This window comes from Typha angustifolia, chromosome 5 (assembly GCF_048772165.1).
Source record: "Typha angustifolia cultivar Huaian chromosome 5, ASM4877216v1, whole genome shotgun sequence".
NCBI lineage: Eukaryota > Viridiplantae > Streptophyta > Magnoliopsida > Poales > Typhaceae > Typha > Typha angustifolia.
This window is the reverse complement of record NC_133243.1, coordinates 8056813-8190898: the sequence shown is the minus strand read 5'-3', so window position 1 is coordinate 8190898 and position 134086 is coordinate 8056813. Positions and strand designations below refer to the sequence as shown.

Genomic DNA, 134086 nt, shown 5'->3' with positions numbered 1-134086 from the left:
AACTCCTTTACATAATAATAATAAGATTGGGAGGTGGACCATTAAGTACAAAAGGTTGTGAGGAGTCCTAATTTGGTCCAAAACCTCATCATTTGCCTACTTTGTTGTTCAAATCTTCTACGCACATCCGTAACAATCTATCAAGAAGCCATGCAGATATTACAAAGGAGGCAATCATGCAAGAAGAGTAATCATACTTCCTTTGTCTCAGAGGAAAGAAAAAAAGAGGAGGAAGGTGGGAGAAAAATGTAATAAAAGTACTCAAGTACCCAATATAACTACTGATGAATGGATTACAAAAATTATCTCATCCACCTTCATCTTGCTGTTCTGACTTCTGAATCAGTATCAGAGATCTTTTTGCTCTTTGCTCTGCTTGTGGTCGGTTCTTTCTCTATCACTCTGACAAAGGGTCGCCATTATAGAGCAAGGAAGTAAGATACTTCGTTGACATATGGCAGCTTTAATGCCGTATACCTTTTAGCCCAGCTTTGGTACTGGTCCATCTTGGACACCGTTATATTTTTACAGTCTACCGCTTCTATGCCTCAATGCATTGGATTGGTATAAAAACTTCTACACTAGTCTGGTAATCTCTCAGAAAAGGATATTTTTTTTTGTCATTAAAGTTATGGTAATTATACTTAAATCTAATCCCCTAAAATATTGCTCATTTTTTTTATATCTCTCATTTTATCTGACCGTGTTTAAAACAAAAAAAAACTATATTTACTTATAATCCATAAACATCTAAATTTGATGACATAATATATTTTTAATATAAAAATTAAACGGATAATTAAAGGAAGAGATATTATATATTTTTTATATAATAAAAAGAGACGATAGTATTATGTGATAAAAATAAATGGCATGATCTATATAACCGAATGGAGAACAGTTTAGATTCTTGTGTACTTATCTCTTAAACCAATAGTTATCATCCAAGATGATGAAAAATACCCTCCCATGATTTAATAGACCGGATGAGTCCAAAGAGTAGAGTATATTCTTCTCCATTAGTACTATAATTTGCACTTGATTAGTGTAATCTATTCAGACGATTGGTCATGTGACTTCATCTTTGTTCCACGTGTGCCCCAGGAATCTCGCCTCGACCCCCATCTATCGTATTCCTTTCTTTGTTTAACTAGTTTTTTTACTGCACAATTTCACGCAAGAGAAAATGACATAAGATTTGTGTTACTTAATAAGATATATATATATATACCAAAGAGAAAAAAAAGAAAAAGACTAGCGTTTCTATATCTAGCTTTGTGTTACTTAATAATATATCTACTCTCTCTGGCTCTCTCCTCTAAGTCTCCAAGCTTAGAAACACCAAGGGAGCAAATGATCACCATTGAGAATTCCCACTGCTACCATTGTTTGATCACCAAATTGTTCATGGGAGAAAGGAGAAGAAGCTAAAAAGTTTGCCGAGAAGTTTTCATGGAATATTCAACCGATCCAACCCCTGACCTCTCTTTGCAAATTAGCCCTCCAAGGTTCACTCCACCCTCAGCTTCCAACTCCCCCATCAACCCCTTAGTTGGCATCCCAGTTCATAGCTCTTCAATATTCTATGGCTTATTGTCCCACCATATACCATCGTATCCTCCAATCGCAGCTACGACGATGACGACGACGACTACTATACATGACGGTAATTACACCATGGAATCCTTCAAGCGGGACAAGTACGGCAATATGCGGTTAAAGTTCACGTCGAAGCTCCCCATGAAGCGGACTATGCGGTCGCCGAGGATGAGGTGGACGAGCACTCTCCATGCACGCTTCGTTCGAGCTGTGGAGCTACTTGGTGGCCATGAGAGTATGAACTGAATCTCATAGCAATCCAAATTTACTCTGTTAAATTTGTTTTAAATTTTTTTTCTTTTCTTTTTTTTTTAAAATTTTTTTTAGAGGCTACTCCGAAGTCAGTTCTTGAGCTCATGGATGTCAAAGATCTCACACTAGCCCATGTCAAGAGCCATTTGCAGGTATTTGAACTTAAATTTGAAACGTAGCTATTTATTCCACATCCATTTCTTCACTTGAATTTCTTCTTCTTTTTCTTCTTCCTTTGATTCTTGCAGATGTATAGAACTGTGAAGACGACTGAGAAGCCTGCATGCTCCTCAGGTAAGTTATCATTGGTTGATTTAAAAGGACAATCAGATGGCTCTAGTGAAAAAGATTTTGTCCCAGGAAGAGTTGATTTAAACTCTGGAGGATTGAACGAATCATCTAACTCGCCAAATGATACGGACTACTGTTCAACTGTAGCAAATTATTCTAGGAGCTGGTGGAGCAGCTCATCGAGGTAGAGGCTGCCTCCTTTCTTCTCCTCCTTTTTGTTTCAGCAGAGACGTACTTTAGCTTTTGCATGGGATTAGGCTTTTCTTCTTCTTCTTCTTCTTCTTCTTCTTCTTCTTCTTCTTCTTCTTCTTCTTCTTCTTCTTCTTCTTCTTCTTCTTCTTCTTCTTCTTCTTTCCGTTAGGGAATAGGAATCCGAGAAGAATGAAAGGGACTCGTGTCAGCTTTTGTTCTCTTGTTTCTATTCTGAAGGTTTTGGGTTTGGCTTAAATCAAAGTGAAGCCACACAATACTCAACTGTTATAAGCTTTAGAAATGTAGCTTTCTCACTCAAATCTGCAGTAGAACCAAGTCTTTTACATTTCAAAAACTTTACAAAAAATATATATATGTTGCCAGTGAATTATTATTCATTACTTTGTTTGATTGTTGAATAAGTATAAGCTTATTTTATTTATTTTTATACTAGTTTACTAATACTCACTTCTCTCTTGTCCGTCCTCTCATCTTTTATCCAGTATTTTGCATTTACTAACAGAATCTAATTATAATTTTACCTTTGAAACCACGTAGATAATATTTTAGTTATTTACTAAAATACTTTCTAAATTTATTACTTTTTATGTCATACAATGATATAGCACTATACTGATCTAAAATTAAAACACTATAATAGTTTAAACCGGTATAGATTTTCTTATACAAATTTAACAAATGATTATAACTAATCTACTTCGGAAGTTATTCCGCAAACCAGACATCATTTTAAAAGTGGGAATTCCAGAGAAGAGCAAATTCTGAGGTTTTATTTGATGTTGCATACTCATTCTGTTTGCATAGCAGTAACATTTCTCACGAACATAAAATTTCAGCACTAGTGCATGGCTGCAAACAAGTTTTTGTGACATGGATGGAATAGGAGCATTAAGATTCTCTTCTCAGAATGAGGTATTAACCTGCGCATCAGAACTCCTTGTGTGCAGATAAACTACTTGTATGAACTAATGCCTTGGTTGTCTTTACAGAGCAATGATCCTTGCAGACCCAATGTCTCACAAGTATCCATTCATGAGCTCAAGAAACCAAGCCTGGAGTTCACCTTAGGAAGACCTGACTGGCATTGTGCAGATCATAATTGATGCTACTAAGTTAAATCCTAATGCCATTTGCCCAAATGGGCAGTCATATAAAGAGTGGAACTAACAGTTTGTAGTACTCTGGGGTCACATTTCTTATTCTTCTTCCATTCCAGATATCAATCATTTACTTTTGGATGTTGGAAATAGAGAGAAAATGTGAACTAGTAAACTCTTAGGTAAAAGTCATATCGGACTCTCTTTTTTCCATTTTGGCAGAACAGGACCTTCAGTCTTACAAGTGTACAAATGATTTTTCAAGTAGTTTTCTTCTCTGGAATTTCTTCAAGATCCCCAAAATATGCAGGCAATAGAACTAGCTTTCAAATTTAACCCACCACTCTCCAGAACAGGCAAAACCATTTTAACATGGAATAGCCATTGCTCAAAGGAAATCTCACAGTCAAAAAAAGAAATTTCTTCTCTGGAACAAAAGAAACAGAGGTCCCCTGCTATTCAGGAATGTATATGTTCCATCGGATGACCAAGAAGTGAAAGCTACATAGGAGATATCGACAGCAGGTACCATGAAAGGTATATAATCAAATGCATTTCAATACAATGCGAAAGATAAAAAGTTCAAAGTCGACAAGGATAATCAGTTGTGTGCTACTGAGCACATACAAGTTCAAACTTTAACCTGTACAACTCTATGGAAGAAAGCCAACCATATACTCTTGTACTAGTCGGATCTCAAAACACCTAACAAAACACCACATTGCAATTCATATAGTAGACCGAGGATAACCATACTGTAATAATATCAAACGGGTCACTGATTAATTAAATGTAAATGGAATACCTAATCAAAAGAAGGATATCATCTATTAGCTTTGCTCTTATCAGTATGCGAGATTGATGTAGAATTCTTGGTCCAAATAACCTCCACAGTAGAAACATTAGAATGACATCCCAGTGCATCAATATTATTATGTTCCATGCTTGGTGCTATATAATTATTAGCCATCATGTTTGGTGCAGCAGCAGTCATTTGACACTGGTTTTAGCACATCATAGTTGATAGGCTCCATATTGAATGAAGAAGAATGGTTAGACACCACACATAGTGCGACAGAATTATCAGATTTTAGATTTGGCACTGCAGAGTCATCAGTCTGTATCTTCGCTGTAGCAAAAAAGTTAGGCTGTGATATTGGTATAGCCTGATCCTCGAGCTTAATTTCTACATAAGAGTTACCATACCAAGACGAGGGCTGCAACACAAAAAGAAAACTCTGTAAGATAAATTGAAAATCCTCATGTGTCATCCTTATCAGCTATAATTTGAAAATGAATTGATGAATGCTAGATTTTAATTCTGGCATCTGGTAGCCTATATCCCTTCAATTGATTCAAGTAATAATGATTTCGAGCTAGCAATGAACAAATGTGGCAGAGAAGTGACTAAAATTCACATTCAATTCAAGTCGTAATAAAGAATGAAAAATTGGAAGAGCAAAATATATATAATTATCACAAAGATTTTCTAGAAGAAGGGTAGGTGGGAGAGCAAGAGCAAGCATGCGAGTGGAAGAGATAACATAACAAGAATCCAAAATGTCAGTCTATAGTCTACTTATATAGAGCATATCTTCACCTAAGATTCAACAATTTTATGAATCAATTACATGAGGCATGAGTGAATATCTGTAGTAATACCATACTGTAGACTATGAACTCAACTCCACCATAGTAAATTGCTAAATGGTTTCAAATATTATGAAAATAGATAACAATTTTAATCTCATGCAACTAAAATTATCACTGTAAGCAAAATTACTTTGAAGGATTGAACATTTATGCAATAGAAATATGGAAGTGGATCTCATCAAATAATGAACTATTGATAATCAAACACTCCCCAATTTTGATTGTCAAATTCAAATGATCTAATCATATATTGTAACAGCCTATTAAAGCTTGAATACATCTAATAAGGATTGCAAACTTACACGACGTTGAAGCCTTTCCAAAGTGGATATCAGCAATTTGTCTCCAACGATTATTCTTATCTTCTTAACCAGCTCTTCCCGAGTTATTATCTTCCCCTGACACAAGGCCCAGATAACATGTGAAACCCACAGCATAAGGAGACTCACCTATAAATAGTGATATAGTACAAAACCAACAGCTGCCAGCCGATACCTCCAACTCTTTGTGATGATGAAACAGTAATTCCCTTGATATAGGTGATATACTATCTTGGATTTCGTCAAACAAGACTTTAAATGGAATCCATGGTGAAGTAGGTCCTCTCGATAGCTCACACTTTACCTGCAAAACAAAACAAAAAAACTTTTCAGCACAAAAAATAGCATTTGACTGCAGCGTTGAACTGCTATAAAAAGAAGTTCCAATTGCTGATTGCAATAGCTGATAAGCAAATAGACATGGAAGATACACAAGTTTGAGGAAAATGTGAAAATCGGATTATATAGGAAAAGTAGCCTCACCGAATGAATACGAGAATATTTCTGCTCAACCTTCTCCTGTGACACATGAAAATGTGCATCCTTCAAGCCACGCAAGTACTCTGAAAAGATATTTTCAAGAGAGAAAATTATTCCGTCCTATGGTACTATCATGTGGTAGCAGTCGCCTTATTACTGAATAATGTTACCTCGAATGGTTGGGGACAGCTTAAAACTTATAATACATTCCAGATGAATAGAAGTGTTTAAATGGGTTGACCACAGCACATAACACTTCGGGTTCAAGCAATCATCCACTCCAGAATCATATTTTTTACTGCTGGGACAGTTCTGATGTGACCCAGGCTGGACTTGTTCCATATTGCCCAATATTGCTCGGCATAATAGTATGTACTGTATTCCTTTTTCGTCATCATCACAAAGATTCACGCTGCATATAATAAAGAGGTAAGCGTTAAGCTGCAACAAATATCAAGATCCTATATACTTCTATAGTTTTCCTCCACAGTATGTAAGACATGTTCAACAATATCAGCTATACCAGATATATAGAATAAAGTAATATGGAGAACAACATAAAAGAAATAGGAAAAGTTGTTAAAATTATGCAAGGCACCTGGCAAAGGCTCGGTCCCCTGGTGTGAGATAGACACCGGTGCCCAAAGCTGGTTCCTGAGTAGTCTTCTCAGCCATGCCAAAACCATGAATCATAATTTCAGCTAAGTCTTGCTTTCTACAACCAAGCCATCCATATCTTACATTTGCATCCCCCCGCTCCTCCTTAGTGGACCTTATCTGTCTCTCAAAGGCATCATATCTACTCTGCGAAGACATATCCATTGGAGAGTAGCGATGAATATGCAGTATGTTATTAGGCATAGCAAATGGACCCATTCCGGTGAGAAAAAGATTTTGTGCAAACAAAAAAAAATCACTGCCCCTTTCCAAGACGGTAAGATTCATTCGTAAAATTTCTGCAGTAGAAGGCCTTGGAGAAACTGAAACTCCGGTTTCCACGACAACCTGTTTTATAACTTCCGGTGATGAATGAACTACCTTTTCCGTAATTGGTCTCCTGATGCTGCTGCTCATCACTCCACAAGCCGATTTGTTCTGTTTGTTAGCCTTTTCATCAAAAAAGAGGGCAGGAAAAAAGCATTTGTCAGACTCATCAATCCATGCTACAGAACATTGTTTCCTTGTTCTCAAATTGACCAAGGTCATTGACAAGAAATCAACAAGAAGTGGTTGATCATCCATCTTAACAACGGTGCTTGACTTATCATCCCTAAACCCTTCAATGAGGGCCTGTACAACTTGTTCAGGAAAATCCAACCATATACCCAGACTGTAAAACATAATGCGGCGTGGCAGCCCACTGTTTAGATAGTTGAAGCAATTATCCGCCAGGGTAGGCTGCATGGGGCAGAAGTGGCAACTCTGAGCACATGAACCGAATGAGGGTCCATGTTGCATTCCAACACGACCTGCCTTGCAAGATCTTGTGGCACAGCCTTCGGTTACCTTCCGCTTCAAACCGGAAGCATGGGATCCATTGGGTGACGTCATTGGAAGATGGCTTGGTAGGTAATTAGTGCCAATAAAAGAAAAATAAAATGAAGGAAATAAAGCCCTACTAAGATACAGAATTTACAGATCTCCCTCCATTTTCCCCTCAGAGCAAAGAGTAAAACCCTGCCAATGCCACCAGTCAATGAAATCCTAAAAGAATAATACTCAGTAAAAGAGGGCTTAATTTCCCATTACTTTCATTTAATTAGAAGATGTGGATAGCATGCACAATATGGATATGCCAATGAAGAAAGTCTTACAAAATAAGCACACAATAGTATAAGATCATGAAATAGATGGACCACACCCTCGGAGATTTCCCATTTATCAAACAGAAAAGACACAAGAAAAGAACATTGACCATCCAAAGATAAAAGATGGAAGTGTCTCTACAACTAGACCTAATATCGTAAGTCTCATCATTGTCAACAAACATCTTGCAAGCCCCCTCCTCTGAGTCATGTGAACTAATTCTCCAATCAGTTTCAATCTGATACAGTCAAGACATCTGACACAGAGAGAGCTACAGGATTGAGTGTCATTGATGTGTCTTTCTTCCATATATTGGAATTAAGTTATAGTTCTGCAATACATGTACGTTCTTATGTTCCACAATCCTTTAGTAGGATGCAACTTTCAAATGAAGATTTAGATATACTGCAAATTATAAGAACAAAAGTTGCTTATTGTCATATAAAAATGATAACCAAACAGGAAATACAAGAATAAATAAAGAAAAGCTTAGCAAAAAGCAATGATTATTATATGGCCTCAAAGAGTCACGGTTTGCTTCCATAGACAATCTCAGAAATCGTAACCAAAGTTAACTCCGAAATGAAACTACAATATAAGTATGGGTGAATAATCAAAATCAACAAGTAGAAAAACTAAGCAAAACACATTAACGTAATTTTTTTCTGCAAAATTACAGGAATTGGAACCGTAGAAATGCATAGTCCAACTGACAACATAACAGAGCATCCAAAGAGCTACTGAAAGCGAGAAGGATCGGAGGTTAAAGAAAATTCAAAATGTGTAGACCAGGAAAAAGATATTAGAGTGGGTCGAAACCAAACAAAGTTTACCAAAAGAAACAAGCTTTTCCACCAAATAAAGCAGCAGAATCAACAGCAAACACATGGGAAAAAAACGAGCTCGGAAATCCCAAAAGCGATGACATAGCTAGTTTTCCCAATAGCGAAATATTAAACATAACATAAAAAAGGAAGAAAAAAGGAAAAGACCTCAACTTGGTTTCTTCAATACAGAACCAAGGTTTACTCCTGTGAAAAGTGAATATTTTTATATCTTATCAAGCACTAGCCATGCACAAAACCCTAAAGGTGAACAAATAAGGTGTAACGCAACATCACGAGAAAGCCACTCAAATTACGAAAGGTGAGAACTTTAAAGAGTTTTAAACTTTGGGAACAAAACCTACACAGCCAAACAACAAAAGCCATCACCAAGAAACATTCTCCCGTCCACTTACAACAACTTCCAACATGCTCAAAACCAAAATCAAATAGACACTCAAAATAAGCAACAAGACATCAGAACAAAGACGAAAAGACGGCACTTCGGAGGCCTTACAAGGCAGAATCGAGAAGACGCGAATCAACGGAGACTTCTCGTGCTCGGGGGGTGGATGCTTCCTCTCGAGGGGGGGGGGGGGGGGAAGATCGATAGAATCGGGTAAGTGGACGGGAAAGAAGCGTTGATGCTCGAAGAAGGAATCGATCCACCACTCCGGTAGTCTCCGGGAGCCACGGCCCTGGCCTTTGTGGCTTGGCCGCTACGTTTTACTACTGGGCCTAAGGCGGTACTATTATTAGTGGGCCTCCGTTGATGGGCCCAAGATGTCCTTTTTATTGAATTTCGGAATCTTATAATAATTTTCTACTTGAAAAAATTATTTAAAAAACTTTATATATATATGTATATTAAGGTAAACTGGTTTCATACTTCCCAATCTCAAATTTCTACATTGAAAAGAATAAAGATTAAAAAAAAAATTCAAATTTGGTCCAATTAGTGGGCCTCCCAATTATTGTTCTGCCAAAAGAATAGTAACCGTTGGACCTAATAATAAAACAAGACGACGATTTTGGACTCGAAAAGGCTCAAAATTTATAAGGCCTCGAAGAACAACCAGTCAGCTCATTGAGGTGCAAAAGTTGATCGAAGAAAAAAGTCCCTTCCCAAATTACATCATAATCCAAAATGTGGTATATATGAGTGTTTATAGTGCCATATTTTTGTGTAAAAAATATGAAGTTGATTCAATCCAGACATTGAATACTGAACTCGTTGAGATATTGATATTGGGGAAAGCTCTATTTCGAGTTCCTATAATACACACTCTTTTTCTATCCAATAGTAAACGATGCCTAATAGTTTAACAGTGACAGAAGCTTTTAGAGAGGATGATAGGATTCATATAAGAAAGGTTTTTTTTTTTTTAATAAAACAAGTGCAGCTTTTGGCCCTCAAAATTTTCCAAGGATTTTTATAGACCAGAGATGATCAATTTGCAATATCTTATTTTTACATTCAGCAACCAATTCCTTGGGCATAAATTCATGCATGGACTGTGACTCACACTTCTCTATGCACCTCTACCTATATCTATCCTATAGAAAGTCCACATAAGGATTTCTTATTATATTGCAGTTCCTGACACTTGTTATCCTACAAGAGTTGTGAACCCAAGGAGGTTGCAGAGAACCCCAAAAGACAAAAAACTACTTGCCTTCAACTGTTCAATTCAAGGCATTTCTTCTACACCTCTTCATTAATGTAGACACCCATACCGTGCCAAGAAGTTGTCCTCCTCTTTCACTGAAAAGAACTAACAATTAACAACCACCAAGATACACTTCCACAGCTTACAAAGCACTTGAATTCACTAAAAGTAAGAAGCCAACAGTTGGCAGTGTTTTAACTTGGAAGGTATTGACACCTAGTGTTAGTCAAACAACCATGGAGAGCAATGAGGAAGTAAAAATGGCTAAGTGTACGTATATGCTGTGGAATGTGGGAGGAGTGCACTCTAGACTACATTAGATTAGTCAAGAAGCAATTCTACAGCTCCTGGGTTTGTGGACTGTGCACGGAGGCGATAAAGGACGAGATGTCGGCGGTCGGCGTACGGCTAGAAACTGCAGTTTCTGATCCATGCTAAGTTCAGATAAATCTGCTGTATTGATCCAACCATTCGTATAGCTAGGTCCCTTAGTTGCTTAAGAAGACCTCTTCCTCTACTATGTAGTAACTTTTCACTCCAGTTTGTAACCATGTATTCATATATCATCTATACTTTTGGCAAGATATTGTAATGTACTTGGTGCAGTACAGTAGAGATAGATGCTACTATATAGCACATAGTTCCACTCATCAATGACTAGTAACCTATGTCTTTATCAATCTTAATTCACATTATTCTTGCTTTTAGTGTGTGCGTACATGTCCATATCCTCGTCTACTGTTGCCCTAATAATCTCTCTTTCAATGTTGCATGCATGGAATTAGAACTTTTTGCTTCAGTTTCAGTTCATGTGCATGAGCTGCAGGATATTAATTATCTTTATCTCAGATTAGTGCTAGGATTTCTATGGGTGCTCTTAAAAGGCGAAAACTTAGAGAGATGATGATTTGATACAAGACCCAATTAAGTATTTGTTTCATGCTTCTTTATATGATCACTTTAAGAATCTCTTCCAAGCATTAAGATCTTAATAATTGACATGCACCTCTTCTTTTTCTTTTTGAGAGGAGAAGTGACATCTATTCTTTCCCACCAACTGCAGAGATATAGACAGCGTTGTGGTGAACAACAGCTGTGTCACGTAATTTTTCTCATATGCTTTTGTTTATCCCTTAATTTTGCTCTAAAAGTTTGACTAAGCCTCTCAAACATAGGTGCTATTTTTTATGTAGAATTTTTTTGAAAATAAAGGTGGATATTGCCACGATCACATAATTAGAATGGAATCTGAGGTACTTTGAAAACTATATATTTTTTTAAGATGTATAATATATTCGACAGTATGACCTGAGTATATAATATCTTCCCTTTTGTCGTTTATTTCAACTGCACCTGCATGGCTGCAACTTTCATATGATTTTATATTTGGGAGGAATGTATCAAGATATTATTAAGAAATTTGTACGTATCCTCTATTGTTTAAGATACCATAATTACTCTATATTTTCTAAGAGTTATTCATCTTTAAGAACTTTGAATATCAATTAAAAATACTAGTAAAAGGATATAAAGTATGATAGTTACCTTTTTGTTTTTTCTTTGAGACGTATGATAATTATCCATCTCTATTTTTAATTACTAAAGTGACATATTTTGCAATAAGTTCATAGACAATGTATTGAAAATGCCATGAAAAATATATGTATGAATTATATCCCTTACTCACTGAAAAAAAAAGAACTAGTAAAACCTAAAATGTGAACATTGAACTTTTAGGATATTTTTTTTAAGAAGAAATATTATAACTTGGAGAATGTAAGAATTTATCAAAGTATTTGGAGATAGAATCTTATACTCCTCTTCTAAAAGTTAATAATAACAATAATATTTATAATAATCATGTAATATGAATATTAATAAAAAGAAGAAGAAAGTCAGCAATACTTCACATTCCAAAATGCATAAAAGATTTAGATTAAGAGAGAGTCACTTTCTTGTTGTTATGGGGTCGATTTCAATCAGAGAACAAAGTAACCAACGAATAGAAGCTACTTTGACTTTTATTAGACAGAAATATATGGAATAATTACTGCTATCGGTGAATAATTGAGTCATCACATCAGGATCTCAAAGAAAAATGCATGCAAAAATTCATATTGCTTCCTTAATTTTTAATGCATCATTCATATGTCACGCAAGTTATATAAGAAATTGTCCCCTTTTCTACTATATTTATAGCAGCTGTTGGAAAAAAATAAACTATATTAGGAATCAATTGAAAAGGATGCAGATCATGACTGTTTACCTATCATGGAAAAAAAATGTACTTTAATAAAGTTTGGTGGTTGGATAATAACTCTATTTTGATGACTATATAGCAAATTAATGAGATTGTTACATCCATTGGTGATCATTTCCTATCATGCATCCTAGTTGGTCACAATGCTCTCAAGATGCTACAAAATTGAGCATATAATTAAACACATAAATTAACTACACAGACAGGAACTAGGCCACATTGGAGGAAATTTTCCTGCCATTTTGTATACATTGTAAAGTTTGTAACTAGATCATATGTTTTCAGTTTGTGGGTCTCAGTGATTGATATTATTTGAGTTCTATATGACCAAGATTTTATTAAATGGTAGGGAATTCTTGGTGTCCCTCTTGCATGAAATTCCTGCTATTGGTCAAAGAGATCTAAAGATGTCCTCATTAAATGTGGCAGACTTTTGGCCATAAATATGGAAGGATTGAATACTTCAATATTCACAATGTTGGACTAATTGAGCCCATCTCATGTTAAAAAATAATAAATTCTTATTGTTTATTACTTCATGCAAACTATTTTTTAAAATTTTAACAAATATAATGTGAAAACTCATCATAGAACCTTTTGAATTTGTCAAATTTTAAAGCAACATATGCATATGGATATGTGGTAGAAGACCCATTAAGCTCATCAAGAAGCTTATAACTCTTGCTTTGTACTTCTAATTTGACTAGGATATTATATCCAGACGATTGCAAAAATTATAGAGATTAATACATATTAATGAACTTTTATAATTCTTGATTATTATTTCTTTTCATAGCGTATAAACCAACTCCATCTAGTGTTATTTTGGTTGGCACAAATGCTAAAATTAAATACCCATATATTATCTGGTAGAGTAAGAGTAGTTGAACAATTCAGCATAAGTTCTTCATGAGGAAATTAATAGTTAACATAATATAAAATTATTAGAAATGCATTATCCTTAAGAATCTGAAAAACTTGGAGTCAAATGGATCTAAATGAGGGTCTATATCTACTAAATCACGTGGAAATTGAACCCATTGTAGTATTAATAAACTTCCAACTTGTTCATAATCAAAACATATTTGATTATTTTAGTATAATAGAAAAGGTTAGCTTTATACAATAGTGTGTCACGTATCAAGAACGAGTCAGGAGACATTAATTTGGTCTATATTATTCATCATTTTTATTTTTATTTTTGCACTCATAGACCAATTCTTTTCATCACTTAAACCAATTAATGAAGTGGAATTGTTTGAGTAGTTGTTCACTTGTTTGAGTCAGTCAAACCTCCCCAATGACCACACAGTGGATGAGAGAATTAGTCTTGTAATTGGTTAAGAATATCTAAAATTTCTTGAGCTACGGATAGAGTTGTTAACCTACTCCAAGGAAGAGATGAGGACTAATTAAGGCTTCTTTTTAATTAATTATATTCTACCTGGGAGACTCCTGAGTTATGCTGTAAGATTACTTCTTTTTTTTCCTACCAACTTAATCAGTTTTCTTATAGTAGTTAAACATAAAACACTCATTAGGTTTGACCACTCTTTGTAATACAAAATATCGAAGATTCGAAAACATTTCGAGTTCTTTTTGGAACAACAAATTAGGGATTCGATAATATAAATATAAGTAGAATGGTGGGATGTCAATAATTAGATTTCTGTAATCACTAGTAAGAACTATGTCAATCATTTTAACGTAGTCAAATCAAATTTAATTAAGAAAAATAGTGGTGATTTATTTGCTTAAGTGCAAAGGAACCTGGTTCATTTGCCCTTTATCTCCTCCACTTCCTTTTTTATCCTGGTCCAGGAGAATCCGCGGGGTGGTGTCGGTGGCGGTGGGTCACCGGTACGCGGTTATATTTACCGACCGGCTATTTCCAGTCACGGCGCGAGCCCGATATCTGCACCGGTCCACAAACCGTTATATCCGACACGGCAAGCAGCCCGCTATTTCGATTTCGCGCGTTTGAAATACCGCTACGGAAACTATATAAGCTCTGGCGTTTCTTGCAGTAATTAAGCAATCAGACAGACCCCAGAGAGAACAAATACCATCTCTCCCTTTCCATTTGCTTCTGTTGCTTTCTTCCAACGCATCCAAAACCCTCAAATTTTCGACGAAAACTATTCATTGTAGCCGTCGTCGTCGTCGATCGCCGGGAAAGGCCGTCGGGAAATCTGAGTAATCTTCTCTTCCATCTACTTCTCTTCTCTGCTTCATTAGATTTGGTCATGTCATGTAAACGTAACTCTATTAATTAAATTTGTAGTTTATTATTAACTCAGATGACGACAATTCGAAGAGTACTGGTCCAAAATCTGCATCATTGATACTAGTTCATCTTTATGCTGGTAGTTCATTAGTTCATTCAGATTGCTACGTTTTAATTTGTAATTGTTCGTCAAAAAGTACTAAATGTTCTTCCCACGTTGTGAGTTGAAGAGTTTTTACACGTCAACCGATCACAATGTTCTCCTCCGTTTCACTGTTGAGTGGGACAGAGAAAGAATAGGTTTTGGTATGATCAGGTCTACCTACTCAAATGTAACTTGTCAAATTAGTTCATTAAAGCCATCATTGTCGAGAGAAACATCACTTTGGGTCAAACTCCTAAATGCATCTTTTAAATTTCTTCTCTTACTTAGCCAACCATGCACCAACTCTGATCCAGTCCATGCGTGAGATCTTTCCTAGCCCAAGATGGAGTTCATCTACCTGAAACATTAGAGCACAGTAGTTACCTACGTCTGCAGTCTTACAAATTAATTAACATTGATATATACTTCTCTTGTCGCAGTTGCTTGCTGCTGGAATTACAGGGGAGTAGGGAGATGAGAGGAATAAGTAGGAGATGGTATAAGAGGAGGAGTTCATCATCATTACTGAAGGGAATTCATATCACTGTGCCAATATTATCGACCATTCTACTAAGTTTCTTTACGGCTTTCGTTGGTGCTGCTGGGACGCATGACTACAGGGATGCACTCTCCAAGAGCCTGCTCTACTTCGAGGCGCAGCGCTCCGGCCGCCTGCCGTACAACCAGCGCGTGACGTGGCGCGGCCACTCCGGCCTCACCGACGGGCTGCAACAAGGAGTCAGTCATCTATCTCCTTGCAACCTTTTCTTTTCTTTTTTTACTATGAGGATCGAGTTGTTGATTTGTTCGTCGAGTTCTGGAACTAATAAGAGTTGACTTTTTTTTTTTACGCAGGTGGATTTAGTAGGGGGTTACTACGACGCAGGGGACCATGTCAAGTTTGGCCTGCCGATGGCCTTCACGGTCACCATGCTGTCTTGGAGCGCGATCCAGTACGGGGAGGAGATCGCCGCCGCCGGCGAGTTCCAGCACGCCTTGGAGGCAATCAAATGGGGGACGGATTACTTCATCAAGGCGCACACACATCCGTACGTCCTTTGGGCCGAGGTGAGAAAAGAAGAATCTAATTAATATTTAAACTGTCTCCTTTTTTTTGCAATTTTTATCTAAGGATAAACGTTACAGTAGCTTGTTAATTGTAGGTGGGAGACGGTGACACGGACCACTACTGCTGGCAGAGGCCGGAAGACATGACGACGTCGCGGCAAGCCTACAAGATCGACAAGGACAGGCCAGGTTCGGACCTCGCCGGGGAGACGGCGGCCGCCATGGCGGCAGCATCCATGGTGTTCAAGAAGTCGAACCCCCATTACTCTCACTTGCTACTGCATCATGCCCAACAGGTAAAATTACTAGTCCTACAATAACAACAAATTTAAGAGCTCGTATCTGATACGACTCTACTTTGTGTTGTTGGAATAGTTATTCGAATTCGGGGATAAGTTCAGAGGGAAGTATGATAGTAGCATTGACGCTGTGAAGAGCTACTACGCGTCAGTGAGTGGGTACAGAGATGAGTTGCTCTGGGCTGCGCTGTGGCTTCACAGAGCCACTGGGAAAGAGGAATACTTGGAGTACGCCGTGGAGAAGGCTGACTGCTTTGAAGGAATTGGTTGGGCCATGACAGAGTTCAGTTGGGATGTTAAGTATGCTGGGCTACAAATCTTAGCTGCCAAGGTACTAGCAAGCACTCTCTTCAAAGTATCTCCTCTTTCGCCTCTGTTGTCCAAATCTGGCTCTTAATATCGAAATTAGGGAACCTAAGTTGTTAATTGCTTCATTTCAGCTGCTACTAAAAGGAGAGCACAAAGAGAAGCACAAGGACACATTGGAGCAGTACAAATCCAAGGCCGACTACTACATCTGCGCATGCCTGGGGAAGAACAACGGCAGCAACGTCGACCGCAGCCCCGGCGGCATGCTGTACGTTCGCCAATGGAACAACCTGCAGTATGTCTCCAATGCCGCCTTCCTCCTCGCCGTCTACTCGGACTACTTATCCGCCGCCCATCAGGATGTCAACTGCCCCGATGGAACCGTGAAGCCGGAGGAGTTGCTATCCCTTGCCAAAGCCCAAGCCGACTATATATTGGGCTCAAACCCGATGGGTATGAGCTACTTGGTCGGGTACGGGCTCAAATACCCGACAAATGTCCACCACCGGAGTGCGTCAATTGTGTCGCAGAAGAAGAGCCAAGGGTTCATTGGGTGCACCCAAGGGTACGATGATTGGTTCGGCCGGCGGGGGAAGAACCCGAATGTGCTCGTCGGAGCTATCGTCGGCGGGCCCAATTGCCGAGATAAGTTCAGGGACGATCGAGGAAATTACATGCAGACGGAGGCGTGCACCTACAACACCGCGCCGATGGTCGGGGTGTTTGCGAAGTTGAATCGAGTAGTAAGCCAACCGATTCAAGAATTCTTGTCTCGGAGTTCGATGTAAATAGATGCACACTTCTTCTTTTTTTTTCTTTTTTTTTTGATAATTATTTCTGTAAGAAAAGAAATTGAGGCATTTAACGCCCAGTATACCTTTACGGGAATACATTGAGAGAGAGGATATGAAAAAGATCTACCATTTGCTTCTTCAGCTTCCTAAATTTTCTTAGTTTCTTATTACACACTTAGACTAGATGTGTCATGTGTCATCATTAGGAAATTTTAGATGTGAAGAAACATTTCAATCGATCATCATTCCTGCCCATAACGATTGGGCTTGACCTTTCAACGTTCTACAGATCATTTTGAATTTGATAAACCGTTTGCCTTTTATGTCTAGGAATAGTCTTATTTCCAGAACAACAACAATCACCGTGAAAAATATTTATATCACAAATTTCTAAACTGAAAAAAAAATTTCCAAGCAGTAAATCGGTTGGCAAATGCTCGTTAACAGAGATGTGCATTACCTTCTGATAACAGTAACAGTCTGATAAAACTCAAAAGAGTCAATCGTGTTGACTGTAGGGGCTTGCGAACAAGGACTTCTACCCCTATTTTGTGTATGGTCTTCGACCGCTATTTTTACACGAGGAAAAGTGGAAACTTCAAATCACCCTTGAAAGACCGTTATGCAAAATGAATGAAAAGAGAACGTCTAGAAACTTAAACAAATGATAATACATAAAGAGGGTTCGAAAGGAGATATTACAAGAATAATTTCAAGGCAGAGCAAAAACAAGGTGGTGACAAAACCAACAGCCTGACAAGAGCATCAAGCAGATCAATCCTAAACTGGAAACCCAAGGAGCTGGAAAAAATGGATGTCTATAAATTTCTATTAACAACATTCAGATCCTATGGCTGAGCACTGTTCATCTGATTTCTCCTTCTGGGTGATTCCGCAATCTAGAATCAGCTCATCAAAGTAGCAATAGCAGAAACGAAATGTGCATCTAATAAGGTTATAGGATATGTGGGATGCAAATCAGCATGCCTAGTATTTGTATCCTGATGAACCGCTCTGTGGTGGTGCAGGTGGCAACCGATTGGGCGTGCGACGGCTACCAGAGTTTGCGCCGGAGTTTGAATCGCCATTTTGACTTGGTTCAGCGTAACGACGACCACGACTATCGGCACTCTTGGACCTCGACTCTCTAGAACTGGAATTGTCAACAGGCCCATTTGCTGAAGCATCAAATGCAGACCTCCAGTCATCACTCGAATGACCAGGGGTTCTCGGGCTACTTTCTGCAAGAAAAAGGAAAAGAGGGGTCATCATCAACAAATAACATTCGAGAAGTTTAGTACTTTTATGTTGTAGCAGATAGAACAATAGCACCACTTAAAACAGAGTTCAACCAAATTCCCCTTATAATCTGTAAAGGATACCAGCCTACCAAATGGCTAGCCAATTTTGAGAGAATTAAAACATATGTTGAGAGACTGGCAACTTAAACCTGATACACAAGAATAGTTTGGGAATGGATATTTTGGGTGCATACTTTGCATACCAGGAAAAAACTATGTTGCAACTCTTGTGCAGTAACCCTTCTAATTTATCAGAAAGTAATCCTATCATCTTATTTGATAGAAATTCATATTTATACAAAAAGAGTGATCTTCTCAGATTGTGTAGGAACAGTGCTTAGTAGCTATAAGGTGAGAGGAATAAATAATGTGATGAGCGACAGCAGCAGTACTTGTCCTTGGACAATATCAAAGTCCGCACAAAGCTAAGCTCACTAAAGAAAAACCAAGACAGCAGCTGGAGTCCAGGGAACTACTATCATGATATGTATAAAAGAAGCCAATAGTTTCAGCTGAACAGGTATAATGCCAACTGTAACTAGAAAACATATGGCTCGCATAACATATTTGCTTCTATGACGTCAAGATTATAAATATTCTAGAGAAAAATTACAAAATTGCTGTGTACGATCCATTGTGCCGCCAAAAGAAATTGTGTGGATTCTTAAGTCAGGGAAGGCAAAATGCAACATGTGGAACAAGTCAGAAATGTAAACTGAATACAGTCAAGGATCTATATCATGATGACTAGATTAAAAGCTCCAAGATTCATCTGCTTGGGCATGAAATAATATTAATCAAACCATATGTACCAGATTAACCCACTTCAAAGTTATGTTACTGTTAATATCATTGTTTCTTCCAAGTATAGGGTCATTAATATAAATGTACTATTAGAAGATGGAAATTTATGTGCATGACCAGGCATGAAGAACAAAACTTTATAGACACTAATGTTCCATTGTGGAGACGAGCATCTCTCTTGTAAAAGAAAAAAACTCAGCTTACCAGCTCCAGTGCCACTATCTGACCAACTAGCAGCAGCTGCACGATTGTCATGGACACTAAGTTGACGTGTAAGTTTCGAGAGGAGAGATGACTGCTTCTGGAATCTTTGACGCCTCCGTTTGACATTCTGGTCTTCTTGGAGCAGTTCTTCTATCTTTGCCGAGTTTTGTGCACTAGTCATGAGCATACAAAAGCAGGAATAAGATTAGGACGTCTTTAAGATGTAACTTCCATACTACTTCAGAATTTTCTTACGAATCTGAAAGTCATAAAAGGCACCAGACATCATAACTAAGGAAAATTGATCTTCTAGTCATGAGCATACAAAAGCAGGAATAAGATTAGTACGTCTTTAAGATGTAACTTCCATACTACTTCAGAATTTTCTCACAAATCTGAAAGTCATAAAAGGCACCAGACATCATAACTAAGGAAAATTGATCTTCTATCCACAATGCAACACTTTTTTGCTAGTCATGATGAGGGCCAAAATCAGTTCCATGTTTGGTTAATAAAGATGAGGCTCTAATAATCAGTTTTTCGATGACATAGGACTGTTAGGACAGCTTCTCATCTTTCCATGTTAAAGAATTTAATTAGAGCAAAAGGCCCATTAATTAGCAATTGCCAACTTTGTTTGGCATTTCGCAATGAATGGACTACATGGTAAAGAGATCAACCACTTCATGCATGCTGCAGAGAGAACATGACCAAAATTTAGACAGATATTAGAACAACTAGGAAAAAGGTTAAAACATATAGAGTATAATTAACATTTCCGGATACTCTTTTTTGTATTTTCTGAACTGTAACTTTCTCATTTTAGGGTCTGCTTGCTTCTCTTTTCAGAGGAAAGTGCTCCTACATTGCCTAAAGCTTATGTGGTAAAAGGTGAATAGTAAATCTGCAGACTGGAATATAGACTTGGAAATCAAGATTTCAAGGGCACTTCATTCGAGGAAAATCTCCTTTCATGAAGAAAAAGATAGACATCAAGCTACCAGCAATGCTTTCAAGGAAAGAGAGGAAGAGAGTAAAATCAAATTGATGGGATGACAGAATATATAATATTAACCAACAGCAGTCCAATGCATTATAAGTGGCTTAATTAACCTTATAGAGCTGTAAAGTTGATTTAGCATGTCTTCTTTAGCTTTTTCCACTTGGCATAGCACAACAGCCTGCACAAGAAAATATAAGTTAGGATCTCAAAGAAATTGATCTACAGAAACTTTGGTTATGAACCTTTGGAACATTTGCAGCAAGACTGTTCAAAACGGCCTCCACATAGCCACGAACTTCTTGTGACATCCATCTAAGCTCTTCTTCGGGGTCAGCAGGTCTTCGAGCCATTGTGTCCTAAAGGAAGCACATTAAATTTGTCAGAACTTTAACATCATTTCAGACAATTTTGAAATGTCCAATGAAGACTGTGGAGATCAAAAAATGATGCTGGAAAAAGCAAGTCAACAACAAAAGACGTGATTTGTCTTAATCTTAAAGTGAATCTTCCTAAGGGAAAAGCTCAATGAAGGACAAGGATCCATATACTCATCCCTAAATAGTTGGTACTAAAAACTTTGTCATTGATTTTTCCATTGAAGGTAGCATACAAGAGGTTGACTGCATCGAAATGGCGTACAGCATTCCCCATTACTTACAGCGAAGAATAGCAGAAAGGGAAGGCAATCAATCATGTTTACATGAATAGCATGCATGTCAGAAAGGAAGAAAAAAAGGCAGTGACTAAAGGAAGCAACTCATTTCTATCACTGACAAAGCTCTTCATATACATACAGGAATAAATATTAGAATACAGTCCACAAAATTGTTATCAGGTAACTGTCATCAATCAAAAATTTAAATCAAATGAAACAGATGCATGAGAAGCTTCTAAATTCCCAATTTCCACAAGCAAATGAGCACTGTTTAGACTGTACCTATAATTAGAATAATGTAATTACTAATAAAGCAATCGCCCATCACATTTGGACTTACTAGGGAACCATCTGAAAGGCTTTGCCTTATGGATGAACCACCTTCAGAAGCATTTGTACCCTTGGCAGGAGTCCCCTTAGGTTGAATAACACTTCTTATCTTATTCACCCACTCAACTTTGTCAGCCATACTCTCAGCCTTCAGTACAACAGCATTGTGGGCTGCAAGATCAGAAAAAAATTCTTAAAAAGGTGTAAAGAAAAAGGAAGACACTAAGAGTTGTTCTGAAGTTGGAAGTCTTAATGGATAATTTACCTTTTAAAACAGTTTTATATGCAACCTTGTTAGTTATCTTAAACACAAGACTTGGGGCTTTTCCAGAATCTGGTCCATTTGCCTTCTTTGACTCCTTCAAACTTTTGGGAGGATCTTCCTCATCTGCAATCTCTTCAATGTTACATTCCTGCAAAACCACAAATATTTCAAAAGAAAGAAACTGGTACCTAATTTCTGGACAACCGCATAAGCTCAAACTATGGCATACTATACTGTCCAAGAAACAGGATAACTTAGAAAATATTGTACAATTTTGATGTCTCTATGGCATGTGTAATGTATTTTTAGCTTTTAGCAAGCTACTGTAATCTTAACTCCCACAAACATCAATCCCATATAATGACCATCATCATCAACAGCAGAATAGGCAGATAGCAGATCAAAAGGTCACAGCTCAAGATGCAGCAGGAAGAATAGACAAAAATTCTGACCATCAACTTGGCATCAATCCTCTAGGAACAAATTATTGTGTTACCTTATATATCCCATCCCTAGCACCGTAGAGGACCTTTACATATATTCAAGCATCAGATCCAGTTATCCAATTTCTTCCCTTTAAGTAGCACATCTAGATATTTATGGCCTTTCAAGTTTTCCCTCGAACCCACACTTTCTGGTATTAAGTGGGATATAAAATAACATGGTATAAGCACTCGACTAAATCTAGACATTCACCTCATTGCTTTCTTGTTCTCTCAAAATAACACACACAAGGTAGGAAAATAATCAGATTATGGTATCTCCCAGTTCCTACAAAGCAGGGAGCCTCAAATACATAGTCATTTCTATTACAGATGAAGTCATACTAGATCATCAAATTTAGATCTTAAGAAAATGAACAATTACTCCAATGATGTATAAACATGCCATTCAGCTGAAAGATTATTGAAACAAAAAAGTATCCAGAGAATGATATATAGACAGCTTAAATCAACTTTAAAACATTAGAGGGGAATGAAAAATGAGGTTTAAAACCCATAACCAACTAATAACATACAAAACAAAACTATTTCGTACCTCCAAAGTGATAACACCTCGAAAATGTCTCTCTTCTTGTTTCTTGGTGTATCCAAGCTGGATCAAAAGTCAAGTGTATGGTGAATCCCATCATCCCAACAAAATAAGAAAACAAGCGAAATCTAGGAATAATGTAGGAATTAAAAAAAAAACTCTTATGCTAAAATAAGAAATAGAACGAGTCTGTGCACACATAGAGATTATATTACTAACCTTTCCACTTTTCTCATTTAGAACGAACCATCTCTTGCTCCAGCCATTAGTTTTTCCACTTTTTTTCAAAAGAAAACCTGTGAAAAGATGAAAATAAGCAATAAGTAAATTTATTAACGCATCAAATTATATTTCACAGGCAAACTACTGTAATTAAGATGCTGGTAGATGAACGAATCTTCTAGTCATTATGGTGAAAGAATCCACCCAAAAAAAAAACCTCTCCTTTTCTCATTTCAGGAGAATAAAACTTTAGTCCGATGAAAGCCTAGGAAAATCAAGTCAGTATAATTATTTATCTAAAGATTAGGAAAGCAAAAACATTGCATCATATAAGATAACATCTGAAGTCCTTAATTCTGCATAATGCACAGATAATGCTCACAATTAGAAAGGATTAGGGGAGAGATAATGTTCCTCATCCTCCGTCTGTTCTGATTATACTAGAGATAATGCTTGCAATTCAGGTAATCAGGTAATTTCTTCTAGAAGTATTCTACAGCCAAGTTAAAATAAACTTTCCAATCAATTTTAAAAGCTGTAAACTGCAAATCACTGTAACCTCAAGATGATTGAGATGTCCCTTGAATCACAGTCAGCAATGTCACCTTGTGTTTCCAGCCTAATTTACACTTACAAGCCAATGTATGTACCATAGCACAAAATGAACAGATAATTACACGCAGATGAAGTTCTAAAATAATAGACTTACATAAGAAATTGAATTGAATTCACTAAGGCAACCTTTATGCCATGAGGTCCAATACCTGCAGTTATTTCACCGTCAGGCCCAGCAACCTGTAAATTTGACCCCTCTTTTGCATCTTTATCTTGCTTACTGGGCTTCTCCTTCATCGATTTTAAGCTAGCCTGCTCTGATACTGTTTGAGGGCTTGTTGCCTAAAGGTGGTAAATTATTATGAACCAACCAAAATAACACAAATTTACATAGGTAACTGTAACACTAACAAGGCAATGTGATTTGATCCTTGCAAATTAGCATTGTAAAAGCAATTCCTCTACATCCAAAAAGTGTGTTAATCTGATATTTAACTTGAGATAACATATCCTCTCTTATATTTTAATGGCAGATTTTAGTGTGATCAACTCTCTGGGAACTTGCTTATCTGAAGTGTTATTGAATTGTATGTTCTTATGTTCTCTAACAACTTAGATCATTACATAAGTCAATATATTAATACATTCTTCTTAGAGACAGCTATATGCATATAAATTGTATAGTGATATGCGTGAAAAGAGAAAACATACTCTGTTCAAAATGATTTGCTCTGCTTCCTGCCCCTTCTTAGGTTTATTCTTCAGTTCTTCCTCTCGACGCTGCCTATCCATCCTGCAAGTGGTATACCAATAGCAGAAAATTTAAAGATGCTAGCTTCTTTGCTAACATAAGAATATGGATGATGCTGCAACTGAAATTTGATTACCTAAATATTATGATCTAAATAGATCATTCAATATCTACTAATAAGCAAAAGGAGAATAATGGTTAGGATAATGATTTATCAATCTGATATCATTTATTCTTCTTCTATCATCATAAACTTGCTTCACTTCTTTTGGGAGTATGGCGAATTAGAGCTCCACTTTCTTGCCATATAACATAGAAAGTCTAAAACTAGCAGCACATATACTTTAGCCACCATAATTTTGCTCATCATTTTCCTCCAAGGAGTAAAGGAAGCTATAAGAAGCACATATAAAACAAGAGAAAACCAGCAAACCTTCTATCTGCAATTAAATGTAAAGACCAAACATGGAATTTGTTGGATGATGAAGAGACTGTTGGTTTGAAACACTAATTGATACTTATTGTGGACTTTGAGAAGAAACAAAGATACATCCACCTAACAAGTAAAAGCCTCTGGAAGATGAATATGAAAATATTGCAACCAAGTGTCATGCCAATCACGCTTTTCAATAATAAACTGGAAATAAGTGCTAATGTACTTTTTCAGGCAAAATCCAACCAACCTTCTCTGCACCAAGCGGATGAAGTGCTGAGGAGGAACAAAGGCACGCTCCATATCAACAAGCGCAACAACCATCTTTTTGGCCTCATTTTTAAACCCATCCAAAGCAGAAGATGCAATTGCAATAACCTTGGGAAGGAAATTAAAAATGTTTTGTAATCAGAATCAACAGTGAAGATCAATATAAAAGTATAAAACATTCTTTATTAGTGCACCAGACAGAAGGAATACCTCACGCTTGAATGAAGGGTATCTTCCAAGGCCTGGTGTTGCATTTGCAGAAGCAGATACTATATCTATTAATACACGGTGTACCTGATAGCAGTAATTCCTATAAGACATAAGTACATAAAAAAAGGACAAATAACTAAAGTAATCCTCAAGATAGCAATAAACCATAGAAGAAAATGTGCAGGAAAAAAGACTACAACTAAGTAATCTCCAAGAAAGCAGCAATTTATATAGAAACAAAGTAAGGAAATATCAGATAATTACAGTGGAGAAACAATTGAAATATCAACTCTCAACAAAAAGTCAAGAGTATGTTACTTGAATCTAAAAAAAATAGTGTCCAAGTGCACGTGGCTCCCGCCCACGCAGGGTCTATGTGGGGAGATGTACGCAATTCTGACCTATGACCTCTTGGATGCAAAGGATAAGAGTTACCATCACAACAAGTGATGCTCTCTTAGTATGTTACTGAATTCTGAAGTTCTAGACAAAGAGAGCATCTGATTAGTGATTGGAGCAAAAGGAACACACTTGACACCTTGTAATCGGCAGAAAAGTTCTGTTAAAAAATGGCCAAGAATATCATCATTGAATAAGAGGATGTGTACTCTATTAACGACTAACAAGATTGCATAGTGCAACAAACCTGCAACTGTATAGGTTATGAAGAGCGTCTTATAGTGAAAGGCAATATTGCTACTGAAACAACAAAACTAAAGCTCCACGAATGTAAAGTAAAAGTCATAAGAAAACAGTTGCCAATTTAAACCTGTAAACTCTAGAAAACAGATGAAAGAATGTACTCATTACTCAAAACCAAACTACCTCAAAAGTTATAAATTACCTCATCCACACAGAGGCGTGATGGCTCCTTGGCTAATTCCAAAACACCTTTTATTAAAGACCTTAAACCTTTTTCTGGAGATATCAGATATGGTTGATAACCATCAGCTTCCAGCACAATCTAGGATGTAAGAAAAACCATTAAAATTCAAGGGTCATACTATTCGATGAAAAAAGCAGAGCTTTGGTTAAAGAAAATGTTAAATTACCCTCTTAACATTATTGATATCAAAATGCCTATCCAAAGGAAGTTGCTTGATCCTATTAGGAAAGTTCCCCTCGAAACTCGCAACAACTTTCCAACCAGCACCCTGGAAATGAATGGCCCAGTTGTAATTGCATAATGATATGACAGTGCAAAGAATATTAAGAAAATAACATATCTTAAGCTGTAGATATTAAGCTCACATCATATAGTTTACACGTTCACATGTTATGCTGCTGCATACATAGTATTTAAGCACGAATGATATAATTGTATGGTTAGTGTTTCTGCAACATTCTGAAACATTTTCATGCTAACAGCAAAACATATAAATTCACAACACAAGCAGTGTTATTTGTATAGTACTCAGGTGTTTCATGGCAATCCTCAAACTGGCATGCATCTTTACTGCTAGGAGACCAACATGCCCATCTATACAGTGCAATGCTTTACAAAGTACGTCAAATGATTGTACAATTCATGAAACAAAATTCCATTATACAATTCATGAAACAAAATCCCATTATCCTCTTTGCAGAAAAAAGTATGCTAAATATTAAGCTAGCATGTACCAATTAATCTGCATTTATGGTAGGCCAAATGAATGTATAGTTCTTCATGAACCAAAATTCAACTTCTCTTTGTAGAAAAAACTACACTAACTATTAAGCTAGCATGTGTTGAATTAATATGCTTTCTACAAAAGAGCAAGAAACCTATCCAGTTTAGCTGCTTACAAGGCATTATATCATTTATTTTTAGCCTTCTAAATCAATATAGGAAGAAATAGGTTAGTAGAAAAGGCACAAAATAGGTTCAAGGATTAGACTACTAACCTCACCAGTAGCAATATGCTGGAGAAACCTATCCTCAAATTCCCGGCAAAGCTCCAAAGCAATAGCCCTGGTTCCTTCAACGCTATCTACCATCTGTTCTCCAAGCCTTACCAATTCATCTTGCACCATCTGAGATTTACCCTGAAGCCTGCAATTGCATAGTCAGGAAAAAGAAATATTAGCTCAAAATCATTGGATCATATAACAAGTTCACCACAAGAAAAAGTACCTATAAAGATTTAAACATAGGCATACCCTGAAATTTTCAGGAATTATGTATCTTACACTAGTTAGTTACTCAGACATTGTAAGAGAGTGCATGGATTCTGGAAATGGATAGAGTTCTAATTAGCAACAGCCACCAGTTGATGTGAAAAAGGGTCTTAATGACCTTCAACACTGAAATGTTTCAATGTGGCCGCATTGACATCTAATCTTACATGCCTAAGCTTCAAGTTTTTGTCGGTCTAAGTATTTTAGGTAGTGACAAAGCTGCTTGCCTACGTGCTACAAGACTATAAGCATTGTTATGGTATGGAAAAGAAGGATCAAGTATTCAAGCTATATGATCAAACACACTCTAGTTCACCTACCCTCTAGATCCAATATCAATTCCTTATTACTCGGTGTGTCCTGGTAACTGCATTGTCTTAATAATAGGAATAACAGAACCAAAAATTAGCAGCTGGCAGGAAGAAGCACCTATCTTCATTGACACATTATTATAGAACAAGTGTGCCACAGGAAAGCAATCCAAAGCTTCCCAAGGCTCGAAAAGGAGGATAGAAGGAGCAGCTTCATGTCATAACAAGGCAAAGATATGAGAAAACAAAAACAAAAATAAATGGAAAAAAGTCAAAAACGTGTAGCGCGATTTGGAACTAAAGCATGTAAACAAATTGTTAAGTGATCACAGAGGACAATGGAAATAAACTATACCCAGTCAGAAGGTTTGGGAGCCTGACTTTCATTCGCTTACGAATCTGTTTGGCAAGTGTATCTACTAAAGCAACTCTTCCAAGCTTACTTTGGGGAGCTCCAGTTAGTATGGACCTAAGGCTTTCACTCTCAGCTCGCCAAGCAGTTTCCAGTGAATTTTCAGAGCCGACTGATCCAGATTGTGCTGAAGCAATAGCAACAGATTGCCCAATTAGTGCGACCCATTCAAATTCTGCCGCATTTCGTGGTCCCTGATTCAGAAGAAGGGCCTTAACGGCACCAAGACTTTTCTGGTCTCCAGCTGCTTGATCAATTTTGCTAATAACACCAATTGTTCTGGTTCCTGTGAAAAATTGAAAGAAGAGAATACTCACTAGCATAACTCAACATTGCTCAAAACACAAACAGCTAAAAGATAGTTGACACTGAAAACAACATAAACTAATATATAATCAAGCCTTGCACTGATTGCATCCATAATTAAGAAATTAGAAAGGAAAGCTGGCCATAGATTATCAAAACAAACCATCTGAATCAAATTCCTTGGCCAGCCTAAGAGCTCGAGATGACGAAACTTCTGCTGCTTGGGAAGCTGGTAGAACGATTAGCACTATTGCATCAGTATGTGCCGCATAGTCTCTAATCTGAAGCAAGAAGGAAAACAAGTAAACAGCCGAGTATGTTTCTGTCATTTAAACATATGTAATAAAGAATAACCCCAGTAGAAACCATATCCAAAGACATGTTCATGATTATCATGCTATTAATGTTTCAACTTTCAACTAAAATGTTTTCATTAAAGACTCCCAATTCCATTGTATGTTAGCATATGGCGCTACCAACTATCTAGGTGATTAGTGCCAACCATGTTTAACAAATTACCTGTAAAACAAAAAAGAAATATTAGCAAATACTAACCATTGATTCATCCATGGCTCGCTGGTCTACTCCGGGTAAGTCAATCAATTTTAATGGAGGAGCTGAAAATGGAAAAATAAAAAGAAAAAAGGGTGAGCAAAGACTTTAAGTAAGAAGGTAAGCATCCTGAACAATGTTTGCATTAAAAAGCAAAACACGTCTTTTTTGCATCGATTTATGCTATGCGGAGAGGATGATCAAATTAAGTTTGTAAGAAACAACCAAAGCAAGAGACTGTCTTAACTATCACATTTTAGCATTGTCATGCTATTAATTTTAAATAATATTTGGGTCAGCTGATTAAGCAGTCAAAACAAACTGAACTGTTTCTTGATTCTACAGATCATAGCATCAATTCTAAACTAGATCTGACAGACTTACTAAAGGCCTTGAATTATTAGGGGGTGAACTCAACTCATACTGCATTATATTTAAGAACAAGAAGTGCGGAATTGTTTCCTCCAAAATACTGTATATCAGCATAAACGAAATATGTTAGCACTTGTTTCTTGATAATGATCAAAGAGATCTTCTTAACAGCCTTTCAGATTGTTCAAAAGATTACTGGTGCCTAATACTTATTTATCCTCGTACACAGGCACACTGTATCAATCCAACAAACAAGACAAGAAGAACTGGGCCTATTGTAGACCTTTATTCCACATCGATGAGAGAATCCAAATGAAATATCTAGATAGACTAATGCAGGAGATTAAACCGATGACAAACCTGTACTAGTTCGTAGCTTCAGATATATTTCGTCTGACCGGCTCCTTCCAGAGCTATTGACCCCTGTTCCCTTACTTAATCTATCTTGCAGGGAATGCCTAAGTGCACCTGCAACATAAAGAAGGATCCACAAAGATCATCAAAACTCATGCATTATAAATGAGCCTTATTTTACTACAGTAACACTTTATTATAGATGTACTACTTGAACATTAAGGAGGGGGGCAGGGTATCTCACTCGCAGTAACCTGCTGTGACTTATTGTCTATCTGCAAGATGATAGATTTGCTGCTGAGCGAGCTATCCCTCTGCAAATCAATGCAGATGGGTGCCCGGGTTGCACCATTCTCTCCCGTAGGCTGTAACCAAAAGAATTTTTGTTGGCGAATAATCAGATTGACCTTCCGTATAATGAAGATATCGTTTAAAGATCTTAATACATAGTAACGCATACCAGGACAGGATGACCGATCAAGCTATTCAATACTGCCGATTTGCCAGCACCCTGGAGAACGAAAATATCATCAGATTTATAATGCAATTGCACGTAAACTTTACTCATCGAGAACAAAGTCTACAGAAAACTAGAAAACCCCACAAAAGATCCAAAAAGAGGGCCACGATTCAGCTAGAGAACTCCAACTCACAACATTGCCGAGGACTACAACATTGAGGAAGGTCGAATTCCTCCTTGACGACGACTCGTCCGGGTCCTCGTCGGCCAGAAGTGCGGCCGCCTGCAGCATCGCCTCGGATAGCTTCGTCAACTCCTCCATCGCCTCCATGGCGACGAGATCCGGATCTCTACCCACTACTTACAGCCCTATCTGAGGGGATAAGACCGGCTAGGGCTTCGGATGAGCGGAGAGCGTGACCAGATCCGGATCGCAGGGAATGAATCGAGGGATGAAGATCGAAACAAAGGAAGTTAAGATCCAATAGAGAGGAAGGAGATCGACGAGGAAGGAGGGGAGAGATCTCCTCACCGACCTTGCGATTTAATTTGAGAGTTGAATGGAACGGAGCGATCACGAGAAGAAATGGGGTGCGGACGGCGAAATAAGAAGGGTGGGGGAAAGAGAGAAGTGGGGGAATTGGTCGCAAAAAAATAACTTTTTATTAGCCTCCACTGACGAGACTTCGGAGCTAATTAAAACGGAGCGGGTATCTTATCGGGGGGTTTAAAATCGGGTGCGGTGGCCAATTCTGGTGGTGGGGACCATGTTCCTTTTTCGCCCATCTCACAATATCTCATAGTTTTGAATTGAAATAATTTCATTTAGAACTTTAAATTATCTGCCACTTTCTCATTATATTCTTCAATATATTCATAAATTGTTAAGTTACTCGACTGACTCGCGAGTAAATTTATAGTTTTATATTCTTATTTTTGAAGGAAATAAATATATATTAATATATTATTTATGTGTATTCCGATGAGTATTTTTTGTCTTTGCCTCTCTGGGGTCACAAGTTCCTAATAATTTATGGGGTCTAGTATATTAAAAGAGAGTTCAGGTGATGCAAGGCCAAAACTGGCCATAGTTCAAAAATATCTAGATAAAATTATTTTTAAAAATAAAAAAAGTGTGATATTGGATTTCTTTTGAAGAATTAGATACATTTTTAAGATATCAAATAAATACTTGAGATTTTAAAATATTTATGATTCAATTGTTTAACACTCAATGAATTGTTTTTAATTTGTCGCGTTTACTTATGCCCATGTTATAATCAAAAAGCATGGTATTAGATTGGGGTCGGATTATCATAATGCAAATATAAATATGAGCAGTTCATCAAACATGCTACATAGATTATAAAATTATCGGGTAACACAAATTATTTAATTTTATATGAACTATAAATATTTTTTAAAATTAATGTTATATTATCTTGTTATAAATGAATTAAGAAAATAAAAATAAAAATGACTCGATTATTAATCAGGTAAGACGGGCTAATTTGTTGACAAGTAGAATCTAATTATATTAAACCCAAATCTATTTAAAAATCAAATTATAAATAACAGGAATAAAAAAATAATAAATACATATAAGAACAATAAATATGACTGCAAGAGATAGTAGTAATTAATTAAGTTATATAGTCTGTTGTGAATTTTTTTGCATATGAGAGTGTAGCATTTCCTGTGATAATTATTGCATATTTATCAACAAGTAAATGACAGGCAAAAGTTTAAAAAACTTTCAGTTCTATTTGACTGGGGACATCGTATGAAGGCAATCCAAATAATCCAAATTTTGGGTGCAGAGACGAGGGAACAACTCTCCTCGGAGTTATCAAGAAAATTTTAAATTTTGAAATGGTTTGTTATATACTATCACTATTTTTCAGGTATAATTTTTAAATTCTTTTATTATCTGTGTACAACTATCTTTTAATTTTTGAAAAAAAAACTATATAGACCTCTAAACATAACGAAAAATAATAATAATAATAAAATTCGAAAAGTGTGTATGAAAAATAGTGATAGATGAAGGGTCTATATTACAGTATTATTTTACCGAGATAAATAAATGTGATAAATCTTATTTATTAAGATTATTATTTCTTAGATTTTATATGGGATTAAAATAAATGAGATAACCGGTGAGTCATCCAATTTTGCCCCTCCGTTCTTTTTATCCGAACCCTAGCCATTTATATAATAATATATTGTGCTGTATTTTGAAGATTAAATCTATATTGAACACTGTAATACTGTAAGATTACAATATATTTACTAATTTATAATATGTATATAGTTTTTTTTAAAAATTAATATGAGATTTCTACCGGTGATGGTAAATTAAGTCGAATTATTTTTCAGCAAGAATCACAAAAATATTTATAAGTAGACAACATAATAATTTAATTACTTTTATCCTTTATTCTAACCAGCGTTTTGAATTTCTTTTGGTGATTAGCCTTCTTTATCTTAATTTTTAATACACCTGTAAAATTTAATAACATTTAAACAGTGAGGTTAATAATGAGTTAGATGCATGTTGAATAATATGGGACCGAAATGCGAGGTTTAAGTGAAACAAGTCGCTTAAGATGAAACTTCAGACCATGACAACGCGATTAATGTCAAACAAGCTTTCACATTGTCGCATCAAAAATTCTCTCACTTCTTTTACCATTGACACATCTTATTCTAAAATCTAGAAGCTTTTCCTCAAAATTTCCACCTTTATTCTTTCTTCTATTATTTACCTATTTTTAAAATATATATATATATATATATTAAAATTTAGCCATGAAAGATAGAAAAGCTGCTACCGTCGACGGCTAAAAGTTGTAATAGATGAACAAGAAAAATCCCTTCTAACTAACACCCAAAATCTAAGAGGTGTCTCGTGTTTGCCAATCAATCAACAGCATGATTGGTTTGACGATCATATGAGAAATTTTACATTAAGAAAAATAATTTAGAAGAAAAAGATATCATTATTAATGTATTTAATAGCTCATCCCGACTCTTGAACGCAATTCAACATGTTCGCAAGCAGTTGAGAGTCGGTCTTCATAACTAGAAGGGATGAGCAAGGTTTAATATAGACCAGTGTTTTTTTTTTTTTTGACCGCACAAGCTTCAATTTTAATTGGCGACTAATATTTAGACATTGTAATAAAAGGCAATTTATTAGACCACCGTGCCACAAACCCATCACCACCCAATTATGGATTACTTTTAAAAAACTCAGTCGGTATTTACCTTAAACCAAGCTTACTGGATTTGGAAAGATGGATAAACAACCCATTAAAATACTCTTGGGTTAGATTAAGGAATTGTGATTAAATACCCTATTTTCTATTCTCAACTAGAGGTTAAAAATGGAAAATAATAATAACTAAACTATTTTTTTTTTCTTAATATAACCCATAGTTATGATGATATCTTAAAGAGCATTGTAATTTTATATCACCAGGAAATAAGAAGGAGAAGTATATTAAAAGAAATATTCACCTAATCGGACGGAACCAATATGTCAATATGACGACACGATACCGGATCCGATCCATCCTTCCCACCCACCGATCGGCTCAAAAAAAAACCGTCTACTACTCTTAGTCGGCGGCGACTTAACCTCGTTGCTTATTTTCCCTTGTTACTCGGTGACGACTTCTATCCTCTTGACCTAACCGAACAAACCGCCTATATAAGGAGATCACACTATATAGTAATCTGTATATTGAGTTCCTTGGTTTTCTCCTCCATTTCTCCTCTCTCGATCGATGCAGATGGCTGCAGACTTAGCAAACGGTGGCGGGAAGGGGCCATCGCCGGGAAGGTTCGCCGGAGTATACAGCGACGTGCAGACGAGCCGCCTCAACCACTCGCTTCCTCTCCCATCTGTTCTCAGATCTCCTTTTAAGATCGTCGACGGTCCTCCGAGCTCCGCCGCCGGAAATCCCGGTAAAATCCGATCCAGATAGACCGAGATCTGCTCTTTGGTTTCTTTGTTCGGCGTTTTGTTTGGATTCTTATCGGATTTGGATTTCGAGGTATGGTTTTTGTGATGCGCTGTTGTTTGATCGCAGATGAGATCGCGAAGCTGTTCCCGAAGCTGTTCGGGCAGCCGTCGGCGATGCTGGTGCCGACCGGCGCAGCGCCGTCGGAGATGGGAAAAGGGCTTAAGATCGGGGTCGTTCTCTCCGGAGGACAGGCGCCCGGAGGGCACAATGTCATCTCTGGGATATTTGGTGAGCAAAGTTTGATGTCTTAGTTTGAAGTGGATGATTAACAGTTTGATTTAATTGGTTGTTTTTTCCGCTATCTTTTGGTTGGTAGATTATTTGCAGGAATGGGCGAAGGGAAGTACCTTGTATGGATTCAAGGGAGGTCCGGCGGGAATCATGAGATGCAAATATGTTGAGCTGAATGCGGGGTTCATCTATCCTTACAGGAATCAGGTAGTTAGTGGTTCGTAGAGGTGCAAGATTGCTTATGAGGCTATATATATATATTGCACCGAGCTTTTCCCCTTGCATAATACCGAAGCTCTATCATTTTTTTTCCCATTTGATGTAGTGACATTGCATTTTCGCCATTGACACCTTAAGTTAGATTACACTTTTGGTGCAAATATCTAAACCACAGACCTTGATTGTTTTTGGCATGTAACTATTTGTTCGCAAATAGTTAACTACTTCTTGATGTCTTTTTTACAACTACTATCTGCAATTTGTCTTTATAGGACTTTCTATATGATAAATATTTATATGGATATGTAAATATATGTTATATTTGAGTGAGATGTATGACTGCAATATTGATTTTGAATTCAATAGGGTGGATTCGATATGATATGCAGTGGGAGAGACAAGATTGAAACTCCAGAACAGGTGCTTCTTGGATTTTTATATTTATATGGCTATAAGAGAACTTCTCATAACATGATGTCCATTACGAAATTCTGCATTAGTCATAAGGAAGTATTTCACTTTTCTCTTTTTCTTCAAAATCTTACTGCTAGTTACATGACTATTTGCTCAGTTTAAGCAAGCTGAAGAGACAGTCACGAAACTTGATTTGGATGGACTTGTTGTTATTGGTGGAGACGACTCAAATACTAACGCGTGTCTTCTTGCTGAAAACTTTAGGTAGAACATTCAACGCAACATTTAAATTTGATCTCCTTTTCACTTTTCTTCGAGTAATTTGATACTTTTTAGTTTTTACATCTATTTTTATCAGTTCCTATTCTTATTTTAGTTAATCTTGTCTCAAAATTTATTGGATTGATAGGACAAAAGATATGAAAACTCTGGTTATTGGATGCCCAAAGACGATTGATGGAGATCTTAAAAGCAAGGAGGTTCCTACAAGTTTTGGTTTTGATACAGCTTGCAAGGTGCCATACAATGTTTTCCCTATTGTAGCTCTTAAGTCTTCAGACTTTCCACCTTACAGAGGGGGTCTTGATGGATTGTCACGACCTTTTCTGTATGTTTAGAAGTTGGTACTATTTGCAAGAATCTGAGTTCAAAATGATCAGTGGGCATTCTTAGTACATAAGAAATTTTTTTTAATGTGTTCTGCTGTACAAAGTCAATGCAGAACTAGGATAGTCTAAGGCCACATTCTTGATATGATAACCTGACGGTTCTTCCTTTTATACTTCCAGATTTATTCTGAAATGATTGGAAATGTGATGACAGATGCACGGTCAACTGGAAAATATTATCACTGTAAGCTTCTTGAAGTTTGTAAACTGCAAAGTGATCCCATTTTTTTGCTTCCTGCATTGTCAGCTGCAATTATAAAAATGTGCTTGATCCTTCTAGTGTTGTGGAGCTCTAGTCTTAATCTTGCCATCTGTTATAGAATAGCATGGGGAGCAAGTCTTGCTTTCCCATCCAAGGGCTAGTTGAGCTTGGTCTAGTTGTGGAATTTATTAGGTGGAACCATTGAAGCTATTTAAAAGAGAAAACCTTGCTGCTCCCTTCCTCTCGACTCCACTTTACAATAAAAGAGAAGAAAAAGAAGAAAGCAAATAATAAAACCAAAAAGGGATTTTCTGCGCAATATCAATTGTCATTTTGTGTTTTTACTTTGCTACATTTTACCTGTAGTTACACACTTATTGCAGCTGTAAGCACCTAGAAATTATCTGATGAATTCCTGTCTTCATGTAATTGCAAATCTATGTAATTTAGCTTTTCCTAGACTTTCCTATAAAATGCTCAGCTTGTTTCTGTAGTTGTGAGGCTCATGGGACGTGCTGCTTCTCATATAACATTAGAGTGTGCTCTGCAGACGCATCCAAACATCACTATCATTGGAGAAGAGGTCCTTTTCATCTTGTCACATTTGTTTAATATTTTTCTTTACCCCTTTGCATATGACATTCAGGAAGTTGCAAAAAATTACTTTCATGCTGTCAAATTTGAAAGTCATTCCATGCTCAGGGAATCTCATTGGAGATATGGATGGCATGATATATATTGAAAATCAAGTTCAAATTCGAAACCGGGATATATAGTTGAGAAATGATTTAATTCCTTTTACGTATACTACCTTTTTGAGTCTTCAGTAAACAATGAATATCTATGAGTTTTATTTGCTGAAGAGGAAAATAAGTTGCTCATATAGATATACATGTACATATAGAACACTGGAAAAACTGATTATGTGAATAGTATATATGCACCAAGAATCTTAGATGCAAGAGGAAATAAGAACAAAGTAGCATTTTATAGATCTTATAAGGTCATCAGAATGACGTCATGTCCAACATGTTGGCACCCTTCAAATCCATATGGATTATGGCATGTCGAGTATCATCCACAAAATATGGTGGTAGCTGTTTGGCTTGTCTCTAGATAGAGACATATTTTACTCAATTCACCTATTTTGGGCAAAGTTCTCTATCATATTAAGTGCTAACATGTACTTCCTACTACTTCCTGTGATATTTTGTCAATTTTCTCTTTAAGGCACCTTGGACTTCATTGAAGTCACTGTTCTTTACTAGGTTGCTACATAGCCTTGATGTAATATGATTATTTCTAATGATTTTCATGCAAGTTAATCTCCCATGGTTTTCTTATTTCACTTCTTAGAATATATTGTGTGATTGATCAAATTATGATTTTCATTATGTTGTAGGTGGCTGCCAAGAAGCTAACACTGAAAAATGTTACAGACTACATTACTGATATCATCTGTAAGCGTGCAGAACTTGGTTATAACTATGGCGTCATCCTTATACCAGAAGGCTTAATCGACTTTATTCCGGAGGTACCACAATTTACTTTTCCTAGTTCTTTGTGTCACTGACTGACAGTAGAGGCCATTTGGAATTAACTTCATGATCTTGTGATTTGTTTTCCGATTTCAACAATCAACCATTAGTTAGAGGTCTAATATAGTGTTTCTGTATTTCCAGGTTCAACAGCTTATTTCAGAACTAAATGAAATCTTAGCTCATGATGTCGTTGATGAAGAGGGCTTGTGGAAAAAGAAACTTCCGGAAAAATCTCAGCTTCTCTTTGAATTTTTACCACAATCTATTCAGGAGCAACTTCTGTTAGAAAGAGATCCACATGGAAATGTTCAGGTAGCTAATCTTTTAAGGTGTTGTGTCTTTAATGTCAATCAACTGGCCATTATTGACTAGTTTTCCATTATATTGTCAGGTAGCAAAAATTGAAACTGAGAAAATGCTTATCTCCATGGTTGAAACTGAGTTGGAGAAGAGAAAAGCAGAAGGAACTTACACAAGACAATTTAAGGGCCAATCCCACTTTTTTGGGTAATGATTCACTGTTTGAAGGGTTATAGAGAAACCACTCCTGCCTTCATGTTTGACTTTCACCTTTATTATTTCTTTTCTTTCCTTACTTTATTATAGAGTTTTTGATAAAATTTGACGACTTCTAGTCACACTTTTTTGTTCCTGATATGACATATGCCTGCACCATGGATTTAAATTTTCAGTTATGAAGGGAGATGTGGTTTGCCTACCAATTTTGATGCTGCATATTGCTATGCATTGGGTTTTGCTGCTGGTGCTCTTCTCCAGTGTGGAAAGACGGGCCTCATATCTTCGGTGTGTTACCAAGCACTATAGACTTTAATTTGTCTCTTGGCACATTCTGCTAATGTCTTTGGGGTTCAAAGTTCGTTGAATGTCTATTGAACTACTTATCAGATTCGAGAAGACCTAGCTAGAGCTTTGTGCTTCTAGTGTCATTCTAGATCAATGTTGGAAAATTTATCCTTATGCATGTTTAAATGGTTAAATGTACACTTCACATTTTTTTCGATAGATATGTTAGAATTTTTATTTTTCCCATTGCTTGCTTAACTCTAGGTTGGTAACTTGTGTGCCCCCGTGGAAGAATGGACTGTTGGAGGGACTGCATTGACTTCGTTAATGGACGTGGAGAGGAGACATGGTAATTTTTTCTTCATCATATCCTGAACCTTCCCATCTCTCAATCTTGCTCCTTTTTGTTTCCTTGTAAACTAGATTTTCAGATAAAGTTCTCTGATACAAATGCATAGCATGTTTAGCTTCATAATTAGTTCTTTTGCACTTGGAATAACATTGTTGCAGTCCTTAAGAAATAAAATCATCGTCCTTTGTAGAATGCATATCAACATGACTTCATCAGGGTTTTGATTGTCTCAACCTCTTGTTGTGCCATTATTAAGTGTATACTAAATAAACAGAGCTTAATTGCATCTTTAATTTGTCAAAGTAAATATAAATCAATTTCTGATATGCATTAGTTTTTTTTGAATTACATGGCATTCTATGGTTAAGTGGCTTGTACACTCCTTTTCAGGTAAGTTCAAGCCAGTGATCAAGAAGGCTATGGTGGAGCTCGAAGGTTGAAAGCACTTTCTTTTCCCTTGATTACTTGTTATCTACCCGTTCTTTCTTGAGTTCACCGTTTTCCTACTAATTACTTTCAGGTGCACCATTTAGAAAGTTTGCATCTCTGCGAGATGAGTGGGCCTTGAAGAACAGATACATCAGCCCAGGTATGTCATCGGAAAGACAGCACTTCGTTGCCATGCTGGTCCAACATTGAGAACTAGTGCATCTCTAATAAATTCTCTGCTTATTCGACAGGTCCAGTTCAGTTTATTGGTTCTGGATCTACTGTTGCTAATCACACCTTAATGCTGGAACTCGGTGCCCAGGCATAGAGATGCTGAGATGCTTTGTTGCTATTAGACATCTTACCGTTTTGCTGGGAAAGCATAAAAGGGCGACTGCAGTTCCATTATTTGGAGCTGAATAAGTTTGTCGAGAGTTACGTGTTGAGAATGGCATCTCCTGGAAAGAAAATAATTGTCCTTTTGATACTTTTCTATCCATCGAATTGTATTTTGTTTTATTTTTTTGTTTCACTTTGTTCTACGTTAACGGCACCATTTTAGATATCTGTGTTCTAGGTTGATCCAAAGTAAACTAGGCAACACGTTTGTGTTCCGTAATGCATCTGGAAGAATAATGCCTCGTTTTCTTTTGCCTTGTGCTGCCTGTAGGATTATAGAGTAATAAAGACATGTCGAAATAGTATATGATATTGAAGCTAGAAAGCGTATCGCTCTGGAGTGGTTTGATATTTAGGCCACACACCTTTTTAATGCATTAATAACTATTTCTTTCTGTCCAAGGGTTTTCAAACAACAACAATAATAATAATAATAACTATTTCGTTCTTCTACGGCCTACGGGCTACGGGACATCCAAATTTTTGCGACCCTCGACGAAAAGAACGACCGTTAGCATACCCAAAGCTAAAAAAGACAATCCAGAAGCAATCCGATATAAAGAATTTCATTTCACTAACTCAATAAATAAATCAATACACACTATACACAACCCCTACACCTAAAATTCACAAAATCCGAAACACACAATTAACCAATCAACACTACTCCTCATCACTGCTAGAATCTGAGTTCGAATGCTCCGACATGAAGTTCGTCGGCAAATTCGGAAACCTCGCTGTGATTCTCCTCGTCATTCTCTTCCCAGTGCTCGAACCCTCCGCCGACGAGTCACTCCCCGTCCTCTTCACCGCTTCTCGCGGCGGCGGCGGCGGCGGCTTCTTCTGCTGCAAATTCTTAGCAATGTCCACGCATGCCTGATCTACCATTCCCAAGAAGTCCTTAACTATTATAAAGAGCTGCAATGCCTGTGAATCTCTATCCTTGGTTGCTCCTGCGTGGTAGTACTCGGTTGTTCTCTTCACCAACTCTAAGACTTGCACCTGTTGCTCTCTCACCGCCGCGAGCTCCTCCTCTGCGGCCGCCACGAAGGCCCGCATCTCCCTCGCGAAGCCATCGTCGCCGCACGAGTCTAATAACTTCTTGATCTCCGATATCCGCCCTCCGAGGACGCCGCATGTGCCGACGAGCGCGTCGTAGTCGATAAGCGCCGCCTTCTTGACGTTCGCGAACTCTGCGCTCAGCCCGCCGACCACCGGGAGGCCTAACTTCATGTACTCGTTCTCCCTCTCTTCCTTTCCGCCCGCCTGGGGCTGGCTCGTTGCGCCGCCGCCGAAGCCCTTCATGCTGTAGTCACGGTTGACGACGCAGCGCTTGCCCTCGGTTCTGACGACCTCCTCGACGATGAAGTGGAGCAGCGTCGTGCTCCCATCGCTACTCTTTACATCGGAAAGCTTCCTTAGAGCAGTCAAGTTGAATGCCTGTGCGTTCCCGCGCGCCGTGCCGGCGTTCATCCGGTTGCCGGCTTTGAGCACCGCCTCGAGCAGCTTCAAGAAGAGGCCGCGCGTCCTCAGCTCCTTGCACGCCGATTCCAGCGTTTGTAAGTTCTTCTTGACGATGGAAATGTCGGAGGCGTAGTTGGACTTGAACACCAACGCGTTGATGCGGGCGAAGGGGGAGGGGACGTCGCGGAGGAGTTGGAAGAGGAAATTTTCGGCATCGGCGAGCCGAGCTGGATTGCCGGAGAACTCCCGGATTATTTTCTCCTCGTCTTTGGTCGGGGCGATGTGGGAGAGCTTCTCGAGGATGTCGGGGGCGAGGCTGCCGTGGCCGTCGAGGAGGGTGTCGAGGATGTCCTGGCGGCTGACGGCGAGAGAGCGGAGGACGATGGCAATGTTTTGGGATTTGCGGGAGTCGAGGAGGGAGATCTGGGCTTCGACGGCTGCGGCGGAGGAGGAGGCGTTGCTGCCGCTTTGTGGAGTCTTCCGGTTGGTGGCCAAGGTGCCAAACAGAGCTTCCATGATGCCTTCGTCAACCCTGTGATTATTAAAAAAAACATTAATTAGTACCGAGAGCTAAAACGAATGATAGTTTATTAAAAGTCAATACTATAGAATTTGATATTATTTAGGATAATTAAAATTAGACTCCATGAACTTAGTTTCAGATTCTTTTACGAATCATTTTACTGTTATGCGACATTCGAGAGAATGTTCATAGCTTAGGGAAATAATGTCTACCAAAAATAAAAATAAAAATAAAGGAATATACGTGGAAATAAGCAGTACATCATGAGTCTCAGTGTAATTATTCATTTTACTTATTTAATCACTTGATTTTAGTCTCTAGGGATGAAACAAATTAATTTTAAATAATAGATAGGCCAGACGGAATTAACTCATCAATAAAGATCATATGGAGTCTCTTCCCAAGATTATGTTTTTATTAATTTCTGCGTGTAATTTTAGCAAGTAAATGGAGATTTCTATTGTTGTTTGCATTAGTCTGAAGTAGTCTTCGATTGATAGCTGGCTTATTAATTGTGAAAAGAGGAGGATACAAAAAGCCACGTTCCCATCACTCACCTACTAACTATTATCAAAATATAAACTCAATGATAGAGACTGATAAAAAAATCATATTGTTCACCTAAAATTGGTCAAATTAAGCCGAGAGATTAGAAAGAATTTTTCCAAAGCACGAAGACTGAAGAATTCAACAGGATATAAGCATCCAATCTAGATTTCTATTCAGAATTATATGATCAAAGAAAAGAGATAGAAGGAACAGGGAAAATTAACATGTCATTTTTTATTTTTATAAGAAAATAAGAACACTATCGACTAATTATACTAGAATATACTCACTTTTTCATAGATAAACTTACGAGAAATGATCGATTAATTATAAATATTGAATTCACCCTCAATTTAGTAAAAGAAAAGAGAATTTTTATTTCTACCTCTTATTTTACTTTTTTTATTATTTGGTAAATGATCGAGTGCAAGCAACTTACTTGAACGAGCCGTCGGTGATCCGATCCCACACCATCGAGTGGTTCGCGTTCGCCGGATTCATCTTATCCCAATGCAGAGGCTTCATCTTCTTCTGCGCCGCGTCTCCTCCAGCTCCCATCTGTGGCGGCGGTGGCCTCGTAGACGCCCCACCACCTCGCGGCGGCGGAGGAGGCGGCATTCCTGGCGGGACATTCTTATTCCCCGACGGTGGGCGCGGCGGCGGAGGCGCCGGAGGACCCTTAGCTCCCATAGGCGGCGGAGGTGGTGGCGGCGCCCCAGGACCCTTAGGTGGCGGAGGTGGTGGCGGCGCTCCGGTGCGTGGAGGAGGAGGAGGTGCTGGTGGCGCAGCGGATGGCGGGGGTGGTGGTGTTGCCGCCAGAGCTGGATGCGGCGGGGGCGGTGGCGGCGGTTGATTTGATGTTCCGGGAGGCGGCGGTAGTGGCGGTAGCGGAGGCGATTGTTGTTGACTGGCCACGGAACTCACGGCAACGACTGCCGCCACCTCTGCCGTCTCAGGCTGGGGTGTCGACGAAGCCGATCTCCGAGGTAATGATGGCCCATCCAACCGTGAATCAGCTGCCGATTCGACAACAACCACCGAGATCGGCGAGTGGGGGCTCCCCCCTCCGGCCTCGGAAACTGTAGAATTCGAATCCGCCGATCCCGACGTCCTCCTCCGTCGCCACCTCCTGTCATCCCGATCTCCGCCTTCATCCCCTCTCCGCTCGCTCGACGGCTCTGTCACCGATCCGTGACAATTCGGGCACCTCCTCTGGTTCTCCCCTTGGGATTCCCTCCAATAGATAGCATCGAGCCCATTCTCGTCAACGATGACGCCGTTAAGGTTCGATCTCGGTCGGAGCCGCTCGAATCGAGATCTCCCCTTCGAGAAGGGGTTCTCCCCGGGCTTCCTCTTGGATTCCTTCTTGGCGGAGTAGCGGAGGAAGGCAAAGCAGAGGAGGCCGGAGAGGGCGAAGCAGCTGGCGGCGGTGGCGATGACCGCCTTAACTATATCGCTGCGCTTGGTGTGTGTCGTAGAAGGAGATGGAGTAGGAGAAGAGGAAGGAGAAGAAGGAGGTGGAGGAGGAGGAGGGTTGACGAAGGCCGGAGAAGGATTGGAGGGGAAGAAAGTTTGGATGTTGCTGGATTGAGAGGAAACGAGATGGAGGAAGGTGGAGGAGAAGAGGAGGACGAGAAGGCCTAGTTTGATCTTTGCAGCCATGGAGATGAAACGATCGATTGTCGTTGGAGAAGACGAAGCTAAGAAAGAGTAATCTTCTCGTTTGCTTCTTATATTTAATTAAAGTATTTAGACAAAAAAAAAATTAAAAAAAAGGAAGAAGGTTCTTCGAAGATCGATTGTAGGAACTTTTCTGCAGCAACCACATGGTCTGCCACATCCACTGATGTTGTAAATTTCTGCAGTTGAGGCTGCAGACGATCCGACAGGATCAAGTATCGTTTTCGTTTATCAATTCGTTTTCCGATGACAGGTTCAAAGGAAGTGCTGGGGTTGGTGTGCGGCCGTGTGGGGCCCTTATCCAATTCGCGGACGGCTATGATCGAGCTCATATGACCAAAACACCCTTAAAAACTATATAGGAAATTATTTGTTGAGATGTTGGAACATGGAGGTTCTGGTAAAAGGCGTTAAGAGGAACGATACGCGAAGCCTCTATTTTGTCGGACGCCGTCTAGAGAAACCGCAGCGACCCAATGGATCCTTTTCTCCTTTTTCTAGATTAATTATAGAGATAATTACACTAAATTTTTTTAACTATTGTTTACTTTTATATGCACCGTCTAATTATTTTTTAGTACATTCTTTAAACTATGAAAAATTTCTCATCCCCCTACCTTATTGATATAAAATATAAACTATTTATTTTATTCTTTAACTCTTTTCTTTTTATTTTCTTTCAAATAAAAGTAAATTTGTTTCTATGGCGCCTAAAATTAATGACATAACACTTACATATTAATTATTTATTAAAATAATCTAAAAGATAACTAATAGAAAGATATTTAAGTGGTTTTTTTTTGGGTAAATGATAAAATAAATAAAGAGGTTTAGATATATGGAGAAATATTAGAAATTTCACAGGATTGTTTTCTTAATTAATGAGATACCAGTAGAGGGACAAATATTAATATAATTCTATATTATAAGAAGTGACTTTATGAATTTAAATTTTTACAAAATATTTGATATTAGTGAATGCATACTAACTAATTCCATTTGTATTCTATTAGTTAGAATCTGTCCAGAGGAATCCAAAATCTCTACTCAATGTGAGGATATATACATATATGCAGGCTTAATCTTCATAAAGTCAACCTCTACACAAGCTTAACCTTCTTTCTCGCCTCTTGAAGCGTAATATTATGTGAGCATATTTGTATCCTTAATTTCTTTTCTTTTCGGTGGTTGGTGTAATGATGTTAGTTGGAACTTGGATGGGAGGGAAATTTTTAGATTAATTTATTGCATGGTAGATTAGTTTGTTATAAAATCCATTCGCACGTTGGGTACATTTTGGAGAATGGATCATTTATTATGTTCTAATTTGGCAGTAATTATATCATTTACTAAGACTAATTCAAAATGCAGCGAAGCATCTGATGTTAATTAGTTTCTTAGCTAGCAGGGACGAGTAAACCAACAAAGTCAGCTATCAATGGTCGAAGTTTACAGTTAATTGCATCCTAACACTTCTTTAAATTAAGTGATAACTCCACCATCTCTATTTACCATAATTTCCAACAACTATATATGAAACTATTATTTGATCTAAATTGCATTATAAATAACCATTAGTCTTATATTTATTTATTTATTTTATAAAAATGGCATCCTGTGTAGAAATATTACTCACCATTAGGCATTAGATGGCCTAATAATAATATGCGTTAATGAACAAAGCATGACAAAGGCTGGCCTAAACCCGAAACAGCGTAATGGCGATCTAATCGGTCATCGGAGTCCTTCTTCTTAACGGGTTCAAAATCCAAACAGATTCGACACGTGGCAGCTTCATTGTCGTCAACGTTTATATCATATCAAATCAAAACCATCTCATCTTGGGACAAGTCAAATCGAGTGCCGTCGTCGTTTCCTCGTTCCTCTCGCCTCTCTCGCCTCTCTCCTCCCCGCCATGGCGGCCGTTCCGAGAGATATCTTGCTCTCCCGCCATCTCTTCCCGCCAAACCAACTACCTCCCCTCCTCTCTTCTCGCCATCTCCTCCCTCTCCGCCGCTCCGCCCTGCGAAATTATAATCCCCTTTCCTCTTCTTCATCCTCCAACCATATCCTCTGCTGCGTCTACTCCGGCGTCGATGGCGGAGGCGGCGTCGCTGACGAATTCGTATCCACCTGGGATACCGGCGGATCTGCCGTAGGCTGTGAGTTCTCCGCCCTCGCCGATGTGCTCCTCCGGATCGAGCCGCTTGACACCTCGGTCGTCGGGAAAGGGGTTTCGGCTCCGGCAAAGGATTCCATGAAGCGGGCGATCTCCGTCATGCTCGGGGTTCTCCCATCTGACGAGTTCGACATATCGATTAGGGGTTCGGAGGAGCCGCTGTACAAGCTCCTTTGTTCCTCCATCAACACCGGGTACTCTATTCATCGTTTCTCTGAGATCGGAATTTTATATAAGTAGCGATCGATTTGATAGGGTGTTCCATTTTTGGAAATCTGTGAAGGTATACGCTCTGGAATGCGGAGTATAGGATGTCCTTGACGAGGAATTTTGAGAGCTCTCATCGGAGCAATGAAACTACGGTGGGTTCCTCTGAAGAATTTGAAACGCCTGGGAAGGAAGGCAAAGCAAGGGCAGGAGGAGAGGAGGTGGAAGATGTTAATTTTGCTTGTGAGAGTCTAGGGGATTTGTCTCCGGCTGCCTTAAGCTACATTGAAAAGCTGAAACTAGAATTGGTGATTGCTCAGAAGGTGCGAACCTTTCATGCAATACTTCTCTCTTTCAATTTATTAAAATAGTACTAATAATCTAAGAATTATGTTTTCAAGTATGCTTATATATTACTCCCTTAAGCTATAGGTGAGCAGACATTTTTGGTCCATAGGCATAGCTTTATGTTGTTTGATCATGAGCTGTTATAAATCATTGGTTTCATCTCTTATAGGCGTGCAGACATTTGATGTAAGGGTTACATAAATTGTAAGGAAAAAAGAGTAGCGGAAAGTTAAAGAACAGAGAAATTGACATAGTGTCTGTTTTGATATTGTATAGTTGGCTTTGAAGCTACAAGTGTAATGAGAATCATGTGTAAGATCAAATAAACGATTGCTATGAACACATCTACTAAGCTACCAGCTATAAGACAATATATAAGGGAGTGCCAATAAATGAGAAGCCTGAAGTGTGGGTCCGAAAGTACTAGCTATACATAAGATTACCTTGTTACCATGATACTTTTTCCATGCCTTGAACTCACTTCAAGGCGCATGTGGAAGTCTCAATAATTAGGCCAAATGTTGTCCTCTCTCTGACAGTCCGATTATATTTGCATATTCTGTAAGTTGGCTGGGAGTCCAAATTTGCTGTGAGGGCAAATAAGCATAGAAGCACTTTTGGAATGTGTATGTATGCAAGGATAGTTCTTTCTTTGTGTTCTGAGTGTTAGTAGATGCATGCTAAAAGAGTAACTGAAACTCAAAGCTGGAACAATTTAGACTGAAGTTGGCATTCTATCAACTGAAATGTGGTCAGGACATGTGATTGAGAATGTGACATATTATTATCTGGGCAGAGATGCATGTTGTATTTGACATTGGAGTAATTTATTTATTGTTTCTTGTAGTCATTAATTAGCCTTTAGAAGCATCCTATGCAGCTTGGGCATTGAGGTAATATACTGTTATACTTATTTGATATTAATGTACTTATTACTAGAGTTAATGAAATTCATATATAACCTCAGGAAATAAATGCTGAAAAGTGGGAGAATATGTTGCTGGAGCATAAAACAGAATACGACAATGACCTATTGGAGTACCTGAGATCATTGGATCCTGTTGTGGTTAGGCTTCAAACAATGCAATGAATTTCTTGTGGTCTGTGCCAATTAATTTTCCATCAATATCTGATAAAAATGCTAAAATAATATCAACAGGTTCGCGAATTATCTCAACCATCATCTTCAGAGGTTGAAGAGATCGTTCAACAGCTTGTTCAGTCAATACATCTAAAAGTTTTTGATGGTGATAACCATAGAATGTTGCAAAATTTGAGCATAGGGAAGGATGATGTGGACCATAGTCATGTTGTCGATCAGAGTCAGGCCAGTATATATCGAGATTATCTTGCAAATCTGCTCTTCTGGTAAATATCCTTTGTTGAGACAAGCTGCTTCGTTTTCTTCTAGTCTTACTCTTAGAACTGAAATCAAATTTCTTGATGCTATTTATAATTCGAATATTTAATTTGCAGTTCAATTTATTTGTGTGCCACTTTTTTCTTTTTTTGAAAAGAAATTTAGGCTGATTCCAATTCTGAAGTTTAGAAGTAGAACAGAGTAATTCGCATTTCTGTCCTTAACAACAAACAGATACTTGACTTTTAGAACAAGTTAAAGCATATCATGTATGGAAATGATTTATTTTATCATTACAATTGTAGATATCTGGGCGTGAAAGGAGTGATTAGTCAGTCTCAGGCCTCTAGCGGATTCCAGATAATCGTCAGATTATTTGTTGATTTGAGGGCAAATATGTTGTCAATACATAGTATCCCCGTCGATGCCCATCACCAGCCTTGGCCAAGGTTGATGGATGCTTCGGAGAGTAGGATTAATTTTGCACATAATCCGGAAAATCAAGTGAATGCATTCTAAATAGAGAGTCATAATTAAAATGAGTACTTGCATTTTGACTAATACTCTAGCAGATATATTTTAACATGAAAACATGAGACTTGTAGCTCGACTGAGGTGGATGTGGAAACTTGTTCATGCTCTAGTGCACTCAACAAATTAAAAGGTAAGCTTGAAAATATAGGAAGTACAAAAGAAACAACGAGACTTCTTTACTGCATGTTTGTGCTGACTGAGGAGTTGACCTGGTGATTGTATTGCCATAGAGTAATAACCACAAATATTGATAAAGTCATTGAAATATTACTCCATTACCTCCTTACGTTATTAGTTTACTATCTGAAGTAACTGATGTAATGTCTTCTTTTTTCTTCTTAGGTGTATGCTACTGGGTCATCATTTGAGAGGCTTGGAGAATAGATTGCTTCTAAACTGCATTACTGGGTTAGTGTAAAGAGGAAAGAAGAGTGAGTATCCGTCAAAATCACTATACTAGTACTAGAATTTTTGTATGTGTTTTATTTCTTAAATTTTTGTTCATTCCATCTTGTATTATTATCCATATGAAATGCAGTTTGTCAATTATTGATAGCTTCGTTCTCTTTCCTTCCCTGTCCTCAAAGACTGAATCAATAAGATACTGGATCCTCGCAAAGGACGGTAGAAATGCAGATGGTTCTAGTTCAGGTGCCAACCTTGTTAATATCTTCGCATCTTTCCTGATACGAAATTACTCGCATTTTGCCGAAATGGTGTCTTCTCTATTGTAGTAATTTTGCTGTATAAAATTGCAAACGGTATCTTCTCATCTATTATGCTTCTTTTTTCCTTATTTTTTGGCCGATTGACGCAGTCATTAGTGTGTGCCAGTAGATGACATCAATCCCCCATTCTTTCCTGTTACTTTCCTTCTTGCGCTTTTAATTGCTAAAACAATTGTTGCACTTGCCTGTCCTCCCAGTTATATCAGAACCTTGGTATTATGCTCCAGCTCACCTGGTATGATGCCCCGACAACTCGTGGGAATTCTCTGGCATGTCGTGTTTTCTTTTTGTTAATTCAAACATTATGCAACTATTACAGTCTGAGACACAGAAAAAGAGGATAGTAGGGTGATAAGTTTTGACACAATCTCATTTTGACTACAAGAGGCAACATAACAAATAAATAAATTATCGAGTCTAAAAGAATAAACACAGAAAATAAAAAAACTTTGACGAATTCAAAGGCCTGAACTCTATTGCACCCTCACTACCAACCCACAGCAAAGCAGGAACAAAAATTTCATCGATGTCGGGTTGGATTGCATGCTTGTGCCCCAATGGGTTAATCAAAGTGGGATATCAAAATCACCGAAAAGAAACGAGAGACAAACAAAATTAGAACCGCTCTCTTGACCTGACCTGTAATGCCAGGCAAGACGAGCTCTCTGCAGTGGGTCAGCAGCTGGTCCCTTCATTTGAATGCCGTTTTCTATCATTATTTTTGAAACTTGTAGGCCAAGTTGGTCGCCTGCTTATCTAATTAACCTGTACACTTTCATGCCAAAAGAATAGCTATAAGCTATATACACAGTGAGAGAAAAAGAACAACCTTTGGCTGGGCCCCAATTAATGCAGGCAAATCATTGGACTCTGCGCCTGCACTTGCATCCACTTTTTATATTGCATACAGATCGTCATTGGTTGCATCCAGCCTGTCTACAGAGGTCTACCAAGATTACAATCATACTTATATTTAATTCCCACCACTAACTACATTCATTATTAGAATAAAATAAATAAATAAAAACATCATTTATTTTCGCCATTACTGAATCTACAAGTTATGAGAGACATCACGAATCCTTGGATCACAAAGATTAATCATTTCGCTCTTCTTTTCGTGGTCTAATCTCCACAAAATAAAAAGGCATTAAAGCGTATTTAAGATTCTCGAAAGCACCACCTGTCGAGCTTCCATTGCTTAGAATTTACATCGCATCAGATCATGACGACCATTTCAGTGGAGACCTCTGCCTCTATGGGAGATGAGAGATGGAAAATTTAGATGGAAAAGAACACAGCATAATAGAAATAATCCACACACACACACACACACACACACACACACACAAAGAGAAAAAGGAAAAGAATTGAACAAATAAATCTAATCTTTATTCAAATCAAAAGATAGAAAGTCGCCAACACTTGTTGGCCGCCTTCTTTCCCCCGGGAAATTTCCAAAGAACTAAAAAAGAAAAAGAAAAGAGAGATATATAACCTTTCTATCAACAAAGAAATAAATTGATTTCCGTCGCATCTTTATACACCAACGAAGTAAAGAATCCAAGAATTAACCTTCCTCTTTTCTCTTTCTTCACTGTACACTCGCCGGCTCGGTAAAATTTGGTACCTCGTGTCTACCAAGAAAAGATTGAAGAAGAAGACGGCGCCATCGACGCGGCTGCCACCGCCGACGCCGGAGAGATATAGAGGTCGTACGGTACCCATAGCCGATCGAGAGGGCAAGGCCGGCCGGCGTCGAGCCGAGCCCACGGTTTCCCTTTTCCGCTCCAATGCATCAAGCTGACCGGGCCCGGATGCAACGGCCGGCAACTCCCCGTCAAGTTATCCCCTCCGAGCCCGTGCTGATTCCATCGGTGATCGACTCCTTCCACTTCCCCTGCAAACTCCAAAAGGAATGGCGGCAACGATCCCAGCTCGTATATCCTCCTCTCCTTTTGCAAGCGCATCCACTTCTCTATCCGATTCCGGTAGTTTCCAGCTCTCCATCGGCGGAGATCTATCACCATCACTCCCGTGTTGAAGTAGCACGGCTGGCGGCGCCGCCCCTCGAAGACGCGGAACCCTAGCTCCGGATCGTTCCAGAATGCGGGGGTGAAGTAGCGGGTGAAGTTTGCGTGGCAGTACTGGGGGGCGGCGACGACGGCGGCCGCTGGGAGGTGGGTCTCCCATAGGCGGCTGACGTCGTCGACGGCGAGGATGTCGGAGTCGAGGTAGATGACGCGGGAGACGCAGGACGGGAGGAGGTCGGCGAGGTGGTTGCGGGCGTAGTTGAGGGGGTTCTCGAGGGCCGCGCGGACGGAGGAGGAGATGAGACCGGAAACGAGGGAGGTGGGGAAGGGGTAGATCCGGAAGCGGAGGGAGGGGAACGAGGCGGAGACGACGGCGGCTAGGGCCTCGTCGCCGGAGCCGGAGGTGATGAAATGGAAGAAGATGGACTCGGGGCAGGAGGCGTGCTTGAGGAGGGAGAAGACCGCGGCCATGGAGCCACGGAGGTAGTGGGCGTCGAGGGTCATGGCGATGTGGACGAGGTTAGGGTCGCAGATCTCTCCCGCGGTTGAAATGGGGCAGTCATCACCGTTGCGGAACTGGGGAGCCTCGGCGAAGCGAGGTAGGGCGGAGGCTGCGGCCGCGGCCGCTGCCGCGGCACCTCCTCCACCGGAGATGGGACGAGCCGCCGAGATAGCCGGACTCGACAGGAAGACGAAGATGAGAATAAGGATAGTCATGGCCGGATAAGAATCCATGGCCGCGGCCGCGTTAAGGTACGCTTATTCTTCTCTCCTCTTCTCTCTTATTCTCACTTGCCCTAATTCTCGAATAAGAATTGGTCGGTAGTATAGGGGTCGAATAGTCCTGTTATAAAGCGGAGTCGCAGAGAGAGACGCGAATATCTTTTACTTAAGTCGACGTGAAACCGCGTAATTAAATAACAAAAAGCCACTTGGATTATTATACTTAATACTTACTCCAGGACTTAAATAATACGGGAGCTGTTAATATACGAAGGCGAAGGGTTGGTGCGTTGGATTCGAGGAAACCGAACGTGGCGCAATTTTATTGGCCAACATCCCTTTGCCTAACAGCTTTGGAGCTTCCCATTTTAGATTTCTTTATTCGTTCCCAAGGCTTAGTAGTTGGAGATACGTAATATTTTATGGGATTATTTTTTTTATCGGGTGCAATTAATTTAAATTTATGGCCACTAAAATGGTTGGATAGCTGGACGGCATCCTGTGCACTAATAACTGATTAAGATTTTAATATGGCATATGAAATAAATTCGATAATTACAAGCTTGCACGTCGCTAGGTTTTACGTTTATAACAACCTTTTAATTCAAATTAACGGCAGTCCTTATATAATAGTTTAACATCTCTTTTGTTAGTTATGGCTTTAATTAACTTGGTTTTATGTTGTTTGAATAAGTCGTAAGGCTTTATTTAGATGGAAAGTGCTACCCATGTTCATGAAAGGGACTGCGATTAAAATGAAGTCTTCGGCGTAAATATGTTTCTGGTATCGAAAAATAATAGAATGATATCTCCGTCAAATTGGGATCGTATTTCTAATGTTAAAACGTGGTATAGTGGTGTGAATTCTTCTTCTCTCTATTTCCTATTAAGCTAATAATTATATAGGAAAATGTATTCAATTAAATAATAATTAACTTATAATCTTGCATACGCTTTTTGTTCGTCACTCTTCATAAAATATATATTTAATTCTCTGTATTCAAACAATTTTATAAATTACCCTTGATTATAAGGAAGGAAACATGAATTTAAGTGGATTATTAAGCGGCGAAAATCATTAAAATGACGTTGTGTTGTCTTCCGTTGACGTGTAGCTGTTGTTGGCCCTTGGCCGTCATAGAAGACGTATTACAATCATATACAAAGATCAGAACGTGTCAATTTTAGATCCGCAGTGGTTGCAACGATCAAGTCATCTACTATATTAAAATTGCATGACGAGTACCCGGAGAAAGTTCCTTCCTTAGCGATGACACTTTCGATTTCGGAAAGTCCATAGAGGACAGCACCTTTGTACATGGCATAACTTCATTAGTGGCCAAAAGAAAAAGATAATAAAAGAAAAATAAACACGCATTTCTGTACCATATTAAACTTTCGATTAACCAATAATTATAGTTGCTAATTCTCTACTCTTAATGGCGTGATTAGACGATGAGTCCAACGTTATTAGCCTAAGTGGCGGAACCCTACAGCCTCAACTAAAAGAGACGAGAGTTTGAATATATCTATCTCTCTCTCTGTATATATAGAAGAATTTTGTAATAAAAGAATAACTGTGCCAAGTGTGCGGTGAGGAGAATTGGCCAGTTATATTTTAATATGAGATTTAATGTAATTATCCAATCTAACTATGACAGAGCTAAATTTACTGACCGGTCTATAGCCTAGCTGGTCTTACATATAATATATATATGGATTCTAACACTAAGTAGGTTGATATTTAAGTGATAAAGTATTGATGCTATAAAGATGTTTTGGGTATAATCCCTTCCTTGTGGTAAGTGTGGCAAAAGATAATAGGCAAACATCCGAAGATGGCACATTATGTATAAAGCAAGCACGACGTGGCTTCATACTACAGAGAGGCAAGTATATACCGCACATGGGAACCGAATGTTAATATACAGGTGGTACCTTTCTAAACGTCGAAGACTGTGTAATCTATAGAATCGATGCCTTTCCCTCCTGACGAATCGACCATTAATTCTCCTACTCTTTCGAGACATACGTGTTGTCCGACTCGTAGGAACCGTGTGAAAGTTGACCACCTTATAGTGTGTGTAATGATTTGATCAAGGGTCATGTGTACCACATGGATGATTCCACCAATGCCGGTGTTCGTTGACCAAGCATGTGGTTTCCCTAATGTTCCATTCCCCACGAGAACCTTCCACTCCACGTGAAATATAGTGAAGGATACGTTCCAAGAAATATATAGTGAGAATAGTCAAATTAATACTCTTCTGTCTCCCATGCTAAAAGAAGCTTCCTAGTTCCTGCTAAGGTGGATAAGGTGCCAGTGCCAGAACGACATAGGTGAGATCGAGTAAGGAATCTAAGCATAGACAATTAGCTAAACATAGCTGTGAATCACATAAAGGAGGGTGATTCATGGACATTCATCAGTCCCAAGACAATCAGGAAGCAAGCTTGTATTTGATGGATGCAAGTGTCAAAAACCTGTGATAGTAATGCATTGAGCCATTGAGAATCATACACGGCAAACTGTTGTCACTGTCAACAGAGGGTATATGCTGTAAATAAAGTAGGTAACTAACAAAAGTCTCATTCTCCTAGACTTTACAATGGACGCGTGTGTTCTAAGATGCTGTTCTCCAGAAAATATCAGAAAAGGTCAACAAGAACTTTGCTGTTTGATGATACCGAGATCTTCAAGACAGCAAAAAAATCCATAGTCCATGGCTACCGGGCGTTCTCTATAAATTAAGTGACGTAAGGAGGCTTCTTTATTATGAGAGAATAAGCTCATAAAAAAAGGAGATGGGCACAAAGCTGAGAATTGAGATGGTCGTAAGAGAGATGATATCCAACAAAAGAGATACAACTAAAAACAAGCTACTGGTAACAGAAATTCAGAAGTCCATGAAGAAACCATCCAATCCACCTGAGAAATCCAATTCCCAGACGACATGGCTGGTGTCATGGCAATGCAAGACATCGTATAGCATACATAAACAATATGCTTATCAGCAATTAAGATATATAAAACAATAATAAAGACTACTGAAGAAAGGCCCTCAAAGAGGATTTCGTGCATGGTGATTTGCAAGGAAGACCAAGGTGTGAAAGAATCTTCACCTTCCACATTTATTTGCTAAACATTTTTAAAACTTATTTTGAAGAGACTCTGTACAATCGATATGCCGTGAAGAAACACCAAGGACTGGCAAAACCTTCACCCTGCATGGTTGCATCTTTATTCTCTAAGCATTCTTAAGACTTTTACTTCCTCGTAGAGTTGAAAGAGTACTGAAATTCTAACTGCTGGCTTCAAGGAAGAACAGATGTCACTTCCTTCCTATCTGGACCAAAAGCCTGCAATGAAGTATGTTTGATTCAGTTGCAATATGCTGGCATAGTATTTGCATGACACAAGCATTAATAGTTGTTTGTTCACAATACAGTGTGCAGATAGGTTCATCCTAGGGGGGAAAGAAAGCCTCCAGGCAGCCGAAAGAGCACCAGAGGACCCAGGATTGCCATTCTTCTTAGAACACAGGCAATAAAAAATAAAATACACTAACAGGAAAGAGAAATGTTAAATGAACATACCCCTGATCTCAAATTCAATCTAAGAAGAAACACGTGGAACAGATGGAACGGATGAATCAACTAGCCTCAATAACAAACTTAATAAGCATCATCCATGTAAAATGAGGACACGCTTGGTTTTGGAATTTCCAGTTCTTTATGGTCTAAGTATCTGACAGCTCTTGATTATAAGGTTGTACATTTGGACTATGATTTATTACTGGAAAGAGTTGAATGCTGCATCTCTTCTCAATCTTTTCAACTGGTGCTGATCAAGGCTAGGAAGCCAACTATCTAGCTGATCTTTGTTGAATTTACTGGATTTAGACTCCGCAGTTTATTTCTTTCCCCCTCTTCTCTTGCTTGGAGTTTAGAAACTACTACACCTAGTAAATGCAAACTATTATGTATAGCCCTGGCCTCCTTAATGAAATTGAAACCAAAACATCAGTTCTACACCACGATCCTTTCAACGGAGTCTACTAAATATATACTTCTGGTAGAGAACCTGAAACAAGTGATCGTAAGGCTAAATCTTATATCATAGCTCAGAACCAGATGTCCCATTCAGATAAATTTCTTCCAACGAGGATTATGCAGTCAAGACGAGATAACTTATCCTCCTATTACATGTCTTAGAGTGACCAGAGTACCAACATCCATAACCTGGTAAGTTTAGATAATAATGCTGACTAAAATAGCTAGAGCAAAGATATATTGGCAGAATAGAAACACTAACACTCTTGCTCCTCAATATTATAATAGTTAAACTATGAGAACTAAAACCAGGAGAATAACGAGGACACACTGGCACAAAATTTCCTGAAACTTAATTTTACAAAAGCAACTTAGAATACTTGAAAGAGATTGCTTTGGAAATAAGGGACCAACGAAGAGTGCCAGAGTGCAGAGAATTTGATAATTGAGAGACAAACTTATACCCATATACTTACCTCAACTCCATAACCTTTCACATATACATTCGTAAAGAGTTCAGAAGGATCAGGCATAGGGCTTTCCTGTAGATGGTAAAGAGTAAATGTAGTCATGAACATAAGCAGCAGGAGATCCCCCCAAAAAAGCAGCAAAGAAAAAGGGAATCGACAACACAAGAGGAGCTGCCCTGTATAGGATGAGTATAGGAAGTAGAAATGTTGCAATAATAGATTTCAGATATAGGCCAACCTTGGCTTGAGCAATGGCGTCATCTACTTCTTTCCTGATTTCTTTCTCCATGTCCTGAGACAAAAAATAAGATGGACAAAAGAAATTACAAAGACTAATGAATCTAGTCAACTGTGGATGTCTCTGTAAGCTCTGCAGCCCTTCTGGCCCTAAAATTTTTCAAGGATTTTAGCATGACTTATTCTATTGTAATTCTAAGTACCTTGAGCTCAGAGGCAGATGCCAGATCATGTGCCATTATCAACTTTCTAATCCTTTCAATTGGATCACGCTCCTGTAGGTTATGTAACGCAAACGACATTTTTAAATTTGGACAAGGTTTTGACTTATAATATAAATCGATTCTAACCACCCTTACCTGTCTTATACCAGTGATCTCAGTTCGTGTACGGTAAGTGCTCCCAGGATCTGACATAGAGTGCCCATGGTATCTATAAGTATCCATTTCAAGAATCTGAATGCATAAAGCAGAGGAAAGTATATTAGCCAAAAGCCATATTCAATATTCGGTATTAGCCATCTATGCAATTGTTGGTTGTTCTGTCAAACAGATTGTTAATCCTTTACAGTTTACAGCAACAGTATATCAATTGAATGTTTCTTTAGATGTAAGAAAACACATTCTTGTCAGTCATATTGTATGCCGCAAAGATGGAAACAATATTTGACTTACCCGCCATATCAGATTCAACGTAGTCATGCAGTCATAACACTCCCTTAGTATTCTAATCTATTATATAAATGCTAAGTGCCAGACAGTGGTTTGCATATCTTCATGGGCACATGATTTTAAAATAATAATCAGCTAACTGTCTAGGATCATTGTCAGTCCACAATTGCAAGCTATCATATAGTAGTTATGCTTGTGTTGGTCAGACAGTAAGTCAGTCATAGAAAATACTGAACATAACCAAACTGCTTGCATAAAAGAACATATATTATGGAATAGCATAGATAAACCAAATTCCTCATGTACTCACAATGGGCCCATTTGCAAGAGCGTATTCTTTAGCAAATCTGCATGCCTGCTTTACAGCAAGAGCATCCATTCCATCAACCTGCATTGAACACAATAATTGCATTGGTAACTTTGACAAAATAGTATCACCAAAAAGAAAAATCTAAATCTACACCAGTTCACAGCCTTCTCTCTTCTACCAATCAAGCAGTATAATTAAAGAATGCATAAAGCTTAACTAGAGCTCTATATGTAGACAGGCTTTTAACTATGGGCTTGCATCGATACAGCATTCACCAGTAGACTATGAATGCGACCAAGTAAACTCGGATAACCTTTGTTGTCCACCACCAGATAATGAATTGTAATCATGAGAACAGTGAAGGAAACAAACACTCGTGTGCACATATTCTTACAAATTCTACTCAAAAGAATTACAACTACTAGCTTTTCAGTAAACATGTGCACGCAGTCCACATTCTACAAGTCGAGATCAGCAAATTAGATTAAATACTGACATTCTAATTAGCATTCGTGATTCATTAAACAGGAAAACTCACTAAGGGCGTTTCTACCAACCTTTAGTCCGGGAACATAGTCGCCACGCTTGTAGTACGCCGGATTCTTAGCCGATCTCCATTCCGCCGTCCCCATGCCATCTGCAACAAACGATTAAACAATCCAACCAATCACCTTCATAACACCAATCACACACTCCGCTGCTCTATCTTTCTTTTTCTTTTTTTTAACTCACAGTGATTATTCTCGCAGACAAAGATCGCCGGTAAATCCCACAGCGCCGACATATTAAGCGCCTCGAACAGCTGCCCCTGGTTCGCCGCCCCATCTCCATATAACGTAAACGTCACCGTCCCCTCCTTGTTATACTTCTGAGCAAACGCGACGCCGCATCCCAAGGGAACCTGCGCCCCAACGATCCCGTGTCCGCCGTAGAAATTCGCGTCCTTCTTGTAGAAATGCATCGATCCGCCCTTTCCTCTGGAGCACCCGTTGCGGCGGCCCATGAGCTCGGCGAAGACGGATACGAGATCGCCGCCGCGGCCGAGGTAGATGCAGTGGTCACGGTAGGCGGTGATGATGGCGTCGGATCTAGTGATAGCGGCCTCCATGCCGACTTCAACGGCCTCCTGGCCGTCGTAGAGGTGGCAGAAGCCGCGGATGAGCTTCGCCTTGTAGAGGGAGTCGGCGGCGATCTCCATGCGACGCATGGTGGACATGGTTCGGAAGAAGGATAAGAGCTCGGAGGGGGACGTGTCGACGGAGCGGGAGGGCGGATCGATCCGGTTGCCGGTGAAGGGGACGCTCGTCTCGATCGTTAGGGTTTCGTCGCCAGAGGCGGAGGAGAAGCCACGAGGAGTGACGGAGAGGAAGCGGATGGAGGACGTGGAAGAAGAGGAGAGGCGACGGAGGAGCGCCATGATCGTCGTCTCCGGGAAAATGGGAAGGCGGCGGAGGAAGAACAACAAGTTGAAGAAATGGATTTGAATACTTCGGTGGGGCCTTCTAGAAACGACGTGTTCAGCGGCGACATGTGACACCACATTAGCTTGGCCTCGTTCAGATGACGAACGAAGTAATCATAAATAATATTATACTACTTATTCTTTCTCTATAATATAGAGTGAGCTATAAATTTTGTACGTGGTTGTGAACAATAAGATAATTTATTCTTATACTCGTTTTTATCTATGATTCAGAGGAGAGAGAGACATTTTTTGTATTTGAATGCATGGTATTAATAATAGCATGAGAATACTCGTGGTATTAATTATACCAAATTGATGGCCTATAGCTATAAATCATAAATAAGGAGCTCATACTTCATATATAATGGTTTCTTGTTCTTCCACCAAACGAATACTAGGACAACATTTAATATTTTTATTCCAACTCTAAATTAGATTAATAAAATAATGATAATGGGACTTTTCTTTTAAGGGAGAGCTGATAGGAGATAATAATTCATTCATTTCTAGATAATATAGTAATAAAACTTGATAAACATAAAGAGGAGGGGGAGTAGACCAACAACTCTATTAACACAAGCCCTAATATTTAGTCTCTCCAGATTTATTGGCCCTAGCAAAGCCGAGGCTAATATTCAGACCCTATTAGCTTTTAATAACTCATCTGAAGCCACGAAACAAAAGTAAATAGGTTGCCTTGAAAAAAAATGGTAAAGAAGTTCAATATATTTTTCACCTTTCCACAAGATATAATTAGGGGTGTTAAAATAAACTAACGACTCGAGCTGAGCTGAGCCGAGCCTGAGCTTAAAATTAAGGTTTGATTTGAATATCAAGTTGAGCCTGAACAAAAACCGGCTTACTCAGGCTCAGCTCGGCTCAACAGGCTAGTTTACTCTCTTTCTCTCACTCCATCCTGACCAATCTCAAGTAAATCGAACAGTCCACCCTTACCCGTTACGATATCCCTACCCTCACCTAGCCATCACCCCATCCTTACCCTCGAGCCATCACCCCACCCTCACCCATTTGGCCTCCTCCACTTCGTTGGCCTCTATCGACAAGCAACTGCCATCTCCCCCTCTTTATCGAATTGAAATGTCTCTTACGACCTTTTTCGACAACCAAGACAACCTCCTCCTCCATTAGCGTTGGGCGTTAGCGTGGGCCTTCTCATTTTCCTCCTCTCCGTCGGTCTCCTCCTCCTCCATCGTTCGTCTCATTTGGTCTTTTTCGACGACCTCCTCTTCTATCGACGTTGGCGTTGGCTTCAGCCTCCTCTTTTTCCTCCTCTCGTCGGCCTCCTTGTCATCCATCGTCAAGCCACAGTTGCCAGCTCTTTGTCAGCTTCCTCTGCCTCCTCCTCTATCGATCGGCTCCTTTGGCCTCTTCAAACAGTCTCTTCCTCCATCGACAAGTCACCGTTGCCATCTCCTCCTCTTCCTTCGACCTCATCCTCCTCTATCGGTCTCCTACTCCTCCTTCGGCAAGCTCCCGTCTCCACCTCCTCGTCATCTAGTCAAGCTCAAGCTCGACCCAGGTTCAGTTAGGCTCGAACCTAAACTATATAATATGGCTCAAAATTAATTTTGCTGAGCCGAAACTAAAGCCAGCTCACTCAGACTAAGCTCATTTACACCCATAAATATAACATCATATTACATCTTGAAGTGTAAAGCCTCGTAGATGTTTTGAATAGCAAGGATGATTGCCTTGAAGAATTCATTTTATTAAAAAAAGAAGACAAATTAGATGGCTAATTATAATAGGAGTACTATAAAGAATTCTCTATGATTTATTACAGCTTCTTTGTTTCCATACTTTTGGAGCTTATATTATCACAACTGTAATTAGCTTATCTTCGGTTCACTTTTTAATGAAAAATAATAATATTACACCTCGAAGAGTAATAACTATACATGCGATTCTCAATCATAATTAAGAAACATAAATACAAAACTATAATTAATCCTTAGTAGATCAAACATTTATTACTAGTGCGCAAAGATCTAACAGAGACAATCAATTAATTATCAAGTTGGGTAGGAAAAAGGAAAGAAAGCCCATTCACCAATGCATCAGAACAAGATAGCTGAGAATATTCTTTATGGTGCCATACATTATCTATTGATTATTATTATTATTAGATAAATCTGTTACACCCTACTATGTTTAGCCCTGTATAACTATCCTAATTATAGTTAACAGAATAGATAATATTTCATTACTTTTGAAAATAAAAATAAAATACTTAAACTATTTCTTATTTAACTAGTTAGTTATTTAATTTTATCTTAATTAAAAAAACTTTTTTAAAGTTATTCTGGTTATTTTATACCTATAATTATATTAACTTATCTCCGTGACCACTGTCAGTTAACAAAACTAATGATAGGGTATTTGGAGTATTTCTGAGGTATTTTAGCAAAATACAGGTCAAATAATAATAATAAAATTAAAAGGTACGGTGTTTTAAATAAATTTATTGTTATTATTATTCCCAAAATTTTCTATTAATACTTTTTTTAAAAAAAATAATAATAATTGGTGAGCATTGTGAGCAGGTAGGTGATAATGTTTCCATTATTTTATGTTCCCCCCTTCTAGAAGCTTCGAAGCTCCACCAATCACCGTAGCCTTGGAGCAAAAGCGGGTCCCACCCCAAGGCAGGATACGTTCGTCATTTAGATAAAACACAGGGGTAACAGCCGAAATCCAATTCCAATAAATCAGGGCCAACCACATTTGCGTCAAACTCCTCCCTATTTCTCTCTCCATCGCCGTCGCTCGCCGCCGCAGTCTCCTTCGGGTCCAATTTCCAATGGCTTCTTCCACCGTCAACCGATGGCTGAGGCCCGAGGTCAAATTCTTCTACTCTACTTCTTCGTCTTCTACCTTCTCTTCTCTTAGTACTAACGCTAGACCCGATTTACTTGTTTCCACATCGATCTTTTCTCTAATCTCTTAGATCTGTGCCGATCTTACCGTTTGGTGCTCCGATCTGTAGGTTTATCCGCTCTTCGCGGCGGTTGGGCTTGCGGTGGGGATCTGCGGATTCTCGCTTGTGCGTAACATCTGCATCAACCCTGAAGTCAGGTAAGTTGTCGAAATCTAAGGACTGTTTGTTGAACGATCTTGTTTATTATGTCAATTGATGTAATACATGGGGAAAGGAAGGAAATAGTATATTGATCTGAAGTGTAACCAGCAAACGTGAGATATGCGGATTGATGATCGGAAAATGAGGGTAATTTTATTTAACAGAGATGCATAGAGTAATCCACGTAAACAGAGAAAAGCCAAGAGATCTACATAGTTGTTCCCTATATTTAGAGGATTTCAGATTATTGGAATTAGATTCCGGTCATGCATCATCTTTTGATCATCTAACATTCGTTTCAGGGAAGTATTCTAAATCAGTCCATGTATTCATGAAGAAGTCGTACGTGCTTTTTTCTTTTCTTTTCTAATGGAGATCCCCGTGGTTTGGGGGGGGGGGGGGGGGGGGGGGGGGGGGGGGGGGGTGGATCTGTGGTTGATTACCAAATAAGCGCTTATGGTTTGGGCCATAGGAATTAATTTTTTGGTAAAAATGAGATCATAGATTTTTTGAAAAAAATAATTCCTATTGAAAATTGATGCCGCAAGGATCAATGATAGAAAGCTGCAAACAAGACACACGAATCTAATATGAAAGTGAAACTGTAGGAACCGATTTTACAAAAAATTTAAAGAACAAGAACCTCTATTATGAAATTGAAACTTTAGTGAACAAAATGAAACAAGCAAACCATAAAGGACTAAATTAGTTTCTCAGCACCATTTTATGCCTCGATAGGGCAGATTGAAGTCTCTTAAGCAAGAGTATACAAGGAGAGAGAATGTATCAGAAAATTTCTCTTACTACATTTGCACGCAAAGAATATGTATATGTATATGAAACGCCTACCCGGTGATCACTGCATTTCATTGTTTTAAAAAACTTTCGCCTTTAATGCCTAAACTCCTGCCATAGATAGCCTTAAATAGAATATAACTAGGCTTCATTTAGGGCTTGCTTAAGTGACCATCTTATCAGCTTGTATCATTTTTAGTATGTAGATTGACTTTGAAATTTTAAATTATTTTATATGTTGCTGACTTAGTGGATTCAAATAACTTACTATAGTTCTTAACAAGAATGCATTAATATATTATTTGGATTGTATATATTAATTTAAGTTCTTCTATAACTATTATTTCTTTTGTTTCGTTATTTTTTTACCATCTCAAATTTTGGGCGCTCGCCTAGGCACCTACCTAGTGCTGAGGTGCTACATAATCCCTTGTCCACCTATCTACTGTTTACAGTCTTGTAAAACCCTGCTACATTTATGAGAATAAGTTTGTGCATACACTAGTGCATACTGGAGATAGTTTATCAATCTAAGGATGAATTATTCAAGTTCTTGACATAATGTAGACTCGATCTTTACTGGGTATGTTGGCTTCAGAAATTGATTAGCGGATTTACCATAATATGCTCACATAAATTGGCATCAAGTCAGGTATTGCAAAATGGAAAGGACTGACCCAGAAAACTGATGACTCTTCTGGATTTGAATAATTTATTACCTTTTCTAAGTGAAATAATTGCACTGAACTAGCATTATATCATCTGAAAAAATTGTTATACAGATAATTTTGGGATTTAACTATGAAGCATGGTTTATGTGATGGATTTTGTTTATATTTTCCAACCTTTAGTACTTAGCACTATCGCTAATATCTGGTTTACTCTTACAGGGTTAGCAAGGAAGGCAGGGCTGCAGGAGTGCTTGAAAACTTTGCTGAGGGAGAAAAGTATGCTGAACATAGTCTCCGGAGATTTGTTCGCAACAGAACACCTGAGATCATGCCATCCATCAATAAGTTCTTTGCTGATCCTAAGTGAGGAGTTTTGGCTATGAGCCACTATAACAAATTTCCGTATATTCTGCTTGTTAAAATATTGAATGAGTTGGTGTAGCTTCAATACTGTCATTTGGACTCAATGCTGTGATTGAATTCCAAGTGCCCATTTCAAAAATAATCTGTACCTCTGGGAAAGAACAAATTACTGGTCACAGACATTGTTGCTTTGTGACTATTGAACCTAAGTAACTGTTTGGCCTGTTAACTGTGTTTGTCTATGACAAGATCTGTCCGACTATTATATCCTATTTGTTCTACACCATTGGCTGCTCAGAGGCCCTTTCTTCTGTGAACTTTCCATGAACCAGCTGGGTGTACCACAGGTAATGTCTACTCTAGTGGAATCTGTTATTGTTTGTGATGCTAATGATGCTGGGCTTCATTTATTGCATTTGGCCATCATGTTATCGTTCTAGGGAAAAGAATCGTGCTGCTGTTGTTTTTCCTGAGGTATCAGCAGCTTACTTGTTGAACAAATATAGAAGTGACTATATGTATATGTGTCTGCAGTGACACCATATGCTTGCAATTTTGATTATGTGGGCCTAAAGAAATCCAGAATTTCTATTACCTGAAATAATTTAACCTCGAAGGCACTCGTCATTTAACCTTAAACTTGAAGGTTTCATTTGGAAACACCAGACTCACCAGATCTAGATAAGACAGATCAAGCACTTTCTTTCACCCTCAACAATCACACTACTGTGTTTACGGGCCTTAACATAATTAAAATTTGAAGATATGTCATAATTAAATATATTAGTACCAAAATATTGTTATTAAATTTATAAAAATAAATGTAAATGTAAATCATTTCATTTATAATTTAAAAACTCTTTTATCATCGTTCAAACTAATACAAACTTGTACTTCTTTTCTCTCCTCACACCTGTTAAATTTAACTTGGAATAAACTCCAATTAATTACTAAGGGGCTATTTATTTCATATTTTTAAAGATACATTATTTGTAGTGTTCAATGAGATATTAATATAAATAAAATCTGATATCTTTCCTCTTTTTTAAAAAAAATTAAAAGTTAAAAGAGTATGTTTTGATACCTACTTAATTCAAGTGGATGTCAAAATAATACATATAAACCCATCCTAGCTATTAAAAAAGATATTTCATAAATTCTATAAATTAAAAACTAATTCTTATATTATAATTTATAAGTGTAGATATAATTTTCCAGATGCATGCAGCCAAACGGCCCTTAAAACTTGTTGGTATTTACTAACCAAGTTAAAAAAAATTCTTACATTCAAATCAAAAGGTACCCAAAGAAATAGAACCAAATCTGTGCTTTGTTACCAAGCCAATATCACGGTCTTCCATCATTCATTATTTCCAATATGAATGATGCTGTATGGCTTCAATAATGCATAGGTTAAACGGTTTGATAAATACACCAATGGGCAACAATACAACATCAAGAAGAGTAGAAGACAATAAACAAAGGAATATGATTTTACGCTGACGGCTTTCTGGATTCCTGTACTGAGTGAATACAATAGAACCCAAGACCAAGTCAAGGTGTTCTCCTGTGACAAATCCTTCCAGGAGTAAACTGGGCAAGGCATGCAAGGGAACATGATGAAGTCAAGATTAGTCTACAAAAATTGGTTGATTACAGACTTAGTGAAAGGCTGTTGCATTACGGTGCTTCCCTGAGCAACTTCAAAGTACCATGACTTCCACGCTTCCACGTAATGAGCAAAAAGTTCACTTAATGCTGCAAAACAGAAGCAAATGACAGGTAATTAGGGAAGTATTATGTCACCCATAATGTAATTAGGAGAACAATAGTAAACCAACTTAGGTGATGGAATATAAGATGATAAGAGCATAAAAATCACAAAACTAATACACGTATTCCTTAAGCCTAAAGGCATCATAGGACTTGCAACTAAGTTGCACTCCAAGGGGTAAAATATGCTACATGTGAGAGTTAAAATTCTTTTAAACAATGAGAATCCAACACTAGCTAAACTTTGATTATGATTTAATCTACTTGATACAATCATCTAGATGCAAAAGAAATACACCTTAATTCTTTTACAGAGGAAAAGGAGCAATACTTTGATCTTCCATCCTTTTACGGATATATAAATGTATAAGAAAAGATCGAGTGGATATAGTGCAAACCTTGGTTGTGATATTGAGGCCGGAAGGAGGAAGCCAAGCTCTCCCAGTCCTGAAATTTCTCCCCACCTTTCTCACCGTCACCACCTACTTTCTTTGTCTCGACCGGTCGGAAGGGCCCAAATACGTAGCCACCCTTAGTGCCCTGTAATTGTTTCTGCGCCGTCAGATTGCACTCTCTCAAATTATCATTCCTCAATTGCACTTTGTTAGGTTTCTTATCCACTGACGAACTCAACCTGCTCCTCTTGAAAGCCATATTGGTGATCTCGGTACCAAAAGCCCTCTTATTCTGCTGCTTCTTACTTGGGGGTATAGCAACTGTCACTCCGTTGTCTACTTTTGGCTTCCCTTTGGTGCCCAACCACCGGAATGCTGGTTTCCTTGTCTCCAATTGTTGTGTCTACAAAACCCAATTCAAAGAAACTAAGATAAGTAAGAGTACTTGCTATTTTTCTGCCTCTATCCATTCCATACATACAAAATAGTCAGAAAGTGCTACCTTCTCAATGAGATTCATCGAAGAGAGCACATTCGCTATGTCATATAACCGCCGGACTTTAGCTGCATTATAATCTTAAGGAGTAAAAAATGAGTCATAAAGGAGTAAATTTGCAAGCAAAATACATGGAATACACAGAGAAAGGGTAACTACTTCTCATATTGGTGGAATCATGACCATCCCCAAGAAGTATCCTCGCAGCTTCATCAAGTGAGATGGTGTCTGCCTGCTCAAAGAATGGCACAGAAATTAGAAGCAGTACAACACAAACAGCTATGCCAAAGTTAAGGTGCAGATTGTCTTACATCAGTTGTTAGGAAAAGCTTAACAAAGTTTTGGGTGAGCAGGCCAAGGGACTTCTCTTTCCTCTGGTCTGAAACTAAATAAGAAAATATTAGATCCAATCCAGAATTTGAACTCAAATGTCATCTAAATAGTGACTATCAATGAGTGTACCAGTTCTTGCCCTACAGCACGCATTGCTCAAAGAAGAAGCATTAGCAGCCAAGTTTGACTTTTCATTTTCAAAATCCCCACTCTGATCCACCGATCTATCATCTTCTTCATCATCCGAAACCTTTATTTATGCAAATTACAGAGTAGAGTTTAAGCAATAAGCAAAAAAGATCACAAAAAGTTTACTTCTTTCTTGTCGAAGTACAAAGAAATCTCTTGGACCTACTTTGACAAACGGGTCTTCAGCACAGGAGCCAGAGATCTCCCTCAATGCCTCCTCCTGATCCAGATGAGAAAAATAAACGGATCGAGAGATCAGCACTTTGGCAGGGCTAATGTTTCAAGAGCTGTAGCATTCCAAAAGAGGGGAAGGATTAGGGCAAACCTTTAGGTCTTGTAAGGCCTTGGGGATCCCGGAGAACCCGATCCAAGAATACCTATTCTTAGCCTTCCTGGCGAGAACCTACCAAGATTCAACTAAACCTCATAAAAAAAAAAGTAACACCAAAAACACCACCTTTTGCAAGAAAGCAAGCAGAAGAAACCCAGATCTCACCCCGACGCTCTCCAAAACGTTGACGATATCATAGATCCGCCGCCTCTCCACTCCCAGACGCCTCGCGGCGTCGTCCAAACCCACCGATTCCACATCATCTCGATCATAAAGGCTCACAAAACTACAAAAAAAAAACCCCAAAAAAATCAGAAAAAAATCACAAAAAGTTTAAAAGAGTTAAAGCAAAAGAAGAAATCCTCAGATGAAGAACTACGATTACTTGGAGCACAAGAGGCCTAAAGATTTCTGCTTCCTGCTGTAGGTGTGGTGCCGGCATCCCGATTCCAAAAACGAAGGCGGAGGCGGGGAAGACATCGTTCCCAGTCTGGTTTCTAGAGAGAGAGGTAGTAATAATGGTATTAAATTTCTTCCTTAGACACTAAAGAGATTTATACATCTGAAATCGAAGAGGAAGAGAGGAAGGAGGGAATGGAATTGTGGCCGTTAAAAAGCTACAGCGATCGGATGGGGGAAGGAAGGGGGTATTTTATTTTGGCGGGGTGAGGATTTGGAATTCTTTTAGAGCAAAAAGCTCTGGGCTCGAATCGGGTCGGGAGTTGAGGGAATTCAAAATTTGGAATTAGCGCGCGCTAATAGGAACTTCTCGGGACGGGAATGGCCTTAGTCTGTACGAGGATTTACGGGAGGTTTGCTTCGTTGGCCGTTGAAGATGGCAGGGTAGTTCGGTCATTTTGCCGATCGGGTTGGTGAGTTCTTCGAGGGAATCTGTTGGCGTGGCACGTGGTCTGTAATTACGTAGGAGGAGCGCGTTTGCCACGTGATTCGCTCCAAAGCCGTTGCATGCCCGCCATAGCCATTTCGTGTTTACGAATTTGTATAAATTTAAATTTAAATTTAAAAGAGCTAATTTTGTTTTGAGGAATTTGAAAACTGCACCAAATATTAAGTGGCAGCATTCAAATGTACAAAATATATTTCCTATCCGGTAAACTAAAGCAGTAGAAATCTAATTCTGTTCAATGTGGACTTAAAAGAGGACCTCATTCTTAAATTTTGATATTGTTATTCCGTGTACGTTTCCATTTATTGTCCAGCAATGTAGGGTTTGAGTTCAAAATAGAGAGAGTTCAATAGATCGAAAATTCCTGACGAGTATATTAATGTACCATGAAATTAGAAGCACAGCAGCAATCATAACTCAAACAACCACTCGTAGTGGACAACAAGAAACTTGATTCAAATTTGTAATCCAAATATGTATGTACAATACACCACTTTAAGAAAGGTAAAGGGGCTTCGTATCCACAAAAATCTTCTAGAAGAATACCAAAATTACATCTCGTCATGATCGTCTCCTCTCTTACCTCTTCCTTCGATTAGTAATTGCTCACCATGAAGAATTGAAAGTTATCCAGAGCATTACCACATAATGTTCTTGCCGCGGAACTAATTGTTGTTATGTTATGTGCACCTCGATGTGAGCCCTCCGAGAAAATATCACCTCTTCTAAGCTAGGAGAAGTTTGATGTTTAGCGCATCAAGATGGTTATTGGTTGGAAACATAATTCAGCTGGCATTTGGCGACAAAGCGGTGACAAGTTCAGCTCGAGCCTTCTCCAAGGCATCCAACAACATCTCTGGCTTCCGTCCTCCAGCTTGGGCAAAATTGGGTTTACCTCCACCACCTCCGCCACATAATTTAGCTATACCTCCTATGAACTTCCCGGCCTGGATTCCCATTTTGACGACTCCAGGAGTGAATGCAGCAACCAAGCTTACCTTGCCGTCTCCTGGGCTTGAACCCAAAACTACCGCTGCAGGATCTTGCAAAGAGTCCACAAGATACTCGGCAGCACTTTTTAGTGCATCAGCATCCATATCATCCATACTTTCAACAACCATCCTGAGAAGAATCAAATTTTCATCTAAACTATCTTTTGATCTATTTGTCTCCATCTTTTGCTGAATTGAGCAATAGAAAAGGTCAGATGTCAAAAAGGTGTAATACCTGACATTTTGAGATCCAATAACAATGGCTTTGCTTGCTATACTTGATGCTTTAAGTACTGCAATTCTACTGCATAGGGATGAAACTTCATTCCTAGTCATTCTCAATTCCTCAAGAATATTTTCCACTCTGCTGTTCACATCTTCTGCTTTTACCTTCAAAATGAAACAAAAACGTGTCGTAAGACATGTATCTCATGAATCAATGATTAAAGACGAATGAGATGCAAAAGTTGCTAAGCAAAGGTTGTGTTTCAACAGGTGAACCATCCAGAATTTTAGATGGGAACGAACAAGAAACGTTTTTTATTATGAACATTTTTGGCGAAACCATTAAGTCAGGAATAAATCAGAAGTAATTTTGTAAAATTAAGGGAGATAGGTACAAACTGTGGATCTAGCTCTAGAAATTAGTCAGAAGCTCTGATAAGATAATTGCTCGCATATTGTGAGACCTAGCTATTTTGCTGGCTGTTGGAGAGAGGAAGGAAGCAACACGCTGATCCTACTCAAGTGCATGGAATGAACAAACATAACCTCAAAGTTCCCTAAGATACACAGACTGAATCTTGATAAAGGCAGAATGCTCAAAGTGCATTTATTTTCAAGGCACACTAGAATCTAAGGAGACCGAGCAAAACAAATCAGGAAAGATGGAGAGGTCAAAGGAAAATGAACCTTTAGTAAAGAGCACAAACGTCTCATATGGTTGTCTCGAGCAGTAATATATTCTATAAAGGCTTCACCAGCAACAGCTTCAATCCGCCTGATTCCAGATGCTATGCCTTGTTCTGATATTATCTTGAAGCCACGGATCTCGGAAGTATTATTAACATGTGTTCCACCACACAGTTCCATTGATACACCAGGAACCTCTACAACTCTGACCTACAAGATACACTATCATCAAGAAAATGAACTCAACAAATGTGTATATGCTGATCAATTATTCACCTTGTACAGTATACAAATAAATTCATATTCCATCCCTTTTAAATATATGAATGGACGGTTCCCTTGCTAATCTTCCACATAACCCATCATTCAGACATGTACATATTTACTTGTTGAACTTACATATCAAGATTTTGATCTTTCTTATTGCCATTCTTTTCCTTATATTTGTGTGTGCATATGTTCACCAGTAGATGCATGTTTGGGTACTAGCATATCTAAATACAAAGCTATTAGCAGATCTTGAGAACAGAAACCGTATGTGTTTAGAGCCCATAAGAGTGAAACACAAAAGATAACATAATGCAATCCCAACCTCTTCACCATATTTTTCACCGAACATTGCAATTGCACCAGCTTCCTTGGCATCTGACAAAGGCATCACTTTCGTTCCAAGCGGTGCTGCATCACTGATCCATTGGTTCACCAGTAATTCAATTTCCATTAACTCATTATCAGAGAGTGGGCGGTGGAAGTTAAAATCAAACCGAAGGCGATCAAAGGCTACCAATGAACCAGCTTGTGATGTTTCTGGACCAATTGTACTTTTGAGGGCTGACTGTAGCAGATGTGTTGCAGTATGGTGGACCTACAAGAAATATAAGTTAACAACGCAATGTAAAATTGTGAACGCCACGAAAATGAATTTAAAGAAAGGCAAAAAAGACAAAATAGAAGTCATACTTTAGCTCTCTGCCTCAATTTTGCATCCACCGCAGCATCTATTTCCAAGCCAACCTCTAGTGAACCCTCTTTAATTGTACCCTTGTGCACAAAGATATTTCCAAGGGATTTCTTGACATCCTTGATTTCTACAATTGTTTTCTGTTTTCCATCTTCATCTCCAAATAAGTATACAAGACCGTTATCTCCCACTTGGCCACCTGATTCAGCATAAAATGGAGTCCTGTCCAACAAGATTTCAACATCAGTACCTTCAGAAACAAGGGTTACTGGGTCACCATTTACCAGAAGGCCTTTGACAATAGCTCTAGCAGAAAGAGAGTCATATCCCAAAAACTCAGTATCAGGAATATTCTTGGCAATCTCCATCCCATTTCCTACCGAAAGTTTGACCACATTATGAGCAGCCTGAGATTGTCTTCTTTGGTTTTCCATTTCAATATTAAAGCCATCCATATCTATACTAATACCTCGTTCTTCAGCAACTTCAGCTGTTATCTCTATTGGAAAACCATAAGTATCATACAGAAGGAATGCATCTTTTCCAGACAGACAAGGGTTATGTTCATTTTTACCACCACTTAATAGGGCATCGGCCAGAAACTGGTCTAATAGTTTTTCTCCTCTCTCCAAAGTCTGTACAAACCGCAGTTCTTCTCTCTTTAGCTCTTCAAGAATACTGCCCATCCTTGATTTAACATCGGTGTCAATCTGAGTGCTAAGTTCTATCACTGCCTCAGCAAGCACAGGTGAAAAAGCTCCTTCAAGATTCCCTTGCCCATCGCCTTTTATACCTAGCAACCTACCAATTCGAACAACTCTTCTTATAAGTCTTCTAACAACATAACCTCTCCCAATATTTGATGGAATAACCCCATCTGATATGAGATAAACAACTGCACGCATGTGATCGCCAATAATCTGGAAAGATGAGAAAAATGTAAGGAATGGTTAGCTATGCCCTTTGTCACCATAAGTTATTAAAAAAATAAGCTCTATCAATATCACACTTTAAGATTGTTCTGTGTAGCATTATCTGCTTTGGCATATGGCATCCTTGCCAAATTTGCCGCCTTCTCTATTATCGGAAAGATTAAGTCCGTCTCATAGTTGTTCGGAACCTACAATAAGAACGAATTAGATTACAATTGTAGGTGGCCAGAATGTACAGACAGGATTAGAATCTAAGAGAACAGATAATGAACATTTAAATCTCAATTCCTAATATGTGTTCCATAACATGATATCCTTCAGTGACATTATGCAAAAATATTGAATAAGTACATATCTGCTGCCTCCTCTTGTAATTCCAATCAATTTTTTAAGTGACTTCTTTTGCCAAAGTGACATGGAGGTCCAGTTAATGAAAATGACTTTAATGTCCAAAATCAAATACAAAACAATAGCACGGTTGATTTAAGTATTTAACCTATTGGCTGCTCTAACAGAGAAAAAAGAATGTGATATATGTAGTCTCTATCAAAGACAAACAAATTAAGGAGATCATAGGGCAAAAGCATAGAGGAATAAGTACTTGATTCAATTGACAGACTCTTGAATAGTATAAATTATGCTATGAATTTTGCAGGGGAAAAAATGTACGAAATTACCTTCTGAAGGATTCGTGCCATACGTTCAAGGCCCATGCCTGTGTCTATATTCTTCTGTTTCAAGGGCTCAAGGGATCCATCATCCTTTTTGTTATATTGCATAAAAACCAGATTATAAAACTCTATGAATCTACTGTCATCCCCCAAATCCTGCATATAACTATTGAAGAATATCACTAATTTCAGTTATGGAAGGGACACATAAAAACAGAAAGAAATTGTTGGAACTCTCGACTTTTGAATTCACAGAATACATACAGCATCTGAATAGCCCCTCTCAGGATGAAAATCATAATAAATCTCAGAGCAAGGACCACAGGGCCCAGTTACCCCACTGCTCCAAAAGTTGTCATCTGCACCCATTCTCTTGATTCGTTCCTTAGGTACACCTACCTGATCATGATCAAAAGGTTAGGCAGCATTGAAAAAAATTACTACATAACAGCTGAGTATGAAGTTACTAACGACCAGTGAAGGGATTATTTTTAGGCAAAGATGTCTCAAATTGTATAGCAAATTCTGATGAGAAGTTGAGAACTCTATGATGACACTTTTAGATCTGACAGCATAGACTTTTCTATCATGAGCAAAAGAACAAAGAAAATAAATTACAGTAAGACAGTTATAGAGGATCAATTGACATAATTTACCTCATTGTGCCATAAAAAGAAGGCTTCATCATCTTCTTCAAAAACACTAATCCACAGTCTCTCTGGAGGTAATCCAAACCTAAAAGAAAGAGCAAAATGGATTTCAGAAATTGAAGATGTTAAAATAAGAAGACATAAAATCATGAAATAGAGTGGAAATTCAAAATGATAGATTATATGATGTTTTTCACAAGAATTTTAAGGTAAAAAGAATATGAAGTCTCAATGACCAGCCCTAAAGAAATAAACGTATGCTTAATTATATAAAAAGATACCTAAACATCTATTATCTGTAAAAGGATATGTTAGTTTCCTCCAAAGAAGCAATTGAGTTAATAGAGAGAACAATGGCAAATAGTTACAGCAGTTATGCAATAATTCCACACAGTTAATCAGATATCATCACAATTTAGCTGCTGATTGATAGACTATGGGATTGCCCCATACCATTGATGAATATACACCTCAAAGATACTACAAAGGTGACAAAGCACATTTGCTGTTACAAAGAACAATTGTTACCCAAATTTTCTTCTTCATCTAAACAGTTTAAATTTACCAATATAGGGTTCATGGCCCAGCAGGAATAAGGTTTTGTTCATACTCCTTTGTTGTAAGCTCCCATGCCCAAATAATGGCTTCCCTTTTGAAGTAATCACCAAAGCTGAAGTTCCCAAGCATCTCAAAAAATGTGTGATGCCGAGCTGTTCGTCCCACATTTTCAATGTCATTTGTTCGTATGCACCGCTGAGAGGTTGTAGCACAAGGCACACGCCTAGGCTCCTACATAAAATAATGCCAAAATCTTGACAATGAACATAATGCGACAACAGAAAATGCAATAAAAAGATAGATCAACTTGAGTGAAAAACACCAAATTACATATTTGCATCATTATGATTTATAAGGTGAAAGGGGAGGCCTGTCATCTGACTTTATAATTATAGTAAAAAACTGTGGATCTGCATTCCTTCCTAAGGAAGATGAAACAAGTTATAGGAAATGGATCTTCCCAATCAAGCCTGCATTAACAAGCAAAGTAACTTTAGCTTTTAAGCTCACTCTCAGCATCCACCAATGTCCTTAAAGTTCTCGTTTTCCAAAAGTGCATTACTCAAGAAACATATCCTAGATGTGTTGATCACAAGAAAATCTTAACAGCTAAAGTCTTCTAGTTTACCATAACCTCCTGTTATATATTCTTTTCAATCTCTTGTTGTATGAAGTTAACATGAGTTAACATATTTATAATTTTACTGACAAGTCGAAGTGCTTCCATATATAACTCCGGGATTTCCCTAAAGATACAAATGTAGCTCTAGAAACCTACTTTGTCCAAGAATATAATGCCTGTGCTCTATAAAACAATGATCCTGAACTCCTAGACTGTATATTGAAACAATAAACTTTCTTTGGACACACCTTGCCAAGAAATATGGGCTTAAATTGAAGCATTCCGGCTATTGTGAGGAAAACTGTTGGATCATTTGGCACGAGAGAAGAACTTGGGAGTATCTTGTGACCTCGTGAAGCATAAAAATCAAGGAACCGACGACGTATTGCATCCCCACTTACTGAGCTGTCCTTCAGCAAACCATCAGCTACTTCTTCAGTCACAGGTTCTACCGAAGCTGAAAAGAGGAGTGAAAAAGTTCACAATTTTCAGAGAAGCCAGTGATTGAGGTTTCATATCATGGATAGCTTAAACCAATGGTTGCAATAAAAGAAAATGAAAAAAATGGGTAAACCTGACGAGTTCCGTATAATTGCTTTCTTTGGAAATTTTGCACTGCTCCTGCAACTCGAAGAAACCCCCATATACGATTTCTCAGTGATTCCATGTCCAATGCAACCACAACCTATGATCAAACATGTCATGTATAAGAGCTACACATATTTCCATATTCATTTATTCAGATTGCATGTCAATAGTCTAAGGCACAATATTATCCGATGTGGAAATCATAAATTTGAACTGTGCAAAGCATTCCTACTAGCCAACTCTGAATTAGCCCCTTTAGGCTTCAGCCAAATCCTCTCCTTAAAGAACCAATACAATCACCAAGCATCGCAAACAGTGTATATTCCATCTATCAGGCAAAACAATCTCCAGTCCAAGGACGCATCAAGAACGAAGCAGTTCAGATGACTGCCCATTTGAAATAAGGCTTCAATAATAGCAATTGGTGCTTACTCAATCTAAAGGTCACGGAGAAGAGCCATAAATAGACAAAAGAAGCGAAAAAAACTACCCGGAAGGAGACGGAGAGTGGAGGACGGCGTTGTCGAGAGGAAGCGTCGATGGCAAGAAGCAACGGAGAGGAGAGGAAGAGCTCTCGAGGCATCGGAAAGCTTCAGTCTCTCCATTGCGCTTATGGTGTTTGTTTCTTTGCTCCGTTGCCTTTGTTATCTGGAACAAAGTATTTATCCGGATCGTTATCGGGAGTTCGGCTTCCATTTTATGTGGGTGGGGATGATAAGGCAATCTGAGCCGTTGGATTCTCTTGTATCGTCGCCAGCGCCGTGGATCATGTCGGGTTCGGGTGGCAAGCATAATAAAACCCGTTTACTAATTGGGTTGGGCGTTGGGTTGGATCTGAGTTCTAAATTCTAATCCAACAAAGAAGGCATCGGTCACAGACTGCAAGCATGAGAATAATATGAACTTAGATAATAAAAAGAAATAAAATAAAATTTTGAATAAAAAGAGCTAGCAAGCCCCAAAATTACCAGCCCAGCTGTCCTATATTGTTGGCGGTCTCTAACAGCTAGTCTTCTCAGCTTAGGCAATTTCCCTTTCCTCACTTAGATGGAGGTTTTCTCATCACAAGGTGGGGATGGGGATAGAAAAAATTGTCGTCAGTCAATGCTCGTATCTCTCCCTCTTGCACTATCCTTGAAATTTTCTTTTTACCTGTCATTTCTCATCTTCTCGGTGTTGATTGGGATGCAAATGCACTACTTTCTTCGGTCACAAGTCATCCTTCTTCCCCTTGCCACTATCGTCGTCTCTTGTGTCGCCCTCACTCTTAGGAACCTTAGCTTTGCCCTAATTCGTCGATGCTCCTTCTTCGTCTGTTTTGGTTCAATTGTAAGGATCCCCTTATGCCACTTTTCACTCTAGTTGTGTTTCACTATATGTACACGGATGTGAATATATATATACGAGATTTTTGTTTAACGAGATGTATGAATAATTTTATAATTATTAAAAGATTTTAATATCATCAATAATAGAAGCATTAGACAGTAGAGGTTGTTGACTATCCTTTAAAAAATCGACCAAGATAGTTAAATCAGACTCAAGCCATACTACATTTGAGTGATCTCTCAAAATTGTGCAAATAAAAGCCTCTTTTATTGTATTTAATTTTGTGATAAGCGCAGATTTAGACAGCACGATCATCGGTTAGTCAGAACTACACAACTATACTTATTAAACTTTTTTTCCTTACTTAAATTATTTTAATTTTTAATTAATTGTAATAAAATGATTCTGATGAATAAATTATTATGTTTCAAGCAATCTAACCGCAAAGTGATACTAAATAACGAACATATTAAACAATATCTATAAATGAATAAACTGGAAGAAAATAAACAACATTAGTGTGCACGACTATACTTCTGTATTAGTCTGGCTCGTAATGGTTGGGGCAAAAAATTCGATCCGACCCGTACTATTAGATCCAGATCCATAGTTGCTGCCATTAGTAAACCGCCAGGTCCGCTCCACACTATACGGGATCTGCAGCTCCAGTGGAGACGACATCCTTTCCCCAAAAAAACTACATGCCGCTCTTCTCCGGCGGCCGCCGCGGCGGCGTACTCCCCACCACAGCTGCTGCCAAGCCTAAACCCCTCCGTAAACCCTCCTCCGCTGCCGTCTCCCGCCGCCGGAGCCAGTTCCCCTTCACGCCTTCCTCCGCCTTCTTCGCCATCGGCCTTTCCATCTCCCTCCTTTTCTTTCTCGCCGTCGTCATCCGTTACGGCATCCCCAACCCCCTCTCCTCGGCGCCTCCCAAACCCCGCCTCATCCGCCGCCCGGCCATCCGCCGTCCCCTCCCCTCGTCCGGCGGCGGCGCATCCTCATCTAATGGCGCCGTGGAGAAGTCCGGCGGGATCGGCTCATCCGCCGTCGACATCACCACCAAGGATTTGTACGACCGGATCCGGTTTTTGGACGTGGATGGCGGCGCGTGGAAGCAAGGATGGGAGGTGGCGTACAAGAGAGACGAGTGGGACTCCGAGAAACTTAAGGTCTTCGTGGTGCCGCACTCCCATAATGACCCTGGATGGAAGCTCACCGTCGAGGAATACTACAATCGGCAGTCGCGGCGGATACTTGATACGATCGTGGACTCGCTCTCGAAGGTGAGGAAGATTTTGACATGTTTGATGTGTTAGATCGAGTAATTCTTGCGATCTGAGGTGTTTTTGAGCTTTTGCTTATTTAGGATGGCCGTCGCAAGTTTATTTGGGAGGAGATGTCTTATTTGGAGAGATGGTGGAGGGATGCATCGGATCAGAAAAGGGAGAGCTTCACAAAGTTGGTCAAGAATGGGCAGTTGGAGATTGTGGGAGGAGGTTGGGTGATGAATGACGAGGTAAGCTAAATCCATACCAAAATTGGTCTTATATTATTAGTTGGAGAGGAGATGTGTTAGCTTCAAAATATGTATATGTAATTACTAAGCCATCTTTCTTCTTATGAACATGGAAGTTATCAATAATTTAGAACCCTTCGAATTATCTTACATTAACTTCAGCTGGAACACAAATCATGAAACGGTACTACTTCCTGTAATTATCTTTGGATGCTTGCTCAATTTCTCCTCTTGCTCAATTTCTCCTCTTTTAGTTAATTTATGCGTATATAAATTTGCTATGATCGACTTCTATATTGCTGGGGAAAGACTTGGTTGAGTATAGTGATTTCTTTCCACTGTGTTTTATATCACTAACGGCTACACATTAGTCATTTCAACAGAAGCTTTATTAGATTGATTAACTGACAATATGAATTGACTATTACTATTTACTAATAGGACTAAAATTTATTTAGATAATTTGTTTAATCATTGTCTCTTACCTTTATGCAGGCCAATTCACATTATTTTGCCATCATAGAGCAGGTAAAGCCATCTCAAATTATCATGGTTTACTAATTACTTACTCAGTTACATTTAAATGCAATCCTATAATTTCTTTCATAGTATGTGATTTCACTTTGCTTTCATCAATACTTCTTCTTTATTTAGACAAAGAATTCTAACCTCATGTTTGGTTATTCACAGCTGTAAGGGCCTTATAATAGATTCTCTACTGCCCTGTTAGTATACAACATTTATTGAATTTAATTTAGTCAACCAAAGTTCTAGATAAAGTTGATTTTTTTTCTAAAGATCAAGTCTATTTTCCATGATGTCATTATCTAACTGAAGGAGTTCTATTCCAATGTTGGCATGATGTGCTACCTGGATATTCAGAAAATTAGTCATTATAGTTAGTTGCATATGTCGGTATATGATTTAGCCTCTAAATGTATCTACAAAATGTGATGCATATTACATGGTGTAATTTTCCTCTCGGAACTCAAAATTTTGGAATTGTAATAAAAGTTTGGAAAGTTAGAGAAAATAACTTGTAGGGTTAAATTTATGGTTGTCATAACATATGTTGCCAACATTTTGTCAATTTCAGTTTTCATTATTAAAGAGCATTTCTACATATCAGATGAAAACTTTTTCTGTTGCAAGAAGCTGAATCATGGTCTTCCAAAATGCAATATGAGTTTGGTATCCTAAAGGTCAAATCTCATGAACACTTGGTCTGTCAAATTTAATGTTCTGATAAAAGATTAAATGATATATGCACAATTAATCTGAACATATTAACATTATTAAGTTCCAAAAAAGCAATTTCTATCTCTTTTGATACTTAATTGTGAAAATGGTAGCTCCAGGTGTCCTGGTAAATGGTACTTGTTTATCTTCTCCAGTGCTTTTGTTGATGTTAGTTCACATGCTTAACTCTTTTCTATGACCAAATATTTGGCTAGATTCCACGAAAAGGGCTGCAGTTAGTGAAGTTGATAGAAGGAAAACTTATTTAAGTTCCCAGCATAACATAGCGAGGCAATGGCTTTAAACCTTGACAAGTATTCATTCAAGTGGGATAAGATTTTGTATTTGAATAAGTATTATTATGTTTAAAAGTTTGAAGTTTTTAGGGAGTTATAGCCTTGGCTTCTTGAGAATTGAATACAACAAATTACACACTTCAATCTTTGGACACTATATATCCACACATGGGCATTAATAATCTACAATACTAGCTTGAAGATGAAAGAGGTTCCTTTTCCAAAAGCAATGCCTTTGCACTTCCATTATAGTGATGTCATGCAGCATTGACCATTCTTTTACATATATTTTGCTGCATCAGCACAGAACTACTGTAATATTAGAAGTTATTCTGCGATATTGATTTAATCCTTTATAATGCTTGACTCTTGTTAGTTATTACTAATTTGCTGGAGACTAATGCTATTAACCCCATAAATATTTCATTCAGATAATGGAGGGAAACATGTGGCTAAATGATACCATTGGAGTTATGCCAAGAAATTCTTGGTCAATAGATCCCTTTGGTTATTCAGCTACCATGGCATATCTGCTGCGGCGTATGGGTTTCCATAACATGCTAATCCAAAGGACTCACTACGAACTGAAAAAGGAGCTTGCTTTGAATAAGAATTTGGAGTACATTTGGAGGCAGAGCTGGGATGCAGATGAAACAACTGATATTTTTGTTCACATGATGCCATTTTATTCTTATGATATTCCACACACCTGTGGACCAGAACCGGCTATTTGTTGTCAGTTTGACTTTGCTCGGATGCGTGGATTTAGTTATGAAGCCTGCCCGTGGAGATATGACCCAGTTGAAACAAATCCAAACAATGTACAGGAGAGAGCAACAAAACTTTTGGACCAATATAGGAAAAAGTCAACATTGTATAGAACAAACACACTTCTTATTCCTCTAGGGGATGACTTCCGTTATGTCAGCATGGATGAAGCAGAAGTCCAGTTTCGAAACTATCAGATGCTTTTTGATTATATAAACTCTAGTCCTGCTCTGAATGCAGAGGTCAAGTTTGGCACTCTGGAAGATTACTTCAGCACTCTTCGGGAGGAAGCAGAAAGAATAAACTACTCCCGGCCTGGTGAGTTGGGATCTGGAGAACTAGGAGGTTTCCCATCCCTTTCTGGTGATTTCTTCACGTATGCTGATAGAAATCAAGATTACTGGAGTGGTTACTATGTTTCTAGGCCATTCTTTAAAGCGGTTGATCGTATACTAGAACAGACACTCCGTGCTTCTGAGATGATGACTGCCTTAGTTCTGGGATATTGTCAGAAATCTCAATGTGCTAAACTTCCCATCAGTTTCTCTTACAAGCTGACAGCTGCAAGGAGGAATCTAGCTCTTTTCCAGCATCATGATGGGGTAACTGGTACTGCAAAGGATCATGTTGTCGAAGATTATGGGACTCGAATGCATACTTCTTTGCAGGACTTGCAGATATTTATGTCTAGGGCAGTTGAAGTTCTTTTAGGGGATTTCCATGATAAATCAGATCCTACCTTGCTGTCACATTTTGAGCCAGAGCAGACAAGATCAAAGTATGATGTGCAACCTATGCATAGAGTTCTTGATATTCGTGAAGGATACTCACATTCTGTTGTCTTCTTTAATCCGTTGGAGCAAACAAGGGATGAGATTGTTATGGTTGTCGTTACTACACCTGACATAGCAGTTCTAAACTCAAATGGAACATGTGTAAAGAGTCAAATTTCCCCTGAGTGGCAGCATGGTAACATAGGACAAATTTCTACTGGGCGGCATCGTCTCTATTGGAGAGCTTCTGTTCCTCCCATGGGTCTGGAAACTTACTATGTTGCCCATGGACATACTAGCTGTGGAAAAGCTATACCTGCTGCATTAAAAGTGTTGACAGATTCAGAACCATTCTCCTGCCCTCCAGCATATCTTTGTTCGAAACTGGACGGTGACCAGGCAGAGATCCGTAATTCTCTTTACACGCTCACGTTTGATATTAATCATGGTCTCCTGCAGAAAATAAGCCATAGGGATGGCAAGCAAACTGTTATTGGTGAAGAGATAGGCATGTATCGAAGCTTTGGTAGTGGGGCTTACTTATTCAAACCAAATGGAGAAGCACAACCAATAGTTGAAAAGGGAGGACAGTTTATTATCTGTGAAGGTACATTGGTGAAAGAATCTTACTCCCTTCCAAAGACAATGTGGGAGAAAAGGCCAGTTTCTCACAGCACACGAATTTATAATGGGGAAAACACCATACAGGAAAAACTAGTTGAGAAGGAATACCATGTTGAACTTCTTGGCCATGAATTCAATGACAGGGAACTTATTGTTAGATTCAAGACAGATATTGACAATGAGAGAGTTTTTTATTCTGATCTAAATGGCTTTCAGATGAGTCGGAGACAGACATACGATAAGATACCTTTGCAGGGAAACTACTACCCCATGCCTTCACTTGCTTTCTTGCAGGATTCATTAGGTAACCGGCTTTCTGTTCACTCCAGGCAATCATTAGGGGCTGCAAGCCTGAAAAATGGTTGGCTGGAGATTATGTTAGATCGGCGTTTGGTTAATGATGATGGCCGTGGTCTTGGTCAAGGGGTGATGGATAACCGGCCTATGAATGTCCTATTCCACATCCTCAGGGAGTCTAATGTCTCTGTATTGCCGAATGCTCGTACAGACCTGAACAGCCAACCATCTCTTCTGTCTCACCTTGTAGGTGCCCACCTGAACTATCCGATGCATGCATTCGTAAGCAAAGAGCCATCAAAAAAATCCTTCAAGCTGCATAGAAATTCGTTTTCTCCATTAGCTTTGTCTTTACCCTGTGATTTACATATTGTGAATTTCAAAGTCCCCCAACCAATAAAGTTTCCTCAGGTTCAAGCTCTAGGTTCCAGATTTGTTATTCTATTGCAGAGGAGGGGATGGGATGCGTCATACTGTAAATTGCGTGGCTTGCAGTGTTCGACTACCGTGGATGAGCCTGTGAATCTCTTTTACATGTTCAAGGATTTAGGTGTTTTGAATGTAAAGGCTACTTCATTAAATCTCTTACATGATGATACAGAAATGTTGGGTTATATTGAGCAGTTGGGTGATGTAGCTCAAGAGGGAAACGTACTTATCTCGCCAATGGAAATACAGGCCTACAAACTTGACCTGCAGTCGCAGCCGTAAATTATAGTGTACAACTTTTGCATCTTTGCCTTGATAATGGTTGTTAATCCAATGGCATCTGATGACTATTGTTTTAGAAGCTGATGCCACTTGCTATGCCCTATGTGATCTGTTACCTCCTGGGGACAAAGCACAAGCATGGGGAATGATGTTGTAAAGATAATGAAATTTTGCTGAAGACTACTGGTAGGGTTAGCTAGCTTAAGAAGCATTGTAGAAGTACTTATCTTAAAGTGGCATCTCATCTGGTTGAGGCCAGGTATGAAATCATTTGCAGGGCACCATGAAAATGAATAATAACTCCTACAACATGAGTTACTCAGGTCTACATCAATCTTGTTGCTTACTCTATTATTTGGATTTGCTTGAATGTTGCTCAGCTATTCTACAAGATGTCACCGCTCAAGATGTTACGCCAACCAGAGATCAGATTAGCATATATTGTATTCACTAGTTCATACTAAAGTACTAAACCTTCCACTATTTGCAGCTCGTAAGATATTGATGAATCCTTGCGTTATAATTCGACCTTGGTAAGTGGAAGACTGTTGTTATGCCTTTTCATCTAACAGGAGTCTGGACATAAATTGAATTCTGAAGGAGCTGCATTGTTATAGATTCTCAGGCACGCAAGGTTTTAGAGTACTCTTGGGGGGAATCTTACTGGTGTACTGGTGTATGGTTCTTGATAGTTACTTTTATTTTTGTGGCTGTCTTTTTGGTGTTCATGGTCACAGCTTCTCGATGAGAAGGAGTTAGCAGGTCATAGTAAGCAGTTTGGTGTAGTTTCTATTCTTCCTTTTTCTGATATGAAGGTTTGCAATTTGATATTCTTTTTTGCAAGTTTAACAAGATAGTAATGGCATTATTCGGTTGGCCCATCTTACAAGTTTTAAAGACAACTCTTTGGTGGTCCATCTTACAAATTTATATAGATCAGAGCATTGTCTAAAGAATTAATAAGAGGTCTAATGTTGCTAGTGATGTGACAGGAACCGATTAAAAATAAATTCGGGTTGGCTCTATGAAGGTAAAGCTTAGGTTAAATCATTTGTTTTCAAATTGAAGTCAGTCAGATTGGGCGAGGGCGAGGTCTAATACCGGATTCCGCATATAAGAGTGGTTGGTCAACGTAACAGTGTAACACCTCAGGGTCTATTTATAAAATTTATAATATTTCTTACACCAAAAAGTTGTTCCATATTCTTTTTTGTTTCCAAATAAATATATTTTAATATTAACTACACCATGTAATTGGAAACTCATAATTTTATTAGTCGAGAAAGCTTTAACTATATTTACTCCTTTTTAATACATATATATATATATATATATTATAAATTAGATTACAGATTTCTGGCTCTCTGCTCATGATGTTGCTATAACACGCAGAATGGAGAGGTATGGCGTATGCCATGCGAATATGCGATCCATTCTCATTTATTTCCAATCTCGGAAAGAAAATAATCTAAAACATTATCCGTAAACTTGTAAAAGACACGTTTTCAATTACCACATTCAGAGAAGCAATCCCACTACCTTATACAATATGTACAAAACTACGTAATAACACTGCCTTCTGAGGAAGCCCGTGGACAACGTAATATGATCATTCGTATGCGACAACCAGGTTGCGGTGATGGTGATGGCGATGGTGATGATGATATGCTTGCACAATAATTCATAACCTGGTTTGGTAATCAACTTGTACTAAATACAGCATCCTGCAACACAAATCCTTGCTTCATACGAGAATATCAGAGTATGGAAGTTGATTCCCATTGAAGGGCTTCACGTCTCATGCTTTTGGTGCCGAGGGGAAAAGAAATCCGATCCAGCGACTGAAACACCCTGCTATGATTTCTCACCTTCTAAGCCAAATTGTTTATGTAACACCCTGGACCTCTCTATGCAGTTCTGAAATAAATGAAGAAAATTTTACGTAAGCAATTAATGAATGGAGAAAAGGAGACTTTTTAGGGAAAGCAACAGAGATTTAGTGCAAATTAGGCCCAAATCATTCCCTAAAATGAGCTAGGCAAAAGAATTATGGTGAAAACTTGACTTGGATGGACTCCGCGATGTATTTTTTAAGTAAACTCTACTAGTGGTGACACCATATACTAGTGGTTAGTTTTACAATGCACTAGTAGTAGTTAGTTTTCTAATTTTCTTCTGCAAATTTCCTTTGCTTTGCTACAGACCCTGACATTAACTTCTAGCACAATTCTGAGAAAGAGGGGAACATAGATCACAGCGCAAAAAGGAAAGGAAACTGATAGTATACCTGATCATTTGAGGAGCCAAATCCTGCTTCCTGCCATCTTGAGCATATATATTTCCTGTATCATGACTTCCACTCTTCATTCTCTGCGGAGTAATCTCTGCTGTTGCTCTTGATTGAGGATTAATCTCAGCTAATGGGTTGACAACAACTCCGCCCTGAAGTCCAAACCTCTGCTTATCCCACTTATATAGAGTCCTGCCCTCCTCATGTAGATTTTGTATATCAGAAATGGAGAACCTAGAAGAGTATCTTCCTTCATGTCTTCTCCAGAATTTCCCGCTAAGGAATTCCGTTCCAGGCAATCTGCAGCATGTATTTACTTCAGGATCATTGTTCAGCATCCTTCCTGAAGGGACAGCTATGTCGCGGGAAATCTCATCCAGTGCCATCTCTAAGCCATGCACTCGTGTCTCCAGAGAATGTATGCCATTCTGTGAGTTCCCAATAAATCTCTGATAAGAAACCAAAAATAGAAACATGAATCCACTGGATAAATTTATAGCACAGGTGCTCTAACAGTCACAATGAACAGAGGAAAGATAACAATGCAGGTCATGATCAATATAAGTGTTCCTTGTGTTCATATCTGTGTCACCATGTGATAGATACAAAATTTTATTCTTAATCCTAGGCTTAAGTGGTATATTTTGCAACAAAATGGGAAACTTCAACAACACAAACATGACTTATAAGTAAAGACCCCATCTCTGCTAGACACTCTGGCCCTCGTTATGAATACCTATATCACCTTGACAAAACGGTATTCTAAGATTGGGATGGCTAGTACAAAGTAACTAATAGTGGAATTTAATTATGAAAGTTTCAAGATGTTAATCCCAATATTATTTGGCACACATCAAAATCTCATAAACCCACTTTGGATGCCAAAAGCTGCTATCGTCAACATGCTATTAACAATAAGTTCACATTACAAATGCAACATAATGTAATTCATGCAATAATCAATAACATACAGAAATTATTTATAGCTCAAATTTGCAATGCAACTATAAAAGCTATTCTGAATTGATTAACATGTCAAAAGATGTTACCTGGAGAAGATCTAATAAACTGGACTGTTGGTTCTCAATCTGAACTAACTGCATCCTAATCAGCGACAAGTCTCCATCTTTATGACCTGCATTAAGTTCATTGGATATATCATCTGCTTCTGCGGTTGATTCCAAGATTTCATTCTCCTGACATGGAACCACTCTTGCCCCTGACTTCAGCCCAACCAGCATACTTCCTTTCTCCTCACAGTTCTTCTCAAACAGCATCCGTCTTGCTTCTAACCTGGATCTAACATTGCTCTCCACACACCCTTGCTCTTTCTGAAGCTTGCTCTCATTCACAACTTTAGCCGGAGTATTTGCAACAGAAATTTCAACCTTCCAGTCAGATGCTTTCGCCCGGTCTGCCTTGCGAGATAAAGGAGGTGACAACTTCTTATTCCTAATAGAAGGAGCATTTTTCCTGGCTGTGATGATGGGTGAGGCATCGGGTGGAGGAGATCTGCTTGATGAGAATCTACTTTTCTTTGCAATAAAAGGAGAAGTAGATCGAACTGAACTGGGGCTTAATGAAGCAGTCGGATGTCGCTCATCGCTTCCATTTTCTGTAACATCAAAAATTACAAGTGGAGGAAGTCAAAATTTCGCATCCATAACATAATTAAACTGTGTTCATGAAGGTTTCAAAGACGAAAACTGGAACCTAAGGACAAACAGAAGAGACTGCCAATGTTGGCTCACACCAAATGCATCTAGGAGAGAAAAAGAAAGAATTTGATATATCAAATTGCACCGCAAGTTTGCAGTAACATTATGGATCTAGATTTAGTGATTAAACTTACTAAGCTTCAAAAAATTTAGAATAGAATGTATAGATACCAAGTAGAACCAAATTTACTGCAAATCTCATGGTCAGACAAGCAGGTGATCCAGCAATGCTCTACCAACAAAAAGAGGGAGCAAGGAAAAGAAAGGAACTGATAGAGAACCAATTCATCACCTCGGGGGGAAGAATTAGGTTGCAATTTTTTTGACACTGGAGTGGCATTTGACGCACTATCGACAGAAGAAGGAATCTCTTTCCACACATCAAGCATTCGATTCATGGAATCTCTCACGATCTTTACCTGCATTGCCGAAATCAGATCTCAGAATCACTCGTTCCAAAGCAAGATCTAAGAATCAGATCTAAACAGAAAAAAAAAAAAACAAACAAAATACCTTGTCAAATCTCCTAGATTCAAAAGAGGAGATGCAAGAAGACTTGAACCCAACCAATAGATCCTTTTCGGAGACCGCGATGACCGCGAGCGCCTCTGCTGCGGCCTTCCTCGCCGCCCAATCCTCGCTGGCGAGGAACTCAACTAGGCAAGGAACAAGGACCCCGACGAGTGCCGGCGCGGCGGCGCCGCCGGCAGCGGCGACGCTACCGAGGAGTGAGATCAACGGGGCCTTTGCCTTGAACGCATTGCTCCGGACAAGCTTCACGAGTCGAGGGAGGAGCTTCTGGAGGTGGTGGGCGAGGTCAGGATAGGCACCGGTGGCATCGACTGCCGCGGCGAGGCAGAGAGCAGCGGAGATCTGTGCATTCTGGTCCTGCTCGTGGAGGAGCGCGTCGGTGAGAGGGCGGAGAAGCACCCCTGCGACGGCCCCGGCTGGTGCGGCGGCAGCGATGGAGCGCACGGCGTCGACGCAGGCGGCGCGGACGGACGAGTCCGGATCCCGGAGCCGGCGGAGGGCCGCGGAGAGCATGCGCGGGAGATGCGGCGCGATGGCGGCTGCGGGGTGGGAATTCGAGATCAGAGAGATAAGCCGAAGAGACTGGCGGCGTAGCGGGGTCTTATCCGTTGGTCGTGTGTCAGAGATCGCCGACAAGAACGGCGGCAGCGCGTCGGGGGTCAATGACCGGGCGATGGATTCGAGCTCATTCGCCGCCATTGCCTCCGTATCGCGATCAGACAACTTATTCAAGCAGCGGTTCACCCGCTGCTTCATCGGCTCGCCAGCCCCGGCCCCAGCGCCGCCTCCGCCCATATCGGAAATGGATTCTCTTCTTTGTCTACTCCAATGGAAACGAGAAGAAGGGAAGGAGAAGCATCTAAGTGGAAAGTGGTGGGTTAACTACTGAGAGGAATGAAGGCTAGTATTACTTATTAGTAGGTGGCGGTTGAGAAGAGAATATGAGAGATGGGGAGGGACCGAGACCCAGACCGATAGATGAGCTCTTCTTCCTTTTTCCCACTCTTACGCTATCTTTAGGCTTCTCCCTTTTTTTCCATCCATCTATCAAACTATATATGACTGGGCTAATGAGTGACAAAGATTCAAATGGTGGGCTGTGGAATTCTATGCTCTTTGTATCTTCTTGGATAAATAACATTAATGTTGCAGGTATATGCGTTGTATTTGGCATAAATGCACATGCCACGCATGTTATGTGACAGATGATTTTAGCTTCGAAGATAATCGATGCGTTTATTTTGGCACAGAGTTACCAAGATATTTGAACCTCTATTCACTCTGAACAATGGCTAGAGTTAATTAAAATCAGACCCCTTATTTTCTTAATAATATTTTAACTCTCTTTACGTTGTTAACAAAAAAAATAAAACATCTTCACTTTTATCTTTTTCATTCCTTAAAATTTTTAAAAAAAATTTAACGAATCAAGGGTTAATTTGGATATTAAAAAAAAATGCAAGGGTTGAATCAGAAATTTACGATGTGGGTTTTGTAATTTAGAGACGCCGGAGTTAACGGCACATCATATATATATATATATATATATCAACATCTGTTAGCATGTGAGAGTAAGACGCGGCTACCGCTACGGATGGTGAGCTGCCCGTGTAGTGAAAGCTACAACCTCCGGTTCACGGGACGGTGGAGTTTGTTGATCTCCTACTCCTACTCCTACTCTTACTGCTACTACTACTACTCCAACAAGTAAAAGAGACTCGAACCAATGCACCTGTCTGTCAAACATAATATAAATCTCACACACAAATGCCAAGAAGTCCTACGACATTGTAATTGCCTTTCTCTGATAATAAATTTAATCCTTTATACTACTCCCATTCTTTTATAATGAACAATAAAGTGACTACATTCAGAGGGCCTTTACCTCTCTTGTCTATGGATATATAGTCATATCTTGGCTGCAGTCTGCCTCTGTAGATGGATAGAATGTCATTTTCTAGTGTATTGCTGGGTGAGCAAAGGACACGAAGCCATGACCCATGTGAGCTGCTTTTTAGACAAAAAAGCTAGCCCTCAACTCAAACAACTATGTCGACTAGTCTCATTACCTGTTTGGAAACAAGGGCCAGTATTACTACCATCTATGGTTTCTTGAATAGGCCAAGACATTGTGGAAAAGTTTCTGCTGTAGGTTGGATTCTCTCCGTAAATAAATGTATAGATTCCCAGGTAAAAAGTATATATATAACAACAGAGTTGAACTGACAACTTTATGCTCAAGAATTTTGTCAAAATTAATTGGTACACATCTTTCTTCTTTCAAAGTAACTTTTACATTTTGACGTACATTTCATGTATACATTTACACTGTAAAATTGAGCTTTGACGCTAAAGTTCAACAAGAAATGGCTTCAAAGTATAAGCTGGAGTTGATTCAGGGGTTGCAACTTGCAACTTTTGCTGCGACAAATTAAGAGTGGGTCCTCTAATCCTTCTGGAGGAAAGAAAAAGGGGGAAGGAAACCTTTATATATATATATATATATATATATATATATATATATATATTTGATTTCATTATTGTAACGAAAAGTTTTGCCACGTGATAACTACTATATAACGAGCATATAATTAATATACATCATTATCATATAATTAATAAATGATAAAATTAAAATTCAGAATAAATAAATAGCTTATTAATTTCTTATAAACATAGAAATAGACAGAAAGGAATTAAATCGCAGAGCCCACTTGCTACTACTTTCAGATCTAGGAATCAACAAATACAAACAATTGACAAGTCGTTATACTTGCAGAAAACTCCACAGATAGATGATTAGAATCAACTGTAACTAGAAAGGACACAGTAAAAGTATAAAATTCGCATGTAAGCATTTTATCCGATGGCAGCCACGTAACTGAGAAGAAAATCTCTCATCTTATCCAAATCGGTTTTATTCCGATGTTTATCCATCCAGTTATCTATCCCCCTCTGCGATCGCATGTGCTGCTGCCTAGTAGTGCGACGTGAATGCATGTGACTTGCATGGTCTTTTTTTTGTTGGCTTTTACGCCACAAGACATTCTCCAATTTTTAGTTTGTAATTCAAGTATATGTTCTTCCCCACCACATATATATATCTAGCTATAGGGCATGGTGACCCATATCATAACCCCTCCCTAGTCTCCTTTAATTCATCGCCATATCCTATGCATGCATCCTCATGGGCATGTACCCTTAAAATTCCAATCTCGCAAAAGTCCAACCACAACATAAATACCTCAAACCTTTTAACGGCCTAAATTAGTTAGTGAATTAACATAGTATTAAAGTGAATAAGACGTGACGTATCAATCCTTATTATACATTATTATTTTTTTAAGCTACCTTTTATATCATCATGGTAGAATAGGACCAAGTTACCAGGTGTACATCAAGCTTTAGTTGAAGTTGGACTGTCAAGTATCTTGTACTGTGACATGTATGGAAAAAGAGTGATTAAGTCTGTTGATGCCTCATGTCATGTGGTCCGGCCCCTAGGGAGCATAATCCAATGGCATAATCCAATGGATTAGATTATGTTAGGCTTCAAAAGGCTTCAATAATCCCCACATGGGGTGACTGCAATTAATCATGGTTTCATGTTTATGAGGCCATGTGCATCATGGCCCCAAAACCACCAACGATACTTTGTCTGTACTAAAACACGAGACTAAGCATGATTAAGAGAGATCAAACGCTAGCTAGGAGTTAGTTTCCACTGTTTGTTCTTTTCTCATATATTTTACTATTCATCAGAGCTTAAGCTCTACAAACCCACATGGAAGTTGTAATCAATGGCTAAGTTTCTTTTTTCTAGTCAAAGACAGAGTGGTATCCCCTTTAATAATGCAAGGCCTTAGATTGCCAGACGAAATAATTGAATGGCATTCCTCTTTGGTTCCATACTTCCTCAAATTTGTTAATGTAGTTAGCTATCATTAGTGATGTTGGTTTGTTGTCATAAATACTGGGCCTATTTCAGATGTATGCAACTTGCATTTTGTTTATGATCTGGAGCTCATGATGAATTCTGCTTGCTTTGCAGTGAAATAACTTTCAGTGCATGCAAAAACCTTGCAGCGAAATAGACAGCATTGCCGACTTACATTCATTTCACAAGTTTAAAGGCCTATGAAGTTTATATTACATGTAAGACAAAAGATGTACAGGGTTAAGATTTCAATCAAATTCTAGAGACGCCATCAATAATTCTAAGAGGCTATGATGGTGACTACCCTCCTAATTGAAGAAAACTAGTACTATATATTGAAGAAAATTATTATTATTTTTATTTACATAAATCTTCATCAACGCGAATAAGATTATCACACCTCCTCCCACTCCATACTGTGAATAAATTATTTTATCTTTATTTACGATTTATGTGCGAACTAAATGCCACTTTTTTATATTATGCATCTATTGGATAAGGTAGCTCATTACTTATCTCAATTATAGTGATTTTTAACCTGCGTAGCAGGTGGCCTAAATGTGACTTATTTGCAAAGCTCAATCGGGTGTTACCAAATAATAGACCCACAGCTACCTAGATTCCAAAATAATTTTGGGACCAGCCCATAGTCCTACATGTACTTTTTTTTGTAATATTTAATATAGGTTGTAACTTTTATAACTATAGACTAGATAAAGATATTAATTTTACTCCATATATAAGTCTGATAACTCGACAACAAACCTAAACTATACACATAAATACTTTAGAAGAAATCTCGATGTGAACCAATAAAACTCAATCAGATGGTTAATTCTATGGATCAACCACTAGGTGGACTTAACTTCTATATATGTAGGGTGATGATGGGGACCCATGCTCTTCTTTTGTTATTGACGGACAAATGTAAATTAAATTAAGAACAATCAAGTCAAGACAATGATATTAGAGCGACCTTCACATCTAATAGCTCACATTTCTCTGTCATTATTGTCAAACAGTGTGCGAAATTAGCATGGGTGGTTGAAGAGAATAAAAAAGTATTTGAAGAGTTGGATATTATAAAAAAGTAATGAAATATTTGACGTCTTATAATTTCAGGGAGTAAAACGTAAAAAGAGGCCTCCTACGACCACCGCATTTTACTTGTGTATGACAACAAATTGTAACTGTTCAGACTCGATCCCGGGAGTTACGGGATCTTTGTTTATTCGGATCCTCGTGCTCGATCGGGCTCACATAGTTCGCACAATCCGACCCGTAACCACCAGGTATAAATAGGTATTTGAAATACTCGCCAGCACGAAGCGGGAAAAAAAGATCGAGCGCTCTCGATTCCATTCCATGGCGAACGGCGAATCCCAGAAGCAACTTCTCTCGCTAATCCGCGAATTCGCCAGCGAGAAGTCCCATGGAGGTAAACCCTAGATTTACTCCCTCGTCCTCCCCCCCCCCCCCCTCTCTCTCCCAATCAAACATTCTCTCTTCCTCGATCCAGAGCGTAGGGTTTCGGATCTGAACAAACGCATTCTCGAGATCCAATGCAATCTCGATGCCGCGAACGCCGATCTCGATAGAGCCAAGATGTCCAAAGAGACGGCGGAGCAGGAGCTCCGTGGATCGCAAGTCCAGCTCGTCATGACCGACGCCTCGATCCAAGTCCTACAGGTGTTAATCTTTGTGTGAAACAGTATGATTAGATCTGCAATTAACTTATCTGATAAGTTTCTTTTGTTTTCTTGAGGGGGTAGTAGGCAAGGGTAGCTCATCTACAAGTGGAGATATCAAAGATTCGATCAGATCTCGCAAAGCTCAAGGTCTAAATTGAGGAATCAGAGCTTCTCTTCATTTACTAGTCATATGCCAACTTTTGTATGGTTTATCTGTTCTTTTACTTGATTTGAATTTCGTGGTTATGTACTCTTCTTTGTTGCTGTTGTTGTCTTAAAGAACGAAGAGGACACTGAGCGGTACATGCTTACCCTGAACTCTTGTTTCAGTTTGTGCGTTCTTGCTACTTCTCTGCTTCTACTGTAGAAACGCCTGACGTTACTGCTTTGTTGATATAGAGATATATTTATTAGCAAGATGGCTGATATGAATGTGAAAATAAGGTCAGTCCTACTTGATCTGTGCATATTTCATTCCACTTGCTAATTTCTATTACATGCACAATCTGTGAAGTTGTTTAATACTTGCATCACTCCAAAAGTTGTTTAGTAGGCTGTATATGTTGGTGATGGTATTGCCGCTCCTTGTGAGTTGCTTTCCAGTGCACTGTAGGTAACATATATTGGTTCCTGAGTTTGCATGCGAATTTGATACATGCTCCTCAGATGATGTCCTTGTAGGAATACCGAAGGAACCGACTGCATGCTTCTCCGAAACATTTAGATATTAGTATTTAGTAGTTGATAGTAATGTTGGAGGACACCTAGATACCAGGTTATGGCAAACCTGCCTGATATCAATTACATTACTTATAGACATCCATTCTTTACTTGTAAGGGATGCTACTTGAGACCATTTCACCACGGATGTTTTTGTTATTCAATGAATCAGTGATCAAGTAGCTCTTGTTTGAAGATGGAATCTAACAAGTTTCTTTAGCTTAATGTTGATAATGAAATCTAATAATTGTTTAATTTTGTAAGAACTTTGTCCAATTTGCTTTTATCCACGAATACGTGACTGTCAATTCTTGTATCAGGTGCACTAGACTTTTGATTTATTCTTCCTGATTGTTATGGTCGACCTTCATCCCACTTTGAGCTATTGGTCTACAATGATTCCAGAGGAACAAAGATAAACTACTTTTAATATATTCACTAGTGAATTCCCCTGATTAGTAGACATGAATATCTATATCCATGTAATCTCAATGTTCTCATAACATTGTTTTAGTAGCAAATGTTAGAATGGCCTTACACGCTTGTTTTATCATCTTTTGAAAAGTTCTTAATGATGCTTCGATTATGGAACAACACCTCAAATATCTTTCAACTGATCACATTATGCTTATGCCACAGAGTGGTATGTTGATGATTGTGTGTGTTTGTGTAGTTATGTTTGCTTCTAAGATCTGACAATACTTAGTATTAATTTCTCCAGGAAATTTTGGGAGATATGTTTCCAAGAGTTCATGAAACATAAGTCTCACGAACTTCTGCATGATAAAGGCAAGTGACCTGCAATATTATCAATACTTGGATAGGCTTAGTTGTGTGAGATAATCATTTTTCAGTCATTCACTGGTCAGTGAAGTTTCCTTTAGGTGGATGTTAATACCAGTGTTGTTTCACAAATCCCCTTAGGTTTTTTATGGTAATACTCACTAGTTTATTTTTTTGCAACACTATTTTATTTTAATTACTATGCCTAAAAACATTTTAGATATAAATGATTATTAAATTCCTTTCAGAAGTTGATTTCCACAAATGTAATTTGATATACATCCATAGTTGGACATTTTTAATTGAAATACACATATGTACACTGAGATCATAAAGTTATCTTTGATGTCTTAATATCTCATTCAGCTTTATGCATGCTTATATATTTAAAGGCAACTGCTAGTTTGACAATAAAGTTCAGCTTAGCTCTGAATTCTTTTCCTGCTCTGGGAAGTGAAATTGAGTATTATACTAATATCCTCTGATGTTTCATGTTTCTCTTTATGAAATTCTGACATCTATCATGGACAAAACAGGTGAAGAGGTTAGCAGTGAGGAAAATAACATAAAAGCTTTAGAGGATAAGATCAAGAGCATTGATGCTCAGATACATAAGTTGGACTCAGATTACCATGGAGAATTACATGATCATGATAAGGTCAGTTCCTTTTTCTGTCATGCGTGTAAAACATACATATATTCTAAAAGATTACAATACTAATATGAGGAATGCAATCCTTATCTTTATGCAACTTGATTAAGATAGCCGTATACATTCTTCACCACCAAAAACCATGTGGTGTGGAACCTAGTGGAATTGGAGCCCTTTTCATGGTTATATTGACTTCAAGCAAATGTTTCTGTCAGATCATCAGATGTGATACTCTATGCTAGTTTGAACTTTTATTGCCTACTAATAGGTTCTCAAAATCCCTTATTAAATATTGTGGACCAAGCTATTATATGAGACAATTTATACAGGTCTGCCAGGAGCTAGCTGATATCAGAAGAAGAGGGATCCTCGTGGATGGTGTTATGGAAGAAACAAAGATATTGAAGGAGTTGTCGGGATATCCTTGTATATATCTACAATTTTATTAATTTCTCTAAAAAGTATTTATATGCAAATAAATGGAATACAAGCTAACTAATTACCTGATGACGATATTATCTGGCTTAAACTTCATATTTGAATACGGCAACCTTTTACATCTGTTCATTACGAATTTTCTCTAACTGAAACAAGCTGACTACAGAACTGGAGAAAATATATGCTTCACTTGGGGAGGAGCTGCGCAAGAAGTACAGATGTCCCAGCTGTGGATTTAATAACATGGGAGAACTTGAAGAGACGCAAAACTAATGGAAACAATACAACTCCTGCATTATCCAGGTTAAGAGCAGGTTAATTGAATTTTTGTATATAGAACTCTTACGGTGCTACAATAGGTTATATTCTACGATTTCTTGATATATTCATATTGCTACTTCCTATACTACATATTTTGTTTTTCAAAAAGATTTGGAGAAACCAAAAGGGAGCAGTAGCTTAGTAGCTAATAAGTGTATCCTACGTAACAGCGAACTATACTATGCCCATCGTTTACATTGGGATAAGTTTTAGAACCGTTCTCCCAGTGCAGAGATGAAACAGAAATTTGGCGATTTGATTTAACGGGAATTTTGCAGGATGATTGGCATTTGATAATATTTTCTTTTCTAGATGTTACTCTCGTTCTGCAATGGGCTTATGGAGGCCCAAGCAGAAGTGGTTGTTCGAAAAGCGCCAAAGCCCTATGATATAATGTTATTTGAAAAAATAACTTAAACTCTTCACGGAAATTACTTTGATTCATGCTTCTCTATATATGTTTGTAGTACTTGTGTGCTGCTAATATTGTTAGAAGCATGCTGGTATATCTTTATCATTTCAAACTTCAATTTGGCATGTGAACGGTTGCACTAGTCATGCGTATTTTAAGTCATATTCTAACAAACTTCTTCCATCTTGACCATCGAGTTTGGCTAGAATTAATGCATACGTATTCGGTTGAGATAGGCATATACTATTAGTTAAATATGAGGTTTGACTAAATCAAAATCAGACGTGCCTAAATTGCAGGCTCAAAATTTACTTAATTAAAATTGATCTAGTTAGGATTACAATATAAAGGGGCAAGTTGATCACATAATACATCCATATCTATAAGGAAAAACCCATCTCTACTGCATTGGCCATTTGATCGTCAGCAAGGATTGTTTAGAAAGGCTACCTCTTAAGCTTAATCATTTAAAGTTCCCAATAAAACAACCATTGGTTGCTCTTTGCTTTGATCATCATTATGCATGGACCACATAAATCAACCCCACTAGATATCTCGAAAATTTGACAATTTAGACATCGTTGATTTTGACATTCTGCATGATGCAAACATCTTAGAGAGTAAACTTCATCCATTTATTGCGTTGGTTGAAATCCAACCATGTAATGAAAATGACAATCAAGTGGTTTCATCTCATAGGATTGTGGTGTCTAGAATTTTACGTTTATGTTAGTATGGATTGTCCTTTTGTTAGTCTTTTGTATGACTTTGAGATTTGATACTTGTTCTTTCGCTGTTAGGTAGCTTGTGTAGTGTAGATATGGCCATTGTCTATTCCCCCTTTCTCTAGTGTACTAAGCTACTGGATTTGAATAAAATATTATATTTAAAAGTTTTACCTTCAAAATAAAACTAAAATTAAAAAGATAAAAAAAAAAGTAAGCGAGATTATGTTGTATGAGTAATTTTCTGATTAGAATTCTTACAACATCGATTAAATTGAGATGTCAATAAATTCATATAGTAAATTTCATATAGTAAATTTCGTATAGTAAAATCACTATCTACTCTGCTTATTTTCTGAGAAATATCCTAACCGGCCTTAGCTCACTTTATTTTAAAAAAAAAAGAAACAAGCGTGAATCTCAACACCTCAACATGCATATACGTTCAGAAACCAATCATGATGATGGTGGCCTCCATCATGTTACTATGCCATGCATGTACGACGGTCCTATAACATAATTGATGGCAATGCCCACATAGATGGGGCACCGACATGCATACACGTACGGAGACCACAAACAATATTACCTCCTCCATGGCTCCATTAAGATGACCAATGCCATATTGCCATGTACGATGCCTCCCTCCTCATACATCACTGCTGCTCGATGACCTCCCAATCTCCATCATGCATGGCCATATGGATAATGGATGGGGTCACCGACATGCCGAGTTGCTAACAACTCATACATAACAACCAATCCATGTATCATGAATGGATTCAAATTCAATATTTCAATTTGTTTTTTTTTTTTTTTTTAAACTCAATTGCCCTACCTGGTCAAATTCCCCCAACCTACAGAAATGGATAGAGTGCATCCCCGGTTGTATGAACGACTTGCGTCCGTTTACTCAACTGTTCATGACTCCAACAAAAAGTTGTAAATTGGCAAATAGCAAATTCCTTCATCAGGGATTGGATACGATCTTGTACTATCGAGTCTGGAGACCCAGCTTGTCGGAAGCCAAGAAGCCAACTACTCTCTCTCTCTCTCTCTCTCCTTTCTCTCTCTCTCTCTCCTAGGGTTTCTCCCTTCCATCACCATCTCTATCATCTCCACCGAACTCATTGCCAGAAGCAAAGATCTAGAGAAGCACTCTCCGAAGCATCACTGCTAGCTAAATCTAGCGAGAGAACGAGACAGTCCAAGGGAAGAGCTGCGAAAAGAGCTAGACCAAGCTGGTAATGGCCAAGACGAAGCCCGGCAAGAAAGACCTCGATTCCTACACCATCAAGGGCACCAACAAGTTCGTCAAAGGTATCCTTTCCCCATCTCCTCCTCGTCTTTTCCGTCTTCATTCCGATAGGGAACGAGTTAGTCGAGTAAGTTACCCCATTTCTTGGTTGAATAGTGGGCGACTGCGTGCTCATGAGGCCATCGGACTTGGATAAGCCCCCCTACGTCGCACGCGTGGAGAAGATCGAGGCTGACCACCGAAACAACGTCACCGTTTACGTGCGGTGGTACTACCGCCCCGAGGAATCCATAGGTGGCCGGAGGCAATTCCACGGCGCCAAGGAGTTGTTCTTGTCCGATCACTACGACCTCCAGAGCGCGCATACCATCGAAGGGAAGTGCATCGTGCACTCGTTTAAGAATTACACAAAGCTCGAGAACGTCGGGGCCGAGGACTACTTTTGTCGATTCGAGTATAAGGCCGCCACCGGCGCGTTTACCCCCGACCGGGTTGCCGTGTATGGAAATTTAGCCCCTTTTGTTCATTTTTCTCAATATGTCGTGATTTATGGCGTTTTCTGATGCTTGGGATGTAATGTTAATGAAGGTATTGCAAGTGCGAAATGCCGTATAATCCTGATGATCTCATGGTGCAGTGTGACGGATGTAAGGACTGGTAAGATAAGAGACTCTGCTCTTTTCTGTTTCTTTTTGCTAAAGTTTACTTTTTTAGCTGAACTTCTTGAGTTTGACTTACTAGCGATGCTTGAGCTATCAAATTTCGTTGTTGAAGAGAGTGGTAGTGATAGAATTATTAGCATTCCTATATCCATTGTGTTGTTTATTGCTAAAGGTTGAGGGTGGCGCACTTGATGAGCTTTTGGAACTGTTCCTTGATTCAGAGCTATTGATGCTTGTGGCATTTCTTTTTTTCTTTCTTCAATTTTGAAGAACTACAACACCAATCATTGTTTCAAAATGAGTTAGCTCTTTTCTTTATTGTGATTTTGGCCATTGGAATGAAAAGTATGCAAACTTTAGTATTTCCACTGGGATTTAGCACCGCGCTGCAGAATGTACACTTCCTCTCTGAGGTTTAGTAGTTACAGAGAACTTTGAGAAGAAATAGACAAATAGTATGCTTAGAATTTATCAATTCATTGTGAAAGAAGTGTGACAATATTTTGTGAACTCATACTTGGCTGTTTATTTTTGTCCACCTCTGATTTGAGTGAATCTTATTGGTGTCATTCTGTCGAATGTTGTAATGGTGTTCAAATGCCAAATTTAGTTATGGTAAATATTACATGGACCATAGCTTTTCTCTCCTGTATTGGTTTTGGTGTTGGCTAGGCAGTAAGAAGCAATTTTTTATGTTGCAATATTAAATACCTTAAAGTTGGATAAGATTAGTGCAGTGATCATCGTAAAATTCCGATTGATAGAGGCCATTTGATGTTTATGATTGATTGTAATTTTCTCTTTTCTTTCCTTCACGCATGGAAGATTTATCTGTAAATGGTCATTGCAATATTGGGAGGGTGTTGCTGTGTTGTTGAACTTTTGATGTTAAAGCATCCTGAGATTTCTTATGCTATTCTTTTTCTTTGTCATATATCTGAGTGCTTATTATTGTATATATATCCTTTTTGTTAGTTAGAGTCTCGTTGACCAATAAAAGAATCAATGTTCTGTCATCCTGAGACGTGCATTTACAAACAAACACTCAGCTATATGAAATTACCAAAGTGCACGCAGATACAAGAAATTCTCTTTGTGGTCCTTCTATATATTTGCTTGATATCAATAAGTTATATACTCATTGACCAATAAAAGAATAGACATGCTGTCACTCCGAGACATGTGCATGTCTGTAAAATGTATTAGACCGATGATGATGCATTCCAACATGCTTAGAAATACTTGAATATTGAAACTGCTTAATTTACTGCATAGACAGAAACTAAGAACATTCATGACTTATAATTCCAAATTGATATAACCATGTCCTTTTTCTGCATGGGATAATAAAGTAACGGTTTAGGCCCTTTTCACTAGATGTGTCCTGTTTCCTTCTTAGTATGTTGTCTTGGTAATTCTTGGATGAGAGATTTGAGTCCTCCATATTATACAACTGTTCCTAGTATTTATCAGGAAGCAGAGGACTGTGGCCGTTGGTTGACTCCTGTACCTCCTGCCATTGACACCTATTGTAATGATAAACGGTTTTTCTGAAGCAGAGGATATCTGCTATCTCCTTTTGGTTCATTATATTACAGCTGTTTTTTATCTGATTCAGGTAATGTTTAAACTTCAAACTTCGAGATTTACTTGCATAAAATTTCACTTAAAACTGGACTGTTTTAGAAGGGACTTCTGATTGTCAATGAAGACTCTTTGTTTTGTTTGCTTACTTTGTCTATGTTGATATACACTATTTCAACGTTGCATGCAATTCTGTCTGGTTTTCTGATAAGTTTTATTTGTGTACTTTGTCTATGTTGATATTCGTTATTTCCACATTCCATGTCATTGTCTGTTTGGTTTTCTGATGAGGAAAGTTGTATATGTTAGGTTTCTTCCAATCTGAGGGATGTGTTGAAAATCAAACTAAATTTCATCTGTTTGATAGCCATCCATTCATCCTTGCATATCGGACCTCTTCGATCTACAAGAATTGACAAGGCCTTTATTTCCTAAGCAATTGGGCTCACCCACGATCTCTGGACCTCATTATCATGACTTTGCTGATGTGATATCTTGGTGGATATTGTTTCACAATGAAAGACATGAATTTATAGGATTTCTTTGCTCATTGTGGCTTTGCTAGCTTGTTATATATTGCAAGCGTGTTTAACCTTATTCTTTTAAGGGTTCAATAAACTCTTTAAGGATAATGATTTTGACTCATATGGTAGGAAAATTAAAATTTTATACTATTGATTTATTTGGATAAATTCTCCATTTGTGTTTCCTACGACCCTACTGACTTGTTTAAAGTTTAGATAAATTGGAAATAGAGGGATGATAGGTATAAGCAAATTAATCTATGCTCTAAAATTTGCAAATTTCCTGTGGGAAACAGAAGACTGGTTTTTTATTCCCCTTTCATACTTGACAGACAAGTTCACTAATGTACTTGGTGCAGTTGTAAATTAAATTACGTCTTTTCAGTCAATTGATCAATCAATCATGTGTTTGTTTGCTCAATATATTTGCATTAGGCTGCCAGATGGACTTTCTTTGGAAGCTCGCTGGAGTGGAGATGATTGTTTCTCTTCAATTTTAATGTTTCCTTTCTTACGGTACAATTTGCATTTCCTTTTGTATGTAATGAAAGATTCATCTCTTGCACCTTCAACTTTGGCAGGTTTCATCCATCTTGTATGGGCATGACTATTGAACAAGCCAAAAAGTTGGATCATTTCCTGTGTTCAGATTGCACATCTGTAGGATATGGAAAAAGAAGTACGAATGGACATCCAGTTTCACCAAAATCTGAGCCGAAGGTGAAATGATATTATTTATTCATCCTCATTTATGTGATTATCTTCTTAGACTATAACCTTATAGTGAGGCTCCTTGCCTGTGTAAAATCTCCATGCTACAGGGTACTAATTCTCTGCCGTTACAACAATTTGGGTTTGGCTATAACGGATTCTTTCTACTATTTAACTCTTATAGTCTTATTTATTCTCTGTTATGTGAATGTCGTCCATTTTACTTTTTGGGCAGTTGCAGTTAAATGCCCATCAGTGATGCTTCTTAATTTGATGTGACAATACAGTCAATACTAGTGCAAATGCATGCTCTCCCAATCAGCCCGATTTTTTTGGCAACATGAAAGCATGAGAATTTGGTTCGCATCTTAGACAATACCAGTGAAAATGCCTTGAGAAATATACTTGCTTGGAATGCCTTGAGAAATATAGGACTTGTGCACAATCTCAGCAACCTGATGCCTTATATTTAGCTGATGATCTTTTTATGTGTCTTTTGGTTTGTCTATTGCAGGTTGAGTCAAAAAGGCGGAAAAAGTGATTGCCGATATGAATGCTGGATCGTGAGGAGGTACAAATTTATCACAAGTAGCTCATCACTTTCATTGGTAAACATGAAAAATGTACAGAGAGAATGAACTGTTTGCAGAAACAAGAGAGTTGTTTTAACTTAATGGCATATTTGGTTAAATTTGTCCAGAGAAGTACAGTTAGGATGTTTAGCAATTAGTATTGGATGCGAAGTCTTGCTTTACAGAGCTTACTGTCCTTAGGAGGGAGAAAGAGAGAGAGAGAGAGAGAGAGAGAGAGAGAGAGAGAGAGAGATGTCAGGCTATTTAGATGTGTATGTTTTCGCCAGAGACTTGTTATGAAGACGAATGCCATGGATGAAACTGAGTCAAAAACTTTATTCACTTTTCTTCTTTTGGTTAAACAACACATCTATTTGTTTGTATACAGAGGACCACCTGTTGGTGTAACACTCCCAATAATCTCATCGTCTTTGATCTGTTTGATGCATTCCGGATAAAAACATAATGTTACTGACCGGCAGTTTTCAAATCTCACAGAGCGTCAGGTTCTCCTTGATTTGTTTCAAGATAGTCTGATTTCCGCAGCGAAAAAATGACTGGATCTTAGAAACATATCCTGCTCAGGGTGCAGTTAACCAGCTTGTTAGCCGTGTGTGTCTAAAGATACCCAATCCTGACTCCTGAGCAGTACTTTGTATGTCTGGTGATGAGTCAATCATCTGAGTGTAAGAAATATATGTATTGATGGATATTACGAAAAAAATATTTAACTTGTTTTATCTGTAAGAATGTAAAACAACAATATGGACCAACATGTAGATAAATGGTTTTGGCTTACAATTGATATGTACGACACTACTAATCAAGGTGGTCTTTCGTCCTTTGGAGAACTTCTTTTGTTGCCTAGCAAGAGTGACTTGATATATTGATACTAGTGGAACATAATATAACTATACAACAATCAAGCATCACATAAACATAGCCTCGTTTCATGACACAAGAATGTCGTGTGCATCATCAGTTGGTTGTCCTAGTAGCACCTAAGGCCTTTGAAAGCTCCTTGATGATAGGCTTTTCTTTAACTTCTCTTTCTCCTTCCATATGCCACTTTCTCGACATATTCTCCGCCTGTAATTCCAGTTAAAGTTAGCTCATGATAGCAAAGGAATCTATTTTAATGACAGAAATCTAGCTACAGAAGGAAAACCTTTGTTTCTTTCTTTTTGAAAAACATAAGGAAAAAGAAATGGTATGATAGAGAAAGATACTGATGTGCGAAATCTAGTAGATCAAGCTAGTGGGAGAAATGGAGGTATTCAAGAGAGATACAATGATTTCTTTAAGGGCATTGTTACAGAAACATGGAAAGTTTGCACACCCAAGTTCGTAATGGAACCATCCGCTCCTTCACCAAATCAGCTCCTGGTCGAATTACATCTCTTCCTATATTTCTGATGTCATCAGTCTGAAAAATAGCTAAGTTCAGCTTTTCACAAACAAATAACAGTTAACATGCTAACATTTTTAGAAACCACACGAGAATACACGTTCAAGAAAGAGCTTGAAGTAAATGGAAATGCATTCAGGATAAAATTCAAGTGAAGCTATAAATGGAATGTAAAACGATGAAATAAAATATAATGCTCAGTTCCTGAAACTTCTACTTATTTACTGAAAATAGTTAATAGCACCCACCTTGGATCCATGGAGATTGAATTATTAAATTCATCTTTCCTGATTACTAATCTATGAGTATGATAATGAGAGTATTCACATGAAAGCAAGATTTTTCTTTTTTTCTCGATAAGATATGTAAATGCTTTTAGACAAAGCAGGCATGGATTATAGCTCTAGATAAAACATAGAAATTTGTTGGGCTTGTACAAAACCACTCGTCAATACTTAATAAAGTGTTTCGTTATTCAACAACTTACATTATGCAGTTGTAGCTTGTGAGCGGTATATAGAAACAATACTGCCGCCCCTCCAAAGACTATTGTTGTAGCAGCCACAAATGCCTTCCCAACTACAAAGAATGCACGGTTAGTAAGCATAGAAGCAAGCAGCACAGTTGCTTTGCATGAAATGCCACTTGGAAAGTACTGCACACCAATTCACATGGGTAATAGACTGTGCTCATGACTAGAGTGCAGAGCTCTGAACAGCTTCACCAGGCCAAATGATAGATAATTTAGGCTTGGATTGCTACAGGTAAGTGTTATTGAAGATGGTGCTCAAGCAAGAAGTATCCTTATGTTATTTAATTAAGCATTTGATCAAGCCAAGACTTTTGAGTGTATTATTTCTCCAAGAGGTTTCATGACTCGGTTACGCCTCTTAACGAACAGAGCCTAAAAATCTATTGGCTTGTTGCATATACAAAAAAAAAATAGAGCACTGAATGAGCTGATGCTGAGTTACGCAATTTATTGGCAATAATAATCATGATATTCGTTCAATTTTATACAGATTAAAAATGAATTACTTGCCATTTAGTACACTTTATGATGAATCATAAGCTCATTCTTTTCCTACAGAATACTGAAGTGTTCAAAAGCATCCTTGCTGTTTCGTTAGAACTCAAGAATTCAAAAGTAGATCCTTATGCGTGTCAAATTATCCCCAGCACTTCATGTTTATTAAGAAAAGAACTTCCACTGTTCCAGTAATACCATGGAAATCTAACAACAAATTAGCTCATGACTTGTACCCGATTACCCATATATCAATTGCTTTATAAATTCTACTCGAATAAGATCTCTCCAATCTCCATCCACCATCCACAAAGTACAAATCCCAATAGTTTCGTAAAAAATTCTTCTTGACAAGGATAACATACAGTTAGATGTTACCCTCGTATGCAATTGCAACAACAGATGAACCAAGATATGAAATATTCTAAGAAATTGTGGAGTGTCAAAACATTAAAGTTTCACTCAGGCAATCTCGTTATAATAAAAATAAATCTATCAATTGACAATAAGCAACTTACTCTGCGAGTATCCTGCTATCACATACTTCAGCTTCTCAGAGTCCACAGGAGGGTATCTATCACGCCGCAGTTCATTAGCTGTTGATGCTGAATAATTTGGTTGCTCATTTGGAAGTTGCCATCTGCACTTGAGATCCACAAGGAAAATGTTATCTTCTGTTCCATATATCTCGCCGACTATGCTTAAGCTGAAATAAACATAGCAGACTGCTTTCTTGCTCTATAGACAATAAAAACTTATAAAGCAATATATATTGGATAACAAAAGACGCTACTTTTCCTATAAGGAAAAGAGATAAATTTGCGATTCGATCGAGGACTATAACAATGAAGGAATTCACGCAAAGGAATGAAACCCGGAAGAAATTAGAGCATACAAAGGGGAAGGGCGAAACCTTTTGGGACCAAAGGTGGCCTGAGGCAAAGAAACATAAGCTCTCAAAGGATTCAAAGCATCCGGCGAGACGCCACTAGGAGAAGAAGAGTTCTTGAGCAGCCATTTGGAAGTCGCGGAGAGGGACGCTTCCGCCTCCGGCGCCGTCCCCTTGATAGGGATCGAGTGGCGTAGGATCTCCGGGAGCACGTCGGCCGCATCATGGACGGCGGCAGGGGAGGGAGAGGCGGAGGATGAAGAAGAAGAAGGTGGAAGCTTCTGGGCGAGGCGGCCAACGAGTTGCTTGGATTCTTGGAGGAAGTAGGCGCCCTCCGTTGCGGCTAATCTCCCGGCGAGGAAACTCATCCGTGGTTACGGTTTGGCACTTCTTCGGGCTTTTCTGATTGGGGTATTACGTCGAGCAGGTTGTAGGCGTTGGTTAAATTGGGATTTGCAACCATTGTTATATAATAATAAAATGTCTTCCATGGTGTCTGGAGATGGCGTGGCAACTTTTTAACGTCTTGTTTAGAATTTTATGACGAAGATTTGAAGAACAAGTTGTCTTGGGTAACAAGTCTTTTTACCAACTTGTTTTCCAAGATTATGACTAAAAACACCACATTTTTCTCTAATATTATATTAATAATATGACTCGGTACTATTAGTGGAGGGCAGAGCCATTCTGATCCAGGTGCCATGATCCTCAAATTTTAGACTCTCGGATTTTTATTTAATAGCTTATTAAGCTTTAATTTTTTAGTTGAATTAGGATTCTAAAATTTATATCAAAATACTCTGAAACTCAAGTAAACTAATATGCTGTGTTTTTAGTACCCTCTACCTCACTCTTGGTGTGTGCTTTACTATTCACCGTTTTCGGAGGCACTCCGGATGGGAAGAGGGTCTAGAACTCAGTAACAGGTTGTGTTGCCTGATGGGAAGAGGGTCTAGAACTCAGTAACAGGTTGTGTTGCTAGTGTCTGTGTCCGTTAGGCTACAAATATTATAATTTTTTGTGGTCCTCGATTGAATAACCTTGTTATGCTCTACAAAAGTATTAGGGTGTTGTTAGTATTTTTTTCATTTATATTTTTAGGTGGGTGATTTTTGGTCCTCCTGCCTTGCAAATTCGTAGGGCCCCGTGTCTTGGACTGCTGGATTGACGAAACTTGCAGTTATTAGGCTGATAATGCTGAACACGAAAAACTCTTTACTCTCGTAAATCTTTCGAGCCGTTCTTCATTTTATTTTGTGTTGTGCCATCGGACTTGATAGTCTGAATTGAATTGTCGTGATGTCTATTGTAGACTAAGTGTGGGGTTTGTGTTAAAGAGTCGTCGCTCTCTCCTTTACTCTACGTATGTATCAGGCTTTTTATTGTAATCCTTGTTTGTTAATCAATTATTCTGCCTACCTCAAAAAAAGAAAAGAAAAAAAAACTAATAAATAAATAATTATATTAATGTTGAAGCTAAACTCCAGCTTCTTTTGTACACATGCAATGTGGAATAGGATAAGCAATTACATCGCGATTTGGGTTAGTGTATAACGAATCCGAAGACTCCGCGTGTATTTGTTTAATCTTCCTCTTAATCTCCTCGTCGCTTAAAGTCGTATTCGTAAACAAACGCACTAATAGCTTCTTGTTAGGCCTCAGTGGCTTCCCGTATCCTTTGTAAGTTCTATGCCCCTGTTCATTAATCAGCCAAAATGGAAGAAAATAAATTAAAATTAGCAATGCTAAGTAATCAAATAATCTCAAGTTGGTATAGTTAGAGAGAGGGAGAGAAATATAAGTTTACATTTAACAACATAATCCGAATTATAAAAGGATTAACTGTTAATAAAGTGTGAATTTTATTGTTTACCTGGAGCGAACGAGCCATGTTTCCTCCATGGCTAGCCATGAAGAGCTGGCTCTTGAGGCAGACCTGGTAGTCTAATGCTGCAAGAACCGATGGCCTTGTTTTGAGGCCATCAAGCTCTCCAGGCCTTGCAAGGTTCCATTTGTTGAACAGCTTGGGGAATTGGGATCTCAGTGGGTCAAGTGCATCCTGGCCTCCGAAGGGCTCACCTCCTGCCCAGTAGATCCTCGTGTTTCTCGAGGCACCAAGTCCTTTGAGCATCCTGAAACAAAACAATTAAGCTCGTTTCTTAATTAGGACAGTTAGCTCAGTTAATTTTTTGTTCAGCAGCCTAAAAGTCCAAAAGAGAGTAGTAGCAGTAGTATATACTATATACCAGGAGATCTCATTGGCATTAAGGGGGCAAAGTCCAGCAATGTAGCGTTGGTGAGGGGTGATCTTGGTGCGAGAGGTGAGGAACTCAGGCTTGGATGCACGCTCGTCTGCAATGGCGAGGTCAGCCTTAAACCCCAGCCCAGAATGGCAACCAGTTCTCACCCACACATCCTTCTCCAGCCTCAAATGCAATGCCATGTATGGCCCTTCCTCCTCCATCCTCCTCACTAGTCTGTCTGCAATCTCTTCAATCCATCGCTGGAATCTCAACGCCTCAAATGCAACCTATACACGTTATGCAAAACTATAGTCATAATGGTCATGCACTGGCTTTCATTTCACCTTTTAGGGATCTTTTACGTACAAAACCCAAGACTTCTAATGAACTAGTGATTTGTCCCACCTTGCACCTAAGCTTTTGCAGATCAGAGGTGAGGTTCTTCGCCAGTCTGGAGTCGAAAGCTCGAAGAAGCAAGACGCTGTCCTTGCTAAGCTGCATGCACACATTTATTTGATTAGTATAAGATTGAGAGGGTTTTGGAACTTTATGATAACAAGTTGTTTTAATTAATTATTTGGAGTGATGAAGTTAACTGTGATGTGAAAGCAGCAGCGATAGTAGTTTACGAAGATTACCGAAGTTGACTTTTTCTCTATCAGAAATCTGGATCAAATAAGATCATGTAGCTTATAGATTAATGGCAGTCTATGGCCATGTGAAGTCTATCTATATGTTAATAGATTTTCAAAGTTTCAAACTAATGAGGTTTTACTACGTCCAGAAGAGAGAATAGAATCCCCATGTGATCGCATTCTTCAAAGTCCAACAATGAATTTTCTATGCAAGAGATTTGTCTGACAATTAATCTGTTGGAAGAATCTTTTAGTGGTTTGAAACATATGAAGCTTCTAGTTCTTGGGTTCCTTAAGTCTTGGGATTTGGTCTAGCTCTGCTTGTTAATTGTAGAGGTTTAATTTGCTTGACTACAAACCTAAAAATATTTCTGCCTAATTTTTTGTGCATCCAAAGATACAAGAAGAGAGGGTTCAATCACACACATTTAACGGTTCTGATCATACTGAAAATTGAATACAAAGACTGTATGATTAGAATGATCCGATATGTTCGATGGTATATTTTAGCCCGCATCGAATCTCAATCTAACAACGAATTTATGTGCAAGATGTTAATTCTAATTATCACGGTCAAAATCACTATCTATAAGCAGTGAGATTCTTCTATGAATCAAAATTAATAGTTTGAAGAAGGTTAGCTCACCCAACTCGCCTGACTGTATGTGAGATAAGTGGCATGAGTCCAAGACAAATTTGGCATATTATTAGATTAGTGCTAGTAGTAGTTACACAACACCTCATTTATTGTACCTATTTTTTTTTCTCTTAAACTGGGTATAATAACCATTAATCTTAGAGGGTTATCTATGCAAATGCAATTATGGAACATGTACAACATTTCACTACTACAAATTAAACATCATTACTAGTACTACTAATCTAATTTTGGATTTGCGAAAAAGAAAATTAAATTCTCATGATCAACAAACCTTTTCCACGTAGTTGCTTCGCACCCAGTCCTCGCCGGCGTTGAACGGCATCACCGGCGCCCGGACTCGTCGCCGCATCAAGTGCGTCGCCGGCAACGATGTCACCACCTTCACGTCATCCCTGAGCTTCTCCTTGAAGTGACCCACATCAAAAATATCTCCAAACTCACTGCATCAAATCAAAAAATTTAATCTCCAATCCGATCCAAGCAAAAACATAATGATCTGGTTGACTTGAAGCACCTCTCATCTCCCCAAACTTGGTTGACTTGAAGCACCGGCACAACGAGCACCGCGTCGATGATCCTCGCTACCACGACGGCATCAATGATCTGGTTACGTTGCTGGTTTAGCCCACCGGAGACGACCACCATCATATACTTCCTCCCCCCGTCGCCACGTGGAGCGGCGCTGTACTCTTCACTGAAACTCAAACACGGCCTGACCGGCGGCGCGCCGGACTGCGCCCACCGCCAGAACTCGTCCAACGGCCGCGGCCGGCGGAGGTGGTCAAGGTAGCTCTTGCAGGAAATGGGAGGGAGGAGGACTTGCAAGACGTTGAGCAAGAAGAAGAAGGCTAAGAACGGGAGGAAGAGGCGGCTGGCTCGGCGAGGACTCGGGATGAGGAGTTTGTAAGGAGGAGAAGAAGAAGAAGAAGACGAGGTCTTATTGGGTGTTTTTAGTTTGAGTGAGATGGGCATTTGGGTGATGGAGATGTAGTTAGAGGAAGACATGGTAGCTTAGTTTCGTGCAGAGTTGATCACGTACGCCATGGCGGTGGAAGGAGGAAGAAGAGAAGAGAAGAGAACAGAAGAGAGGAGAGGAGAGGAAGGAGAAGGTGCAGGTTTGATAAGATATATTATTTACACCAAACATGGCTTGGTTTAGAGGGCAATGGAATTGTAATTTTGTACCAACGACTTTGGTATTATAATAGTGATTTGTGATCGTTGACTGTCAGAATTGTATTGCAGAGTTGTATAGCATTGACCTTTGGAAATTAAGGAAAAAAAATTATATTTTGCACCCTGTTTATTTTTCATGAATATACTATTTACACCCTGCCTTTTTGGGATTTACATTTTGTCCCCATGTTTTGGACTATATTCTCAGACAAATTTTTTTGTGGGTTGGGACTTGGGATTCCAATTCATTAATGGTATATATTCAATTGTTTGTTCCGATCGATACAACACTGATGATGTATTGGAGCACATCTGAAACACAAATATATTAGCTCGGACGAAAAATTATACTCAGAGTGAAAAAAATATATAAAAGGACGAATATTTCATTATAAGTTTTAAAAATATAATAAAAAAGTGTCCTCTTAAAAAAAGAAAAAGAGATAATATTTTAATTTAGATTCTGGGATCACAGTATAAATTCATAAAAGTATAGTGGCCGAAATGTAATTAATCTAGCAGCCCATAGAAGCCATTTACATCGCTGTTAAAGATTAACGTTTTATTTGGTCTGTTTGAAGCTGCAGTCAAAGCCTTAGAACTTCAGCAAAATAGCAACTGGGTCAAATAACAACGGTGAATCCTCTCTCTAGAACTCTCGTAGAGAGGGCATTACTAATCTTTTCCTCTAAAACATTGCTAGTATTTAATTTTACCTTTAATTAAGTAAAACCTAATCTTCTCCGGTTTAAAATTGACACATGATACCTAGATATTTAAATAGAGGAAATACTACTTGATGTGCCGCCACTACATTGGCACTACAAGTAGATTCTTCTTCTTAAATATTGTTTTTCTAGGTCAGTGGTGATGGTAGCACTTCTCTTAATTGGAAATGAGTAACGTAACGTTCCAATTAACAAAAAATCTGGCAGTCAACCAACTTCGATTTGGAGATCGTATTCCCACCATCATCTGCAACGTGTCTTAAAAGACTTAATAATATTTCACTAAATACCGATGGAGAGTCGAAAGCAATAAACTTTCATTTTAACTATCTTACTATCCAATTGACTAATAATCTAATAATATCAACAATAAAGTTGTTATTATGTTAACCTCCTATGCTAATGAATTAATTTACCACATGATCAACTTGTGTTGCTAGCATGATGTTTGCGAAATCTTTGGCAGTCGCTTATAAAAAGAAGAATCGAATGACCAAAAACACACCACGAATCTTAGAAGTGCACAGCACGTAGTTTGAAATTTGGAAAAAAAGGCTTCGCTGTCGAGTTAGGGGACAGTAGTTCAACTGCCAAGGTGGACAAATTTGAGTAGGGGGCAGTAGTTCAACTGCCACGGTGGACAAATTTGGTGGGGTTTCTTTCAATCTGACTGCTCACCAGACCTAATCCACGTAAGGGGAAAGGTGAGATCAGTGGATATGAGCGAAGAAATATTTAACACACAACAAAAGATTGTTAGTTCATACAAAAGAAGAGGACCCTTCTTGTTAAAGAAATGCCCTGATTCCTAATATGATTATTGTACATATAATCAATGTAAATGATTAAATTAATATTCACAATCTCCTTTTGTATTATGTCGAAGGATATTTTACCCAATCAGTATTATTTTTAAGGACACTCCTATATAGCATTAATCATCAGTAGCATTTACAATGAAAAGAGTTGCATTCGATTCCCTTACAGGATGAGGAAATATAAGGGTAGATGGGAAGATATAATAATTGTACAGTCTTCATACCTTCTGTCTCCTATAACCCACAGATCTAGTATGGTTGCTATCAACTAACCATCCCCAAGTATGACCAAAATAAATAAATAAATAAATAATGAGAAAACAATTTTCTCATACAATTGCTAAGGAATTGGACATTGATCTTCTACCTACAATAGCTGGTAAAGACTTTCTTCGCTGCTTGGCACACTTGATATACTCCTCGATAGGTGGAAGAGTTGCTTCGCCATTTTCATCCTTTGGGGCTTGCCCTCTTATCAACTGTCATTCATCAAATAATATAGAGAATCAAACATCAGAGACAACACAGCGGGTAATAAAATGCAAGGAATATTACCGCACCTTTGATGCCCAATGCCTTTCTGCTTGTTGGCACACATCCTTGATATCTCTTCCAGACATTCTACAACCATAGGACATAAGTCATTACTCTCAGTAAAATTAAAGTAGTCATTAGTGAGTATCACAAATGAAATCTCATAATGTTAGAATATCCCCAGGTTGATAATGAATCTTAAACCAAAAAGAAAAGCAAGTGGAGACCCAGTTGATATTCCATTAAAGTGGCTGGATCAATTTCACATTATTATTTGCACAAGCATGGAAAGCATGATGTTAATAAGACTCGGCAAAATGAGAAACAGAGAATACACAAAACTATGCTTGGTGGTCTTGTGAACCAATCATTGAACACTTACTCTTCCGTAACCAAGGCAAACTGAACCAATTCAGTCTTCTTTAAGTGTTTTGCATACTGCGCTGCTATTTCCTCACGAGTTTGTTGATCAGGTAAGGCAAAAGAAATCACAGAATCAAAGCGGCTGCAAAAGAATATCACATTAATCCATACAGTAGAAAATATCATACTCCTATGTTCAATAATAGCAGAAAGAAAGTGAAAGCACGGTTCAGGCAAAACTCAGTAAACTTGAACCATATATGGAGAAGGGGAAAAGAATCTACCTAATAAGAGCGGGATCAAGGTCTTCCTTTCGATTTGTTGCAGCTATAACCACCGTGCGTCTTTCTTGTTCAAAGCCATCAATCTTCACAAAAAGAAGCACGTGTCACTATGGAAACACACATCTAGAAAAAGGAATAGGAGGTCAAAAGGATGGATATGTCTGCAAGAATTGAAGCAGAACTATCGACCTAAAAAAAAAAGAAGGAAGCTCTCAAGAGATTCTAGTGTGAGGGGGTTGTCTTCCTACTGAAGTCTATTGTGAGTTGTAGACGAAAAATATAAGGTAATGTATAGCTCCACTGGTTTGTATGATGATATCAATTCTGATAGCTTGATCTTCAATTGCCATCCAAAGATTTAAAATAGCCCTGTGCTTTGTGACACCTGGTCAGCACAAGGATTATATATAATTGCACAGGATTTACCTCTCAGATGTCACTCCACCCTCCACCATCTGCACTCTACCATCAGGCTCCTATCCTGCTGACATGTTGCTGAAAAAAAAAACTATGGTTTTCTAGTTGAGGTTTTGAATTTGACAAGTTTCTTCCAAGGATAAAAGTAAGGTTATTCTAGAAATCAGGGTTGTGTCAAGCTGGATGTAGACTTTTATCTGGTTCAAACCCAAACTGATATTCACAATAAAGGCTCTTTTCTTTATCAGATCAGGAAGGTGAGTGCGACCCAAAACCTGACTCAGTATATGAAACCTTATCACATCCTCCCACAATGCACCCGCCTAGTTGCTCCTTTGTGTGATTAATCTAGTAATGCTATTCTATGAACAAAATACACAAATAGTTAAGCCTTTACCAACATATGAATCACAGAATGCAAACATTTGATCGGATAAATATAAAACAGATCTGGAAATTGTGGAATTTCTTTCACCTGCTGCAGTAATTACAGTAAAAGCATTACTGAGAGATAAATCAGGGTCAGTATCTGAACTGGAGAAGGAAAGATAAAATCCCACCTGCCGCAATATTACTGATAAAATCCTTCTTGTAGCCTCATGCATTTCACTATCCCGAGCAACAGCAAAAGAATCAACCTATAATAAAAGTCAAATAGGCTTTGATATGAGATGTTAAATCAAAATCAGTTCTTGAATCTATAACTACTGGCCACTGTAGAAAAACAAGGATAAAAGTTCATAAAAGTATCTCCAGATTAATCCATATAACTTCATATTCATCCAGAGATATATGCATATACATGAAGAGATTACCTCCAATTAAAGGAGTACAATACAAATGAGTTTATAAACATACAGCTATTGCATTGTACTTTCTCTTCAGTTGTTGGATTACTAAAATAAGCAACTATATAAATCTATTTTATTCTCAAAATTACTTAAAATAGCATATAAAATATTCATACATATTGACAGATATACTTATATATATATATCCGATAATCTTTCTTTGGACAAACCATAATAACTATTTAAGTAAGGTTACATACCTCATCTAGAAAAATAATAGCTCCATTTGGAAGCTCATTAGCAAGAGAGAAAACAGAACCCATTAATCGCTCACTTTCACCATAATATTTTGACATTATGATCTCCAATGGCACATATAGCAGTGGAACCCCCTAACATCACAAGAGGTAAACAAACATGTGCACAGGTTAATTAACATTATAGTTGTGAAGCATATCAAAGGATGCTAAAAGATGGAGATAAGTAGCCAAAATACAATAATGCAATCATGCCTTGATAGGTATAATCAAATGTGTGCCCTTTCCAAATGCACCGGAACAAATTATATATATAAAGGAAGTTGGTGAGGTTGAACTCATGACCTCCTGAAATTCTAGTACCAATAGTCCTTGCTCACTCACTCCCTCTCTCCCTCCTCCTCTCTCTGTGTATATATGTATGTATGTTTTGTGTATAAAATGATTCATGAATCAAACATTCGGCAACTAAGAACAACATTATTTAGAAATAGCACACATGGAAGATAAATTGCGTGAGAATCCACTAAGATAGTTTGGGTATGCAGAATGGAGACCACATCTTGCAGGCTGACTTAATTCATCTAAAATGCACCTTTGAGAAAGGGAAAGAATGGTAGATAAATTTTCATGAGAAAGTAGCATTTGCTTGTAAGATGGATTGAATCTCTTAACAGGATGCATGCATCAAGTAGGGCCTACCACCTACCTAAATTTTCTTCATACAACAAATACAAGTAGTTTACTGAGAAAACACAGCATACAGAAAAAGAAAATAATTACTTACGAATGACTTATCAACAATTCTAAAGCATAAAGGAGAGCATGAAGCATATGAATTCTGCTTACGAAAGAACAAAACCATACCGCTTGCTTTGCAATAACTCGAGCAGAAGATGTCTTACCAGTCCCTGAAATCCATATTGAATGAATGATAAGTTAGACAAACTATGGCACGGTCAGTTCTAGCAATTTATGTAGAAAATCTAGAAATAATTTGAACTGATAAAGAGTGGTTGCAGAGATGCATACATATATCTGTGGTTTAGCCACAATGCAATAACACCATATAATCAAAATAGTGGTACCACATGCTTTCTTCATGGATGCAAACACATCTCAAATGGAGGTTATCCCAAAAAAAAAAAATGATGGACGTGTATAATATTAGTTGTTTGATATAACTTCCTAAATGGGTTTAATTGGGACACCATTTAGTTACTTCTCTGAAAAAAAAAAAAGAAGAGTAACTTCCCAAATGGTGCTGCCTTCAGTATACATATGATGCACCAAAGTCTAAACTACAAGCAAACTAATGAACCAAACATCTGCAAGTTCCAAATTCTAAGTAGTTTAATTGAGTCCTTCTGTTTCAAATTCCAACTACATATGCATCGACTCATGTTCAGTAGACAGAAAGATACAGTCATGGATTTGGCCACACAATTAATATGCTTTTTGTGTGGAGGAAATTCAACATGCATTAAACAGTCTCATTTCCTGAGGCTGAATAACTTTTCCATTATATTCCAATTGACCACTACCTGGTGGACCTTCAAAAAGGACAGCCCGAGGTCGATTTGTCTCAAATTTGTAACGTGTTCCACGAGCAATATCATCATATACTTCAGGACTTCGTAACGCCAAAAGTATGGTGTCCTCTATCTCCCTATGAAGTCAAAAGGTTACCATGTTATACACATGGACAACACAACTGGAAGTTTATAAGAAATATAATGCATAAGGATCTATTAAAAATTAGTGGGACCTACGTCACAATCCAAATATATTGCATCTGCAAATGGAGAGCTTGTACCAATTAAATTAGACATGCAACAAAAGTTTTTTAAGTCAAACACATCAACCACATTTTGGTGCCAAAATCTAGTGCTACTTTAAACAAATGAGTATCAATAATGTTACAAAATATGCCACAAAAAACAATTCCACAACAAGTGACCTTACTGAACGACCTTCACTATATCCAGCCAAATCACATGAAATAATACTATATTTACATTCTCAAATATGAGTATAATACATGATAGACTACTGCAAAGAAAAAGTACTTTGCAGCTCCATGTGGTCTCAAGGAATCAAGTACAGAAACAACCTTCATCCTTAGAAGTAAGCACCAAAGAGCATACAAATAAGGAACCAATATTAGACTATCTTATACAAGCCCCATAGATTATCTCTTTCTAGCTTCGCAGTTACCAAACACTACAAGCCCGCAAGTAAAAGAATAAATATGAAGTGAAACTCAAATTCATCAGTTAATGAGTCTACGTGAAAGTCAAAAGACAAACTAGCGAGCGGAAAAAAAATTATAACCTGACCATACCGTTTTTGTTGATCATATCCTGCAATGTCTTCCCATAGTATTGTACCATCCATGGGAATGCTAGATGTTTCATCATATCCATATACTCTAACTCCCATGGCCTCCAAAGCAGATAATGATTTTTCCATCGAAGGCATCTGCTTAGCACCATGACCATTTTCTTTTCTAGATGTGTGTCCTTTTGGGTTCCTTCTACCAGCTACTTTTAGTGCACTGACCAGAGCATCAAGTTCTTTCAAACTAAAACTGCCTCTCTTTATGAACTCAATCTCCTGAAAAAAAATATACAACTAATAGATAATTAATAAAGTGAAAAAGGTGAATTGGGTGTGAGTTTCTAATGGTTTTTAAAGTGAAAAAAAGGACTAACAGAATATCCAGAAGCAACAAGTGACTCAAAAATCAAAACACAGAACTCGTCCTCAAGCTTTTCTCCTCCATCTTCTTTCATCTTTTCAAGAGGATTCAACGTTATTTGCCATGCAGCTGCACTGAAATAGAAGCACATAATTAATTAAAGTACATGTTAACAAATTAAGATAACCAAAGTGATACATCAACGAGTTAAGAATCTAGTAAATGTTAGATATACCATTTAGTTAAGATAAAGTGATAGACAGTTAGAGAACTAATACAGTACCTAGAATCTGCAGGCACGCATGTTATTCACCATTAGCAAGACCCAATGAAACATGTAGCTTGGAAAACTCTCAAAGAAATTTGATAACTGTAAACTTGGACAAAATGTAGCATTTTTAGAATATAGTTTTCCCAACTCTTCCTTCCCTTCCCTTTTTTGATTCAGTCTACACAAGCAATTGTGCGACAAGATGCCGGGATACCCCCATGCCACGGCTCTTAAATCCCTGGTCTGTCATACGTGCATATACCATGATAAAAGATTTCCAATTCAGCACCTAGTCCCTCAATTTACCACTTTAATTCCTTCTCTACTCACAGATTCTCTATATGTCTTCCAATTTACAGACTTATACAATTTGCATGAGCACATTGAGTATGTACAATAGAAAGATGGTTTTGAATAATGATCAATTCTGTACACACAAGCACATACAGACAGATCCGCAGCCCTCACAAGCCACAGCACTGAACATGTTCCCATAAATAGATGTGCCACTCTATGTTGCTTTCTAATTTCAGTGTGCACTCTATGCAAACAAATTCATCATTTTTTTTCCTTTAATGTGGATTCAATATATAATGTACAGAAGAGATAAATAGCTAGTTAAGTAGGCAAAGAGAATAGCAAAATTTGAGAAAATATAGTAGATAGAAAAAGTTCAATGAAATAGCAACACGTTACATAGATGAAAAATATTATTCAGAAACTTCTGAAGTATATGTCGCTATTTGACAATCTTTGTATATTATATGGCAACCAAACCTATTGGTTGCGAATTGGTTCGTCAATAATAGCTACAAAAAATAAACATGACTAGCCTAACTCATGTTAACTTTGAGAGTAGATTTCCAACAAGTAATAGGCATAATTTGTCAATATATATGCATCTAGTTGATATTCAAAATGCCTTTGTTCACAGATTACTAGAAGTCTAAAGAATTATCATATATACTCACTAAAAAGGTAAATAGTTAAACATTGTAATCCCTTCAAACCTGTCCCAAGCGCGCAACAACATTTCTGAACCATCAGCATGCTGCTCAGCTTTAAGCCCGAGATGTGTCACAAGATCGACAATAACATGCGACAACTCACTTCTTGGAGGCACGTAGAACTTCACAACGACCTGTTACATTTATGCAATCATTCAGCAGGACAAACTGTGTTTTATTTTTTGAAAATTTAATTCCAGAGAAAATGATTTTCAACAAAGAATTGACATAGTTTTCCATTAAAAACATCTTTTTCTGCATAAGATTGACATATATCCAACATTCATCTATGTAATACTACACGAGACCAAAAGGTTTGATAGAATATCTTATACCAGTACTCTAGTGCACCCTATATCATGTCATTAATCCTACTATATTAACTTCAAACATATGTCATCTGTATCATCTTGACATCAAGTACTTGATTAGCCAATTTTAGAGTACTAACGTCACTCCGTGTGGCAAATTTAACAACTCTTATACTGTTACACATACCAGATTTCCCCATTATTGTTATGTTAACAAGTCTTACATTTGCAGGCTGATTGTGGTAATAACCACAATGACTCCATGTAAAGTTTTCTCTCAGTAAAGACACTTCCCTATCCTAGTGGCTACTGCTTAACCAATCATGTAGATGCAAATTTGGGTATAGTAATCATCAACAAATCTACCACTTCATTCAAGAGTCAAACAAACAATATCATATCATAAAAAGACTAATCAAGAGATAAAAACAGAGAACCTTTTGACCCCTCACAAAAACACTGAAGGCCGGGTACGAGCCACGTTCCATTCCCTTGCTTCGAAGCAACTCCTCTATCCGCTTCCTTTCTTGCCTAGCCAATTCCAGCAAGTAATCTGGAATCTTCACAGGAGCTGACGAACTTTGATTCTTGTCAGCTTCCTGCACAATATCCACTCCTTTGTTACAAATAATTCATAAGAAACTTTCAACAGGCAATCAAAAGAAAGTAACAACTTGACCTCATCGGCGTCGGCATAAGCGAGCTGCACCGATCCGAAACCGAAAGCTCCCATCAAGAAGGCGGCCGGTAGAAACGAATAAATCAACCGGTGGGATTCCGTTCTCGGGGTCGTAGAGGGATCTACGAGAAGATCGGATGGCCCTGTATGGGATCAAGACAAGAAGAATTCGTGGAAGAAGTAAAACAAGAGAGCGAAACAGTATAAGAGAGAAGAGAGCTTACGAAGAAATCGAGGCCGGAGGAGGATATCGGAGAGAGGAGAAGGCGAGGAGCAGCTTGAAGCCGATCGCACTGCCGGACGCCATTGGAGTCTCGGCCTCGCCAGGCGCGAAATCTTCGTTAGGTTCGAGATCATAGCGAGGGTTTGGGGGAGAGGGGGATTAGCAATGGAGTTGTTAAACCCTTCTCTTTTCTCTTCTTTGGTTCTCCTTTTTAGCGCCGAATCGAACGGAAGAATGGCATCGCTTCTGCTTTCGCTCCACAATCTTGAAACCGGTGCCTTCTCGCCCAAGAGATCAGCGTTACACGGGAGACGGCGCCGATATCGCAACGGATGACCGGCTTTGTTACATGGTAAGTAGTCGCGTGACATGCACGTGGTGTTCTAAGGACTAATCGAACCAAAAAATTGTTTAACGCACTATATTCTTTAAAAAAAAATCGGAGAAATTGATCGAAAGCATATCATTAGAAGTAGATTAATTACTTAAATATAGTTTCTTAACATGCAAATATCATATAAATAAGTTAAATTAATTATAGATACAAAATGAACTCGACACTTTTAAATAAGTTGTAAATAAAAGTAAAGAGGTAAAAAAATGAGAAAGTATTTTAAGTGTGTTAAGTTTTTATTTATAAAATTAAAATATTAAAAATAAACCTTCGAGTATTTTGACAAATTTTTAGCAAATTTTTATCTCATTTTCTCAAAAAATGTATCTGACGTGGCGTGGCCCCCGCGACTCAACAGCCAGCGCCACTTGCATGCTCGCCACGTGTTGTCGCTAAGCATCTGCCACGTATCACAGATTCTAATCTTATCCACGTGCATCTCAATTACCCTCTCTCCCTCTCCAAGCCGTTCTTATACACCTCGCCATGGCGAAATTTACCATCTAGACGAATCCAGTTAGGAGTTGGGAGATCGATGAGAGGCCTCTTCGTCCACCATGGGCTTTGCCCCTCCAAGCTCAATAAATCCTTTATAATTCATCCTTCCTTTGCCAAAATTTTCAATCTACGGGTATAATATATACATATATAGATATATAGATATATGATCTTCTTTAATTTCCCAACGTCCTCATTTGCTTGTTTGCCAAACCTTCTCAGTTTTCAAGTGAGAATGAGGAGGATACATTCGGAGAGGTCGCAGGGAAGGCGAGATCAACGGCAGAGGAGTTCTTGAGGCAGGCGAAGGAGAAGTCTGACGAGATTGGCCAAAGTGCTAAGGAAACTTGGGAGGAAACAAAGGAAGCCGTGGTAGGGGAGTCGAAGGAAGAGAAGGAGAAGTTTAAGGAGAAGGTTGAGAAGGGTAATTACGATAAGATGGGTCGTGATTAGTGTTATTTTTTCACTTAATCGGGCGTTGTAATACTTCTTTTTTTGGTCATATTTATGGTCTTATAGTATCAAAATCAATAAAAGTGGAAGTACAGAGGCTAAATATATATTCAATCAATGGATTAACTACAAAATAGATACATATAATACACAAATAATTAATGAACCAAAAAGTAGCAGGGGGATGCAGTTGGATGGATTAATTCTTCTGAGTCTTCTTCTGGTACTTGTTCTTGATCCACTGAAAGCCAAGAGTAGTGCCTTCCTTCACCTTCCTGAGCCCAGTTGAGGTAATAGCCTTCGTCTTCTCCATGCCGTTCTTCTTGTTGCTAACCTTCTTGGTTTGGGCTGCCGGAATCGGATCGCCGCCGTAGTCCCACTGGTCCGCCCACGACGTACCAAAGGAGTTGCTTCTCTCCATTAACGGCTAAGATGAGAGAACCGGAAAGATAGAAGAGGGATATATATACGAGGATGTTTGGTAATGGAGAAGTACTTTGAAAGCTTTGTTTATTATAGGAAGGGTAGACAGCTAGGAGAACAATGAACTAGATTGGAGGTTGGCAATATATATATATATAGAACACATGCATTTGAACACATAAAGAGAGTTGAAAGTCTTAATACGAAGGTTCCATTCGCAATAAGATATGAACCTTCTTATGAAGCATTCATTCTCTTTTCCCCTCAAGTTGGTCACTGCTTGCGTTATCGATAACAAACCAAATCAACACGGTATTGAGAGGTCGACTAGTAAACTTTTTCTTTTAAAAAATAAAATAAAATTCTTTTGCTAATAGACAGAGTCTAGAAAGCAAGTGTGAATGGAGAATTTGGGAAGTCAAATGAACAGGACGTAAGTTTATACGCAATATATATATATATATATATATATATATATATACGTAACAGTGACTATATAACTTGTCCTTTTCTCGTTGTCAAAATTAAAGGATCTTATAACCCATAGGACCACTGGGCATAGTTAAAATGGTTCATAAATTGTTGATATTTTAAAGAAGTTTCATAAGGAGGCCCATTTTGATAAAAGAAAATCAAAAGAACATAATGTAAGTTTATATATATTATTTTATAATGACCTCATTAGTTTTTCTTTTACATTGTCAAAATTAGGAGGACTAGGCACATAGACATCATTTTCGTAACACACAAGGCTTATAATCTTATCCAGATTTTTTATAATAGTAACAAGATCAACCAGAACAACTCAAAGAATAATTCGACCAACACCGAGTTATATATATGGATCTTGTACTCTATATATGTACTATCCTATACCACACATAGAGATCTTGTGGATCATATATATTCGTATGGTCTTCTATTCGAAAGTCAATAAAATGAGGCCGTTAAATTTCACCGGATGAGTACACTAAAATCCAACCTCATTTATAACTATAAGCTCATTATTTGTTAATTTGGATGGACTAAATTTATTTTTCTACCTTTTTTTTTGGGTGGTATCGTTATCTCTTTGTGCACCATTGATTAAGTCTTAACAATTAAAATATTCATCCAAAATAAACAATATTTATGCCTTTTTAATTATTATTATTTTAAATTTTGAATGGAAATTATTTTACCTCAGTATACATATTTTGTATCAATAAGCCACCCATTTTGTTTGTTTTTTGTTTTGATACATATTTATTTAGCAAATGCAGAAGAATTAAAGTTATTTTGTTATCTATGTCATGTATTTTAATATTTAAGTCAATAGAGCAGGTTAGGAGTGGACCATATTTGTCCTTTATAATTTTGTTAAGGGTTTTTTTTAATTCCATACTTTGTTATGTGTATATCACTTTATTGTTGACTCACTTATTGAAATACCATTCAGAATTACACTTATATCTGCATTAGATTTCCAAAGTACAATCTAAATAGGCTGTTATATATAATTTAATGAAAAAATAAATTAAAAATAGTGAAAAACATTAGTCTAGGGTGTGAAATGGGAAACATAAATCAAAGTTTATTAATATCATCAGTATGTCTACCTAATAATTAAAACAATCGAATCTAAACACAAAATATACAAGAAATTAAGAATTAAAAAAAAAACTATATGAATCCCCAACTAATAAAAAGAAAAGCAAAAGAAAAATAAAAACAAAAGAAGAGCATGCAAGCAACTACTACAGCCCAAGGACACCAACTGCTATTCCAACGACCATCGATGGGCCCCACAAACTCCTCGTCTTCGTCCTCCCTTCTCCTCCGCCTCCGCTCGAATCCATCTCCCTACTTGAACTACTCGACGGCGCCACCCCTTTAAAATTTGGGTTGCTCCCGTACAAGCTCTGTATCCCATTCACGTCATCGGTCGCCAGCTCTACCTTCTTCGTCCTCGTCTTTATCGTCGGATACATCACCGCATCCGACACCGCCGAGTGCCCGAGCCCGAGCAGGTGCCCGATCTCGTGCACCGCCACCGACTCCAGATCTACCGCCGCGCTGGAGGACGCCGTCGATACGTCGCCATCCGCCACCCAGTCCTCCGCCGCATCCAGGTGGAACCTCCCGTCCGTCGGCGAGAACGCGTGGGCCAACGTGCCCAACGGACCGTCGAACGGCTCGCCGTCCCCGTGAGATCCGGAGTAGAACCCGATGGTGATGTCGGCATCGGACTCCGAGTCGGTCTCGGTGAACGTCAGCGTCGTGGCGGCGGCCCAGTGGGCGAACGCGCGGGAGAAGACGGCGCTGAGGACGGTGGCGTCGTAGGAGGAGGAGGAGATGTCGGTGAGCGTGTATTTGAGCTCCCGCTTCGAGGTCGGCCAGGTCGGAATACCCGGGAAGTAGGCGTAGAGGTGACGGCCGTGGGTGGCGGAAGAGTTGATCATGGAGGAAGTGCCATTTATTATATCCGCAACGCCGCACCGAGGGATGATCATCTGGTTGATGGTGGATAGATCGAGCTCACCGGTGGCGTTGAGGCCGAAGTTTTGCTGGTAGGTGCGGAGTGCGGCCTCAAGAGCGTCGTCGAAGGTGTCAGAGAAGTTGGACGACGGCGGAGGGGTGGAAAGATAGCCGAAATGGTTGAGGTAGTTCTTGAGGTTGGAGAGCCCGGGGCGGTCCTCACCGGAACGGCAGCCGGAGAGGTTGAGGAAGGGGAGCCAAGGGTTGTTAATTTTCGGCAAGTTCGGGAAGGCAGAGGCGGATGTAGCAACACAGAGGAAGGCAAGAAAAAGGAGGAGAGAAGTGTGGGTGGTCATGGCTGGGGGTTTGCGGAGAGGATTGGGGGGAGAGGGGAAAAGAGTTTATCACGAGGGGGGTTTAAGGAAGAGATGTACATGTCAAACAAGGCAGCCTACTGAGGCCGGCGGCGGAGTGTTGTCTTGGTCTCTCTTTCTTTGGTCAAAGGTTATTTATGTACTTGTCATGTCGTGGACGTTATCGTGGTCTAATTTCATTTTATTTATTTTATATTTGGTGACTCGGACAACCTAATGAAAGGCCCAATAGGAGAATTCCTGTTACAATCTAGTAGCTCTGGGCAGCATGCAACGTCGTTCTCATCGGCACTAAAACAATGTACTGAGCTATGTCTAGATAAGTTCGATGAAGTCAATGCATCAATGAGTATTGCAACAAACATTGCAGATGAGAGGAGCCGATTCAGACGAATTCAAGATAACAAGCAACCTGGAATGCCGTATTTAGCCCGAAGTCGTTGCATAATTTAGACTAAAATATCAATGAATGCATAGGCAAGCAAACAGGGGCATGGATGAGAAACAGAATATAATACATGGCTCTAAAACAAAGAGGGAAAATTTATCTAATTAAAAGAACTTGATGGTATAAACAGTCAAATCTGGGCTGCAATCGCCTGGAATCATTAACATAGATACTGTCAAAGTTGTTCATTTTAACTTTATGTTCTCCTTGTACTCTATAATTAACCCGATGCCAAACCTACTTGAAACAACTGTGGATGTCAAAATAAGGTCCAACTAGTTAACATAAAGTAACAGGAAACATTTTCCGTACCCCAAGCCCAGGTACATAAAAGCATGAATCTTGCATTAATTTCAACTTACGTAAGATTTTCAGGCACTGCCCTGCATCCCAGGGCGTTATTAAAATGAGATGAGTTATGAGAATGAACAGAGAGGATACACAGGGTAAACCACTTTGAGAATTTCTGGCAGTCTGAAAGAATTTTTCAAACAATCAATTATGACATTTTCGAAATGGTCAGTTAGCATGCAAAAAGGAAATTGGTTTGATCAACTGCCTAACAAGGAGACCCTGGAAAAACTTTTGTTGATGATGCCAAATCATCAAAATTCAAAACTAGGCACCTGGGCGTCCAAGTGTATCCCATGCTCAATAGACTAATTGGAGGACTATTTATTTGGATCAAAGTTCAGACCTCTTGTTGAAAAAAATGAAAGAGTAGGTATGTATCTCTGTCTCATTCTTATCATTTTACCAAAATGACAGAGTAGGTGTACTTGACATTAATAATCCTTACCAGTATCAAGATTCTTGACAAACCTGATATAAGTGACAGTAATACCTTCCCTAGTAATATAAATGTGGGATGATCTGCTAAAGTAGAGGATAATAAGAGCATTGAGTTTATATTTAGTTTCATGTCAGTAGGTTGGTAGAAGGAATAGATGAATATGTCACAAGTAGAACATCGTGTGCAGAATGGTCTTCAGCAAATAACCATGCATACCTTACAGGAACATATACCAGAGGAATTAGAACTTTTGAAATGAAAAACACAAACAGAAAACAAAACCCAATCACCCACAGTGTGCAATTTGGAATTTTCTAAATCAGAACAGAGAGTAGCTATCCTTCAATAAATCATGTTTACAGATGCAGGATAGTAGGTATGAAAGATTAGCTATCCTTCAATAAATCAAATTTCCAAATGTAGGATAGTAAGTATAAAGGATTCTTCTTTAAAATTTGGAAATGAACATCTGATAATGGAACTCACAATGGCTTGTAGATATGGCTGTCACAGCGAGTCAAAATACTTGCTAGTCTTTGACGATATATGGTGGAGGTTAAGGTTAACTTCAACATTACCTTTTCATAGCGGCATTTTTGAGGGGGTACCTGGATGACGCGGATATTTTCTTGGGGTGGTACCACCTTTCAAGCAGATAACAGCTGTTCGTTGTCCAAAAGGTCCATGTGATTCCACTGCAGTTAATAGAATCTCTCTAAGTTACATATAGATTGACTATCTAACTTAAATGCATTGAGATGGTAAACCATGTAGTACATTACAAAAGCTAGAACGGTTTGGTCACTTCAGATGAATGTACACATGCATGTGTGTATATATATATGGCAGAACAGGAATATATATACAATGATAAAAGCATTCCAGTCTCCAAAAAAGCGGATCAAATACAGGATTGTCATTTACACAAAGTTTATGTAATCATGATATCAAGGAACCAACAAGGACAATGTACCATCACAAAATTCTAAATTGGAAGCACCCAGTAGTCGAACTGCATTTTCCGCATTTCTAAGTTCTTCCTGCCCAACATAGAACAAAATAGATAGTGTGAAAACAAAGCTGAACAAAAATGTGGACTTTGAGAATGAAATTAAAGTCACAGGATATATAAATGAAATTGAGGTCTCAAGATGCCCATCAAGGTTTACTTCATAAATAGACAGAGACTCTTTATTTTTCCTACTACCATTTCCCAAATGGCAAGTTGTTATGAATTTCACAAGAATCAATAAATTTTTTGGCATAAGTCAGTAATGGTTGGTTATCAACCATCACGCCAAGCTCAGAATCACTGATGCATGGTGTTACAGATAGTGTGCATAGTAAAATTTGTAAACACAATAGATATACTGGCTTTTAGTGAAATTTACTTCCTCTAGTATGATGACTCAAGAAAACTTTGCGGGAAAGAGGTTCATGAAAGAAAAGATAATGTGTCCAGGCATAAGGAAGAAAAATGTAAGATAAGTAAGAAATAAGATGGGAAAGATTACCTGTGGATTATAACCTTTTGCAGCAATGAACAAGCCACCAACACGAACGAGTGGGAGACAGTACTCAGCTATAAATAAGTGTTGTTAGTAAAAAGATGCACCAAAAGATTAACCTCCAACTTGATATACATGGATCACAACTTTAACTCAAGCAAACCTAGAATCCTCAGTTCTGCAACAGCTCTTGCAACTGCTACATCAAATTTCTCTCTGAAATCAAGACATTGGCCAGCATTCTGTCCTATAACAAATTTGAGTGAGATGACCAGAACAAGGTAAATAGCAAAAAAATACTAATATGTTACAACATATATAAAATTTAATATGATCCAGAATTTGGGTTCTATGTTTAGTCAATTTTAACCCTTTTCTTAACATGAATCCTATTATGAGTATGTATATTCCATAATGAAAATTTGCGGTCTACAAAGGACCCACTCCTTAACATAGGCTTAAACAAGTTTCATAATTTTGGGAACAACTTTTAGCAACTGAGAAGTTTCACACATTCATAGTTAGGGAGAAAATTACCTCTGCTCTTTCACACAAGATGTCCACATTGGACAAGCCGACAAGCCCAACAACATGCTCCAAGAACAAGCACCGCTTTTGCATTGATTCTAAAAGCGTAAACTTCCAACCTGAAAAGCATAAAATTTATTAGTCCATCATAAGTAAAGTATAAGGCAGATAAATTTTAATTATATATGATGTTTATACCAAAGAGTGTATAACGTCCCTGTTTGACTATGGGATTCAATCATTACGAATTGATGCATCACATTAAGATCCTATCACAGAAATGCGCAAAGCAATGAATGATCATCATATAGTTTACGCTGATAGCCAATTTTAAAATCAGTTAGGTTAGTAGAATAATTGTCGTCGGAAATGGAACACAATAGCCAGGATTACATATTCAGCATTTACAAGAGAAACTCTTAACTCCAATGAACCAAAAAGCTCGAAAAATAAAAAAATCCCCGATATGAAAAGGTTTTTACCAGGGCGGGCAATGGCGAGAATTAACCCAGGGAGACCAGCACCGGATCCAACATCGACGAGATTAATCCCATCGCAAGAAGACGAGCTGCTACAATTGGCGATGTAAGCCCTCTGCAACGGCGAGAGGATGGCTAGGGAGTCTTCGACATGCCTCGCCATCACCTCGCTCTCCTCCTTCACCGCCGTAAGATTCATCCGCTACAAGGCAAAGAGTGAACCCCATCAACAACGAGATCGAGCAACAAAAGCTAAACAAGAGCGAGAAAGAGTCTAGGGCTTGGACCGACCTGATTCCATTCTAGAAGGGCGGAGACGTAGAGGGAGATCTGGTTCTTTTGGTGGGGAGAGAGGGTTTGGTAAGTGGCGGTGGAAGTCGCCGGCGAGGTAGTGGTATTATCGTGGTCAGGAGAAGCTGCGGAGAACGTGGTGGTGGTGGTTACACTCTTGAGGAGAGAAGGGAGAGAGTGGTGACGACGGTGGTAGTGAGAGTGAGAGTTGGAGAGGGTGGGAAAGACGATCCGGCTGCACCAAAGGGACGACAACATGCCCTCCTTTGGCTCAGGACTCTAAGGACAGCGTTTTGAGTGGCCTTCCGCCAACCCGATCCAAATTTATTTATTTATTATTTAAAAATAAATCATAAGTAACATAATTAATTTAAATACTCATAAGATGAGTTTTAAACGATAATAAAATTACAATATAAATGTTTTAAATTAATTAAACCCTAAATCTTAAATAAAATAAGCTCGGACTCACTGCAGGAACATGATAAGCTAAAGTTGAGATGCATGTTCACCTCATAGATGATGATGCTTCGTCGAACTCTGAAGCTCGCTGACCCAGAAAAGTCTCTGCACACCATCTTCTTCCCCCAATTCTTCACCCAACTCTTCCAATCCCGGTAGATCTCGCAATGTCGGGACTCCTCTCCTTTTCCGTCGCCGGACTCGCCTTCCTCCTCATCTCCCTCATCGAACTCCTTCCCTTCTCCTCCCTCTTCCCCTCTCTCTCCTCCTCCTCCTCCTCTTTCCTCCCTCTCCGCCTCCGCTTCCTCTCCTCCCTCTCCCTCTCCCTCCTCTCCCTCCTCTCCTCCCTCCTCTCCTTCTTCCTCTCCTCCTCCCACGACCCCCTCTCCCCTTCTCTCACACTCTCCTCCGCCGCTGCCGCCTCCCTCTTCCTCCTCTACTCCCTCTCCGGTATCCTCTCCCTCCCACCTTCCCCCCTCCTCCCCTTCCCCTCCTCCCTCCTCGACCTCCTCCTCACCTTCGCCTTCGGCCAAGAGTTCCTCATCTTCTACCTTCGCCGCAAGGACGTCGACGGCATTGAGAACCGCTACTTCGACCTCCTCCTCGTTCCCATTCTACTATGCATCTTCTCCACCATGTACGTCATCGCTCGGCCACGGGCGGTCCCCCCGCGTCTCGCGCGCGCCGCCGGGCTCGCGCTCCAGGGGACTTGGTTTCTTCAGATGGGCTTCTCTTTCTTTACTAGTGCCATAGCTCACGAATGCCAGATCCACGAGAGGAGTAGAGCGGATTATACTATAAAGTGTAAGAGCCATGAGGATTACCACCGGGCGAGGGCGATCGCGACTCTCCAGTTCAATTGCCATCTTGCTTTGCTTATCGTGGTTGGGGTTGGAGTTTATGGGGTGGTGATGAAGAGAAGGGGTGGGGTTGTTGGTGGATATAGGCCTTTGAATAAGGAGGTGCAGATGGGTGGTGTTGTCTCCCAGTTTACGTTGGATTCCGATGAGGAGGGAGAGATCGTTGCGGAGGCGAACGGGTCGAAGGAGCCGGTTGTTTCGGTACATGTAGCAGAGGAGAATGGTTTCTGAAGAGCAAAGGTACCTATTTGTTCCTTTTTGATGCGGAATAGCTATATACATGGAGAAGACTAGTTGTTCTTCTGTAGTTGTATCTGGTTCTTGTATGAGCTTTAGTTTTGTTTCTGTGTAAGATACGAGATTTGTATGTTGTCATGTGATCAATTTGTAGAATGTTCTTTGCACTCCATGGAAGTGTTCATGATGCAACAGTGTTTGAAGTTGAATTACATGTAAATCTTGGAGATATGTCTGCAAATCTTGTCATCAGGTTATTTGGTGTAGTCTCGGCACTCTTGGATTTGTTTTCTGATAAGTCCTATACATCTCTAATGGATTGAAATAACTGTACTGTGTTTGAAGTCAAATGGCACGGCAATTTTGGAGATGCGCCTATAAATCTTATTACTGGGTTGAGTGAGTGACCTTGTATGTAAATGTGACTCTGACCAAATTTTCTGTTTAGTACAAATCAAAGTACATTAGTCAAAGGGCAGATAGCAGCGAGGAAAATAAGTTTTTACTTATGTAATAGAGCCTTCTATTGTCCATCTTTAGAAGTTATAGGTGCATTAACTAGTGTGCATTTCTGCTGTAAAAGGAGTTTTCTCAGTTAATTATTGTGCAGTGCAACAGATGGTTGCCAAGCAGCTTGAAGGCATAGCACTGTAAGCTCATCGATAATTTTGCATAGAGTGGTCCTATACGCACCAATGTTTTATGAGGAGTCTCATGTTCGATGACTCTTTTTTCAGTGAAATAGTTTCTAGATAGCTTATGTAGTTTGGCTAAATAAAATGTGAATTAGGAACAAACATAATTGGTAGCCCATGTAGATATCCATACAAAGATGTGCCGTTGAAATTAAGGGAGTTGACAGTTCATATGATCATATCTTGAAAATAGAGTCTTCAAACATGATATGAACTGAACACAGGAGTAGGACCTTATGGGCTTGTTCACTGTTACTTTGGTACTGAAACTATAAGATTCTTGATCATTAGGCTGGTCTTAATGGGCAAGTGTATCTACTATCCTTACACTTATGATATTTGCTCTGTATGCATGTTTTATCTGTAGTCATCACAATGAGGTAAATGTGCAAGAGGAATGTTCAGCTTGAGAATTATTCTCATTGATATGTTCATGAAGAATGATGATAGCAATTTTTGGATGGGTTAGTTTACAGATTGTGTGGGGCTTCTTCATAATAATAGTACTCTATGAATGGTCTATTTCTTTCAATTTATTGGAAGGTGGAATACTTAAGCAGTCCTACAGCATAATCATTAAACTGTTTTATTGAGGTAATCAGATTTGGGCATCTGCTGTCTTTTTCTTGGCCTTCCACTATATCTTTAGGTTATGTTTAGACACATAAGTTTTCAAATTCATTATCTAGTCTATTCAGCTATATCTTATATATATAGTTACATGGATAGTCACAAGGTTTTGCCTCCCCAAAAATCTTATCCTGTCTGATATTAATAGATATATGTGGAGCAGTTACTATTTCTGCAGATAACTGGATTTGAGGAGGCTAACTTAACAGCGTATCTGTTGATATCTGATTTCGACCGGTTATCATTGACATTAAATGTTCTGTACAAGGTCTTTAGCCTAGCTTCTTATTTCCCTTTTTTTTCTTCTCTTTCTTGGCTGGCTTGGTGTGTGTGTATGGATGTGGTGGTAGTGGATGGAGGTGGGAGGATTATTTTTGGCAGGTTATTTGATTTTAGTAGTCTTTAGTAAACATGGAGAGTTGTATATATGTGAGCAGTGTGTGTATTATTACATTTCACTTACTTAATTACATAGCTCATTTGCTGTTGAAGAACTGGAGGAGTATAGGGAATCTTCTTTGTTGAGATCTCTGCAACAATTTACATTCCATATACTTGGACTTTCATAACACTATTGTCTTGTGGATTATGCGAACATCTTTTTGATGTCTCCATGCAGTAAAGTGTAATCATACTATACTCTTAGAACTGTTATTGATTTGCTGTGTTTCAGATTGATATTAAGGGGAAATGTTAGATTATTTTTCATAAAAATTCTAGTGCGGTGGTTGTGTGCCTCTCTTCATTCTTTTTTCTTTGAGGTAAATTGGTGCGCTCAAGTTCAGGAGAGCTGTTGCCATTTTGCTCGGAGATAGCTGACCTTGCCAAGTTCTCCCTTTGCTATTCTTGAGACGAAGAGATGTGTATCAGATTGTGCTCTAAATAGGTCTCTATGTACTTGAAAAGAACTCGCTTCAGCCTCTTTCCAGCGACATGCTCGACATGGTAATTTTCATTTGAAACATGCATTGATTCAATTGTTTTATTTGTAAAATGTGATGGATTTTCTTCAGTAGTCATACAAAAGTTTTTTCATCTTAATTTTACTTATATATGCAATTCAATAGTTAATGTAAAGGTTTTTGCCTCCCTGTTTTGTTTAATTTATTTTTTATTTTTTTGCAATGACTTTGAAATACAGAGGACTGTAATCCATATCAATCGATGGACAAATTATTAATAATTGCTAAACAAAACACTCCACCATGATGCAGTTTTGGATTCATCGAACCAACTCTTCTTTGAAGTGAAACTTGAACGGACTGCTCGCCCATCGTATCAAACTGTCCTAATCTTGCCGGCAGTAAACAGAACATACTTGTTATTTGGTACTTTTCATGTATCCTCTTGGTAGAGTATCAAGATCATTCATCTATCAACTTAACACCTATTAATCTCTCTTTATTTTTTATTTTATCTTTTATATTTTCTGAGAGAAGTGAAAATTTAATTATGTCTTAATTAAACTGATGTCATTAAAATCTTTTCTTGATATTAGGTACACGATCAGGTGCTGCACGAGGCAAATAAAAGTGCAGACAAAAGGAAAGAGGAGAAAGAATTTGCACTACAAATTTAGGAATCCATCCATTCATGACACCTGTTACATTTGTTGACCAAGCTATGTAGACTTTTATAGTATACATGAAGTGGGAAAACCAGAGGACCTGGGTCTCTTCCTCTTGTCTGTTGGTGCTTGGGGCTGTGCATTTGTGCAGAGATGCTCCCAGATGCCATAGAAAAATTTAAGCAAGGAAATATACGTACTAATACCATCGGTTTCTTCCACTAATTCAAGTCAATGTGAATGGATACACCTCAACTGCTTGCCCATCTGATGTGAAGGGCACTTATTCCAGAGTTGAATAACTTGGGTGATATACTCATACTTCAAATTTGTCTGGTGATAGATAGTCACTACAAATGAAAACTCATAACATCTTTTATACCTAAGAGCTCCAAGCCAAGAATGGCTTCACTCTCATGTACAGGAATGTTCTTGTTCCTTTGCCAATTGTCTCAATATCCTTAACCACAGGCAGAAGAACCTAAATAGGAGTCCCAAAGGGAAAGGGGCCCGTTTCATCTTTAGTGCAGGGAATGCTCCTTTCTGTAGCTCTCATGATGGTATATTTTGGTCAACCATGATGTGAGAATTGTAAGTTGTATGTCCCTGAATGGTCATGTCATTTTTTTTTTCTGTACAATTCGAGGAACACAATCCATTTCACCAGTGAATTTAGTGTCACCACTGTCCTAAAAGTATTGTAATTCATGATAGACTAACTACACAATTGTGCCAGTCACTTTCAATAATTTATACTGTCCAATAGAGTCAAACTCTCTTATAAAACTACGACACAGTGAGCTAGAATTAAGCTTAAAATCTTTATACAAATTAGACATAAATCAATCCTTGAGTCATAAGTAAACAAAACAACTCGCAAAGAGTCAAAACAGATACACAGACTACACAGTCCATTTTATTTTTTCTTTAACAAAATAAAAAACTATGATCTTCTAAAACGTGCGGTCGTTTGGCAGCCAGGTTATTGCTAATCGAGTGCAATTAGTGAACTTAACAAAGAAGGTTGTAATTATCTTTGTGCTGACGTTATGCCACCGTCGTAGTGACTACTATTTTGCTCATCCCTGAGATAAGGAGATTGAAGTCTTTCCTTCATTAAATCTATGCCCTTTTCTGGGCCCCATAACTCTGCAT

The 134086-nt window shown here is 38.5% G+C and overlaps 22 protein-coding genes across 37 annotated transcripts; 9 read left to right on the top strand and 13 right to left on the bottom strand.

The window, feature by feature from the left end:
- Positions 1 to 1279: 1279 nt before the first annotated feature.
- Positions 1280 to 3725, top strand: LOC140760038 (probable transcription factor RL9). Of its 4 annotated transcripts, none has more exons than XM_073096823.1 (6): positions 1280 to 1508; positions 1631 to 1834; positions 1927 to 2003; positions 2100 to 2326; positions 3192 to 3267; positions 3345 to 3725. In XM_073096823.1, the coding sequence occupies exons 2-6, from the start codon at positions 1639 to 1641 to the stop codon at positions 3456 to 3458; spliced, it is 690 nt and encodes a 229-aa protein (XP_072952924.1). In that variant the 5' UTR covers positions 1280 to 1508; positions 1631 to 1638; the 3' UTR covers positions 3459 to 3725. The 4 variants fall into 4 exon arrangements, with proteins under 4 accessions (XP_072952924.1, XP_072952923.1, XP_072952922.1 ...); XM_073096822.1 differs by having other exon boundaries at positions 1280 to 1834; positions 2100 to 2145; positions 2212 to 2326; XM_073096821.1 differs by having other exon boundaries at positions 1280 to 1834; positions 2100 to 2145; positions 2200 to 2326.
- A 306-nt stretch (positions 3726 to 4031) lies between these two features.
- On the bottom strand, positions 4032 to 9211 carry LOC140760037 (inactive poly [ADP-ribose] polymerase RCD1-like). 3 transcript variants are annotated; one of them, XM_073096816.1, is made up of 7 exons: positions 9053 to 9211; positions 6504 to 7582; positions 6076 to 6317; positions 5909 to 5988; positions 5601 to 5729; positions 5408 to 5503; positions 4032 to 4669 (listed from the first exon to the last, which is right to left on the bottom strand). In XM_073096816.1, the coding sequence occupies exons 2-7, from the start codon at positions 7454 to 7456 to the stop codon at positions 4415 to 4417; spliced, it is 1755 nt and encodes a 584-aa protein (XP_072952917.1). In that variant the 5' UTR covers positions 7457 to 7582; positions 9053 to 9211; the 3' UTR covers positions 4032 to 4414. The 3 variants fall into 3 exon arrangements, with proteins under 3 accessions (XP_072952917.1, XP_072952919.1, XP_072952918.1); XM_073096818.1 differs by having other exon boundaries at positions 6504 to 8116; positions 9053 to 9139; XM_073096817.1 differs by lacking the exon at positions 9053 to 9211 and having other exon boundaries at positions 6504 to 9036.
- A 5125-nt stretch (positions 9212 to 14336) lies between these two features.
- LOC140759866 (endoglucanase 7-like) lies at positions 14337 to 17433 on the top strand. Of its 2 annotated transcripts, XM_073096537.1 has the most exons (6): positions 14337 to 14661; positions 15278 to 15575; positions 15693 to 15905; positions 16001 to 16201; positions 16281 to 16535; positions 16645 to 17433. In XM_073096537.1, the coding sequence occupies exons 2-6, from the start codon at positions 15312 to 15314 to the stop codon at positions 17299 to 17301; spliced, it is 1590 nt and encodes a 529-aa protein (XP_072952638.1). In that variant the 5' UTR covers positions 14337 to 14661; positions 15278 to 15311; the 3' UTR covers positions 17302 to 17433. The 2 variants fall into 2 exon arrangements, with proteins under 2 accessions (XP_072952638.1, XP_072952639.1); XM_073096538.1 differs by lacking the exon at positions 14337 to 14661 and having other exon boundaries at positions 15077 to 15575.
- Positions 17434 to 17937: 504 nt separating this feature from the next.
- On the bottom strand, positions 17938 to 30911 carry LOC140759946 (dynamin-2A-like). Its single transcript, XM_073096665.1, has 22 exons — positions 30460 to 30911; positions 30267 to 30317; positions 30051 to 30171; positions 29813 to 29920; positions 29084 to 29145; positions 28692 to 28809; positions 28166 to 28508; positions 27227 to 27374; positions 26395 to 26496; positions 26187 to 26306; positions 25343 to 25426; positions 25113 to 25240; positions 24390 to 24471; positions 23888 to 24020; positions 23121 to 23197; positions 22908 to 22964; positions 21870 to 22017; positions 21615 to 21775; positions 20862 to 20975; positions 20730 to 20797; positions 19617 to 19789; positions 17938 to 18548 (listed from the first exon to the last, which is right to left on the bottom strand). The coding sequence occupies exons 1-22, from the start codon at positions 30595 to 30597 to the stop codon at positions 18295 to 18297; spliced, it is 2790 nt and encodes a 929-aa protein (XP_072952766.1). The 5' UTR covers positions 30598 to 30911; the 3' UTR covers positions 17938 to 18294.
- Positions 30912 to 34010: 3099 nt separating this feature from the next.
- Positions 34011 to 39808, top strand: LOC140759865 (pyrophosphate--fructose 6-phosphate 1-phosphotransferase subunit beta-like). Its single transcript, XM_073096535.1, has 16 exons — positions 34011 to 34238; positions 34364 to 34525; positions 34614 to 34735; positions 35114 to 35167; positions 35319 to 35425; positions 35571 to 35676; positions 35950 to 36013; positions 36526 to 36614; positions 37434 to 37565; positions 37714 to 37884; positions 37964 to 38079; positions 38265 to 38376; positions 38641 to 38725; positions 39119 to 39163; positions 39249 to 39317; positions 39409 to 39808. The coding sequence occupies exons 1-16, from the start codon at positions 34058 to 34060 to the stop codon at positions 39483 to 39485; spliced, it is 1692 nt and encodes a 563-aa protein (XP_072952636.1). The 5' UTR covers positions 34011 to 34057; the 3' UTR covers positions 39486 to 39808.
- Positions 39809 to 40099: 291 nt separating this feature from the next.
- On the bottom strand, positions 40100 to 43808 carry LOC140759864 (formin-like protein 16). The gene is made up of 2 exons (XM_073096534.1): positions 42532 to 43808; positions 40100 to 41552 (listed from the first exon to the last, which is right to left on the bottom strand). Exons 1-2 carry the CDS (start codon positions 43752 to 43754, stop codon positions 40220 to 40222), a joined length of 2556 nt encoding a protein of 851 aa, XP_072952635.1. The 5' UTR covers positions 43755 to 43808; the 3' UTR covers positions 40100 to 40219.
- A 1813-nt stretch (positions 43809 to 45621) lies between these two features.
- LOC140759965 (uncharacterized) lies at positions 45622 to 49174 on the top strand. 3 transcript variants are annotated; one of them, XM_073096698.1, is made up of 6 exons: positions 45622 to 46145; positions 46235 to 46481; positions 47474 to 47572; positions 47666 to 47874; positions 48743 to 48831; positions 48988 to 49174. In XM_073096698.1, exons 1-5 carry the CDS (start codon positions 45688 to 45690, stop codon positions 48816 to 48818), a joined length of 1089 nt encoding a protein of 362 aa, XP_072952799.1. In that variant the 5' UTR covers positions 45622 to 45687; the 3' UTR covers positions 48819 to 48831; positions 48988 to 49174. The 3 variants fall into 3 exon arrangements, with proteins under 3 accessions (XP_072952799.1, XP_072952798.1, XP_072952797.1); XM_073096697.1 differs by having other exon boundaries at positions 48939 to 49174; XM_073096696.1 differs by having other exon boundaries at positions 48743 to 49174.
- Positions 49175 to 50498: 1324 nt separating this feature from the next.
- Positions 50499 to 52015, bottom strand: LOC140759964 (probable galacturonosyltransferase-like 2). Its single transcript, XM_073096695.1, has one exon. It carries the CDS (start codon positions 51894 to 51896, stop codon positions 50766 to 50768), a length of 1131 nt encoding a protein of 376 aa, XP_072952796.1. The 5' UTR covers positions 51897 to 52015; the 3' UTR covers positions 50499 to 50765.
- A 2699-nt stretch (positions 52016 to 54714) lies between these two features.
- LOC140760386 (pyruvate dehydrogenase E1 component subunit alpha-1, mitochondrial-like) lies at positions 54715 to 59161 on the bottom strand. Its single transcript, XM_073097319.1, has 8 exons — positions 58358 to 59161; positions 58183 to 58262; positions 57626 to 57703; positions 57004 to 57099; positions 56848 to 56919; positions 56646 to 56699; positions 56414 to 56479; positions 54715 to 55244 (listed from the first exon to the last, which is right to left on the bottom strand). Exons 1-8 carry the CDS (start codon positions 59040 to 59042, stop codon positions 55200 to 55202), a joined length of 1176 nt encoding a protein of 391 aa, XP_072953420.1. The 5' UTR covers positions 59043 to 59161; the 3' UTR covers positions 54715 to 55199.
- A 2643-nt stretch (positions 59162 to 61804) lies between these two features.
- LOC140760483 (uncharacterized) lies at positions 61805 to 64289 on the top strand. Its single transcript, XM_073097461.1, has 3 exons — positions 61805 to 61950; positions 62098 to 62186; positions 63876 to 64289. Exons 1-3 carry the CDS (start codon positions 61912 to 61914, stop codon positions 64021 to 64023), a joined length of 276 nt encoding a protein of 91 aa, XP_072953562.1. The 5' UTR covers positions 61805 to 61911; the 3' UTR covers positions 64024 to 64289.
- A 1059-nt stretch (positions 64290 to 65348) lies between these two features.
- Positions 65349 to 68200, bottom strand: LOC140759976 (E2F transcription factor-like E2FF). 4 transcript variants are annotated; one of them, XM_073096719.1, is made up of 10 exons: positions 67922 to 68200; positions 67702 to 67822; positions 67531 to 67608; positions 67372 to 67425; positions 67146 to 67266; positions 66995 to 67068; positions 66843 to 66915; positions 66690 to 66763; positions 66191 to 66590; positions 65349 to 65777 (listed from the first exon to the last, which is right to left on the bottom strand). In XM_073096719.1, exons 1-10 carry the CDS (start codon positions 68014 to 68016, stop codon positions 65656 to 65658), a joined length of 1212 nt encoding a protein of 403 aa, XP_072952820.1. In that variant the 5' UTR covers positions 68017 to 68200; the 3' UTR covers positions 65349 to 65655. The 4 variants fall into 4 exon arrangements, with proteins under 4 accessions (XP_072952820.1, XP_072952822.1, XP_072952821.1 ...); XM_073096721.1 differs by having other exon boundaries at positions 66690 to 66751; XM_073096720.1 differs by having other exon boundaries at positions 66995 to 67062.
- A 672-nt stretch (positions 68201 to 68872) lies between these two features.
- Positions 68873 to 75978, bottom strand: LOC140759975 (alanine--tRNA ligase, chloroplastic/mitochondrial). The gene is made up of 13 exons (XM_073096718.1): positions 75820 to 75978; positions 75316 to 75426; positions 74990 to 75198; positions 74172 to 74350; positions 73568 to 73646; positions 73176 to 73310; positions 72918 to 73067; positions 72318 to 72428; positions 71308 to 72228; positions 70940 to 71212; positions 70348 to 70557; positions 69671 to 69825; positions 68873 to 69565 (listed from the first exon to the last, which is right to left on the bottom strand). The coding sequence occupies exons 1-13, from the start codon at positions 75932 to 75934 to the stop codon at positions 69229 to 69231; spliced, it is 2985 nt and encodes a 994-aa protein (XP_072952819.1). The 5' UTR covers positions 75935 to 75978; the 3' UTR covers positions 68873 to 69228.
- A 1313-nt stretch (positions 75979 to 77291) lies between these two features.
- Positions 77292 to 83273, top strand: LOC140759983 (alpha-mannosidase 2). The gene is made up of 4 exons (XM_073096732.1): positions 77292 to 77941; positions 78025 to 78174; positions 78670 to 78702; positions 80141 to 83273. Exons 1-4 carry the CDS (start codon positions 77360 to 77362, stop codon positions 82880 to 82882), a joined length of 3507 nt encoding a protein of 1168 aa, XP_072952833.1. The 5' UTR covers positions 77292 to 77359; the 3' UTR covers positions 82883 to 83273.
- Positions 83274 to 84284: 1011 nt separating this feature from the next.
- Positions 84285 to 88507, bottom strand: LOC140760582 (TORTIFOLIA1-like protein 3). 2 transcript variants are annotated; one of them, XM_073097599.1, is made up of 5 exons: positions 87404 to 88507; positions 87183 to 87309; positions 86222 to 86787; positions 85170 to 85600; positions 84285 to 84799 (listed from the first exon to the last, which is right to left on the bottom strand). In XM_073097599.1, the coding sequence occupies exons 1-5, from the start codon at positions 88214 to 88216 to the stop codon at positions 84790 to 84792; spliced, it is 1947 nt and encodes a 648-aa protein (XP_072953700.1). In that variant the 5' UTR covers positions 88217 to 88507; the 3' UTR covers positions 84285 to 84789. The 2 variants fall into 2 exon arrangements, with proteins under 2 accessions (XP_072953700.1, XP_072953699.1); XM_073097598.1 differs by having other exon boundaries at positions 85170 to 85621; positions 87404 to 88500.
- A 4191-nt stretch (positions 88508 to 92698) lies between these two features.
- LOC140760473 (uncharacterized) lies at positions 92699 to 95949 on the top strand. 2 transcript variants are annotated; one of them, XM_073097448.1, is made up of 9 exons: positions 92699 to 92796; positions 92878 to 93047; positions 93134 to 93196; positions 93330 to 93349; positions 93449 to 93493; positions 94491 to 94558; positions 95089 to 95210; positions 95534 to 95630; positions 95809 to 95944. In XM_073097448.1, coding segments are annotated over exons 1-9 (660 nt in total). In that variant the 5' UTR covers positions 92699 to 92723; the 3' UTR covers positions 95811 to 95944. The 2 variants fall into 2 exon arrangements, with proteins under 2 accessions (XP_072953549.1, XP_072953548.1); XM_073097447.1 differs by having other exon boundaries at positions 95534 to 95949.
- A 2172-nt stretch (positions 95950 to 98121) lies between these two features.
- Positions 98122 to 102749, top strand: LOC140760157 (chromatin remodeling protein EBS-like). The gene is made up of 5 exons (XM_073096993.1): positions 98122 to 98420; positions 98515 to 98857; positions 98947 to 99015; positions 101710 to 101848; positions 102354 to 102749. The coding sequence occupies exons 1-5, from the start codon at positions 98348 to 98350 to the stop codon at positions 102378 to 102380; spliced, it is 651 nt and encodes a 216-aa protein (XP_072953094.1). The 5' UTR covers positions 98122 to 98347; the 3' UTR covers positions 102381 to 102749.
- A 343-nt stretch (positions 102750 to 103092) lies between these two features.
- LOC140760156 (uncharacterized) lies at positions 103093 to 106250 on the bottom strand. The gene is made up of 5 exons (XM_073096992.1): positions 105760 to 106250; positions 105365 to 105486; positions 104307 to 104398; positions 103751 to 103837; positions 103093 to 103500 (listed from the first exon to the last, which is right to left on the bottom strand). The coding sequence occupies exons 1-5, from the start codon at positions 106101 to 106103 to the stop codon at positions 103390 to 103392; spliced, it is 756 nt and encodes a 251-aa protein (XP_072953093.1). The 5' UTR covers positions 106104 to 106250; the 3' UTR covers positions 103093 to 103389.
- Positions 106251 to 107180: 930 nt separating this feature from the next.
- LOC140760330 (O-fucosyltransferase 24-like) lies at positions 107181 to 110409 on the bottom strand. The gene is made up of 6 exons (XM_073097252.1): positions 109789 to 110409; positions 109546 to 109714; positions 108384 to 108473; positions 107982 to 108265; positions 107609 to 107867; positions 107181 to 107430 (listed from the first exon to the last, which is right to left on the bottom strand). Exons 1-6 carry the CDS (start codon positions 110277 to 110279, stop codon positions 107212 to 107214), a joined length of 1512 nt encoding a protein of 503 aa, XP_072953353.1. The 5' UTR covers positions 110280 to 110409; the 3' UTR covers positions 107181 to 107211.
- A 1675-nt stretch (positions 110410 to 112084) lies between these two features.
- On the bottom strand, positions 112085 to 120220 carry LOC140760533 (uncharacterized). Of its 3 annotated transcripts, XM_073097532.1 has the most exons (14): positions 119836 to 120220; positions 119612 to 119754; positions 119370 to 119531; positions 118625 to 118755; positions 117357 to 117477; positions 116987 to 117258; positions 116187 to 116311; positions 115510 to 115553; positions 114646 to 114777; positions 114155 to 114232; positions 113178 to 113260; positions 112913 to 113035; positions 112557 to 112617; positions 112085 to 112475 (listed from the first exon to the last, which is right to left on the bottom strand). In XM_073097532.1, exons 1-14 carry the CDS (start codon positions 120203 to 120205, stop codon positions 112326 to 112328), a joined length of 1995 nt encoding a protein of 664 aa, XP_072953633.1. In that variant the 5' UTR covers positions 120206 to 120220; the 3' UTR covers positions 112085 to 112325. The 3 variants fall into 3 exon arrangements, with proteins under 3 accessions (XP_072953633.1, XP_072953634.1, XP_072953635.1); XM_073097533.1 differs by lacking the exons at positions 112085 to 112475; positions 112557 to 112617; positions 112913 to 113035; positions 113178 to 113260 and adding an exon at positions 113933 to 114072; XM_073097534.1 differs by lacking the exons at positions 112085 to 112475; positions 112557 to 112617; positions 112913 to 113035; positions 113178 to 113260 and adding an exon at positions 113933 to 114069.
- A 2930-nt stretch (positions 120221 to 123150) lies between these two features.
- LOC140760220 (metalloendoproteinase 3-MMP-like) lies at positions 123151 to 124552 on the bottom strand. Its single transcript, XM_073097080.1, has one exon. It carries the CDS (start codon positions 124413 to 124415, stop codon positions 123339 to 123341), a length of 1077 nt encoding a protein of 358 aa, XP_072953181.1. The 5' UTR covers positions 124416 to 124552; the 3' UTR covers positions 123151 to 123338.
- A 1448-nt stretch (positions 124553 to 126000) lies between these two features.
- On the bottom strand, positions 126001 to 128778 carry LOC140760221 (uncharacterized). The gene is made up of 7 exons (XM_073097081.1): positions 128481 to 128778; positions 128193 to 128391; positions 127720 to 127829; positions 127346 to 127424; positions 127189 to 127256; positions 126648 to 126714; positions 126001 to 126369 (listed from the first exon to the last, which is right to left on the bottom strand). The coding sequence occupies exons 1-7, from the start codon at positions 128736 to 128738 to the stop codon at positions 126257 to 126259; spliced, it is 894 nt and encodes a 297-aa protein (XP_072953182.1). The 5' UTR covers positions 128739 to 128778; the 3' UTR covers positions 126001 to 126256.
- Positions 128779 to 128992: 214 nt separating this feature from the next.
- Positions 128993 to 130280, top strand: LOC140760359 (uncharacterized). The gene has a single exon (XM_073097292.1). It carries the CDS (start codon positions 129110 to 129112, stop codon positions 130031 to 130033), a length of 924 nt encoding a protein of 307 aa, XP_072953393.1. The 5' UTR covers positions 128993 to 129109; the 3' UTR covers positions 130034 to 130280.
- The last annotated feature ends 3806 nt before the right edge of the window (positions 130281 to 134086 follow it).

What these genes read in the sequence shown, in the direction of transcription:
- LOC140760386 (XM_073097319.1), bottom strand. Translation starts at nt 59,042, where the DNA reads ATGGCGCTCCTCCGTCGCCTCTCCTCTTCTTCCACGTCCTCCATCCGC. An exon ending in CATCTGCCTCTGAGCTCAAG is followed by an intron (nt 56,700 to 56,847) that starts GTACTTAGAATT and finishes TTTTTGTCTCAG; the next exon opens with GACATGGAGAAAGAAATCAG. An exon ending in TGAAAGGTTATGGAGTTGAG is followed by an intron (nt 55,245 to 56,413) that starts GTAAGTATATGG and finishes ACTTCATTGCAG; the next exon opens with GCTTTTGGTCCAGATAGGAA.
- LOC140760483 (XM_073097461.1), top strand. Translation starts at nt 61,912, where the DNA reads ATGGCTTCTTCCACCGTCAACCGATGGCTGAGGCCCGAG. An exon ending in ACCGATGGCTGAGGCCCGAG is followed by an intron (nt 61,951 to 62,097) that starts GTCAAATTCTTC and finishes TCCGATCTGTAG; the next exon opens with GTTTATCCGCTCTTCGCGGC. An exon ending in TGCATCAACCCTGAAGTCAG is followed by an intron (nt 62,187 to 63,875) that starts GTAAGTTGTCGA and finishes TTACTCTTACAG; the next exon opens with GGTTAGCAAGGAAGGCAGGG.
- LOC140760582 (XM_073097598.1), bottom strand. Translation starts at nt 88,216, where the DNA reads ATGGGCGGAGGCGGCGCTGGGGCCGGGGCTGGCGAGCCGATGAAGCAG. An exon ending in AATCTAGGAGATTTGACAAG is followed by an intron (nt 87,310 to 87,403) that starts GTATTTTGTTTG and finishes TCGGCAATGCAG; the next exon opens with GTAAAGATCGTGAGAGATTC. An exon ending in ACCTAATTCTTCCCCCCGAG is followed by an intron (nt 86,788 to 87,182) that starts GTGATGAATTGG and finishes TTGATGTTACAG; the next exon opens with AAAATGGAAGCGATGAGCGA.
- LOC140760037 (XM_073096816.1), bottom strand. Translation starts at nt 7,456, where the DNA reads ATGACGTCACCCAATGGATCCCATGCTTCCGGTTTGAAGCGGAAGGTA. An exon ending in GGGGACCGAGCCTTTGCCAG is followed by an intron (nt 6,318 to 6,503) that starts GTGCCTTGCATA and finishes TATTATATGCAG; the next exon opens with CGTGAATCTTTGTGATGATG. An exon ending in TGGAAAGGCTTCAACGTCGT is followed by an intron (nt 4,670 to 5,407) that starts GTAAGTTTGCAA and finishes TTTGTGTTGCAG; the next exon opens with CCCTCGTCTTGGTATGGTAA.
- LOC140760157 (XM_073096993.1), top strand. Translation starts at nt 98,348, where the DNA reads ATGGCCAAGACGAAGCCCGGCAAGAAAGACCTCGATTCCTACACCATC. An exon ending in ACCCCCGACCGGGTTGCCGT is followed by an intron (nt 98,858 to 98,946) that starts GTATGGAAATTT and finishes ATGTTAATGAAG; the next exon opens with GTATTGCAAGTGCGAAATGC. An exon ending in CACCAAAATCTGAGCCGAAG is followed by an intron (nt 101,849 to 102,353) that starts GTGAAATGATAT and finishes TGTCTATTGCAG; the next exon opens with GTTGAGTCAAAAAGGCGGAA.
- LOC140759975 (XM_073096718.1), bottom strand. Translation starts at nt 75,934, where the DNA reads ATGGAGAGACTGAAGCTTTCCGATGCCTCGAGAGCTCTTCCTCTCCTC. An exon ending in TCTTTTTATGGCACAATGAG is followed by an intron (nt 73,311 to 73,567) that starts GTAAATTATGTC and finishes GATCATGATCAG; the next exon opens with GTAGGTGTACCTAAGGAACG. An exon ending in GTTTGTGCTCTTTACTAAAG is followed by an intron (nt 69,826 to 70,347) that starts GTTCATTTTCCT and finishes TTCATTTTGAAG; the next exon opens with GTAAAAGCAGAAGATGTGAA.
- LOC140760038 (XM_073096820.1), top strand. Translation starts at nt 1,453, where the DNA reads ATGGAATATTCAACCGATCCAACCCCTGACCTCTCTTTGCAAATTAGC. An exon ending in GCTACTTGGTGGCCATGAGA is followed by an intron (nt 1,835 to 1,926) that starts GTATGAACTGAA and finishes AATTTTTTTTAG; the next exon opens with AGGCTACTCCGAAGTCAGTT. An exon ending in TGGTGGAGCAGCTCATCGAG is followed by an intron (nt 2,327 to 3,191) that starts GTAGAGGCTGCC and finishes ATAAAATTTCAG; the next exon opens with CACTAGTGCATGGCTGCAAA.
- LOC140760359 (XM_073097292.1), top strand. Translation starts at nt 129,110, where the DNA reads ATGTCGGGACTCCTCTCCTTTTCCGTCGCCGGACTCGCCTTCCTCCTC.
- LOC140759964 (XM_073096695.1), bottom strand. Translation starts at nt 51,896, where the DNA reads ATGGATTCTTATCCGGCCATGACTATCCTTATTCTCATCTTCGTCTTC.
- LOC140760156 (XM_073096992.1), bottom strand. Translation starts at nt 106,103, where the DNA reads ATGAGTTTCCTCGCCGGGAGATTAGCCGCAACGGAGGGCGCCTACTTC. An exon ending in GATAGCAGGATACTCGCAGA is followed by an intron (nt 104,399 to 105,364) that starts GTAAGTTGCTTA and finishes CATTCTTTGTAG; the next exon opens with TTGGGAAGGCATTTGTGGCT. An exon ending in ACAAGCTACAACTGCATAAT is followed by an intron (nt 103,838 to 104,306) that starts GTAAGTTGTTGA and finishes GCTATTTTTCAG; the next exon opens with ACTGATGACATCAGAAATAT.
- LOC140759965 (XM_073096698.1), top strand. Translation starts at nt 45,688, where the DNA reads ATGGCGGCCGTTCCGAGAGATATCTTGCTCTCCCGCCATCTCTTCCCG. An exon ending in TGTTCCTCCATCAACACCGG is followed by an intron (nt 46,146 to 46,234) that starts GTACTCTATTCA and finishes AAATCTGTGAAG; the next exon opens with GTATACGCTCTGGAATGCGG. An exon ending in AATTGGTGATTGCTCAGAAG is followed by an intron (nt 46,482 to 47,473) that starts GTGCGAACCTTT and finishes ATATAACCTCAG; the next exon opens with GAAATAAATGCTGAAAAGTG.
- LOC140759983 (XM_073096732.1), top strand. Translation starts at nt 77,360, where the DNA reads ATGCCGCTCTTCTCCGGCGGCCGCCGCGGCGGCGTACTCCCCACCACA. An exon ending in GTTGGGTGATGAATGACGAG is followed by an intron (nt 78,175 to 78,669) that starts GTAAGCTAAATC and finishes ACCTTTATGCAG; the next exon opens with GCCAATTCACATTATTTTGC. An exon ending in ATTTTGCCATCATAGAGCAG is followed by an intron (nt 78,703 to 80,140) that starts GTAAAGCCATCT and finishes TATTTCATTCAG; the next exon opens with ATAATGGAGGGAAACATGTG.
- LOC140760220 (XM_073097080.1), bottom strand. Translation starts at nt 124,415, where the DNA reads ATGACCACCCACACTTCTCTCCTCCTTTTTCTTGCCTTCCTCTGTGTT.
- LOC140760221 (XM_073097081.1), bottom strand. Translation starts at nt 128,738, where the DNA reads ATGTTGTCGTCCCTTTGGTGCAGCCGGATCGTCTTTCCCACCCTCTCC. An exon ending in TCTCGCCATTGCCCGCCCTG is followed by an intron (nt 127,830 to 128,192) that starts GTAAAAACCTTT and finishes TATGCTTTTCAG; the next exon opens with GTTGGAAGTTTACGCTTTTA. An exon ending in TCTTGTGTGAAAGAGCAGAG is followed by an intron (nt 127,425 to 127,719) that starts GTAATTTTCTCC and finishes GTTATAGGACAG; the next exon opens with AATGCTGGCCAATGTCTTGA.
- LOC140759946 (XM_073096665.1), bottom strand. Translation starts at nt 30,597, where the DNA reads ATGGAGGCGATGGAGGAGTTGACGAAGCTATCCGAGGCGATGCTGCAG. An exon ending in AGCATATTGCTACTGGTGAG is followed by an intron (nt 26,497 to 27,226) that starts GTTAGTAGTCTA and finishes ATTCATTTCCAG; the next exon opens with GGTGCTGGTTGGAAAGTTGT. An exon ending in TTGCTGCAAATGTTCCAAAG is followed by an intron (nt 20,798 to 20,861) that starts GTTCATAACCAA and finishes TTTCTTGTGCAG; the next exon opens with GCTGTTGTGCTATGCCAAGT.
- LOC140760330 (XM_073097252.1), bottom strand. Translation starts at nt 110,279, where the DNA reads ATGTCTTCCTCTAACTACATCTCCATCACCCAAATGCCCATCTCACTC. An exon ending in CAAGTTTGGGGAGATGAGAG is followed by an intron (nt 109,715 to 109,788) that starts GTGCTTCAAGTC and finishes GATTTGATGCAG; the next exon opens with TGAGTTTGGAGATATTTTTG. An exon ending in TGCAAAAGCTTAGGTGCAAG is followed by an intron (nt 108,266 to 108,383) that starts GTGGGACAAATC and finishes TAACGTGTATAG; the next exon opens with GTTGCATTTGAGGCGTTGAG.
- LOC140759976 (XM_073096719.1), bottom strand. Translation starts at nt 68,016, where the DNA reads ATGTCTTCCCCGCCTCCGCCTTCGTTTTTGGAATCGGGATGCCGGCAC. An exon ending in TTAGGCCTCTTGTGCTCCAA is followed by an intron (nt 67,823 to 67,921) that starts GTAATCGTAGTT and finishes TTTTTTTTGTAG; the next exon opens with TTTTGTGAGCCTTTATGATC. An exon ending in GCCTCAATATCACAACCAAG is followed by an intron (nt 65,778 to 66,190) that starts GTTTGCACTATA and finishes TCTGTTTTGCAG; the next exon opens with CATTAAGTGAACTTTTTGCT.
- LOC140759864 (XM_073096534.1), bottom strand. Translation starts at nt 43,754, where the DNA reads ATGGCTGCAAAGATCAAACTAGGCCTTCTCGTCCTCCTCTTCTCCTCC. An exon ending in ATCACCGACGGCTCGTTCAA is followed by an intron (nt 41,553 to 42,531) that starts GTAAGTTGCTTG and finishes TAATAATCACAG; the next exon opens with GGTTGACGAAGGCATCATGG.
- LOC140759866 (XM_073096537.1), top strand. Translation starts at nt 15,312, where the DNA reads ATGAGAGGAATAAGTAGGAGATGGTATAAGAGGAGGAGTTCATCATCA. An exon ending in CCGACGGGCTGCAACAAGGA is followed by an intron (nt 15,576 to 15,692) that starts GTCAGTCATCTA and finishes TTTTTTACGCAG; the next exon opens with GTGGATTTAGTAGGGGGTTA. An exon ending in TACTGCATCATGCCCAACAG is followed by an intron (nt 16,202 to 16,280) that starts GTAAAATTACTA and finishes TTGTTGGAATAG; the next exon opens with TTATTCGAATTCGGGGATAA.
- LOC140759865 (XM_073096535.1), top strand. Translation starts at nt 34,058, where the DNA reads ATGCAGATGGCTGCAGACTTAGCAAACGGTGGCGGGAAGGGGCCATCG. An exon ending in TCTATCCTTACAGGAATCAG is followed by an intron (nt 34,736 to 35,113) that starts GTAGTTAGTGGT and finishes TGAATTCAATAG; the next exon opens with GGTGGATTCGATATGATATG. An exon ending in GAACAGATACATCAGCCCAG is followed by an intron (nt 39,318 to 39,408) that starts GTATGTCATCGG and finishes CTTATTCGACAG; the next exon opens with GTCCAGTTCAGTTTATTGGT.
- LOC140760533 (XM_073097532.1), bottom strand. Translation starts at nt 120,205, where the DNA reads ATGTCACGCGACTACTTACCATGTAACAAAGCCGGTCATCCGTTGCGA. An exon ending in CTTATGCCGACGCCGATGAG is followed by an intron (nt 119,532 to 119,611) that starts GTCAAGTTGTTA and finishes GATATTGTGCAG; the next exon opens with GAAGCTGACAAGAATCAAAG. An exon ending in TTTTTGTGAGGGGTCAAAAG is followed by an intron (nt 118,756 to 119,369) that starts GTTCTCTGTTTT and finishes TAAATGTAACAG; the next exon opens with GTCGTTGTGAAGTTCTACGT.
- LOC140760473 (XM_073097447.1), top strand. Translation starts at nt 92,724, where the DNA reads ATGGCGAACGGCGAATCCCAGAAGCAACTTCTCTCGCTAATCCGCGAA. An exon ending in CAGATCTCGCAAAGCTCAAG is followed by an intron (nt 93,197 to 93,329) that starts GTCTAAATTGAG and finishes GTTGTCTTAAAG; the next exon opens with AACGAAGAGGACACTGAGCG. An exon ending in AATTACATGATCATGATAAG is followed by an intron (nt 95,211 to 95,533) that starts GTCAGTTCCTTT and finishes CAATTTATACAG; the next exon opens with GTCTGCCAGGAGCTAGCTGA.